The sequence below is a fragment of the Python bivittatus genome, unplaced genomic scaffold (assembly GCF_059951505.1).
Source record: "Python bivittatus isolate LINGU-HERP-01145 unplaced genomic scaffold, Pbiv_v1 ctg000070_np1212, whole genome shotgun sequence".
Lineage (NCBI taxonomy): Eukaryota > Metazoa > Chordata > Lepidosauria > Squamata > Pythonidae > Python > Python bivittatus.
Window position 1 is genome coordinate 31,384,631 of NW_028277034.1, and position 144,179 is coordinate 31,528,809.

General features: G+C 36.8%; 1 long non-coding RNA gene across 6 annotated transcripts; it reads right to left on the reverse strand.

The window, feature by feature from the left end:
- Positions 1-7,929: 7,929 nt before the first annotated feature.
- On the reverse strand, positions 7,930-108,572 carry LOC112541228 (uncharacterized). 6 transcript variants are annotated; one of them, XR_015794577.1, is made up of 7 exons: positions 108,228-108,572; positions 91,251-91,372; positions 86,943-87,087; positions 44,488-44,620; positions 44,014-44,223; positions 38,401-38,542; positions 7,930-10,656 (listed from the first exon to the last, which is right to left on the reverse strand). It is a non-coding gene; the product is annotated as an uncharacterized LOC112541228 (long non-coding RNA). The 6 variants fall into 6 exon arrangements; XR_015794578.1 differs by lacking the exon at positions 7,930-10,656 and adding an exon at positions 30,467-30,629; XR_015794580.1 differs by lacking the exon at positions 7,930-10,656 and having other exon boundaries at positions 38,400-38,542; positions 108,257-108,572.
- Between the last annotated feature and the right edge of the window lie 35,607 nt (positions 108,573-144,179).

Below are 144,179 nucleotides of genomic sequence, written 5' to 3' on the forward strand. Positions count from 1 at the left end.
AGTATTATTACTATGATTATTATTTGTATGTTTAACAACCAAAGTTGTTGGGTGGATTACTAAGTTATTTAGAATACTCGATTTCATTGTAAAAACATCAAATATATTAATAACTAACCTAGGAAAGATACAGGAATAAAAATAAATAAAAACAAATATTCTAGCATAATATGGGTATATTAAAATAAATGTCTAAGAAAAAAGGAATAGCTTAGCCAAAAAGATATCAATATGGTACCAGGGACAGCATTCCACGAGAAGGGTCTCACATGAGAGATAACTACTTGGCTAAATTTGCTTAGTGAGGAAATATACAGCCAGCCGGCTCACGTGCTGGACAGGTGCAGTCATGTAACCCAAATCCATGAGTGTGGCATAGTCCTTGGTCAGGGTACAGAGTCCTTACCACAGCTCCTCCCTCCATGGATACCAAATATTTTTTTGGCTTTTTAAACAAAAAGCAGGACTCAGGGAGGAACTGCAGAAGCTGAGACAAGGCTCAGAAAAGTACTGGTTTATCTTTCCACAGCCTCAAATTAACATTTGGAATTTCCAGAAAAAGGAAGATTGTGAGAAGTATGAAAAACAACTGTTTCAAGAGTGCACTATCATGAGAGAAATAGGTACCCATTCTAGGCAGGAACTGTATTCATCTTTTCTTCCTTTTTTTCCCTGTGTGGTGCAAGTTCATTATTTTTTATTTTTATTTTTCCATACAAAACAGTAAATTCTGTCTCATTTCAGCTTTTATGCCATCTTTAGGCTAAGCATGAGGAAATTATTTGTATTCATAATTTTGTTGTGATCTGTAATAAGCTGAAAGTGCCACAACATCTGTTTTGTGATTTTGCCAGAGAAATTCATATTTGTAATAGACCACCACCATCTGGTAGTCTGCTTGGACATTGTCTTTTGAATTCCCTTTTTAGCCAAATGGTATTTGGTTTCTTCAACACTAAATATTTTTCATATAAAGTTAAAAGGGAATTTACATTTTCTTTTTACAATAAAGTTTCATTTTGTTTCACTCCTCTGAAATTGGCTTATCTGCCATGGAAGAGAAGGAAGGACTGACCCTTCTAAAGCCACATATGCCTATGCTATATGGCAAAGAGACCTGTGCCAGAAAGGGAGCACACGTTGTTCGAGCCCTATTTCTTTATCCCTCTCTTGAGGGAGAACAGCAGTTGAGCCACTCTTGGAAGAACTACCAAGGTGCTACTCCAGAGCAAGAACAGGGACAGAGTGTGAAGGTCCAGAGGGCTTCTCAGAAAAGAGATTGAGAACTCCAGCTTCCTACTCCATGGGTTCAGCCATTTACTGCAGCAATGCAACATATTCCATTTCATATTGCAGGTGAGAGATTAATATTAAAGTTGAAATGGAAAAGGGACATTTCCCCCAATGCTAAAAGAAAGCTTGCACAAACATTTAAAATAAGGACAAACTTTACTGTTGTTTCCATTCACAAATAGTGTCTTTTTTTTCATCTTCCTCCCCTTGGGTATGTGTCAGAGTGCAATGTCTTTGGCATACCCAGGAAGTGAGGTCAGGTGGTTCTTTGTGCCTGGCCAAACTGCTTCTTCTTTGCTGCATACTCATCCATTTTTTTTTAGCATTCATCTGAAAAGAAAAATTACTGTTCTGTCTAAAGTTTCTTTTCATACTGTTATTTTTCTCAGAAAGGTAAGAGGAAATTTTTGACACTCTTAATATAACACAGAGTGTTAATCTTATAATCACCCTGTCAGCACTTTGTGTCAGGGTGTTAATGACCATCTTTCAGCCACTCAGAGTTCCCTGCCAATAAAAATAGAGTGGAATGAAACCAACCAGCAAATATTTAGACACGTTGATGCTCTCCCTTTTTGTAGTGTTTTCCAGCTTAAACTTCTTTTCACCAAGTTGAAGGTGACAAAGAATATGGTGTGGAAGATCTTTTCTTTCTAAGGTTTACATCTATAAACTATTCACAATTATTGTAAAATAAATGTAATGTTTTATTAAATATACCATAGCCCATATGCAAAAATCAGATAAACCAAGTAAAACTATATTTAAATTTGCAGTACAAAAATGTAGCTTTCAGCAGGAACTTTGCAAAATGGAATCCAGTTAGATTCTATAAGTGTCTCAGAATTTTTCCAGAGAAAAACTAAATTGGTAAAAAAAAATTGGAGGGGATGGAGAATGAGGAGTAATTTTACTTATTTTACAGAATTTGCTATTTCATTGGTCATCACAATGCAGAGACAAGTTCAGAAGCAAAGGGCAGAGGGAGATGTAATGCATTTAGACTGCCCATTGAATTAGTGTGAATGGTTTAACTGTGCTATCTCTTTAATTAGCATGGAAGCTCAGAAGGAATCCTAAAGAGCTGAGCTTTCATACTAAACCAAATCTTCCCATGAGATGCTCCGCTATCAATTTTTTTTGGCATAAAATGTCCAGATAGTAAATTGTTTATGGTCATATAGTGACTTCAGCAGATCAGGTCCAGGAGAGAGAGAATTCACAGCAAGGTAAGAGGTTAGGTCCATGCAGGATGCTGGACAGCTCCATGTGAAGCGTACTAGTCCTAAAATGTTTCTCAATAGCAGATAATGCTAGATAGCATAAGGCTTCAGTTTAGTCTACTTGACTAGTCCTGCCTCTGCCAACACAATCACAGACTCTAACAGCATTAGGGGAGAAACTGTGTGTTTGCTGATTGCACTTTTCAGTTGGGAGTTTTGGGACTCCAAGGATGGTGAAGGAGTGACTTAGGATAATGCTTCTCTCCCATCACTGTTTCCCTAAAAGTAGCATTTGGATGCATGAGGTCCCCGAGATGAATAACATTCTATATATCATCCAGTGCCTTCTGAACCATCTAAATTAGCAGCTAGCATCACATCTTGCTATAATTAACTGTGGAGGCTCAATATGCACTCTTAATTGCATATTGTATAATTTGTTGTTTGTTTTTCTAAATGCACTTCTAAGCAGCTTGATTGGATGCCCCCTGATCATAATGTTTTGAGAAAAGGAGAAAAACCTCTTCCGGACTATTTTCTCCATACCAGCATGATTTTATGCACTTTGGTCATGAAATTTAAAGGAACTCTTGCTACCTTTTGATCCTACCTAATCTCAATAGTCATTTGAAGAACCATAATCATTCATTAGAAAAATATCTGTTGTGACTGGGAGAAATATCCAGTAGGACTTTCTTAATTCATATGGCAATGATCTACCAAAAGAGAGTCACCTGACTTATTTTTCAATGTATTCTGGATGCTGTGTTTTGAGAGACCTATAACAGCTGCGATCTTTAAAGTTTTAATTTGTGTTCCATTGCATTTTATGACATTTTATTGGCTGCTTTTGCTATTGGAAATTTTCCTTCCATTGTTGTTTGCTTTGATTGTATGATTTGTTGTTAACTGCTTCTGTCCAAAGGGCAGAAAACAATATGTATATCTCTCTTTATTTTTAGTTTTTTAAATTATTTTAAAATATTTTTATTGAAAACATTTTATTATCTTTACACTCTGTGAGATAGAAGACAACTCTATGAGATAGAAGGCAATTTTTTTAAAAAAATCTTTTTCTATTTCTACTTGTTAGTTTTACAAAGGTCGCTGATAACCATTCAGCTTTTATATTCACTACCAAATATACAATATGTTTTTAAGCATATGTTAATATGCATAAGATAGTTTAAGCTTATTGTTACGTTATTCAGAATTCATTTGATTGTTTTTTAATGGGAAGGACAATTGCCTACATTTTCTTTATCCAAATTATGGTTATATTATGATGATGGGGGATTTAACTTTCCTACAAGAGGAATTTGGATTGCCTAAATTGTAGAATTTGCATTTCACATTGGTCTAGATGCATTAGCAACATCTTGAATTATCAGAATTTAAAATTCAACAATAGTTATTTAAAAAATAAAATAAATAAAAATAATGATAAAATATTGCCATTGATTAAATTAATATTGCCAAAATGATTAAAATTAAAAATATACTGGATTATTCTGAATCCAGATGTTTGATTCTTTGATTCTTCTGCAGATAACTAAAATGCACTACTAAAATGGTAATAGTATTTTCAAATTTGGAACAAAGAACTGGAATACCCTATATTAACATATCAATAGTTAAGGGTTTTTAGTAATATTAAGTATGCTTTCTATTATTTTAAAATTGGATTAATTCCACAGATGTTTTTCATGTTTACCAGATACCTCAGAGACATTCATAGATATATTAGCATAGTTTTGGTTTTAAAATATGAATGTGATTTTCAATTGTATACATCAAATTTGGAATTTATTAATGTTTGATTAACAAATTTAATGTGAAGAGAGGACTCTTTGGAAAAGACCCTGATGCTGGGAAAGATTGAAGGCAAAAGGAGAAGAGGACGGCAGAGGATGAGATGGTTAGATAGCATCACTGAAGCAATGAGCATGAAACTGAGCAAACTCAGGGAGGCAGTGAAGGACAGGAAGGCCTGGCGCAATATGGTTCATGGGGTCATGAAGAGTCGGACATGACTTAACGACTGAACAACAACAAAACAAATTTAAAAATTGATAAAAGTATCTGTGTAAAGGATGCCGATGTAATCAAAGATATTAGCCTGTGATATTCTTGTTGAATCTGAAGTGTTCTTCCCCTAGATTACTGTAGCCTATGTGGAGGAAAAGTATTGAAATACATACACACTTACACAGTTCTGGGCATAAGAAACTTTACTATTGAGATACAACAGAAAACTAAAGAGAATGAGTAATCAGTGCATAGAATGAGAGGAAACATGAAAAGGTAATGTAGTAGAGGAGAAGCTGTGAGGCAAAGAATTGTTTAAGTGAGTAAGAATCTGTGCAGCAGGATTGGAACATCCAGTTCTTGCTAAAGTATAGCTCTCAACATGCCTTAGCCAATATAGCCAATGGTAAAGGAAGGTGATAGGTGAAATTTAGCAACAGCTGAAGGGACACAAGTTCCCCCTTTGCAACAGTATTTGGTACCATCTTACCCTAACAAATTAGAGGGGGAAAAAATCAGTGAAGAGTAGGAATAAAATAATGCAACATACTCACATTTCTTAAAGGGTGAGGTCCTATTCAAGGTTCAAATTAATCAGCAATAGTGGTCATCAAAATATTATGAGGTATAAGAAAGTCAATCAACCAATTGTCCTAGCTGGTGTTAAACACTTCAGGAGTATGAGAAGTCATTAAATATACTTACTTATTAAGAAGTCAGCTTAGTCCAGCCAATATCCATGCTTCCACTTGGATCATAGGGAAGGATTGCCCCAATGTTTAACCATATACTTCTGCATATTTTGTGACCCATTCAAACATTCCAGGAGCTCCCTTTTCTTTTTCTATGGTCCAGTGTCAGCTATAATTTACGAATAATAAATTTCCAAGAAATAAGAGCTGATAAACCTAAGCCTTTCTGTGGTCCTGTAATCAGTTGCTTTGTCTTTTTAAACTGGCATCACCGGATTTTCAGGTTCCCATGAAAAGGGCCTAATACAAAGCAAACATAGATTACCATTTCCCAGCATTTTTCTCATGTAAAGTTTTAATGCACGCCAATTACAAGGCATTACACAGCCAACAATAATTCCCAATAATTCTTTCCATTTGCCATGTGTCATATAATCCAGAATGATATTCCAGTGTCCACTACAGATGTTTGTTTCCAGCAGTATCTTTATTCAGTGATGTGTGAATAATTCACTCTGCATGCAACAGAACTTACTTTTGAGAAAGCACCCAAAGTTTTTAGAGCAACATGGGATCCTAGACCTTACGTTATACATCTTTGCTTTAAAGTCAGTTTAGCAGCAGTATAAATCTGGTCCACAAGTCCTCTATGTAAACACTTTGTGGCTTTATTCAACACATTCAGAAGCTAATTGAACATGCTTTAAGCAAAATACTGCGGTTGGTTAACTGCTTAATACTTTGCTTGTAAAAAAAGTTTCTTTAACAATTTAAAATTGAAATGTACTTGAGTAGTGTCTGAAAGGAAGTGTTCTGCTATTAATATTAAGAAAGAGGGAAATTATTCCACGTACTGTGCAAAGCTATTTTGTGAATTCTGTTTATATCCCAACAGCCTTTTATTCATTTCAAATATATAATTCTTCCTCTATTGCTATTCCAAGATGAAATTAACTTCACTTTTTAAGTACTTTTTCAGATTCAAATTCAGAAGAGAAATCCAATAAAAATTAAATAAAAAGTTGGTCCTCTATTTTTGTCCTGGAGGTATGACGTTTTGAAAGCTAGCTATTGTATGACGTGATTTTTTTTCTATGACTGAAATGCGGGTTGACTGGCAACAAATATGTTCTTTTTAAGCCATGTACATAAGAAACATCAACCACACTCCAGTACTTTCCAGTTCTCACCAGCAGTATAATTTTAGCAAGGCAACAAATATAAGAATTTACTGGTCTCATGAAGTAAAGTAAAAGCTATCATCGCTTGAATGCAGCTGAGTCTTTGAGAGGTAATATACTGCTGCTTTGTTATGCCCTGGGGACAAGTAAGGAGAGAAAGTGAAGTGCTTTGCTATGTATGCTTATGTCCTGGAAACTTTCCTGCTACAGAAATGCTGAAAAGAAAGAAAAAAAAAGACCCTCTCTTTAGGAAATAGCGTTGACAATTCTCGAGTCAAATTATTTACTGTTTTTAAGTGATATCATTTTGATTTCAAAGAACAATGCTTTATCTGTTAGGAGTCAACTCCAACCTTATCAATTCTGAGGGACTTTCATTTAGCTGTTCCTTACAGCTCAGCTGAAGACTTCCAAAACCCTTCTCTAAACAGCTGTGATTCATACTTGAATTTCAGCCTAGATCTAACCACAGGCCCCAAATTCCCCAAGGAAGTCTTGCATAAGCATTGTTCTCAATTAGTAGTGCAGAGATTTGAGAGAAAGCAAGAGGTCTTTGCTTTTGTTGGCAGTGAGACATTAAAAATAAGTGGTCAAGTCTCTTTCAGATGTCTGTGTGTAAATTTAAATCCCTCTTAATGGTAATGGGGGCTGCATATGTGTTCTGAGGAGAGAGTCTATATCCCCTAAGCAAGCAAAGTGGGCACAGCCAACAAAAATCAAACTTTGTTACATTTAGAACTGGCTAAATTAATAGTTTTTCAGGAATGATTTTATGGGTTAAGCAAATCTGTCCAACTGTGTTGGGATTTCATGTCCCAGTAGGACGTATGTTTTATTTACTAACTTTTCAACTTTTACATCTTTGAGAAGAAGAGGAAAAAAAGAAAGAAGTTTCCAAAAATACTGGAGTGGAAAGGAAACAGCTGTTTGCAGAGACGAGCTATTATGGTCAATGAAAGTTCTGAGTGGGCGTACAATGGGGAGGGTACATTTGGGTGGTGCTCCTAAGTTCTTCAGCTTAGCAAAAGTCATGGGCACCCATGAATTATGTCATTCTGGAGCTTTTTCACAGGCAGTTTTAACGTTCGGTCTTGATCATGAATCTTTCTGGCAAACAACAGTTGGATTTTTTAATGTCAGTACAACATGTTTCAATAGTATTTCTCAAGGGCAATGTGACAATGGAATCAAGACCCCATTCAGCAACTAAAAATGTACAAGCCACTAAATGCCAGTAGATGGAAACTAACCTTCTTTGACCTCATGCCTCATATGTGTTGGACTACAAATACCATCATGCTCCAATAGTTGTAGTCTCACAGAATACTGGGTTAGGTCAGTCTGCCTTATACAAATCTAAGCTGCAACTGATGGAGTAAGCAAATGACAGAAACACAAGCTCCTATTTTCTGCATGGATGGTGCAAATAATTCCAGAACTACAATAGGCTAATTCAAAGCAAATTCATTTTATTTCATTAATTGAATGTTATACATTTAGTATATGTGCTCAAATAAAGAAGTTTAAAAATATCTATGTGAAACCAACTTGGGTGGTACCTCTCTACCTAGTAGTTCCCATTGCTTCTTTACTCAGGTGTACCTACTTGGATTCAAGTGAGTCCCCCGCTATTCTTTACATGTTTCATCTGTCAGAACAACAGAAGCATGAGGAGAGTTGTGACTTTTAGTGGCAAAAGCATTATCCATTGTCAGGATCTGGATGTAGCAAATTCTTGCAGCAAAGATGGGAAGAATGAAAAGAGTCTTAGTTGTTATTGCACGGAACCAAAAAAAAAAAAAAATACAAAGATGAAATTAAAAGCTGCATATGACAATACTTAGGTCAAGCCAGTGTTCCATGAGCTCTAGATTCCTTCTGAATACCCATAACAATTGGTCTTCAAACTAATAATTCTCAAGGAAAGCATGATTTCTACCAAGCACCAGTCTAAAGCACTATATCATGCAAAGAATCAGGCTTTAGAAAATCTTTATTTGTGGGTTCCTTCCATATGGCACAGTTTTCAATCCCAAAAGCATTTTGAAGTCAATCATGTGATTCTCTTTACTTCTGCCTGCTTCAGATTATTGAGAAAAGTCTGTGAACACCCTGAACCAATCCATAGTTTGGTTTAGCTTACTAATAAGGAAGTGCAGAAATCATCATTTAGCCAGTGCACTGTTTCCTGAGTTATGACAGCTTTGTGATAACAAAATTTCTTTTGCCTTCACTCTACATGAGGTGGGGCAGGGGATAAATTGTTTTTCTTTCTACATTATTCAATGCATGCTCTATTTATTTGTCTGGTCATGTTGCACACTGTTGATAAAGGGAAAATCAGTCTGAGCATCAAGTCACCATTCTATCTGGTGAGTTGTAAAGAAAAAGTAATGGCTTGCTTGAGCCCAGAGGCTAGGAGGTGAAATAAGGCAAGAATTTGGTGCATGTTGCTTATATAATTGGGAGAAAAAAATCAAACATAAGCTGATTAGAAACTGAGAACAAGGATTAACATTTGTTCTGCTGGTAAGGTTTCCTATGATAAGTTGCACATTTATGAATTCAGGCAGAGAGAAACAGGGTGAAGCAAGAATTCCTGTGAATGAGGGAAAAAAACTGTCCCCAAGCTCAGTATTTCAAATCACAGAACATAAGTTTTGCAATATTGGCTGTATTGAACTAAGCTGGGAGTGGGAACTAAGCTGGGAATGGGAAAGCTTAGTTCCCACCCTGCCAAGAAGGGTGACATTCTGAGACATTCACAGCACTATGGCAGCAATATACAGTAGGACAAATGCTTCAGATGGATTTCGGTCAAAGAATGGGATAAGCAAAGAAAACCAGAGGCATATCCTCAGCAATTTAAATAAAGGTTTGAGGTACTTCATTAATTTTAGATCTGTCACCAAAAAACCTGGACATTTAATGCAAAGGCATGAGCCATTAGAGAAGACACCAATGCTTGGAACAATTGAAGGCAATAAAAAAAGGAGGGGGTGACTATGGAAGGAAAGCCTTGCAATGGCCAGCATGAGCTTTTTCTTCCCTTTTGTTTTCTCTCCTGAGACTTTAAGGTAGCCTGAAGAAGCACGCCTGTTTTCCAATTATAAAAGGGAAATGTTGATAGCACCTGAGTATCAGTGTCTGCAAACCAATGCTTTACCAGCTGACAGCAATAGAAACCAGCTAACGTGAAGGTGGATAAATGGTGATAAAAGACTTTGTTATAAGCTCGGGCAACAAAGGAGAATAGAATTGTTTAAGAATTAATAAATGCATGGGCATAGAATTAGTGTAACTATAATATAGCATATATAATATAGTTTAGTGACAACTATTAAGGTAGAAGTTAGGAAATAAGTAAATTTATAATTTTTCTATATTATAATAGCCTCCATGGAAACACAAGGAAGATAACAGTATCTTTGCTGTTAGTATGTACCATTTCACAAAAGAAGTTCATCACACTGACCATAGCTAGATATTATCACTGATGTCACAAACATGAGCTTGCTAGGACTTGAAGGAGCAGTTATCAATACTCCTGCCAAAATGATGTCCAATGGGTCATGAAGAATCAGAATGACTGAACAACAAAAATACCCCCCTCCCCCAAAAAACCAGTCTTCTGAAGCAGGTCCTTGCAGATGGAAATACTCCTAATCTTCAAGCTCCTTTAAACTTTAAGAGGCAATAACACTTCAAAAATGGACTATTTTTTTTCTTGCAAAGGTTCTGGATTGGCTCACACAATGTTTCTTCTTGAGAACTTATTGGGTACCAGTTTTTCTATAGGCATTGTCTGCTGCTTTTCTGAGAGTAATTCTTTTCAGCTGTCTCAGTTTAAATCTTAATCAGTAAAAGAGAGGCATAAATGGTGACATGCATAAACGTTGTTCCTAACAATACATGAACTGCCTTTATATTGTATACACAATATGCAAGTCACAAATTAAAAATTAACAGAGGGACAGAACACCTGATCTCCTTTATAACAGTTTGTAAAATGTTCCAAACAACAAGCCAAGAATATTGAATTAATTCTGTGCTCAGAAGGTCCTTTATTCACCATATTTTTCTGCAACATCTTTCATAAATACTCATTTGGTTCCCCAGATGCCACAGCAGCTTTGAAAGGATGTTGATTTGAAATGCAGAAGCAGAAAGCAGGAAATAGAAAAAACACCCTTGTCTTCTCTCCTTCATGTCATTCCCTCCAAAGCTGTTCCTTTTTTCCTAAAAACAAAAATGTTGCCAGGGTTTTGTCATACATGCTTGCATGTGGCATCTTGTTCAACTTTTAACTCTCTGTACAACAGTTCAAGAAATAATGCCTTCTGTTGATTCCTTCTCCCCACCCCCATTTTCTTGTATTTTCATTTCATTTGGGGGTTTGCGACTATAAAGCTCAGAGGTTTTCTAAACAGAATCATAAATCAAAGAAAAAGCAGGATGTTCATCTGGGCCACATGTTGGGAAACATGCTTCCAATCCCACATGAAAGCTACACCAGCCAGATGTGAATGCAATTTTCTTAAAACTGTATCTGAAATAAGTCAGTCTTGGTAAGAAATCAAGGGACCCTAAAAAATGGCCATAGCCTCTCACATAGAGATCTTTGGAGAAAAGGTATATAAAAATTTACATGTTATTGATTTAAACAAAGTTCTTGTGCTAAAATGGATGCAAGCTATATTGGTTTCTAAGATTTTAGTCATGTAAAAACATTGTTTTGTGCAGGGCCTTATTACCTTCAGTCCAATAGCTACAAAACTTTGGCACATGCTTCAGATTTGGAAATATCCTGATTTTCAAACCAAATCAAGCTGATCTAGACAGGTTCAAAAGAAATTCAAATTGACGTATCCAAGTTTGAATGCTATCTAGATTTTTCATTAGTGATTGGAACGTTCATAAGGACATTGGCAAAAGATTTACAAAAATTTATTTCTTCCCAAACTCTTCATATAAAGGAAACAAGAAGAAAGGTTTTTGGTTGGGTTTTTTTTTTTGCTTTGTTTTGTTTTTTGTGTTTCTTTTTGACTGACAATTTTAACTTCTATTTCCAGTGGATAATTTTACCATAGTGCTTTGGGAAGATATGCCAGATTGCAGAAATATTATATTTCAGTACTGTTTACTAGTTGTCCCACGAGGAGAAGAAATAATAAGAGACCTTTGTTGGAGTCTATGGAATCTGGAAGGGTGCACCATTGAACATTTGCCTGGAAAATGTTGGATTTTTGTCCTTTTGTTTCTGTCACTGCATGCTTAAATCTATCGTTCATCCCTGTCTTGTTGAACTTTCTGTGACTTTGGAGAAGAAAACACAAAACTTTACATTGTTTTTTTTATTCATTATAACTATCTAGAATCCATTCACTTTTCAAACTTACATTCTGAAGGTTTGTTATTTTCATATAAATCCTTCATTACAGAAATATGAAATTTTGAAGATTGTCTTTTCACAAGACTATTTTGATAACTTCTCTGAATGTTGGCTACACCACTTCTTAGCTCTATGTCATTTTCATAATGAATGCTCACTGACACATACATCTTTTTAGAAACCCTCAAAATATAAATGCTTATTTTACATAAAAATCCCTGAACCTATTAATTTGAAACTTTGTCTTCCCAGAAATAACATGTGTCTAAGTTCATCAAATTCTAGTAGAGGATAAGAAAGTTATTGGTACTTTACTGGTTTTTAAAAATGAAACATTAAAGATCAAAAGCATCTATATTTGCCTGAAAATTGATATATATTATCAATAAGGATTTCCAATTACTGCAAATGGCAATAGCTTATATGCCCTTCTAAAGAAGGTCAGCTCTGTGGAGTACTGTTGGCTAGACTGAAAAATTAAAAAAAAAAAAATCCTGTATGGCAAACCAACTCTGTAACATTGGATGCAATTAATGGAAACTGAACTCTATCTGAAGATGTGTTTGTTAATCATAGGATTAATAAAAGATTGAAATTCTTCAGAAGCTCTTATGCAAATGAGCCTATTAACTTCCTACTCAAATGCAGCATAGAAGAAAATGCAGTAAATATTGCTTTGCAGTGTTAAAACTGGAAGTTGAAGATATTCCATTTTCCATTGGCCTTTCATGCTGAAATCAGAATACCACAACATCTTGCCACCATTTCACTGTGTTTTTTTTTTTTTTAACAGAGTGATTTGGGTTTAATTTTTTCTTTACCAAACACAAAGCCAGTGAACCAGCAGTAAGAATGGGGCATGATAGAGTACTGGCAAAAAAATGACAACATGTATGCCGTAATTACCTGATTTAGTCAGCACATGGGAGTGTGACTTCAGTCAGCACATGGGAGCACTGAGCACTGTGAAGTTTCTTGCAGAGTAGCATAAAAATGTTTCTAAGATTTCAGGGATAAAGCTTATAGCTGTGTGGAAATGTTGTGTGTTACAAGCAAAAGGTGGTGGTTGTTGTTGTTGTTATTATCATTGCTTTCCAACAAAGTCAATGAAAAAATCAAATTTGGATCCAGTGTCAAATCCAGAAATTCTTTCCTAACATAAATTGAACTTTTCTCTAATCACCAGATTGGTATATAAACCAAATATAATGGTTGATGCCATGCCTAGATAAAGTTTATCCACAAAACAGGGACAGTGGAACTCTATAACAGTTCCTGTAAGGGAGAAGGAAAAATGAACAATAGCCCACAAGCATACTGAATAAAGTGGTGGTAAAATTGTGAAAGGCTACTCTCATCTGGGTTAATAAAACCTCCTAAAGCTGATATCTGCCTAAGCAACACATATTTATTAAAAAGCAGTAATGCTGAAGTACATTCAACTCAGGATAAATGGCAAGGGACTCTTGGCAGCCTCAGCTTCCTCACATTTATAAAGCTATCTATTTTAAACTTGAAGTGGAAACTTTGATTAAAGCCAGTTTTTAAAATGTCAGATCACCTCCAGGAAGGAAAACAGTAAGGGCTGTCAGGAAGCCTGCAAGTACAATGTGTCCTGCAAAGTGTGGAGGCAAAAGTCGATGAGAAATCACAATAAAGTTCTCTCACCCTGCTTTTCTTATAGAGAAGAATCAGAGAAGCTTACAGCATTAAGTTCCAGAAAATGAAACCATGTCAGATCATTAAAGAGGGAGAACATTCTGAATCGACAAAATAGCTGTACAGAGTGTGAAAGGCGTATGTTGCTGTATATGCAATTATGAACATTATTTGCTAATTAATTGATGAGAAGACATTTCACCCCATTAAAAAATGGGGAAAATAACCGGCTAAGGAAGGCAAAGGAGTGATATGTTCAGATAGAATGGACAACAGTAGGACTGATTAAATTTTTTCAGATTTTTCTGTAAAATCATGAAATCAGGACCAGATTATATACTATGAAACTCTGCACATTCCAGCATACAGTTGTGTGAAAAAGAAAGCACACCCTCTTTGACTTCTATGGTTTTACATATCAGGACATAATAAAAATCATCTGATCCTTAGCAGTTCTCAAAAGTAGGTAAATACAACCTCAGATGAACAACACGTATTATACAATCATCATTTATTTTACAAAAAGAAAGCCAAAATGGAGAAGCCATGTGTGAAAAACTAAGTACACCTTATGATTCAATAGCTTGTAGAACCACCTTTAGCAGCAATAACTTGAAGTAATCGTTTCCTGTATGACTTTATCAGTCTGTCACATCATTGTGGAGGAATTTTGGCCCACTCTTCTTTACAACATTGCTTCAGTTCATTGAGGTTTGAGGGCATTTGTTTATGCACAGCTCTCCTGAGGTCCTGTCACAGCATTTCAATCAGATTGAGGTCTGGACTTTGACTGGGCCATTGCAACACTTTCTTTTCTTTTTCAGCCATTTTGTTGTAGATTTGCTGGTGTGCAAATTGAACAGGATCATTGTCCTGTTGCATGACCTAATGTCGTCTAAGCTCTAGCTGTCGGACAGATGGCCTCACATTTGACTCTAGAATACTTTGGTATACAGAGGAGTTCATGGTTGACTCAAGAACTGCAAGGTGCCCAGGTCCTGTGGCTGCAAAACAAGCCCAAATCATCACCCCTCCACCACCATGCTTGACAGTTAGTATGAGATGTTTGTGCTGATATGCTGTGTTTGGTTTTCGCCAAACATGGAGCTGTGCATTATGGCCAAACATCTCCACTTTGGTCTCATCTGTCCAAAGGACAGTGTTCCAGAAGTTTTGTGATTTGTTCAGATGCAACTTTGCAAACCTAAGCCGTGCTGCCATGTTCTTTTTAGAGAGAAGAGGCTTTCTCCTGGCAACCCTTCCAAACAAACCATACTTGTCCAGTCTTTTTCTAATTGTACTGTCATGAACTTTAACATGCTAACTCAGGCCTGTAGAGTTTGAGATGTAACTCTTGGATGTTTTGCAATTTCTCTGAACATTGCAGTGTCTGACCTTGGGGTGAATTTCCTGGGACATCCACTCCTGGGAAGATTGACAACTGTCTTGAATGTTTTCCACTTGTGAATCATCTTCCTCACTGTAGAATGATGGACTTTAAATTGTTTGGAAATGGCCTTATAACCCTTCCCAGATTGATGGGCAGCAAGAATTGCTTTTCTAAGATCCTTGCTGATGTCTTTACTCTTTGGCATTGTGTTAACACACACCTCAATGCTCGAGACCAGCAAACTCCTAAAACTTCAGCTTTTATAGAGGTAGTCATACTTGCTGATGATCAATTGATCAAGGGCATTTGATTAGCAGCACCTGGCTGCTACTTAGCCTCTTCATACCTATGGAAGCAGTAAGGGTGTACTTAGTTTTTCACATATGGCTTCTCCATTTTGGCTTTCTTTTTGTAAAATAAATGATAAATGGTGTAATATGTCATGTATTGTTGTTCATCTGAGGTTGTATTTACCTACTTTTGAGAACTGCTAAGGACCAGATGATTTTTATTATGTCCTGATATGTAAAACCATAGAACTCAAAGAGGGTGTACTTTCTTTTTCACATGACTGTATGTACAGAAGATTATCTTATAAGGAATCCTGAAAAAGTATGAAGAAAATATTCTGTTGATAAAGTTCATATGGCACTAAGAAGAGAAAATTGGAGTGTCCGGTTCTGTCCTTCCAGTTAGATAATGAGATCCTAGCTATGCACTAGCTATACTAACTCATCTCAGACAAAAAATACATGGAGAAGTTTATTCAACTTATTTCAAATAAGTTGAAACAGTGGTATCTCTTTTATATTGACTTCAGCCATGTGTTTCTGGGGATCGGTGATGTTTCAAGAGATGGCTGGATATGGATACAGTCAAAACAGCTAGTACTCAGTCTAAAAATAAAAATTATAGGATGCTGCTTGTTGTTAGATATGATTGTGACTTAATTTTACTGAGAAATCAACCACCACGCAAATGCAACATAAGCTACAATTTATCTCACCCCACCATGCAAATGCAACATAAACTACAAGTTAATAAAAATGTAGGCAAGATGCTATGTTTTTGTACAGATAAAACTCACAAAGATTAAATTCAAAACACTGTATTTAAAGCATTCCGAAAATGACAGCAAGAAATGTATTATATATACCTTATTTTGTTTTATATATTATGTATTGTATTCATCTCTTTGCAAATTCAAAACAATATACTAAGGATACATTTAGTAGTGCTTGTCAAAGTGCCCCTCTGCTGACCTTGATAATAGTAGTATGAGAAGGGACAAATAAAAAAATGAAAAGAAATCAAGTTCTACAACATTATTTGATTGGACTAAAGATCAAGATTGTTAGAAATAAAAGGAAGGAATAGTTGGCTTATTTGATCAAGGTTAAAATAGATGTGTTGCTATCTCTGGTAACCCTTAATGGACTTCTGTTGACATCAGGACTAAAATGACAAGGCTTTATGGATTTGTTTATAGATAAGAGATGGGATATGGGAAGAAGAGGTCATTTGTTGTATTTTAAGAGAAGGTGATAAGTTATTAAAATTGTTTATACTTGTTATGATAAAGGGGAAGTCACGTCTTTATTTCTTTTCTTTTTCTTTACTATATTCTTATTTTTCTTTCTTTTCTATTTCTCTTTCTATTTTTTCTATTTTTTTCTGTACCTTCTATTTTTTCTCTTTATTCTTTTTTTTTGTTTGTATTTTTATTGTTGTAATTGTAATCTTTAATAATATATATATATATATTTATATATATATATAAAGATAATAGATAATACAAGGCTTAGCACTACAGTGGTGTTGCTAGCCAAGGCCCAATATCTAGGATTAGATCAAATCCATAATACTACCTTTGAGAGGATCTTTATCCCCAACCCAGGACATTAAGTCCTATCATAGCAATCCATAGTAGAACAAAAAGTTCAAGGAACTTGAAGTTATTTTGAAAACTCTGGAAAAAAATAGATGTTTGTCTGACAGACTATAGGCAATAAGAATAGTAAGATATCCACAGATGTTTCTTTCACTTTGTTTTTCTATAAGGAATAGAAATATTTTAAAGCATTGTTAATTTTTTATCTGAACAGAGTCCCGTTTAATAGTTAAACTAGAGGTCCAAATCTTTAAAGAATGCACTTTAAAACTTTGTTTTGACTATTTTGATTTGAATCCAGTTGTTTGAAAGAACATAAAGCAAGCCTGAAATTTGAGGCCTTCCAAATTATGTCAGCTTGCCTCATATAAGCAAGTAACTCAGTTAGTTGTAGCCTTTCCTGCTCTTTAATTTTTGCCAATCCCAATGAGGCATTTTTATTACCAGTTTTTATAAATTATATGCTAACATAAGCCACAAATAAACCCAAGTCTGGGATTTTTCTTCCATGCTACTCAAGTTAACTTTTCTAAAAATATGCTTAAGTATATGACTTTACCAGACTAATTTTATATTTATATTGGAATGTGTTTCAGATATGTACTCAAGGCCTGCAAATCAAAACAGAGGTGTTATTAACACCAAAAACAGTTCTGTAGGCAAATACCCACTAGATCCTCTGGTACATGATTGACAGGCAGATCAACTAATCTTCCTTCTGTTCAGTCAATCATCCCTCCCCTAAATGTTGTCATCTGATGCGACCTCAGAGGTGTGCCTTCTCAGTAGCCACCCAGCCCTTTGGAACAGCCTCCCACCAGAGGTCCAAGGGATCCCTACCCTTTTAGCCTTTCAGAGGGCTGTGAAGACTTGGCTCTTCCCCCAAGCATTGGACTAGGATGGGGGTTGAGCTGCAAGGATGTTTGATCTGGTGCCTGGGGAAGGGTACTTTTGTTTTTAACTATGTTTTTTTTTTAATGGTTTGTTGTGAGCTGATATGATATGGATACCTGCTTTTTCCGAATGTTTAAATTAATGACAATGTGTGCTAATACAATCAAACTATTAAAATGATAATATGAATCTTTATGTTACTAAAAGTGTGTTTTCATATCTAAAAATATGGGGCTCACTTCAGAAAAAGAAAGCTGTAAGTAACTTTTCACCTCTAAATCATCCATCAAACATGCTGCAAACCATTAACATTTTTTTTTTTACCATGCCTCTAAAAAATGTTGAATAACTCTCAATAGGCACAGAAAAATTTCAGAGCGAACTGACAGCATCTACACACATTACTAATAGGTAGGTAGGGAAGGCTCAGTTGGGCTTGATTTGTATCACTATCCCTGTACATGTCCACTCTGGTTCCAGGTTAATCTGCAATTCTGGAAAAAAAAATCAACCCAAAAGTTTGCGTAGACATATGTAGTGTAAATATATGCTTTTCTAAATTGATTTGATAACATTTTAAATTATTTGTCCTAGAACATGTATTTTAAAAATGTGCTGTGGTATATGAAAAAGAAAGAAAGATCCATCACAATATTTGGAAAAATGAGAAATCCAAAGAATAAAGAATGTTCAGGTTCATGTATTAATCTAATAGAAATGGATCAGATAAATTTGCATCGGAATTCTCAAGCTTCAAGCATCTAGTAATTACTTCTAAAAGCATTTGAGGTTACAGCGGAATTCATAGTTTGTTGCCATTTCAGTTTGATTTTCCCCCTTCTTATTCATTTCATCCATGACCCATAGCATTTGTATAAATTCTAGTCCTGCTCTATTAGGATTCACTCTACTCCTGCCAGCCTTCATTCCATCAGTAATCCCAATGAGTTTAGTCTTCACCATTTGCCCTGTAATTCTTACGTTAACTCATAAAACAGTAGTGGGATATGGCCTGTGCCAGGAAGCAGTTCCCTAAACTGGTCCCAATACCAGCAAAAGAAACTATTGTTCCATTAGTACAGATGGCAGTTTGGTTACTTGCTTAGTCTGCCTCTACTTCTGGCATGTTTCTATTTAAATATGGAGAGCTTCCACTATCTCAGCAGACACTTTTTCATCTAAAGACAAACATGCAGTGCAGTTATAATCACATTGCATTATGTTATGGATCCAAGGGACTTGCCACTTGTCAAGGAAGTCAGGTCTCTGCTGACAAAGTTAGTGTGTTAGAATAAAATGCTGTTCCACAGCTGTTTGGGAATTATTTTCTCAATAGAACTTTCTAATTAGTTGGCTTTTTTCAGTCTATTCTCAACAGATGAAACAGACAGGAAGCAAAAGACAAACACCTGCTCTTAAAGCTTTGGCTGGAGCAAAGGGAGATGGGGATTTAATGGCTGACATACATAGAAAGTAGTTAAACACAAGAAAATGTCACATTCAGCCAGCTGTGGGGATGAAGTAACTTTGTTCGGAGACTTCATGGGATTCTTTCCACTGGCTGAAATTCCAGACAGTTAACCACATTACTGAGGGAAAAGAATGGATTTGTTCAAGTGTTGTTAAAACATTGTTTTACAAAACATACACACAATCCTACAAGAAAAAAAAGAAGGGATTAATAAAAGCCCAGAAGGTAATTTAACATAGTTCATGATTAATTGCTATTCATTCATTTTACTGATTGCAGTTTGTCACTTCAGAATAAAAAACTAAAACAATACTCTACTAGAATGCAGGACAAATTTGAATAGTCCCAGTTAGGGCTGCACATTACATTCCTAGCTAAAAAGGATTGTTCCAATAATGGGAATCAGTTACTTATGGTTCACTGCTTAAGGTGAGATGGCATTGATTATTCTCCCTCAATTCATGCTGGTTCTTATTGGAAATCAAATGGTGAGAAAAGCAAAATCTGATATTAATCACTTATAACTTTCCACAAAACACAAATACATTCATAGTGGTGAATTAGCTAAGAAATACAGTTGTTCCCATTCCATATAATGAGAATTGGTATCACACAGAACTTTGACTGAATTTAATCAACTCTTTTACGTTGTAGTTGTTTCATTAACTTACACTGAGAAGCTGATATTTATCTGCTACCAAAACTCAATCTAAGAAATTTGTCCTGCTATTTACCTTGATTAGGCAACCTCACCCTGTCTCAAAATTCCAATTACTTTTGTTCTTCACTTTTTAGTCTTTGTACTGTACATTTTAACTGAGCATCATTCTGGAGAAAAAGTCAAGACATACTTCTACTAAATACTTTCCCTGACTTAATTCAATTAACATATTTAAACTAACTTGCATGCAGTCCCTAGGCTCTGTTCTCAGGTGAAAATGAAATAGATTTCTTTTTAATTTTTCAGTAGTAGCACGGCCAGCTTTTTCAGACTCAAGACCAATTCTAAGAGAAGAGAGGAACCACCTGGGAAGAAACTAAAAAGAAATCTTACCATCTTGTTTAATATCATAGGTATATAGACCAGAAACCCTTCCAGTTCTTACTAAATTGCATTACATTACATAATAGATCACTGAACAACCAAAATATGGTATAAATGACATACCTTCCGAATGAAATAATTATGAGAGAAAGAATTTATTCTGAGTATCAGAACTTAACGGAATTCATGGCCCTTCTACACAAAACTCATCATTATACATTTTGAGGATATTCCTCATGGATCATTTGAAGTACTATCTCTTCATCCTTGAGCCAGTAAAAAACAACAGCAAAAAATTTACTATTCCAAATACAATCCCAATTCTGTCACAGGAATAGCAGCAAATTGTGGTATTCTTATTTATGGAGGGGAGGGGTGGGGCAGGGCATGATAAAGAAAGAGATTGGTGGATTCCCTTCATACAGTGACTGTGGTCTATAAGTCAAGATAGTTTCTCTAACAAAGCTAAGTCACCAAGCCATGGATTAGCTTGGACACCTGCCATGTAAAGGAGGAAAGGCCAATTTGAAAAGTATGGATTCTCCCACTGCCCTAGCAAGAATGGCATTGTAGGACAATTGCCTCAGGTATGGGCTGGGGATGACAGCAATGTCATGAGAACATAACAGAAAAAAGGAGGGGGAGAGGGGGAGAGAGAGTTATGAGGCACATTTTTGCTGCTGTTAGATGCTGGTAAGGACAACCCTTTATTTCAGCATTATAAACTAAGGCTGAAGTCAAGAACCGTTGCCAATGTATCACAAATAATCCAGAGACCTGCCAGGCACTTCAACCCTACTTTTATGATGAAGCAATTATTGTAAATCCTTATGGTGTACCTCCTGTTGCTTATTTCAATTTTTTTTAAGTCTGATACTGTGTAATTTAATAGTAGATTAGAATTTAATAGACAAAAATTACCTAAAAACACAGGAAGTTTTTTTTCAAAACAATGTTTTATTAGTATTTGCTTGTGTTTGTTTTTTGTTTTAAACCTAATAATTCTAAAAGGGAAAAAGGCCCTTTAATCTATAGCATTGCAATTCAAAGACTTAAAAGATAAATATGTGGTTCAAAATTGTATAGATTGTGCTAATGTCTTCATTGATCAATTTGTAATGGCACTGCTGCCATAGTCAATAGATGCAATCTTTCTTCCTCTTTTCATTTTTTTCCTTCCTATTCATTTGCAAGAAAAAGAAAAAAGCTGGATTCTATAGGGTTAGCAAGAAAGAATTTTAAAAAGTAGTTGAAGATATGGGAACAAATGTCCTTTGCCCAGGAAGAACCTGAAAACACAAAAACAAACCAAAAACAAACAAAGTTGAAATAAAGTTAAGAATGTCACTATTAGCCTATATAGAAAATATTGGCAAGAAGCCCTAACATTACAAATGTGGGAAACTGAAACTTTACTACAGGGAAGACTTTATACATAGCTGACTTTCCCTGCTGTAGGGGGTGACTGCAATGGTTTTTAATTGATTGTCTGCTTTTTTTATGGAAGGATAGGCAATATTTCAGAAGGAATAAGCAGCAATGCAATTGTAAGCCACAGTGAAAGTTAAATTTTGCAAAGGGTTTGAAAGAAAGCCAAAAAAGGGGGGAAATGCAATAGAATATATATTGTCAAAAAGGCCCATAGAGTACTAAGTCAAGAAGCTAAATGGTCTTTAGCTAGATCATTTTGTTTTTAGAATGGTGAAAGAAAACAAGTCTTTTCCTAAGCTTGGAAGACCTGGGTACTTACTGCTGATTATGAAATATATACAGAACTTAAACAACAAACACAACAGCCTGGCCACTGAGGAAGTTTTCCTTCTCAACTGTAGTCAGGGCAATAATTTTTTAATCTTTTTATGTTCCTTTCTGTAGTTCTGCACTATGATACAGTAATATCTCTTCTCAGTGCTTTATGTGATCTATTTGTAGAAGTTCCAGTAAGTTGCCAGTAAGTTCAAAATAAACGTCAAGTGCCCTCCTTTAAAGAAGTTTATGTTCCCCTGTTTATACTGTCTCCTCCTTGCAAACGTATGTTGTTTTGACTGAGGGGTAACAACAGTCTTGGGTCTGGATCTTGAGGAGCTGCATCTGGAATCTTCTAGACAATCACCATTTCTGTCCCCTAACTTTTCTGAAATGAGTCCAAACTGAACCTTAGATGTGGCTATGCCATTGTCAGTATTTTTAGATCTATTTGGACTTCACAAAACTATGAGCATGGATATATTTATATGTTTATGAATCTAGGTGTTAGAGAGAACTACGGGAAGTACTTGCTTGCTGGCCAGCAACTGAATTCTTCATCTGACCTCTCAACATAGGACTTATCCACACAGCTACTTTTGTCAGGTTTTCCTCCCATCTCAGTGCCGGGACATTCCTGTTCCCTACATTTTGTTTCTCCCATAGCGTACTACTAGGACTACATCTTGTCTATCATACCTGTGTAACACTTTTCTTGGTAATTTGGAATATGGTACACATGGGTCCAAATATAAGCATCCAACAAATAAATTGTATCATTAATGCATCCACAAATGTAGACTTACCTATGTTTAGGTCATCAGTAGGACATCCATAAATATAGGGGGACCACCTCACCAAAGAGGTATCTACTTGTCCCACTTTCTTTGATTTAAAAAAAGACCTGAGAACTTCTTGTGGAGAATGAAAATAGAGATAGGAGGCTGTAGCAATCAATTCATTTCAGAGTTGGAAAAAAAAAAATCCAACATTTCCATTTTGATATTGTGAGAAGTAGATAACAGAGGAATACACATATCTGCATCCTCAATATGTCAGACAAGCATCAGGTACTGAATATGAAATGTAAACATGTGAATGATTTTGTCCCAAGGCTTACTCATTCTTTAAATAGAATTGAGACACTTAAAACTGTTGATGGACTTCATCTTTAGAAGCGTTCTTAACAAAATTTTATTTATTTAGTTATCATATTTATATAGCTACCCATCTCACATAAAAGTGATTCTGGGCAGTGTACAGCACTTAATTAAAAACAATAAATATATAACAACAGTCACAATTTCAAAATAACTATAAAAAAGGATGATGTTAACCATAGTAAGAGAGCCCTCACAAAATCTCCCCAGCCCCCTGGGACCCCCAGGCCTGATTACATAGCCAGATCTTGAGGACTTGTGGAATGTTGAGAGAGATGGTGCTAATTTTACTTCTGGGGGTAGAAGATTCCACAAAGCGGGTGCCACAGCAGAGAAGACCCGCCTCTTGGGACCCACCAAATGTAATTCCCTGCGACCCGCAACATGCCTTCTTTGGCAGACCTGATGGGACAGGCAGATGTAATCAGGGAGAGACAGTCCCTCAAATAACCTGGCCCCATGCATGAAGGGCTTTAAAGGTCAAAAACAGCACCTTGAATTCAACCTGGAAGCAATTTTGCACTAGCTGAAGCTTCTGCATATTTTTCAAGGGCAGCCCCAAGTACAGCACATTACAGAAATCCAAATGGGAGGTGACTAGGGTATGAGTGACAGTGAGCAGAATCCCCTGATCTAGGAATGGATACAACTGGAGCACAATATAAAGCTGTGCAAAGGCCATCCTAGCCATGACTGCCACCTGCACTTCAAGCAGGAGTTGTGAGTCCAGGAGGACCCCCAGATTGCACACAGGGTCTGTCTGGGGCAGTGCCACCCATTGAGCACCAAAGATGGCATAGTTTTAGAAGGTCCCAAAACCCAAAGCCACTCAGTCTTGCCAGGGTTCAGCTGAAGTTTGTTGTTCCCCATCCAGACCCTCACAGCCTCCAGGCAGCAGAATAAGACATTCACAGCATCGCTTAATTCGCCAGGGGCAGAGATGTATAATTGGGTATCATCAGCATATAGATGATACCTTACCCATGGCAACAGATGAGCTTACCCAGTGGCTTCACGTAGATGTTAAATAGGAGGGAGGAAGAGTACCAAACCCTATGGCAACCCACATAACAGGTGCTGAGGGCGGGACCTCTCCTCCCCAACCACTACCAACTGGAATCAGCCCGGAGGAAGGAGGTGAACCAGCACAACACCATGCCACTGTCAGGTTCAGCCCAAAGAACTCCAAGAGACAATGCAAATACAGTTCTGTTGTGTTTATTAGCTTCAACCTCCAGACAGAAATCTCCCCAGACTGAACCCTAGTTCCTAAGCCAGCCAGCCCCAACACCATGAATTCCTTAGAGAGGTGCCAGCCTCATCTTCTTGAACTTCCCACACTCCTGTTGGGGGCTAAGAACACGCTTATCTCCCTGAGCCTGGCCTTCCATCACAGCCACCCACTCACAATCCTCTGAGCCAATCCAGAAGGATACCATGGTTGATGCTATTGAAAGCAGCAGAGAGGTCAAATAGGGCAAGGATGGATGCACAATCCCCATCCTGCCCTCTCCAGAGATCATCAAAAAGTGCAACCAATGTTGTTTCTGACCCATACCCAGGCCTGAATCCCAACTGAAAGGGATCCAAATAATCTGCTTCATCCAAGGTCCTCTGAAGCTTCTGCACAACCACCTTCTCAATCACCTTCCCCAAAAAGGGAGGTTAGATACTGGGCCGAAAGGAACAACCCCGTCACTCAAGGAAGCATTAACTATCACTAGAACTCACTCACTTGACATCCCCCAACCTGCTTTAACCAGTCAGGAGGGGCATGGGCCTAAAGAGCAGGTGGCTGAGCTCACAGTCCTAAGGACCCCGTCTACTTCATCAGGCCCAACAGGTTCAAACCATTCCCAGATAACAGGGCAAGACTCCTCCCCAGGCATCTTCACTGGACCTATAACAAAGCCTGAGAACAAATCCAAGCAATTTTATCCAACAGATGCTGGGGAAATTCCTCCATACACGCCTGCAGAAGGTTTCCTGAGCCATCCTTACCCAGGATTACTGATACTGATTTCCAAGAGACAACTTAATCTTTTTCTGAACCCTCTAATCTGTATAGATATTTGGAAAGTGTTAAGCTCTTCTGCCAAAGCTCCTGCCTTCAGCTCAGTTCTAGTTTTGTGAATTTATAAAAACAAAACCACAACACACACATACACATACTATGGAATTTCTAAAAATAAAGGGAATAGTTTTGCAACAGTGTAGGCTTGTGATTGGAGATGTTCTTGAAAAAAATCTATTTAAAAATAATATAGGTACACAAAAGGAATTCAAATGGTAAAAGGGAAATAGAAGAATAAGAAGGCCAACAGACAAGATTTCAAATAAAAATCAAAGTAATGTAACTTTGAAAAAGTTACATTAGTAACTTTTAAAAGTAAAGTAATGTAACCCCCATGATTTCAACCTGTACCACCCGATCACACAGAGAGGACATGCTCCAGACCCCCTCGGCAAAAGAACTCTGACTAGGGGGTCCGGAAAGCAGGCCTTCTCTGCTGTAGCCCCTGCCCTTTGGAACATCTTGCCCCCGGAGGTGAGAAAGGCCCCCTGACTCCCGGCCTTTTGGAGGGACTTGAAGACCTGGCTCTGCCATCTGGCCTGGGGTGCGGAGGGAGGTCATCAGATGTAGGGTTGGCTAGCCCCCTAGCAGCCTGGTGTTGCTTCCATTGGCCTCCTGGATTTTTCCTTTTATTCTTTGTAAATGTGTCCTTTTATAAATTTTAATTGTATATTTATTTATTGTTTTAATATGTTGTAAGCCACCCAGAGTCCCCCATTGGGGGGAGATGGGCAGGGACAAGTTTAAATAAATAAATAAACAAACAAACAAACAAACTTAAGATAGCTACATGTTATATAGCTGAATAGTTTTTTGGCTTTCAGAATATACAAAGAATTCTTTTCAGAGTGCATAGCTGGAAAGCATACCAGATGATAGATTTTATTAGGAAATTTAAAGTAATGTCACATATTTCTCTGAATTTGTGATCAGATAAAACCAGCATTTTTGTGAATACTTCCTGTTGATTTGCCCAATAGTGAGAAATGATATACTTCCAATATCATTAGCCTACCTACTAACTATACATTTTTTTAATGGTTTGCTCCACTTTCTTAATAATTCTATACTTGAAATATAAAATAATTTGATCTGTTCCAACTGGGTGAGCTTTAAATTTAAGAAGCTAAATTATAAATGTTTATTGGAGAACAAAATATCTGTCCATCTCAAACTTCCCAAGTTGAGATACATCTGAATAAAATGGTTTGTCCAGATATGACAAACAGGCCAAGGTTATCTCAGCAAAAACAAAACAAAAACCCAAAACAGAATTGCTTTAATCCCAGTGAATGCCCAGAAAATATTTGTTACATTAAATATTAGTTCTATGCTAACTTTCAGCCAAAAAGCCCCGCAAAGGAACTTATAGAAGCAGAATTGGATATAAACAAATCAGGTACAGATAAAAGCCTAGATACAGATCCTTATTTTCTGGAATTAAATGGAGTAGGAGAAAAGGTCTTAGCAGTGGAGCTAACAGACCTGTCAAGGACAATTTGAAGAAGAAAAACCGAAAACCTTGACTGATGACATTTGACAGATAAGAACCCAAGTACATGGGTTTATATTAGAGAAGAATTTGTCCTAATGCCTGATACTTAGCTGCAATGATTATATGGTTCCTAGTCTTGATTTATAAGGTTTAAAAAAAAAACATAAATCTACAGCACTGTATCCAGCAACAAGTGAAATGCATCAAACTGATATGGTGAATCAGTTTGAGTCTCAGAATATACGAAAGAGCTTTTTTATCCATCTGGATTATAAAGGAGGATGTTAGTTTTCTTTTCTTATCCCAAAGTAGGACCAGCATCTAAATCAACCAGCACTGCAATCCCCTTTGCACCTCTTGGCTCTGATTTCTTCAGTGCCTTTGAGGACATAAATAACTTATCTGAGTATTAGGATGTTTGGCTGCCTGAGGAAGCTTATCAAGTCTAGTTTTATGGACTGTTTGGTGATAGAAACAAGGGAAGTCTACCCTCCCTTGATAGGGAAACCTTCAAAAAGGCCTGGAATGTGTTCTCTGGAATTTTTGGTATCTCGAAGTGTCAAGAGAGCAGGGTTTTTCCTTGTCAGTTGTCACAGTGTGACTCAAATTAGAGCCATCTGCTCTGCATTCAATTTTCTAGGGCCATCCTTCATTTTTCACACACTTCCTGTTGCTGACAGCACAGTTCCTCCTTGTTTCATTCCATACCAGCACCTTTGCTCATCCAAGAGATTGCAACAGGCTTGCATTTTTTCCCCCTTGGGAAATTTTCCCCCTTCCTTCCTTCCTTCCTTCCTTCCTTCCTTCCTTCCTTCCTTCCTTCCTTCCTTCCTTCCTTCCTTCCTTCCTTCCACAGTGCCATTATAACAAAGGAGAAAGCCTCTGCATACACTTTTTCACTTATTTCTGCACATCTCTGAGTAAGATGCTGTTTTGATATTTGTCAGCATAAGCACTGCACAGAGGATCAGATTTGTACCTGATACTTTGTACGCTGCAGGTAGCAGTCTAATGGTTTGCTCATGTAATTCCTGCCTTTCTGTAATACTTGTTTTAGTTATCTTATTGACACCCCTCCCCACAACTTACAATGTATCTATCATCCCATTGGCTTGTCTTTTTAAGACCACTCCTGTCCTGGTGCTCAGTACATTTTTGGAGGAACTGAGGCATTCAGTGGTAGCCAATTCAGTGAGATGCATTTGAAAACCTTGTGCATCAGGCCATGGATTTAGCCCAGAGCATCACTAGTTACTCTCACCTGAAATTTAAAAAACAACAAGAAGAAAAGCAACTGTTACCTATTAACCACCAGTTATACACTTGGGCACATATAGTTTTTCTGGGCTCTTATGCCACCACTCATTGTGGCTGTTGTAAAGGCCATGGCAATCTAGAACGAGTAGGTTTCAAATGACCCTGAGTATACTTCCAAGTCCGCCCAGGATTTTACCTGAATTGCAATGATTTATATCCAGGCAGGTTGAAAGAAGACTATCCCAAGCTGCCAGAGTATATCCTGACAGCATAAACTGCATCATGCTAGCATCCTGAAAGGTGGGGAAATATTTCCAGGTTATAGGGAATGTTGGTTCAGAGTACGAGGCCCCATTGCCCACTCATGACAGCCCATATTGCTCTGCCACATTGCAGGAGTTGATATACACCAGCCCTCCCTGAATAATGAATAGATGCTATACCCACCAAATTGAGCAGCCCACACCAGAATGGCTATGGGGGGCCATGGCTAGCAACACAGAGGAGAAGGTTACAAGCCCATGTAATTCCAGCTCATCAAATTTCAACAATTAGCTTCTCTTACACATCCAGGTTTCCCAGTTGGAATGGGAGTAGGACATATACAATAGCAGTTCACCTCACATCCCACCAACTGTAGTGTGAAGAAGTCTTGCTCTATGACACTTCACTGATTATAAAACTGCTGACATTTTGTGGGCTGGGATTTGCATAACCTGAGCATTGCCTTCAATGGCCATTTTGACTGAACTACTGAAGTGTCAGCTGGAAGTTTTGAAAATGCAATAGACTTGTAATGAATTAGTGCTTTCTTAAAGGAAGTCCTTGGATGTGTGCATATGCACGCACATGTGCATGTAGGATGCTGTCAGTTCATTTTCCCACTCCATCTTCAGGAAAGCTGAGGAATAGGTAACATTTCACCCTTTTTCAGTTAGGCTATTTATATACCTCAAGATTCATCTTTTTCCTCCCCAGAGGACAATTATTATTGTTGTTGTTGTTGTTGTTGTTGTTGTTTTACTTATTTCCTTTCTCTCAGAATGTCAGTTATTCTACTTCAGCCTATAGATCAGTTTCAAAGCCATTTGAATCACAGAATAGTTTTTTTTCCTTTACAACTTACCAAAAAAACAACTTTCAGAATATTACATTGAAATCTCTTTTAGAATTACAAGGGAAATGCAGGGGGCGGGGGGCAGGGAGAACAACATGGAAGTTATGCAATAACTGTAAAAATGAGGGAAAGGAAGACCTTTAAGACCCCTTTCTCTTTATTTCCCCAATAAATTCTGGATCCCAGGAGTTTGCTTTATGTGAATGCATTCCAGCTGTGTATGACATTCTGTTTTGCAGTTTAAACAAAATATTTGGGAAGGTAAAGGAAATTTGGTAGACAAATTAAGTGTTAATAGTCCCATAGAGGTAGATGGGCTCAGGTGGTAGATGGAAATAAGTTTGAAGTAAACCCCGCCAAATTGCAAGGTACCTTCCAGTCAAAGGGGAAAATAGTGAGCAAGTTTGACAAACTATATAACTTATTAACAAGTTCCATTTTTGTTAACATTTCAATATCAGGAAATAATAACAGTAACAATTTCTTTAACTTGCATGCTGCCTGACTCTCAGTGACTCTGGGGGCTCAAAATAATCAAACAAAGGAATTATAATTAAATCAATAAAGATAAAAGATAAAAGCAAGTGCAATAAAGCCAGGGGTGTCCGTCTCCCTCTCTGAAGGCCTGGGTGCAGAGCCAGGTCTTCACGGCTCTTCTAAGCAATAGCAGAGTAAGGGCCATCCAGATCTTGGGAGTAACTTCATTCCAGAGAACAGAGAAGGTGCACTTCCAGAGTCCTGAGAGATGACATTGTTTAATTGAGGGAACCCAGAATGTACCAACTCTGTGGGATTGAATCAGCTGGGCATTCCTCAAGTAACCAGGCCTAATGCCATGTAGGGCTTTATAGGTAACAACTAGTACCTTGAATTGCACCTGGAACCAAACCGGCAACCAGTGCAGCTTGTGAAGCAGAGATATTATATGCCATTACATGCAGCCCCATGTAGACAGCATTGCAGTAGTCAAGCCACAAGGACTAGGAAATGAGTGATATGAAGGGACCATCAATCTAGGAAAGGGTGCAACTGAAGCACCAGATGAAGTTGTGCAAAGGCCTTCCTAGCCACAGCTGACACCTGCTCTTCAAATAGGAGATGCAAGTCCAGCTAGATTGCATATCAACCTTGAAAAGGGAAAAGTCGGGGAGGGGATTGCCTTTGAGTCAGTGCTGACTCCTGGCAACTGCCTGGACAAACCCCTGCGGTTTTCTTGACAAAATTTCAGAAGTGCCTTCTTCCTAGGCCTGAGAGGAGGACTGGCCTAAGGTCACCCAGTTGGCTTTGTGCCTAAGGCGGACTAAAACTCATGGCCTCCTGGTATCTAATCTGATGCCTTAACCACTACGCCAAATTGGCTGTCAGAGGGAAGTGCTATCCATTATATAATTAGTATATATTAATATTACAATAGTATTAATATTCCATTAGTATTAAAATTCTATGGGAATCCTCACTTTTTTTGGAGTTTTCACAGGAATCTTCAAATGCTGCCTATCCACATGAAGACTGCTTTTGTTATGAAGCTGCACTGATCCATCTTCAGCATGTACTTCTGCCACAGCAGGTTTTCTAGCAGTAAAAATCTTTGACCTTTTTTTTAAGCCACTCACAAATTTTGCTGTAAAACATGCATTAGATTTAACTCAGTATACTTATGAAGAGATCTGTATCTAATTCACTAGAACAGTTACACATGAAAATTAAGGACAGGAAAACATAAATGCAGTGCTAGTAGAGACTTTATAAGTGCTAAGGTAAGGAAATTAAAAATTACTGAACCTGTTAACAAAGGTCAGTGCAATAACAGAAAGAATTATGCAATGTAAGAGGACTCAATTAGATTCATGCATGAACCACAACTTTTAATTTCCTGATTTTTAAGCATTTGGAATCTCTGCCATACCGCCACATGACCATCAGTGAACAATAAAAAGGAACATAAACAGATTGTTTTTGTGAACATTAAATGGCAGGTTTCCAGTCAGGAATAAATATTTACAAATAAATCATGAACACCCTTTGTAAGGGAAACACCCCAGCTATAAAAGTGTTCTTTCTAAATAAAAAAATGGCTGGCGTTATATTTCCAGCCAGGAAATATTTTGCACCTGAAAATTTTACTGGGTTTCTATTATGTTTCCTGTACTGTGCCTCTTCAAAAATGGAAGAAACATTTTGGATTTTGCCTAGGAAAGAATCACCAAGTTATATTTTGCATACACCTTATTAATGGGTGTTTGGTATTTCATAGGTATCGTGTCCTTTTTATTAGGTGCTGAGTCCTAGAACTGTTTCAGTTACAGATACAGCATGCATTATTTTGTATTCCAGAGTTAAAACTAATCTTTGGTACATGAAAAAGAGCAATGTTAGATATCATTTCCTTGTATCTTTACCAATTTGTTGGATATTATTTGCTCCCTTGCCAACTGAATATTTGAAAAAAACTTTTTTAATATAGGCCACTTTTCCTATTATCCAACTCCATGAGACAAAAGGCATATATAAACTAGCAAGATAAATCATATGAGTAGCTAGCTGAACTGGCATGACTAATATTGCAGAATCAAAAATGACCTTTAGAACTCTGTTGAATTGGACCAGGGTCTGCCTAAATCTATTATTATTTATTAAATGATATCATATAATCATAATCTAGATTTATGTTGAAGGATATAACCTAATGAATAAGACTTCTTTTTTATTATTTTTGTTTTGTTCCTTGGCTTTCTTATTTAGACTGTAAGAACCTTTCATAATCAAGCATTATTGATTAGCGATGACCATTTAAGGAATATTATGTCTTGCTTCTGTCACCAGTTGGTCCACTTAAATACCCTAAAATGTTCTGTCAGTCCATGTTTACTTCAGAATGTCAAACTTATGGAGAAATGAGAGTTTTAGTCCTATATAAGAAATGAGTAGTTCAAGTAGAAATATTTAAAATCTTTGTTATACTTTATACCAGTTAATAATAAAGCAATCTTTTTGTACATTACATCTTTCTTGGCAAACTTGTTATTCTTGGCAAACTCCAATCAAATGCTATTTTAGTTCAATTCCATAGTTTCTAGTGAGGGCACGTAACAACCTGTGAATATACCAAACAAGCCTACATATTTGCAGTGTGATTATTTCATCTCCAAGTTCTCCTGTGACTTTTGTAACTTTAGTTTCCTCTTCTTCAAGTGTGAACATGCACATTCAGCTGTTGTTCTCACACTAGTTACCTCTCTCTCTCTCTTTCCCTTTAATGACTGTCTGTTTTTCTTAGACTTACCTTTCACCATGTTTCCTTAGGCTTAGATTGAATGTTTTGCAGGGAGACGTGTGTGTACTTGACATTACTTTGTTTTGTAAGTTCCATTCATTCAAGACTTTTGGGAACTACTAACTTACAATTAGCAAGACCTTTGAATCTGGGCCTCAGCACAAGCTTCTCACTCTCTTGAGGCATTTCCAAAACAAAGCAAGTGCATTGGACAATTTGGATTAAAGGAAGGGGTTGAAGTAAAAATAAGTGTAGAAGTTACATGCATATTATATGAAAACAGAGTAGTTAACTGGCAGCACCAGCTTATAAAACTAAGTAGGCTTGGGTCTGGTTAGTATTTGAATGGAGAATCATTTGGGAAGTATAGCCTGAAAATCTGAAAAAAAATTATGGAATAAGGCAAAGGCAAATGTTCATGCCAAGAAAACTGCATGGATTTTCCATGTACTGTATATTATCAGGAGTTCAACTCACCTTGAAGGCAACTCTGCTCTACTGATATGAAAAAGAGATTATTACATATTACATGTTTAAATCATAATACACAGTATGGTAATACTTCTACAAATAATACCAATTGTAACTAAATAAGTATTACTCATATTCAGATCTCAGCGTCAGCATCAGTTTCTAAAAAAAGGCCAAATATTTCCAGATGTTTGAATTTTTGTTTCATTTACAGTGCTATTTAAACTCTTAAGCTTGGAAGTTATTTAGATCTTCTATTTCAAATATGTTTTCCTCTAGAAAGCACACTATATTATATTTTCTCATATTCTAGGACAGAGAAGATTGAGAGGATCAATGTATAATGCCTGATCTTAATTCATTCAACTGTACAATGATAGGTGGAAAGCTGCATTCAAAGAGATCATTCTTCAAGAGCCATCACATTAGTTGTTGTTATTATTATTATTAACTTATATGCCATCTGACTCCCAGTGACTCTGGGCAGTTTATAAATTGTTAAAAAACATTAAAACAAGAAAACAACACAAAACAAAAAAGAACAAAGATGGCTCATCTATAAATATTCTTATTTATACTACACCAGTAGCATTGTGTATATATATATATACATATCTCATATATATATATATATATATATATATATATATATATATATATATATGATACATATCAAGATGAATTAAGCAGAATTCTGTTCTGTACTTGAAAGTGCTCTGAGGTAAAAATCAGAGGTAAATGCTACTGGTGTCGATTTGTTTAAATATATCATCCTAAGTGTCCGCACTCAGAAATGTTTTCAAAATCTTTTTTTAATTTTCTACAAAGTACATCAGATAATGCATTATGTATAATCCTTCAGCAGCTGAATAGTTTCTTGTGTTATCTTAGTCATATTACCTCCCTAGCAATACCAGGATAGCTGGATTTAATCGCTCGAATGGACATTAACCAGACACACCCACACCTACCACCTGGGAATAAGTTTAACAAGCACCACAATGTTCCCGTTACTGGCTTACTTGATTTAAACATCCATGTTCATTCCAATTAAAGTACATGAGTAGATGTACTCAAGATTTATGTTAAGAAAGCTAACAAGAAAGAGAGCACTGCACTGTGCTAATATGTGGCTGCATACTGGCGTTTACTATCTGAACTGTGATGCTTTAACAAGAATATTGTTCTTTTGTTTTGTTTTTAACAGAACACATTTAAAAAATGAAATTGTCATGGTAATAATCAGGCAATTAATCCTATGGCTTGATGTGTTTTCCATCTATGTTTAAGGATGAATCTAGAAGAGCACAAAATTTAATATCAGACTGGTGGCACAAAGTGTTTCTGGAAGATTTATAGCCTAATCAGTTAAGGTGACCATGTATCATGCTTTACAAAGAACAGGTCTCTGAAGCATTTTTAATGTCCAGTTTCATGGTAAAAAGTCACAACAAGGGAGAATAGGAATTTCAGGCTGTGTATCATCAGTAAGCATCTGGGCAATAGTACTTTTAGTAGAAATACTGAGCAGCTAGTCATAGACTTTCCACTGCAATGAAATGTACAAATGATAGTATTTGTGTTTAAATTTGCACCTAATGCATGCACTTTTATGCCCAATTTTGTTCTTGATTGTTCTGTTCACTCGGAAATACGTAATATTAGTCTGACACCAGGTCCCTATAGCTTATTCTCTTAAACAGGTACATGAGCTACAGACATCGTAAGAGACTAGATGGTCATTACACCAAAGGACAGCATTCATTGTCTTATCTTGAGTTGTCATAGACCATGATATCCAAATGGGATTGGAAAATTAAAGAACACAAGTGTGACTTCATTCTCATTTATTCCAATCTTTTATTTATTTGCTTATTCAATTTGTACAGCCACCCATCTCACCAAGTGACTGTGGGCAGTGAATAAAATAAAAACAATTACAATAATACAAAAATTAAAATACATACCAGCCAAGAATAAATCATACATCATAATCACCAAATTAATCAAGAAATGGGTACTGCACACACTCAGGGCCCAGGCCTAGGCACAGAACCAGGTCTTTAAGGACTTACAAAAAGCCATCAGGGCCAACCTGATCTCTGAAGGAAGAATGTTCCATAACAGATGCTATGGCAGAAAAAGCATGTCTTCTAGGCCCTGCCAACCAGCTTTCCTTAGCCGACAGGACCCAAAGTATGCCCATCCTGCCTGACCAGATTGGACAGTAGAAACAACTGGGAAGACTCAAGTAACCAGGTCCCAAGCCATGAAGGGCTTTAAAGTGGACAACCAGCACCTTGAATTGCACCTGGAATGACACTGGCAATCCATGCAATTCACTGGCCCTGATTCAAGGCTGATGTCCAAAGTGGAGCAAATCCAAATTACTTTATTCATCAGATGCCTAGTATATTCCTCACTGCAATCCTGTAGGTAAACCTCAGCTTTACTCCCACCCAGGAGGATCCAGGTTACCCGAAATAGAGCCGCTGGGCATCTCTCTGCGGATGCAATAAGGGAGGAGAAATAATTATCTTTGCCTGTCCTTACTGCCATGAGGTAGGTTCTAACAATGGCTCTAGCCCATGTTCAGTTGGGTTCGCACTTTATCTTCTGCCAGGCGTCTCTTCACCTGCTTCATCTCCCTCATCTCTTCCATAAACCATGGAGAATTCTGGGATCCATGGGCATGGAGAGGCTGCTTAGATGTGATCCTGTCAGGCCTAGCCCAAGGAAATCCAGGAGGCCATACACAAATTATCCACCAAGGTTTATTAGCTACAACCCATATATAAGAATCTTCCCAGACTGGAGCCCAGTTCCCAGGCTCAGCCAGTTCATACCGATGGTATTTCTCAGGGAGGTGCCAATCTCCTCCACTTATCTCTTCCTTGCTCCTCTGGAGATGAGAGCACATTCTTTACTCCCCTCCCACCATTCCAGTCCATCACAGATCCAATCCAAAGCCTCAGCTGCCCTCCCATTCCAGGCAGCCAGTAAGGCTTTGGTTGGACCATGCAGCAGACATTCTGGAACAGCCACAAGCTCTTTCTGAGTCGATCAGTCACCTACAGCAGACCGCTCTAATAGGTCCAGCCTCCCTGTGGAAGGGGGTGATGCCAAAGAACTGGAGGCTCACCAGGGAGTGATTTTCCCCAAATACAGAACACCTTGCCACTGCTCCAACAGAAAAACCAGGTCAGGTGTATGCATTGGGTCCTGGATGACCTGGGCAGGCCCATGGCTGTCATGGTGGCTATGAACTTCTGAGCTACCTCAGATCCCACCCCAAGTTGAAGTTCCATAAGACCACAAGCTTGGGGAACTCCACCGCCAACCTGGCTATGGAGTCTAGGAGCTCAGGCAAGGTGCTTGCTATGCAGCAGAGAGGTTGGTACAGTAGCAACAGTCTCAACTGATCCCTAGAACCCAACTTAACAAATAGGGTCTCGCACCCAGCGATCTGTGGGGCAGAGCCCCTGGATGCCTCCCAAGCATCTTGGATGACCATCGCCCCTATCATGGCTTCTTGGCTGATGCCACACCCAAAACCCAGCTGGGCACATCTCAGAAAGGGGACTCCTCCCCCTCAGCCCTAGCCAGGTTTCAATTAATACATGCCAGGTCGGCCCTCACCCACAATCAAGTCATGGATGAGGGTGGCCTTATTACAGACCAAGCTGGCAGCAGTAGTCATATTGTACTAGCCACATGTTTACCATTCTTCATTGGGTCTCTATCTGATCCATTAAATACTGAGGAGGGCATATGTCGTACTACCCTGCCTCATCATTATGATGTTCTGGAATATGTTCAAAACATCTGAAACTCCATTAAAATGGAGATTAAAAACAACCAATCTTGACAGATGATGTCTTATAATTGTTCATAAAGCCACCTCTTTTTATTGTATGAATCTCTTTCCTGTATGATAAGATACAGACCTTCAGTTAGGAAGCAGTTTATTGAATCAAACACACTGAAACAATATTAGCATGGAAAAGCTTGCTTACATTACTAACATCTGTGATAGTTAGGGCTACCAGATTTGAACTACAAAAACCTGGATGACAATTCAATGGCAGCAGATTAAAATATTAACTGTCATTTAGCCATCGTCCAGATTTTTGCAGCACATGTATACATATGTGTGTGTATATATATACACACATATATGCATATAAATACATAAATATATACACACACACACACTTAGTTCAGTACCAAGCTATTAGTCTAAGAGGTTCCCTTAGCTTGTATCTTTGGGAATCCTCCTCAATTTGTTTTTAATTTATCTTTTTTCTTTTCTTTTCATACATGTATTCTGTTGATTCAAAGTCTACATTTCAATATGTGATCAGATATGACTTTACTTCATTGGTTGAATTTTAGATAACTTAACATTAAAAATGATCACATGATATTTAGTTAGTAAATTATTTCCAGTTTAACTACTTTACCCTTTCAATTAACTGATGCATTTTAGCATTGCTATTTATTAACACAAATTACAGCCTTTTAATTATCTAAACTTTCCATATGAATATGATTGTGGAATAGTGTTAAAAAATAAGTTAAAGAAAGATAGCACATGGTTTATCTTTGTAGTTATCTTCTTTCACTTCCAGAGGCAACCATTTTTGGCCAGTTTAATAGAATCTTTTTCAGCTGTAGTAGATGGTAAAGGTGATAATAGAGGACCCTCAAAATGTTCTAACACTTATCTTAATGCTGCTAGTATTTATTTTTAAACCACAATTCCAAAAAGGTCCACATCGTCCAAGATGTGATGATTTGTAAATAATTGCTTTAAAAGTGGTAAACTACGATCTATAACCTGAGGAGGTAATAAAAACCAAGCAAGATGAAACGATGTAAATCAGAGCAGGCGATATTGCAGAAAATAAACCAGTGGGTGCTTTCCTAGATCAGATTAATGTTATTTAATGAAGTAATAATTGAAAGCATCCCATAGAAAACACTTGCTGTAGAGATTTTTCACAGACCATAACAGATTATATTTCATTCCTGCTATGATCCTGATTTGCATTTTTTAAAGCCCATACATTTCAAATACAAATGCGCAGTTTTGCTGGGAGTCTAAGATCTCCTAATATTGTAAATGACTCCTAAAAGCTCTTTTCAGGACTTTGACATTCATGCTTTTAATATACAAAGAAGTAGGAAATAGAGCCACTAATAAAGACCTGCATAAACATCTTTATATATATTCTCAGCATTGTAGGTTCCATTGGCTCCCCCCTCAGAGTTTTCAAAGCTTCTGTACATAATTTCCAAGAAAATACCTTTGTTTACATTGTAGTATTTGCACTGGGATACTTTTGAAGACATTTTTTCAACAGTATTGCTTCTAGATTCTAAATTTGCAATGATATAAAAATAAATTTTAAAAAATCAACTGTATATACTTAGAATAATCAAATATCTATCTTTCTACTAAAGGTTATAGCATAGCTAAATCTTACTTTGGTTCATACTTCATTGAATTCACTTGGTCAAAAGGGTAAAATAATAACCTTATCTCAGTGAGAACCGCTCCCTCCTCAAAATCCAAACTCTTCTTACATTTGCAGCCAAGAATTCCTTGATTTCCTTTATGCCAAAGTAAAAGACAATAACTCACCTTTATTGCAGTGAGGAACTGTATCATGTTTCAATGAGGCATTGCTTTCCTAATTCTTCTAGCAATGACAAAATCCAGGTGGACTTGAACAGCCATCTCAGTGTCAAGATGGGAGACAGACTTCCTCAGTGTCACAAATGATCTGTTGATGAATGGGAAAGTATCAGAGATCGGGCTATTAAAGTGAGTGATGTGGGAGCTAGAAAGTTAAATAAAATAGCCCTCAGAGTCTTAAGGAAATCTCAGGGAACAAGCCACATTAGCATTATGGATCATTGCCAGAACTGTAGCAATGATAACACTGTTTTCTGGAAATGTTAATATGTGTTCTTAAATATAATTAAATATGCAACCATATATCTCAAAATTTACAAGGAAAGGAAAAGCTAACAGGCATAATGAACTAAATGTAGTTGGAAGTTCCCCCCCCCCATATTTGTTACACCATTACAATTATTATGTATCTATGAAAATTTACACTGACTTTTGCCTACTTATTCTCTGTTCCCTAATTACGCCAAAAGGAATTTGGCAAAACATGCAGCTATTCTATGAAAATAACTTACTTACAGTTATTAACAGAACTTAAGAAACAGGACTTGGTCTATTTCACCAAAGAAAGCAATCTTTCACAAAGAATTTCCATAGAGAACAATGAAAGATGCCAAGTTGTCAAAAGTGGAATATGTATGTCAAAAGACGGACTTAGAAAAAATAAGCTTCACTACTTTTAAATCATAGTTAAAACTGGTTCTGCAAAACTTGAGGAATGTGGACTGAAAAAAATGAAAGCAGATTCTTTAAATTAGGTGCAGTGAAGCAAATCCTCCCCCATTAACAGGTCCTTCGAAGAATATTTCCAGTATACTGGAGGTAAGAAGTACAGATTTCAGAGTTATCAGAAGATTAAAGTAGAGTAGATGAAATCAAAGTTCAAAAAGCTATTTATGTTGTTCATGATGCTCAAATAACATAAACTTAGAAGTGTTAACTAACTCAGGAAGACAGAGGAAGAAAATCAGAATAAATTGAAGAAATGTGTTACAAATTAATATGTGTCTTCTAAAATGTCTCTCAGTATTCCACTTTTATTCCAACCTGTTTTGGGAACATACAGTTGCATAAAACTAAAAGCTGTATTTTTCTTTTTATTAATGAATGCCTTTATGTAGACCCCCATGATAGCAAAGAAACATACAAGCTGAAATACAAAGCCTATCATTCAAAATATTAAACTATATTGACAAGCTGGTTTTACCAGCCAGTAAAGGATGATGATGATGTGCTGGATTGATAATGTAGGTTGATCCATAACCTACATTATGCATGGTTATATAACAAACTGTGGTTACCAAAGATTTGTCAAGGCAATATTACTTTCCTCGCTTATTAGAATAGGCAGTTATAATGAATATATGCCATTTGCATAATAGTTCATGGTCCTTAGCTAGCTATGCCTAAATATCCTAGGATAGATTATCTGCAGTGGCATAGCCATCCATGGATTACAACCTGTTTCTTCAGATTCATGCTGTGTCATCTTCAGGTGGCTTATTAATACAAATATTGACATTGTTAAACAAGCTTCTACATTTTTAAGGAAATCCTATTTACTATATCAATCTGCCCATGCATTGAGGACATTGTTAAATAAATACATTATTCTGCCTTAGTCAATCTTAAGATGGTTACATGATAGTTGACTGGAACACACTCTCTATATAGCTTTTTTTCCACTATTTTTTTTCATTTATTTTGGTTGTGTTTTTAATTGGTTTTTATTTTTTGGATTGTTTTATTGTGTATGCCACCCAGAGTCACTACGTAAGATGGGCGGCTATATAAATGTGGTAAATAAATAAATAAATCTTTATAAGCTGCACCTATCCATACAGACTGGACAGCATAAAACAGTTTAATAACATTTCAAAAAACAATCAGCTACATGAGATGATCACCCAAAGAAAACTAAAGGTCCAAAGCTGCTTTATATTGTAGATCTGAGTTTTTAAGCATTTTATATGTTTAATATTATTCTTAATAGTATTGCAATGGGCAAAATAATCCTCAATTAGTTTAATGGAGACTCTGCCCTAAAGTCACAATAGCATCTAAAGTTTTGCTGTATCTCTATCAGCCAGGGCAGGAGATAAGGGCAGTCTGAAATGTTTTGTTTTCTTCTTTTTTAAAACTTTTCTCTGAACTCAATGGAAAAGAAAAATCCCAATACCAGATTGAGCTATCAGAAGTATGGGATCCAATCCTAAAGCTTTACTGCATAATTGATAAAACCAGTGCCCAGTTTCCAAAACAACAAATTTCAGGGCCTATTCCTGGCAATGCGTTTAGGCCTGCAGATTTATTTCATCTCAGTTTTTTTTGGTATAGTTCTAACTGTATAGCATGGCTGTACAGTTGGATTTCCTACAATTTAGGATGCCAAATCGCTTTTACTTATCACAAATAAAAACTGGAATTTATGACAGAATAGCTTTGCCAGTTTTCCTTCTGATAAATGGATGCTTCATGACTAGCCACACCCACTATGGCAAGTATGTTGTGAAAATGTACACATCATCTCAAAATTCCAAACATGTTTACTGGCTAGAAAGGCTGAGGCTCCACATTTTTATGGTTGGAATTTAACTATACATGTAAATCATAAAAGTAATTTCTTTAGACAAACTTGATAGCATATTTAAAGCTGTAGCATGAGGTGATTGCTTGTAATCATTTCATTCCACATGATTTTTGTTTTCTCAAGAATAGGGTTACCAGATATCTGCACAGCTAAGGAGAACAAATGGGGAAGGGGACAGGGAGAGGAGGACACACTAACTGTTTAACTTTCTTGACATCCACAACAAAAATTACACTGAAAAACTAGGGGGGAAAGTACTTAGGCCTACATGAATATGAAATTTTTCCAGCATCAGAAAGACAGATTTTTTTTTTCCAGTTGCAGGAATGTGCTAGAGCTGGTTAGAAGGCAAAAGCCTTTAGAGTGTAACTAATTAAGATCTTGTCAATTTCAGACAGCACGGCAGGCAGGAGGATACTAATCAACTACTTAAGGTCACCCAGCAGAACTTCTTAACTTGTGGTTAGCACTTAATGGCAAAGCGCTGTGCCACAAAGGAAGGCTGCTCAGGAAGAGATACTCAAAAAGTTGGACAATATTTTATTTTAAGGCTACGCCTGCCAGTTGGAGGACGTGCCAGATGTCTGGTAACCCCACTCAAGATTAGCAATGATGTTATGAAAAAACAATATTTATTCTGTTTTCAGTCTAACATGAAAGTGCTAATGTTTGGAGTTACTTATGTTACTCCTTTTTATTATTTCTTGATATGTCTGAATGATATGAGAAGGTCTAATCAATATTTATGATTGATTACAAATTATTTCTTTATGTGGCCTATCATCACAAAGAAAATCTAATCTCATATAATATTCTGGACTGGTGAATATCTACTGTATTTGGTGACAGAACAATTTGTCTTCAAGGAAAAATAACTAAGTATTTAAGTCGCCATAAAAATGTGGCTATATTGTCACTTTGTTGGCTTCCTCAACTAAAAACAAGCTACCTAGTACTTAACTTTCTCGTTATATAACTGTTTATTTGGGGGGGGGGGAGGAAAACAATTAGCACAGAGGAATAATTTTACTATTCTGTTCCTAGATTATTTTAACTGTGAACACTTCGCTGAGCTTATTCCATATACCCTACTTGTCCCCATCAATTCTCAGTCCTCTTTTAATTTCACAGTTTAATTCATTGACAACTCCATCATGAAAGTTAATGATCAGCATTAGATAAAGAACTGGTTAATAAAATACTTTACTTAGTTGTTGTAACTCTAACTCCCTTTTCAATGTAAAATGCCTCCCTTCCCATTCTGCTTAAAACTGCATGTATATGTTTCAGGCTATATATATCTATATCTTCTATGTGCACATGTGTACAAATGTCTAACTTTTTTACACATGTGCACATTATTGGGGCCCTGGCCTGAATGATTGGCCAAATCTATGATTGTTGCACTTAATCACAAACCTATATTAATTTTTTTCTGTTAGGTTTTGTTTATTTCTGGCTCTGCATTTTTAACCTTTGAGTGATTGCAAACATTAAACAAATAAACCCCTAACAAGTCATGTTCAGTGTTTTTTTTTTTTAAAAAAAACTGGCCTAATTGAATGGTCTACATCAATGCTCTTGATCTACATTCAGCAGAACATAAGCCAAATTTGTTTTGCTGAACAAGTTAGCATTCCCCAGGAGACAGGGTTTGGATTCCCAGGCAAGCACTCCAATAATAAGTTGTCTGGTCTGCAAGCTTCCCAGAATTCCCTTCCTTGCCACTTCAGCCAGCCTCTCAGGCCAAAATATGCAAATTCCCCAAACTCAGAGTTTGAAAAAAGAATGGTGGAAAGTATTGTGGATTCACTAATCAAGACAGCCTCCACCTTGCTAGTGTTTCGAAGTGCCTTGAAGACCTGGCTCTGTGCCGAGGACTTTCAGAGGGTGAGTGAAGCCCCTTTGGTTTGTGTGCGTTTGTTTCTTTTCATTCCCATACTTTTTGGGAGAGTCATCTTTGTCAAATCTTTATTTTTGTCTATTATTTTTTCTTGTTTTTAATATTTTCATTTGTAACTGCCCAGAGTTGTGGGAAGTTGGGCAGCATAAGAGTAATAATAACAATAATAATAATAATAATATAACTTTTCACCATTCCCCAAATAGGAATGAAATATTTAACAATAAAAACTCAGAAAGATATCAGATGCAGGCAAACACCTCTTCATCCTCTTTTTCATGCCACCAATCTGTCTCTGATAGGACATTGGACTCTACATGGCATCTAAAGTGGGAATACTCCAAGGAATAGAGGATTGCTCTGTGAATAACAGAACTTCAGCAGGCATCACTGATGCACTCTGTTTTTCTCTATTTTTATGGGAGTGATAATTTGATTTGTTTTTCTCCTTTTTTTTTTTACTGAAACTGGTATCTTGAAATATTGCACAGTGATGTATATGCACAGATTATGAACTGGGATGAGGAGGTCTAGCAGGCCAGGCAAGGCCCATGGTCCGGAAGTTTCCAAACTGAACTTTGGCTAAAAAAAATAATAATAATAATCCTGAAACATACTGACAAACTGTTTTGATCCAGGGGACTGACTTCATCTTCAACCTAGCATTTTAACCTTCTTAGGATTTAGAAGAGTAGGAGTAACTAACTTCTATACATTCTTCTAGTAACTCACCATTCATGTGTGTGTGTATGATTTTTATTAAAGATTTTCATATAAGTAAAAGATAAACGAAAATGAAATTATATAGAGTGAAATTAAGAAAGAAAGAGATAAAAGATAAAAGAAGAAGTGGAAAAGACAGTGCAGGTAGAAGAAAAGAAAAGATATATAAAGAAGCTACTTCTGATCTTCTTTACAGCAGTTACAAACAAATTCATTATCTCTCCTTGCTCTTTAAACTTACAACATGGCTCTCTTCTTCCCATATTCAACCCTTTTTAATCAGCAAATCTATAAATCCAATTCATTTTTTTCATTTTCAGTAGAAAGTCCACAAGAGGCTTCCAACCTTTTATAAAAGTACTTGTTGTCTTATCCCTGCTCAAACAGGTCAGTTTCACCATTTCTGCAAGTTTCTGACATCTTCATGATCCATTGCTCCGTTGTCGGTATTTTTCCATCTTTGTGCATATAATAGTTTCACTGCAGTTACCATATACCCAATCGCTCTTCCATCAGTCTTATCTAACTGGCTATCCATAAGTTCCAAGTTACCATTCTAAAAAGAGGAGATATTATAAATTATTTTTTAATTTAATTTAAGTATATAAGTAATGTTAGTTGCATTAAATTTGACAGAAGATTTTAAATGCTCCCTTTTCTTTTGGTCCTTTTATGCTTTTGATAAAATTTGACTGCTTTAAAATACAAGAGCAGTGCAAAAGGTAATAAACTATGCATAAATGTTCTACAGGTAAAGAATAGAAAAATACTGAGGCAGAGTTTTAGGAAATGGCAGGAAAAGCACCCAAGTAATACAGACCTCCCAGAACAGCTGTTGGCAATCTCCATTCCATGGGTCTTGAGCAACTACAGTGGTTTTGGCCAATTCCCAAGATGATCAAGTTCCTCGCCACTATATATCAAGGCAATCTACCACAAAACCCAGCTCTTCCCTGGAAGGAAAATGAATACGGAAGAGAGTTTGTCAGAGCTTGTTTGGTTTTAAAAGCAAGAGGCCCTATTAGTGGCATGTTTTAAATATATAATGTCTATGGCCAGAATCCAAAATGTCATGTAGACCCCATGTCTTTTGGAGCCGCTTTTGATTGCTGACTGTACAGTTTCAGATATGTCTTCCTGACAGAACCCAGAAAAAGGAGTAAAAATTTATCAATTAAAAATAGAAAGACCAACCCTCTTCCACATCTTTTACAGTGGGGTAAGTACTTGCTTTGGAATGGCATGCTAGACACCACATTCCAAAACTAGGTAGGGCCAGTTACAGGTGTGCTTTAGGATAACTTTAGTTAATATGTTTGTTAATTGAAATTAGGTGACTGAAAATTTCCTCCTTTTTGTAATTAAAGATTACAACTCAAAGGCAGATTTCGGGAGGGAGGGTCTCCTGGATTTCACTCAAAACTTTCAGGCCATATGTTCACTAGAAGTTCATGTTCACTTTATTTTTAGAATTCCTCATTTTTAAAAAGAGGCAGCTGATGACAGGAAGACTAACAACATAGCAAGTTGTTAGGAAGACAATACTGTGCTAGAGAGATAAAGGGACTTGGGGAAATTTGCAATTGCTTAGTTAATGGATTCTAAAATTGATCTTATCAGTTAATAGCCATTCCCTCTGTTGAGCTTTCTTCTAAATGTATTGGCAACTTTAAAATCATGTTGGTATATCTGGACATGCCCAATACTCATGATCAGTCCATATCCATATCCATATTATCTATCTATCTATCTATCTATCTTTCTATCTATCTATCTATCTATCTATCTATCTATCTACCTACCTACCTACCTACCTACCTATCTTGTTATATTTACAATTATTGTGTGTGTATCTATATATATGTATAGACACAAATATAGACACACATGCACTCACAATCATTCCAGCTACAAACAAAACCAGCATAACGAAATATTCTCTAAAAGATTTAACATAGTTTTCAAGACCAAAAAAAAAAAAAAAAATAGATACTTGAATGCCAGAAACTGAATTCTGCCCAAAACATTTTTCAAAGCACTTAAAAAGCCTGAAGGTTGGGCTAGGTACACAGTGATCTTCACCTGCTTCCAAATGTTTGTTCTTAATAAATACCATACTTAAATGGAACCTTTCTAAATCTAATACACTTGTGTGTGCACACACACAGAAATACTCTGTGATCTTAAAATCTTATGATTCTGTTCTGATGGTCTGTAACATATTTCAACTACCTATTTCTTCCCCCACAAATATTGTTTGATACATACATATGTACTCAGTGGCAGATGCTGCCCTACAATCCACCCTAAAGTGGGTCAATTGGCCCCACTTGTTATTTCAAACAACATCCTTCCCTGTCACGCAATACTCCCACAACTTGGGTGCCATTTCCAGCAATGCTCTTCATTATGATGTGAATTCTCATGATAACATAGAACTGGAAGGCATACAACTTACAAATAATTGAAACTTAAATCTGTTTATGCAACAGTGTAGTGTTTCAAATCATGCTTCAAATAACAAATATACATTTACTATTCAATGCAATTACGTCCTATGATATTTACACATGTATGTTGATGTTTAGACACCCCTGGCCAAATTGGATGTCTCAATAAATCCATAGATGAATAAAAGATGACACAACTTCCACGTTGTACAAAGAAGTATAACATCTTTCTGCATAAAGAAGTATGTATTTAGTTATGTGCAGTTGTTTACAAATTAAAAAGAAAACAGTAAATCTGAAAATTGGGAACCATTTTCAGTCACTACTTTATAATATATTCTTTGACAGAAATTTGAGCTTAGGAATATTTCCTATAGTCATCTAGGAGCTTTTTCCATTCTTGCTTTTGGATTCCACCCCTTCCCCCCACTTCACTCTTCCTTACAGAAGTTTTTTAGCTCAAAAATATTCTTAGGTCTCCTTGTTTGCACTGCTTGTTTGAGATTTAAGATTTTGACTAATACTCAAGCCTGGGGACTGTGAAGACCATTTTAAAAGATTTATCTTTATTTCATGTAAATATTTAATGGTTGATTTTATGTATGTTTCCAACTGTCTTGCTGAAGTATCCAACCTTTTTTTTTTCTGCTTCAGTTTCTTCACTGACTATGGGATGAAAAAAAAACTGTGCTAAAACTGCCTGACAATCTACAGATCTGCAAACCTGTACCCACAGAACACTGCAAGTGATCTTCTCAAAGATTTAACTGACACTGGAGTCATTACCTCAGGTCTACAACACAGCATTGCTTATATAACAAGTTTCTGCATTGGAGAATTGTCTCAAAGAAAACTTTTCTCTGAGTTCAATCAAAATCCCTACCCTAACCAAAAAATCACTATTGTAAACACAATAGTGTTATGATTGCAACTGCTACTGCTTTACATGTAAAATATTAGAAGACACCAAATATGCCTGCAATAAAAGAAAAGCCTACAAAATTATACAATTACTCTATGTAATGGCTGTAATGGTTCGTTTCTAAAATAGGATTGGGGGTCATTTATTAGTTCTTGTACCATGCTGTTTAATGCTTCTAAGAAATTGGAAATGGGGGTTGACTTGTGTTTGTGTGTGTGTGTATGTGTGCATGTTGTCCTATGTCTTTATTTTTCCGTGTAAGTTCCAGGGGAAGAAGGGTCTTTGTTACTTCAGGTTCAATGTAATGTAAGAGAAGACTACTCATGGAGAGTCTTTAATAACTAGCAGGTAGTGTTATGTATGTAAATGCCATTATCATCAGATATTGTTTACAATCTCTGATAGGAATTAATTTACCTTCTTCTATGTCAAATTCCAGATATTTTCACCATCATTGCTAGTATTCCAAGTCTTGCCACTACACATTCATTCTACATTCCTTACATAGTAACACTGTGTAACCTGAACTATGGAACTAAGTTCAGATTAAGTTGTTTATATTTTTGAAATACTTGTTAAGCAATTACCCATTTTATATTTGGATCCATGTATTGCTATGAATTAACATATGCAAATATGTCATTATTGGCTCTTTCATCTTAGAAAACTGGCAACTCTTGCATTGTGAGATTGTTTAAATGCTTTGTGTCTGCATCGAACAACTTAATGAATTAATGTTTAGTCAAAATACTTTATCTGAAAATGTGGAGGTTTGGTGTTTGGAAAAAACCAGCTAAACCTGTTTGGGTTTTCATTGTAATATCTTTGTGTTATGTTGGCATTGATGTTTACGCAGCAATGTTTCTGAGCTGTGTACTTAAGGAATATCTTGGTGGCATGGACAATTTCATGCCTGAAGCTTAAAGACCATTTAACGAATACTAAAAGCATAACATAGCAAGAAATATGTGACTGGATCTCCTGCTGACTTTTAAATACCTTGTGAAGCATCCCTGCGAGGTAGGGATAGGGTTCAGAAAGGAACCATGGTATTTGGGGAGAGGGTTTACAAAACTCTTTAACAGCTTTTTTTTTTTTAATCAGTAGTAGGTAAATACACCAAGAACAAATTACTGATGCTTGCTCTTTGCCAAATATACAATTGTAGCATACTGCAAAATAATTCTGTTATGCAGTGAATAGGCCAAATAGATCAAACCCAGATTCAGAACTGTCAATTATCAAACTAGTCCCACCTCAGCAATATCTACCTTCTGATTCTTGCTATTCTTTTGCAAAACAAATATGATCTTTGCAACCAAGATTTAATATTCAGCTTATAATCTAAATAGACCATCTAGGAATTCATTAATAAAATGCAAAATGAAACACAGAGACATCAGACATTATTTCTCAATTTATATATATTGAGTTTATGAAGCAGCGGGAAGGAAATAATCATGATAAAGATTCATTCAATAACAGTTCTGAATTGATTCCTTCCTTCCTTACGCAAACTTAGCAAGCTGCCCTTTGGGCTCACTTCCGAAGGCCAGTTCAGCACCAGTCAAAAAGAAATGGAACACAAAAGCCCAGACAGCTTTAGATTAGACATGTCCTACAGCTAGATACTCCTTTTTGTTTCAAGTTCTCTTTGTTCAGTAACCAGGAAAGCTTCAGCCTTTCTTCTGTCAATTTGCTTGGGTTATTGTGTATTGATATATCACATGACATAAGAAAAATAAAATAAGAGATTGGAAAAGACTGCTTGCCTTCATTTTAACTGATGCATTGGGGAAAAAATGCTATTCAAGGCAATTGTCTTCTCAAAATATTTATGACACAATAAAACAAATAAAAATGCAGCGACAAAGTGTGTTCATTAAAAGGAAATGCATACAAGAAAAAAAACTTTAAAAAAATTGAATGTTGAAACTGGATGAAATATTGAATATATGAGAGCCAGTTTGGTGTAGTAGTTAAGGCCTCAGGCTAGAAACTGGGAGAAGGTGAGTTCTAGTCCCGCCTTAGGCACAAAGGCAGGTGGGTGACCTTGGGCCAGTCACACACACTCACCCCTAGGAGGGAGGAAATGGCAAGCCACTACAGGGACTAGTCCATGCAGTCACCAGGAGTCAACACTGACTGGAAGGCACCAAAAAAAAAAAAAAACCCCGAATATATGAGAACAAACCACCACCAGAAATAGATCAAGTCATCGATCCCTGATAAGAAGTCTGATTGTATAATAAGGAGGCAACTTTCTAAAAATGGATGAATAACTAAAATATAGTGAAGTCCAAAAAGACTGAAGTGGGATACAAATTAAATAAATATTCATAGATGTTCATAACACAGTTTATATTTAAGAATATACCATAAGAACTAGAAATAAGTAATACCGCTGTGGAGTATTTTAGTTGAATTCCAAAAAGATCCTTCAAAACATGCAGGAGTGCATGATAACTCCTGTCAGCAGCTCTTTGAACCAACTGCACCCTTTCCCAAGTTCTTATGTTGGATCCCCTAACAGATCACCAAACAGGCATAAGATACTTCTTGAAGTTCATTTATACAATTTGGGCCTTAAAGAAGCCTTTTGCTTTCATTTTTCCATCTAATTTCCTTCTGTGATCTGTGCTTTACTTACTTGTTTTTTAAAGTTATTAACACTGGTAGATGGGAACTTTGTGTGTTTTAAAATTGATCTAGGCCATTGAAATATGGTATTAATTTATTGGCAATGACATGCATAGCCTTTATTCAAAAGAATGTTCTATCCTACAAGATAGGCTTAGAGTTTAAAATAAATCAATCTTGTTTTTCTATTTAAAACTATGTACTGCCCACCCTAAGAACCCTTTTAGAGCTGCAGTAAGCCAACCAGCTATTTCTTTCAAGCAGAGCATTCCACTCATCTACTCAGCTCACTTTTTTTCTCCAAATTATACTCAACTTGTCATGGTGACTGAGTAATGGACTCTTATTTAAAGGGTTTATGATATATATTATGCTGTGCAATATACATTGGGGTATCTCAAAGCACACTGATGCCATCATTTTTTTCTCCCATGGCTGTATATTCCATTGTAGTTGGCATTTACCACCTGAGTTTGCCATTAAAGGGAGTGATTTATATAGACATAGTGAACTAAATCCCTCTACATGTACAGCAACGTCCTTAAAGCTATTATTATAGGTAAAACAAGAAACCTGTTGAAACAATAAAGTTATGAGTAACTTATTGCTTTGAGCAAGATATTGTTTTTATGTCTGCACAGTTTATAAATCATTGACAGCCCTGTTGTGCAAGTAATTACTGGTGTTTAATGTAGCCTGAATGTCAACTTGTTGGATACAATCTGTTAATCTTTCCACTGGGGTACCAAACAAAAAAAAAAATGGGATACTGTGACTCTAATAAGTATTTAATCAATTCAGACAATCCAAGACAGCTCTTATCTAAACATAACTTGGAACACAAGTTGAAATGTTAGCACCTATTTCCAGTAGATATAAATACAGTGATATAAAATTATGTGAAGTTGCTTAAGAGAAAATGTGTATGACCTTAATATATGGAAACAATAAAAAATAATGATGTGTGGTTATAGAATACAGAAGGGCATAAACATTTATTTATTTCCCCTATTTTTCCCTTGCTTTATTTACCATTTTGCCCAAAGAATACAAAAGCTTGCACATAATTTTATGATCTTTGAGTTAACCTAATAAACATGTTTCCCAAGGTGGCTGTTGGGATCTCCTCCAGCTCCTCAATCATCTTCTTCCTAATGTCTGGAAAAAATGTATAAAGTCAAACATTTTAAGATACAGTCATTAACAATCTAAAAGCCAAGATGAAGAATTAAAATACATTTCTTTAAAACTTTGTCTTAAAGAATATTTTTATTTTGTTCAGTTTGCAATAATTACTGCTAATAGTATCATCTCTCAAAGTCTGAAGATGAGTATCAACAAGAGACAGTGTGGTTGTTAATCTGGCTTCTTAACTACAAGCTGTGTATTTGACAGTCGATTCCTGAGACCTGGTTCAGAAAAAATTACTCTGTAGGGAGCAATGATTGATATATGATGCTTTCCATCTTGATTGCTCGGATAGCATTTTAAAAGACTTGGCCTGCTTAGTGCATGAGAGGGAAATTATGGCATATGCTTTTCTTTCTTGTCTGGTTAATCATCTTAGCAGGTATTCTAGGGTTCTGAAAGAATGGATTTTTCAGAGATTCACTTTGTATAATAGCAGAAACAAAAACTGTAGTTTAATTATTTTGTGTTAATGTTTTAAATTTTTCAAAAGTTGAAAATCATAAAATACGTTGAGTCTGTAATTTTCTAGACTGATGGTTCACAACCTATGATCTGTGAACTTCTAGTCTGTAAGGAGGCTGGTAAATGATGGAGATAGAAATAGATGATAGAGATGATAGAGATTAGAGACAGAGTCAGAGATATATCCCAAATATCAAAGGTTGCCAACCTGCATGAAATGTTGGTGTCCTATATGAAATTGTGTGTGCTTTCAGATAAGAATATAGAAATTTAATAAGATTTCAGAAATTAATTTTTTTAACTTTTCTTTTTTTAAATATAATTTGGAAATTCCATGAATGGGTCCATCAGTGGCAATCATGTTCATCATGGCACTCGTGGATGACTCATTAACACCTTCAGGTGACATGGAAATCTGAAGCAGCTGATGATGTAATGATCCACATAAAGAAAAAGTGTTGGATCTAGGCTGAAGTTTATTCCTTCCTAAGCACTCCTTAAGTGCTATATTGTCATTTGTTGACATTCTGCAATTGTCTATCAATGTGATACTTAGCTTTATTTGTACAATTCAAACAACCTGATGTTTATTAACATTTCTGAAATCATATTTAACATTGATATACATTTTTTCTCCTTATCTTTCAAGATTTAACTTATCTAAACTATCATAGGGTAAACAATTTCTAGTTTATGTTGTATAAATCCTAACGTACCCAGCTGATGTCTGTATTTTATAATGTATTATTGACATCTTATAATGCAATAAAGCAATTACTTGCAGAAGAAAAAGAAGAAAAAAGCTACCACAATTACCGCACCAAAACTCATTGAAGGAACTGTGACTATGCACAGATGCATTGAGAGCTTTTGCATATCACAATTTCTTAAGGAAATAAGAATTTCTAAAAATATATTGATTGCTGAGATATTGTAATTACAGCTTATAACGCTTCAAACTGTAGTTTACAAACAGTTCAGTCTTTCTCTTTGGAAAAAAAACAGTGCTGATATATATAATTATTTATTATTTGCAGAATAAAGAGTGAGCAATACATGTATATACAGTCCTTCTGAGCTCAGAAAAAGCACTTTATACAAGCTCTTTTATCATTTGGAAGCTCTTTTGTCGTAGATTTAACTGGCATTATAAGGAGATGCCAAATAACTCTCTAGTATTTGCTGAAAAGTATAAACACAGCAAGACTCTGGAAACTGAATGCATATATCATTTGATTTTTCACTTATATTTTTAAATATAAGCCAAAAAATATTAGGTACTATAAAAAGTTGAACATAAATTAGACCTTCCCTCAATCTTACAGCTTAGAAGTAAAGCCAAGAAATGAAGAATGAATGAAAATAAAATAAATCAGTTTTCAGTGGGATAAAACTATAGTTTTATAGAAGGGCTTTGAATAAAATAACAGAATGACTCGAATTGGTAATAGCAGTATGGCAAATATTGAGGCTGCATACAAAAACTAATCTGGGCACAAAATAGATATTAGATTGATTTTTAAAAAAAATAGTACCTCTAGAACAGCATCTCCATATGGAAGAAGATAAGACAAGAATAAATATGGTTAAAGAAGTAAGGCAAGAAAGTATTTCAAAATACATATCTGAAGCTTAAAGTGACCTAGTAGATGATGGCAACCAATGCAGCTAGAGAGTATAAAAATCCCAGCAGAATTCACAACAATTCTAGAATAACAGATTTTCAGGAGGAAAGAAATATTAGTAAAGAAGCAAGGATTTTGCTTCCCCTATGTGGGGAAGGCAATTTTATTTTTATTTTTTTTAATGAAGCTGAGTATAGCTGTTGCTGTTACTCAGTGTTGTCCAAACTTGGCCACTTTAAGATGAGTGGACTTCAACTCCCAGAATTCCCCAGCCAGCATGGGAGTTGAAGTCCACTCATCTTAAAGTGGCCAAGTTTGGACAACGCTGCTGTTACTAAAAGCAAATATATCTGCAATTTTATTTAGATGGTATACTTTTTTTCCCCCAGTATTCATATCAGACAGATCCTTGGCTAGTAATTTGACACACTGTTTATTGAGAAAAAAGAGCAGTGTCCTACTGGGTTTTCTGACCACTTGTTTCTGTGGAAGGCTAGTCTTGATCTGTGTTTCTCAACTTCAGCAACAACGTGTGGATTTCAGTTGGCTGGTAAATGCTGGGATGTCTACGCATTTAAGATGTCTACACATCTTAAAGTTGCTGAGGTTGAGAAATGTTGGTCTTGATGAATGTTTCAGGCATTTTCTTTCATAAACTTTTTCCGGGCTACCAAATTTGGGCCCACTACTTGATATTCTTAGACATCATTATTAGAATGAAAGACGGGCCAATTCAGGTGAAGGTAGTGACAGGTTTTTGACTCTCAGTGAGATAGAGGAACTGTCTATCCCAGAGTGTAAAGTCTGGTGCTGGCAGATTCAGCGGAGGAGACTGATCAACAGTCCAACAGTCTAGAAGGCAGGCCCACCAGGCACTGTGGAGCACTAAGAGCACCACAAGCCACTTAGACTTCCTGCTCATCCACTGCAGCAGAAGAGCTCTCCAGCCATAACCATTCTCTGTGCCGCTGAATTAAGGTCTCTCATGCTGAGAGAATGGGACTGCCCCTGTGCAACAGCTGTTCCACTTAAAACTCCATCATGCATAGGTTTCTGTTATACAATTCATCTTCATTGACAACTCATCTGCAAATCATCTCAGTCCAAACCTAATTCGCTGAGCCTTGCAGCAGGGGGGACTGGCAAAGCAACAGGTGGAGATGACCACTGGCAATTGTAGTCGCAAACCTGCACATGCGCAGGTCTTGACCGGTGGTCATTCATCTCAGTGCCCGGGACAGCAGAGATGTCTGGCAGCATCCAGGGCAATTGGGCAGCCCTTCTAAGATAGCACTGCCACCCTCACATGAAGGAGAGGGTTAGAAAAGATACCCACAACATCTGGCTAGCTAGCCACAGCTGGCAGATCATCTCCTTAGCAGTCGAGCATTAAGAAAAACAAATCAAAGAAAACTTATTTTCGGAGCATGGAATGTCTGTACCTTGCTGGATAGAGACAAGGTGTCAAGGCCTGAAAGATGAACAGCACTCATAGCAACCAAACTTTCCCGTTACAGCATTGACAGTGCTGCACTCAGTGACATCTGTGCATCACTAACATGATGTTCAAGCTTTCAAACAAGTATAAAACTACCTGAATGCATCCCAGGCCCAAACACTAGCACCTACTTGACTATGTCATTGTATGTCAATGTGACTTTAAAAACGTCACCATCACCTGAGCCATGCAAGGTGCTGAGTGCTGGACAGATCACAGGCTGGTCCGGTCAGTCTTCAACCCACACATAGGCCCTTTGCATTGTAAGCAACTAAAGACTGTCAGAAAGTCATTCAACATCAGCAGACTGCAAGACCCAGGCCAAGTCCAATGTTTCCAAGATGTACTTAATGAAAAACTCTCTAGCAATTTACCACTTGTAGGAACCTGTTCTGAAAAGTAGACACAGTTTAAACATGTCATCATGCAGACTGCAGCAACTATACTCAGACTAAAAACCTGGGCTAATAAAGACTGGTTTGATGAAAACCACAAGACCATTTCAGCAGCCCTCCAGGCCAAGAGCAAGGACTATGAAGAATGGCAGAATGATCCATCATCTGCCTCAAAGAAAGACAAGTTTAAGTACCTGCAGTCCAAAGTACTGACAGAACTGTGAGAAATGCAGGATGAGTGGGGGCAGAGAAAGGCTGAACAGGTAGAATGCTATGCAGACATGTACACCACCAGAGAGTTCTTCAGCACCATGAAGTCAGTTTATGGTCCTTCTAAATCAGGATGCTTCCCCCTGCTGTAATCTGATGGGTTGAGCCAGATCAAAGACTAGGAAGGACAGAAAAAACACTGGGTTGAACACGTTTCCAACCTACTCAATAGGCTGTCCACAGTTGATCATGATGTCTTACAGCAGATTCCTCAGCTGCCAGTTTTGGATGCCATAGACTGCCTCCCTCTACTGATGAGATCAAGAAAGCAATCTCACAGATGAACTCAAATGAAGTAACAGGGCAGGATGGCATTCCTGCTGAGATCTACAAAGCACTAGACCCAAACACCTTACAAGCATTCCAAGACATTTTGGAAGACATTTGGTCCATAGAGGAGATGCCTGCCAACTTCCACAATGCCCTCATTGAGGCTCTCTACAAAAATAAGGGAACCAAATCAGACTGTGGAAACTACAGGGGTATCTCACTACTGTCTTGTCACTGTTTTGGAAAGGAACCTCCCAGAGATGCAGTGTGGCTTTCAGCCAGAACGGAATACAGCAGACAGGATATTTGCTGTGAAGCATGTCCAGGAGAAGTGCATCGAGCAGAACATTAACCTGACAAAGGCATTTGAGACAGAAAACAGGAAGGCTATCTAGATCATCCAGAGATGTTATGGATGCTCAAGGAAATTCGTGAAGTTTATTCAGCTATTCCATGACAGAATGACATGACAGGTTCTTTACAATGGTGATATACCAGCTGCATTTGCCATTTCCAGTGGGGTAAAACAGGGTTGTGTGCTAGCCCCAGTCCTGCTCAATCTGTTCTTCACTTGCACAAGTGAAGAACAGGGTCTGAAGGAGGGAGTGTACATCAGGTGCCAGTTGGACAGCTCTCTCTTTGACCTTTGCAGCTTGAACACACGGATGAAGTCCCTCCATACAGTCATCCAAGAAACCCTTTTTGCTGATGACTGTGCACTCATGGTGCACAAAGACAGTGATCTACAGTTGATGCTGAACAAATTCTCAGACACTGCTATGCTCTTCAGCCTATCAGCCTGAACAAGACTGAAGTACTTTACCAGCCTGTGCCAAATACCAACCCCGTAAAATCAAAAATTACTGTTTTTAATGACACCCAGGTGACAAATGTAAACAGCTTCAAATACTTGGGAAGCATCATCTCAAATAATGGGTCTTTGGGCAAAGAAATTGACTCCAGGATCAGCAAGGCCAGCCAGGCACTGGGGAGGCTGTGTACTAGATTGCTCAATCAACACAACTTCCATTTCTCCACAAAGCTGAAAGTCTACAGAGTTGTGGTTATCCCTCTCTCCTTATAAGTATGTGAGTCCTGGACTCTGTACTGAAGGCACATCAAATAACTGGAGAAATTTCACTTGTATGCATTCTGCTCCATCCTTGGCATTCATTGGCATGCTGTGTCTTCAACATGGAGGTCTTGGATCATGCAGAGTCCACCAGCATTGAGTCCCTGATTATCAGGCCCCAGATGTAGTGGGTGGGATATGTCATCAGAATGGATGACCTCTGCATGTCTTGCCAGTTCCTCCATAGTGTACTGAAGTCTGGGAAGAGACCTCGAGGTCGACCATGCAAACACTACAAAGACACTGAAAGAAACCCTACACCATTGTGACATCCAGCCAAGGGAATTAGAAGCTGTGGCTGCTGAGAGAGCCCTGTGCTATGAAGCCTCCACCAGCTTTGAAGACAGGCACTGCCAAAAACTGATAGAAAACTGTGAGCAGCATCACAGAATAACATCCACAGTTACTACAACAATGGACTTCCAGTGTCCCCATTGTGGTAGACTCTGCATTACCAGACTGGGACTGCAGAGCCACCTCCGGGTCCCCAGATGAACTGCACAACAGTGTGTCTTCTTCGAACCCGAAGGTCTACTATATACTGTATTTCTGGAGTCAAGCAATATTGGCCCAAACAAGGCAAATGCCATGGCCATTTAAAGTATTAAATGTCTATATTGTATTTGCAAATGAAACACTGGCTTCCAAATAATTTAACATTTTACCTGTTTTACATAGGGAAACTGGTTTAATTACTAGTAGAAAATACATAACTGATTTGGAAACACTTGGAAGCATTTAAAAACAGAACTTTAAAATGTGCTCCTAGAGGACCAAACCCAGGCCAGATGTTTTCAGAAAGAGACATTTCTTTATCTTTCAATATCATTCATTAGAGTATATTAAGGGATGGAAGGAATTCCACAAAACAACAAAGTTTCTGAGTTCCCAGAAGATTTGTTACAATTTCTAACCCAAAGTGGTTCTGAGCCTTAATTTATGTAGACATTTTCCCTTGATATTGGCAGAAGAAAGGTCTTTTTTCTCAACTAGTGGTAAATATTTTATAAATAGAAATGGCTAAAATCTCAAATTCCCAACAACTGGAAATCTTTTTTCTTCTGTTCTTGACGCTAAAATTCCTTCAAGATGACATTAATATATCAACTACCCTTTACAGAATAAAGTATTAAGGAATGCTTATGTGAGTCATATAAAGATTTATGTTCGAGGCACCAAGAAGCTATCTTCCCATGGTTTAAAACTTTTCTGTCAGCAAATTACATTTTTAGTGTATCTCGATCTTAAAACACATGGGACTTTCATATGCCATTCCAAATGCAAGTGTGCAAAAATTATCTTAGTTGCAAAAATGAGTTGAAAAAACTGAAAAATCTTAGCTCAATATAATATAATTTAAATGTGGAAGTTCCTCAGCCCCCCCCAAAGGGATTGAGCTACAGTGAGAAGTCTCCTTTAACATAAAATCCTCAAGAAGAACTTTAATGTTTCCATCAAGCCATTCTACAGAGCTGGATCCATCTTCCCCTACACTAGTTCTGCCTACTCTGGGTCAAAAGTAACCACCAGAAGTGTGGGGAATGGAAGAAGCCATGATATTGATGGTTTAGTATCTACTTCCATTAGAAAAGATTTGTTGATATTTGTATGCTTCTTCTTCTTCTTCTTCTACAGAATTATTATACCATTATAATATTCATGGAAGAAAGTATAGAAAGATATTGAGACCAGGTTATCTGATATATTATCTTCATATACTCCTACCAAGTTTGGAGTTTACCATCAAAAGCCTAATTGCCATTCAGGCTACAATTCAGGGTTGGCTACAAGAAGGGCCTCTCTACACCTTACACCCTTGTTGGGGAATGACTTGTCCAAGGAAAAATTCCAGGCATCTATTTTGTATTCTTTTCAGTACCGTACAGAGTTTTTCTTACTCTTCCAGAGTTTTTAGAAGGTCTATTACAGCTGTTTAGTAGATTCTGATGTCCTAGCTTTTAAACGTTTCAGAACAATCTAGTTTAATGTTATTGTTTTGTTTCAACCATTTTAATATATACCATCCATAGAACATGACTGCCTACATCTATAAGACATATCTCCCTTGTCTCCAGACAATCATAGGTACCTAGAAGCTTCCCTGTACTGAATCAGACAATTGGTTTATCAAGCCCAGTGTTGTCTACACTGACTTGCAGTAGCTCTTTGGAGTTCCTGAAAGGGACTTATTTATGCATATACATATCACTGATATAGTGATCCTCAGTTTATAGTATGATGGAAACCACTGCAATTATTCCTACAGGAGAAGGTAATATGATTTTTACAGGACCACCTAAAGCTGTAGCATAAAATGTGGAACATTTAACAGGACCACCTATTAACTGTTCCACATTTTATGCTACAGCTTCAAAATATAAGACTAGTCAGCTATCTTTTAGGCATGCCTCTGTCCTCTGAGGCTATCACCATAACAACAATATATACCTTCATGAGATCAAAGACAATCTGATGTATATTGCAGCTGCACAGTTAAAAAGCACTGTATAGCTGTATGTTTAAAAAGAAATGCTTTCTCTGTGGCTGCCAATTTTTGTCAACAGTGATAGGATGGAAAATCTCAAGAGAGGATCCTTGCTCATGATAATTCAGCAATTCTTAGGATCCATGGGGGAACTGCAGAACTAATTGAAAAAGAATATGGAAGGCGACTGTCAGATATACCCAAAAAATCAAAATCATCATAGATTGAATCCAGATTTAGCCACTAAAACCAGTTGAAAAAGTTATAAATAATAGTACACAATAGATTCAATGATTTTCAGTTTGGCAAAATAAAACACTGGATAACATATGCAAATTATTTTTTGGCCAGTAAATTAAAATACATATGTGTAAACGTATTGGCTACTAAATGTTATTATTACCTATTCTGCTTCTTTTCAGCCAAGTGAAGGATCTATAGTCAAAAAGGTTATTCAAAGATATTGATTGATTGAAAGACTATGTGCCATCAAGTCATTTTTGACTCCTAGCAACCACATAGACAGATTTTTTCCATGACGGTCTATCCCTAACCTGGTCTTTCAGGTCTTCCAATGATGCACTCATTGTAACTAATCCATCCATCTTGCTGCTGGTCATCCTTTTCTTTTCTTTTCTTTTCTCTTTTCTTTTCTTCCACCTTTTCCAGCATTAGAGCCTTTTCAAAAGAGCTGGGTCTCTGCATAATGTGTCTGAAGTAGGACACTAAGCCTTGTCATTTGTGCCTCAAGTGAGAACTCTGGGTTGATTTGTTTGATGATCCATTTGTTTGTTTTCTGGGCTGTGCACAGTATTCTCAGGAGTCTTCTCTAACACCAAAGTTCAAAAACATTAATAGTCTTCCTATCCTGCTACTTCAAAGTCCAGCTTTTGCTTCCATAGAGTGTCACAGGGAATATCATAGCTTGGATGATTATGATCTTTATAATGTAGACACATCACGGCATTTGAATATCTTTTGCAGGGCCTTCATGGCTGCTCTACCAAGTGCTAGTCTGTGGTGTATTTCTTGACTGTTTGTTCCTTTAATGTTGATGATCAATCCTAAAAAGCAGAAGCTATCCACTACTATTGATATCTTCATTGCCAATTCTAAGGCTGGTTATTCTACCCATTGTCATTAGTTTGGTCTCCCTTATGTTTAATTTTAGTCCTTTTTTCACTTTGCTCCTTAACTTTTATTACCAGAGTTTGCAGATCCTTCATTATTTTAATTTGCTACCTCGTATTAGTATTTAGGCTGTTTGTTGAAATACATATTAATTTATCTGTGATCATTCAAATAGCTTGCCTTAGCTCATTCTTAGCTATCAATTATAAAGTTCTCTTCCAAATGATAACTCAAGAGCATTCAGTGTAAAGTTCCAAAGGGCTTCCACAACTTGGAATTTGGTGATAGTAGGTGAAATTATAAGTATAGGAATAGGAGTAATAATTGCATTTAATTCATTTTCATTTCAGTTTAAATTAAATCAAATTTAATTTTGTCTAGGCCTTGACCCCTTTTTTGCTGTAGTCCTGCCTACTCTTTGGTGCAACCTGTCTGCATACCAAACTTACAAACATCTTCGAAGTTAATGTTTCACATTACACTTTTATTTGATAGTGAATACAGTATTATATAGAGTGATAAAAATAGTGACATCTTGAACAGAATACTAAGAACTCATTCTCAAAAATGATTTTGGAGCAGAAAGCATCATAAGTGACATTGTGATTGGAAAAAAATGTGAAGTGACATATGTTTGCCTGAAGATCTGGTAGAAGGGACTGAAGTGCCAAATTTAAAAGAAAAATCATTGTACATTAGTGAGTGGCACAAACTACCAAATTTGAGCCAAGGGAAATGAGAGGAGAATGTTTTTGTACTTACTGTTAAAGGGCTTCATAGCCAAGAACAGTAATGGAAAAAACTGAAGTTCAAACACTGAATCAGCTCCCCATCTGTAATAACAGTATAATTCCAGGAAAGATAGCTCTTCAGCTTTTTGTTTTGTTTTGTTTTGTTTCATAGTGGCACTATGTCAGATTGTTGCAGGAAGTAATGAAATGCTGAGTTGGGGTAGGCCCAAGGAAAAAACACACCAGAAAATGAATAATTTCAAAATATAGTAAGTAGGAAGGCTGTTGGACTTGAAAATTCAATAGCTTTAAATCTGCAATGATCATATATACAAGAGTAAGACACAAGAGCTATGAGACAAAGCATGCACACACACACACACACACACACACACACACACATCCTAATAGCCATCCTTATAGCTGTATCAATCTTTTAAAATGCTTTGTTCAGTAGGCTGAAATTGTGGCATCAATATCTAAAGCATGCTTACAATGCCTGTTTTCCATTAGCACTGCCTGGTTTAAAAGAAGAAAGAGAGAGATGTCCAACCTGCTGTGCCCAAAGGACATCTCTCCTTCAGACTACTATCAAGCCTAGTTTCAGATCTCAACTGCTTCCAACATCTTCCTGCTTGGCTCTGGCTTCACCAATATGTTTTTCCAAAATAATATGGACAGGAAAAGGTTTTGCCTCTTCTCTTTTAGAGAAGTACTTTCTACCTTGAATTCTATTTCACTAACAACATTAATAAATTGCTATATTTATACTCCATGTCCTAACAAAGCAATTTATGAGGTAGGGTACCTGTTAAAAATAATAAACATAATGAGTTATTAAAAGGACAACAGATAGTGAAACCAAGATATGAGGCACAGTGGTATATTTTTATCAAATATTGGAAGGGTAGAGATGAGAGCCAGTTTGGTCTAGTGGTTAATGCTAGAAACCAGGAGACTGTGAGTTCTAGTCCCACCTTAGGCATGAAAGCTGGCTGGGTGACTTTGCATAAGTCACTCTCTCTCAGCCCATGATGTTAGGCTCAGATGACAAGCTGGTCAATCAGTTCCTGTTACTGACTACAATGATCAACATTCAGCTGATCCAGGAAAAAAAAAAAAGCAGACCCTGCACCTGCCGGAAAAATGATAGGAAGGGAAAAAAATAGAAAGGTAGAGGTATAATATTAAATATTCCTGTTTTTCTCTAGAAAAATATCTTCATCACCCACATGAGAAATTCCAAAGTGAGCAGAAATATTGAACTCCCCCCCCACATGCACACATACATTTTTCACTCATTCCCTAGACACTGTTCACACGTAACAAAATCCCTCCATGTATATTGCAAAGAAATTTAAAACATGCTGAATTGCCATTTTTTGAAGAGGAGGATCACTTTTAATGAAAAACTTAGACCTTTCCTTCCCTGGTATTACCCTTCTTAAAATGCCCTTCCTCAGCAATGAGGCTATGTAGAAGCTTTTTACAGTATTGGGTGAGTTTCTGGAGTGTGTTAACATCATTGTGGAGTAGCTACTTGAAGATGGAATAATACATTTTTATATTTATGAACAAAAACCATATGACTAAGGCTATTCCTCTTACCCCACAAAGACAGGAATGTTATTGATTGGAAAATAGTATCTGATTCAGACTGCTAAAAGTACATAAGTAAAAGTACATATGTAAAACAATCTTTTTTAAAATTATATTGCTTTACACCCTTTATCCACAGTTTTATATGGGTTCAGTATGCTAATTATAGGATTATCCATTTGTTGAACTATTTGTCACAGGTTTAAACCCAGCTTTCTAGTTTATCATAATTTTAAAGGAGAGAGGAAGCTAGGAATCTTTGGACTGATGCAGTGTGAAATTTCTACCTCTTTTCTTTTCTTTTCTTTTCGTTTCTTTTCTTTTTCAGCCTTACTGCACACACTGTATGAATGCTTCTCTGATACTTCCAGGTGCTGCTATGATTCAGTCTCACCCTTTAAAATTCATCACATGTACTCTAATCTTTTAAGACAGTTGAAGAATACTAAGCATGTGCATGGTCTGTAAGTGCAACAAAACCTTTGCTTGGGCTAGTCTTTTTTTGACTATAAGTCCGCAGTTTAAAAGTAGTAGATTAGAAATTGCAAATATAAAAATAAAATGTAAGGACCGGAAACTTAGATTTAGTAGCACTTTAGACATATGATTTTTACTAAACATGTTGCTATATAATAAAAGAAGTAGAAGGTGATAGATAGATAGATAGATAGATAGATAGATAGATAGATAGATAGATAGATAGATAGATAGATAGATAATCAAGTCAATAACAAATTATTTTAGCCAATAAAAGGATTACTCTTTTAACTAAATGATGTAGAAAAATAAATATATTTTATGTTGATCTGGATGTTGCTAAACTACAGTTCTCAGAAGTGCCAACCAGTGTGGCAAATGGAAGGAATGCTGGAAGTTGTAATTCAGCAATAACTGGAAGAATACAGGTTCCTCACTTATGTTTATATAAATGCTGCAGAGGATTGTAACACTTTTCCAGAAGCACTTTGCATTATATAATTTAGTTTGTTATTTTCCATTTCTCAACTTGGATACAACTTTGAAACAAACTGTAAAGTTGGCAGCATTTGTTGTATTAGGCATGTGGCAAAGGTGTGATATAAGCATACGGGGCTCAATAACTAGCTTCAATCTATGTGCAGTATAGAACCATATTTTTCTCTGATTCTACATCATATGAAGAATCTCCATAAACAAGAAGTCTCTCAATTGCAAATAGTATCCCTGCCCCATCATAACAACAGCTCCACTTCACTATATTGCTATAAAGATGACAACAGAGGCAGATGGTGTTAGGGGCTACAGGTAAGATGTACTTAGGGAGCCTCTCTTTCAAATGCTGGAATAAGACTATTCTGTGCAGCCAAAAGATGTTCCATGTGTCAGTTTTTCTCACTCTGCCAAATAAGCTCAGGAATGAAAATTAATCTATTCAGCTACATCCACAGAAACTCAATTGTAAAAAAATAGTGTTTTTGCCATGAATATTCAAAAATCACACAAACACAAATCATTCCCTCCCCACCCTTCACTAATCTCCTTAGCAGACATGGGAGCAGGTGGGAATTTTATTTACTGACAGCCACCTGATTGGCAAAAAATAGCATTTTTCCATTCTAGATTGGATAAACACAAGGTTTGGTAACTTATTAGAAAAGACTTTACTTCACTATTGACATCCTTTCTGTCCCTGATGGGATAAATGTAAAGCCTGCTAACATATTTTTTTCCAGTGTTAAGTCAACAAAGATGCAAGCTTATTTGCAAATTCTATAGTGTTAAGCTGACAATTAAAAATATCCACTAAGGTCTTTTTGAAGTTGTTTTGTTGGAAAAACCTTTCTTATCTCTTAAAAAGGCAGGCCTTTTTAAGAACTGTCAAAACAGCAACCAATCAACCCACAGCCTGTAAAATTAACAATTAATCATGCTACCGGAAAATGTGTATTAGGAATCTAATCTTCTATATAAACAGAAGATGCAACGGTATTCTGCTTTGAATGTGATGGTGGTTCTTATTGTTATTTTTCTTATTGTTATAGAACTTGCTATAGTTCTTATCTTGCTATTTTTCTTTCTCAGTGTCTCCTTCATTCATGATACAATGCTTTCGCCATTCTGATAAAAGCAATGCGACAATGTGACCCCACAAACTCCATTCCTTTGGAGTGTCATATAACATGTCATGACGGTGCAACATTGCTGATTTTGCTCGGCCCTCACTTCCCCCAGATACCACTGAAACGATATGTACATTACCTTGGCTCTCATTTATTGGTGAGTACATTTTAAAGTGGAGCTTATCTATTGCCTTTGAGTTTCTTTGACTTTCTCTTAAGGGGTTGGATGCTAATCACTTATTTAATACTATAAAAAAGTCCATCTTTTCTTCCTGTGCATTGTTTTGGAAACATCCATTTGCAAGGTCAGAGAATTATAGTACATCAATAATGCTGGACACGATGTATCCTTGATTCTCCAGCTACCTGATTCCAAAATAATAAGAGGTTTAGTAATATGACAGAACATGAATTCAAATCTATTAGAGTACATATAATTTGCTCAGATGGTTAACCAGAAGAAAAAGGTGTTTTACAATACCGATTACTCTTATCTAGGTTAGCACATTCTAGGGTTAGCCCTCTTGTGGGATTTTGAAGAATGCATTATGTGAGCAGCAGTATTTCCTTTTTAAAGTGTCTAATCACTGGATTTTTCTCAAAATGTTTCTTTTATTTCATCACATCACCGAAGTTAACAATGTTCATAGAAGGGAACATTTTTGATTGAAGCACAATTTGACATCTGCTTCTTCAGTAATAATATATTAACTAAAGGTCTACCAGCTGAACTGAAATAATTTCTAATATGAACAAAAAAACCAGAAGAATCAAACATTATCTCAAAAATGTTCGCACCACTTCGAATTCAATGCTAAGCATGTTTATCTAAAATGCACCCTTTCTCGAACCCTTATAGTTATTTCCTCTGAAAATCATTGTTGAATTTCCAAAGATTCTAGTGGCAACATTTTGCTGCCCCTGACTTTCAAGTTAAATCAAAATAAAGAAACAAAACCTGTCACTTTTGTTGCAAACATTTTAAAATATAAGCAGTCTGGTCCAATAGCTCCTACAGGAATTGTCTGAACTATATCGCAGAAACACTCAAAAAAGAGAAGCACCTAACTCCTGTCTCTTTCTGCTAACTTGGTATATTACTGCTGTGGTTCAGTTTCTCAGAATACTTTCTACCATCTGTTTTTAATTTCTTTTTAATTTCTATTCATAGCATTTGGACTATTCTAAAGTTTTTGAGCAGAAGAAAGTATCAACTATCAACAACAAGATAGCATTTCTTCTATATTACAGAAACAAGGGGTAGTGTGATGGAATGGAATTATGAAGGCCACACTCAGGGAGGCAAGCATCCTCTTTCATCTCCTGAAGGGAGAGGAAGAGATAAGAGGACGAGGCTGGCACCTCCCTGAGGAATTCACTCTGTTTTCACAGCTACTGTGGGAACAGAGTTTCAGTCTGGGAAGACTCTTGATAGAGGTTGTAGCTAATAAACATCGCTGAACAGAATTTGCATGGTCTCCTGGAGTTCCTCAGGCTAGGCCTGACAGGTAGTTAGCATAGCCTAATATTCAAATCTGTAAAAGTATTTCAACATTACTTTCTATGATTATCATTGCAAATACAGTTATTCATTTTTATTTATATCTATTTGTATGCCTTCTCATCCAAACATTCTAGTGGCTTACATCTCATAAAAGTAATAAAATATATATTAAAACAATAGCAATTGCTAACATGTTATCAGTCACAAAAGGTTGCATCTTACCAAGTCCTATCAAAACAGTTGCATTCAATTAAGTAGCACTCCGTGCTCTGAACCAAAGAATGTTTAATACTCAAGTTCTTTATGGTATAAGTGAAAGCTGAAATATCAACATTCACTTTACTCACTCAGTATATCACCTATTGTAATCCTGACATCAACCCTGATTGCTCATTGATTGATTGATTGATTGATTGATTGATTGATATCAACCCTGATTGCTCATTGGAAAGTGTGATGGAATGGAATGATGAAGGCCAGGCTCAGGGCGATAAGCATTTTCTTAGCTCACCGCAAGAGCGTGGGAACTACAAGAGGATGAGGCTGGCACCTCCCTGAGGAATTCACAGTGTTGTGGCTGGCTGACTTAGGAGCTGGTCATTGACTTCCATAGGCGTTTTCCTAGCAAACCGAAGCCTCGAATGTTGCCCAGAGCACTAGCAGTTAATCAGCAAGAAGAGGGAGGTACATCTGATACCTACTTTATCTTTTATTCTTCCATAGCATATCTTCGGTTTGCTAGGGAAACGCCTATGGAAGTCAATGACCAGCTCCTAAGTCAGCCAGCCACAACACTGTTAATTCCTCAGGGAGGTGCCAGCCTCATCCTCTTGTAGTTCCCATGCTCTTGCGGCGAGCTAAGAAAATGCTTATCTCCCTGAGCCTGGCCTTCATCATTCCATTCCATCACAGAAGGATTGATAATGAAATTCAAGCACAGATACTTTGGTCACCTAATGCAAAGAGAGGAGTCTTTGGAAAAGACCCTGATGCTGGGAAAGATTGACGGCAAAAGGAAAAGAGGACGGCAGAGGATGAAATGGTTAGATAGCATCACTGAAGCAATGAGCATGAAACTGAGCAAACTCAGGGAGGCAGTGAAGGACAGGAAGGCCTGGCGCGATATGGTTCATGGGGTCACAAAGAGTCGGACACAACTTAACGACTGAACAACAACAACAAATCCTAAAAAAATAATGTAACCTTCCTGTGAATCAAATCATAATTATTCTTCACTGGAATAAACTGAAATCAAGCTATAATTCAAAAAGTTGCTATCCATAAATATTAGTATATATGTCATGTACAACATGACTTTGTCAATAAATGTGTTAATTTTTGTGACTCCTATTTCAGTAGTAACATTTTACAGTCTTAGATCAACATAAAAAGAATACCTGTTACCATTTATAATACATATGTAACCATCTTGATGCAATTTACAGTTCATTAATGCAGTGACAACATTACCAGTGTAAAAAGAATGTTTCCATTGTTTGGAGTATGTTGTTCAAATGATAGCAGAATTAGCCAGTTTTCAAACACTGCTCATCTGAGTTGCCTAGCATTTTCTCTTAAAAAGAAGTGATAAAAGGTGAATGCTTCTATTATAGAGCACTGCCAGAGGACTGATCCCACAAACTCAGTTCTATCCACTCGGAATGAACAGATGTGCTCATTACATTACAGCGTCTTCTTATAAGACTAAAAGAAGAAGCAATATCTTTCTGGGCCTTGCAGGGTGGGAGGAAAGCAAGTTATATTTATTCTTGTAGAATATATACTAAAGGTGATAAAATAGAAGGAAAAATTGTAAGACATGCAGATGCTAGTACAAAGGTATTGGATAGAATCCTTCTGCCCACTGTTATATGGAAATGAGACTTAGGTGTATCAGGAGAAACAAAAAAGTGAGTTGAGTGCAGTGGAAATGGGTATTTAAGAAATCTGTGCAGTAGATAAGATCAAGAATGAATGGTTTATAAATGAATGTGGACAGAAAAAGAAGTCTATTGTTCAAGTAGAGAAAATGAACAATGAAATCACAGAACAAGTAAGTGAAGGAAAAATGAATGGTTGGATAAGAAAGGGAAGAACAAAGTCATTCAGTGGTGCTTGGGATAGACCATTACCCAGTGTAGAGTCCCTGTTCACATCTCACCACTGGGATGAAGAAAAAACAGGAAGCTATAGTTTAACATACATCCTCATCTCCACACAACTTATGCTCACCACTGTTTTGAAATTTCTTTGCCAGTTATACCAGTAACTGATAGTAACTGTGCCAGCAAACCAAGGCGAATATTTATTTCTTTATTTATTGCATTTATACTCATCACAATCAAAATGACTCTTGGTGGTTTACAAGGTACGTATAAAATACAATGAAGCCTCTACAATAAAATAATTAAAACAAATAATAAAAGAAGATAAAACAGTTTTGACCAGCATCATGTCCATCCAAACTAATAAAGCAATGTCTCTCCAAAATAGTTGTTTTTAATGCTTATGGAAAGCCAACAGCATGGGGGTGATTGACTTGTCTTGTATTAAACACAGTGATAGCAAGATGCTACATAGCCAATTGCTCTTGGTCATTACAATCTAACAGAGTGTACATTAAAGATTCCCAGTGCCCTCATCTTGAAGCATTTTTCATTGTGTTGCCATATAGCTTTATCTGTGTACATTGCAGAAGATTGAACAAGCTGCTTTGATATCTACTTTCATATGAGTACTCAAGAAAAAAAAGATCATTGTATATTCAGCACTGGAAAACAAACCTTTATTGGCATTCTGCTCCAATAAACAATTAAATGTTTCCAGTTGGCAGAATCACATTGGCTTAGCTGCCTTGGGAAAGTATTCATGCTTGTCTTGCTTCCTGTCCCTTTTAACAAGTTTCAAACCATATAATAAAGTGGGGTACAAATATTAGTTATACATTTCACAGGGGAAAAGAAAGTCTACATGTGCGTGCACACACACACACACACACACACACACACACACAGACTGTTTCAGCTCAGCAGTGCATAAAAGTTCCACTTTTTTTTCCTGGTATTCATTGTGTCCAAATTAATAAATCACTGAAATTGCTCATGGGACTGAAACTTCCAGAGGTCAAGCTAGAGTGGAAGTAGTACAGATCAGTTTCTCATAGACATGCAATTAGAACATCTGTTTGCATCTTCTATGCCTATTAAGATGTTTACACTATTAATTGTAGGCACAGCATAGCTACCTTTTGTATTTTTGTTTTCCTACCAGTGTCAGCAGTATAACATCATATATTTAACTTGAAACAACTGTCATCTCTCTCTCTCTCCCTCTCTCTCTCTTTCATACACACACACACACACACACACACACAGAGTACATTAATCTTGTACATGGCAGAGTTCATTAGGACTCACACAAAAGTGGAGGAGGCAGTTTCTGTTGCTGCTATCTAGAGAGTAAAGAACAAGAAAGGTGGGGTTTCCTCTTCTCTGCTGTGTGGCTTTCTATCCCACCCCCAAGCACAGATCCCATGCCAGATCCATCCAGCTCCTTCTACCTCCCAGCAAGCACAGAGATAAAACCAGGGATCTCCACAGTTGGAAGTGACAGGTCACTGGTAAGAATATCAACCTCATGGAATATCTTCCATGAGGTCAGTACGGGAGGGAGGGAGGAAGGAAGGAAGGAAGGAAGGAAGGAAGGAAGGAAGGAAGGAAGGAAGGAAGGAAGGAAGGAAGGAAGGAAGGAAGGAAGGAAGGAAGGAGCCAGAGTAAGGAGAAATAGACAGAGAGGAACAGATCTCATTGCCAGATGAGAGGACGCAATTCTGCAGTTCGGCAATTGGAGTCTTGCAGGTCTCCAACCTTCAGGCTCCACCTCCTTCACGTGAGTCAGAATACTTGCATAGGAGAAGGCTTGTGCAGTTTTCCACTGGAAACATTGGTTTTCTATTGGATCACTTTGATCTAGATTCAGGCTGCTTCAGAGCTTGTATGTCTAAGATTGGATTCAAACCTGGATCTCCTTGGTGCCACTTTAATACCTTACTCACTATAGTACACTGGCTCTCAATATGATTATGGGTGACAAGTGGCTGACTTATGTTTAACTATGAAATTTTACAAAATGCTTTGTGTTGTAATTACTTGGTCATTCACCAGCCAGAGTTACACGATTGGGACAGTATACAAAAATTGTAAAACAAAATTAAAATCATTAACATATTATCAGATTTCGTTTTTAAAAACAAATGCTGATATGTTCTTGATTATAGATATTGAAAAAACTTTGTTGTTGTAGGGAAAAAAAATAAAAGGGAGTATATCCTGAAAAAAAGGCAGAATATAGATCCAGTAAATAATTAAGAAGGGCCCAAATCCCAGTGAAATAAATTAAAAATGCCCAAAGGCCTATTTAAATAAAGCATTCTTCAGGGCCTTCCTAAGTGAGCGGAGAGTCAGTGCCCACCGTACTTTCAAATGCAGCATATTTCAAAGTGTGAGGGCCATGCCAGAGAAGGCTTGGGGCCAGGTCCTCACCCAATACACCTTACTAACTGCTGTACACGAGGATATAAATATTATTGAATCATGATTATTAACAATATTAAGGCAAATGCAATTGTAAGAATGTCATAATTCATAAATATCATTTCAACTGCTTTATAGGAGTCTTACTTCTGGATGAAAATTACCCCACATTTATTAATTTTTTATTATTTCATTACAGTGTTATAATATTCTTACAGGAATCCATCTTTATTCTTTAACAGCTTATTGTGTGACTATGTGCATATATTATAAACACACACATACACCCACTTTCACACTTTTTCATCACCAACTACTTATTTAATTGGGTCTTATTTTAAAGATATTTTTCTAACTGTTTTGGGTGGCTTTTATTGTGTTTGTACATGCCGGCCTTATCCTGATTAAGACTTTCAAAAGTATTTTCTATGCTTTTTAACTTCCTTTATGCTAGAATCTGCAACTTCCTTTTATTTAAATTTAGTTGCCTCCATACTAGGGCCATGAATCTGAACAATTCAGTCTCCGAAAGATGCTTTGGAGTGGGTGGAAACATGTGTCTGCAGTACCTGAAAGCAGCTGTGTCTTTTACTGGAATCACACAGGAAATTATAATTCTGATGTTCCCTTTCAAATTTACGTTTTAACACATCTTGCATTAAGTTTCTATTAACTGTTGCAGCTATATTAAAAATCAAATGTATACAAATGCTTCATTTGTCTTGCATAATGATTTTTTAATCGCTTTGTAATCATTCATTCTAAAAAGGAAACTCAGCTCTTTATCTTTGTCTATATCTATGTTATACTTCTTTAAATGTTAACTATATGTTATAATATACATATAACACTTTCTTTTAACCAGAGTTCTGTTCCAGAAACAGAAGAGATATCTCATATAGATCTATGCTCAAAAACATACTAAAGCCCAGTAGACACTGGCCTAGGGCACCAAACCCTCCTTCTGAATCATTCTGAAAAGGCAAATCTTCACATCAGTGGGAAGTGGCATCATCAGTTAATAAGGCCAAGGAGTGCCTTGAGCTGGCACTGTTTTTATGTACATAAAAATATGCATAGTCTCTTCTGAGCAAATAGTGTTATTTCCATATATCACGTTGTATAAATAAGGTAATGTAATAAGGTTTTTTTAAGGGTTCATATACATAAAATGATTTTTATTTATCCTGGAATTAGTGTCTTCTAAAGTATTTTAAGAAATCCTAATGGCAAATAAATTCTGCAGCTCTGGTAAGTGGGTTTCTATGTGTACTGCAATTTTTCAATTGCATTTATTATTTTATTCTCAATATCTTTTTTCAGTTTTTCAATTTCTTATTCATAGTTTCTTCAAATTTGCAAAATATATTTTCCAGAATTCATCCCCGCATAACAAAATTATTCATCATCTACTTCCTGTTATCACTTGTCTTTATACCAGATAACAGAAAGATTCAGAAATTCATTTCTTATTGTATCGACCATGAAATGCCTTAACTAGTTCTTAAAGAAATAATGGCATTTGCAACACTATTCTATAAATGTTTATTGAAAAATGCTAGCATATTAAAATGTATCCTTAATTGGATACATTTTCCTGTATCCCTACCTGATTCCCAGGTAAACAACTGCTTATCCACTAGAGGGAAGCTGAAGTAGGTGATATGCTGTTTCTTAATAATAGTTGGCTTTTCTTTGTCCTGTCAGTATGAATTGACTTAACTGTGATCATATTATTTTAAAAAGTTTAACGAGTTATTTTAGGATGAAAAGAAAATATGCACACTTTCAAGTTTCAAGCTTGGTCCCATATTTGTGATCTTTCCTACAGCGTCCTCAGTGTTAGGAAAATCTGGGTATTTTGGTTGATTGGTTGATTAGTTGATTGAGTGATTGAGTGATTGAGTGATTGATTGTTATTGTTGTTTTAATAGTATTTTTCCTCTCATTTCTTCAGCAATAATGGCTTAATTCCTTCTATAAGTCCTGTTCAAATTTGGGGTGGAGTTTGCATTGTAATGTCACAACACACCTTTGGTTATCATCATCATCATGGTTAGGAATAGACACCTATAGGGCATCTGGGGGAAGAAATGGTGGACTGAAGACAGCTCTGTGAAAAGCGGAGTTGACAACCACAGCAGAATGAAGAGCCAGCAAGTAGACCGGCTCTTCTATAATTCCTCTCCAGACAAGGAGAGGACTTGAAATTGTCCACAAGTGTCAGGTTCAGCCCAAGAAACTCCACGAGACAGTTCTGGAATTGCTTAGTTACTTTATTAGCTTACATCTGCTAGACAGATTCTCGCCAGACTAACTCTAACTCCCAAACTCTGCAACTAAACACTACGAATTCCTTAGGGTGGTATCAGTCTCATCCTCTTTGCTTTCACATGCTTAGGCTGTGGGCTGAGGAGATGCTTCTCCCCATCACCTTGAACCTCCTCATACAAGTCCTCCATCACATAAGTGCTCCAGACAGTTGGTCCTCATGAGGAGACTGCAAGACAGCACTCTGATGGGTTTAGAGCTCTGGGAGATGAGGGAATAGCCATCTTGCTCAAATCGCAGTTGGCGCCTTTAAAAGGGCACTAACTTTGCTTACTTCCTTTTTTAATCACTTTTGGAAATTGCGTATTAATGGCTTTTTGGCTATTAGGAATCTTTGGATCGACAGGTTTTATAGCACCAGGTGAGTTTCCTTCAGTCCTTAGTGTAAGAAGTCTTAACTACAAGTTTAAGAATATACATACATACATACATACATATATACATACATACATACTGTATATATAAACAGCAAAGGGGTGATTAAAACTTTGATTTTAGAATATTACAGACTAAGGGTCCAGATAAATTTGAAATAAGATTTTGGAATTAATTATAAAGAATCCTTCCTGTGGGAAAATCCTTTTGTTTTGAAATTTAAAAAAAAAAAAAACCATAGTAAGATAAGACCTTAAGAATTGGACACTAGAGGGAACTAGAGGGAATTAAATATTATAATTAAAGGACAAGAATACTCAAACTCAACTTACAATTACAGAATGAAGTAAAATATTTTAACATTGGACATACTGAAGGAAGTTTTTGAAGAATAGACCCAGAAGTTAATTTTAAGAGTTAGATATATAGATACCTATATATAGATAAACTGTGTGTAAAAGATGCTATGGAAGAGGAACAAGTTCTACCTGACAAGATTAATACTGATTTGAAAGTAGATTTAAAAATGACAGGCTACAAGAATGATATGGAAAAAGGTGCTACACTGGACATAAAAAAGAAACTGGTTGATGTCTTAATAAGTAAAAGGAATATACAAATAACAAACCAAGAGAGGGACCTGGATAATTTTCCTATATTTGATTTACAAAAAAGGCTTGTAAAAGCTTTGAAGAATTTTGTGAGAAGGGACAAAGAAAAAATGAAAAGAAATCAAGTTCTATGACATTATTTGAAGGGACTAAAGATCAAGATTGTTAGTAGTAAAAGGAAGGAATATAAAGTTGTTTTATTTGATCAAGGTTAAAATAGATATGTTGTTATGACTGGTAACCTTTAGTGGCCTTTTGCTGGCATCAGGACTGAAATTTTATGGATTTGTTTATAGATAAGAGATGGGATATGGGAAGGAGACATCATTTGTTGTATTTTAAGAGAAGGTGATAAATTACTAAAATTGTTTATACTTGTGATGAAGGGGGAAATCACTTCATTTTTTTTTTCTTTACTATATTCTTATTTTTTCTTTCTATTTCTCTTTCTCTTTTCTCTTTTTTCTTCTTTCTTTTCTACACCATTTACTTTTACTTTTAATTCTTTTTTAGTTTGTATTAGTTTTTATTGTTGTAATTGTAATCTTTAATAAAAATACTGTTAAAAAAGGAACAGACAATTATGGCTTCTTACATTATCATGACATAAAAATGTTCATATTTGTCAAATCTATGTCACCTGGAAAGAATTAATGCATGTTAATAGAATATATGGCATATAAATCTAGCAAACCAACAAAATATTTCATCTGCCAGAAGCAGAATAAAACAGTTGGCAAATTAAAACTCACACTCCAATTAAAACTCAAATTAAAACTCACACTCCAATTCTACAATTCCAGTAACTGAAATGCCATCACCAAAGGCCTTCCTAGTAATCACCTAGATCATTTCACAAACAGATTAAAACTGATAAAGAATTTACCTATATCAGAAAACGCAGTCTTTCATGGCGTGGTCTCATGCCATGTTATGTGAAAGACTAAACATTTTAGGGGCTAATACCAACATTTTAAACTGGACTTAGCAGCATTCCCACAGAAGGATTCTTCGCCAGTTCAAAAGGATCTCCAGATTTCTGTGATCCTATGACATCAGCTGCATTTGGCAATTGAGCCAATTTATTTCATCTCAGAAATTAAGAAATTAGCAAAAAAAAAAATACATTACTTGGATTGTGATGTCAACACATCTATCTGTGAATTTTCCTTCTCAGATAAAATACGGTTTTCTCAGTTTCTCATCTTGTTGATTAATTTACTGTATTATTACTCTTCTCAAAGTTACCTGAAGGTTTTCTGAGTGAAGTTTTTAGGATATATGTAAGTTGTAAGAGATAACAAGAGGGAAAACAGAACAAATCTATTCTAAATAAACTATTTATTCCATTTAATTCTATCTCGTTCTTGTTTTGTAATGTAACAGATAATTTTCAAGTAGACACATTGTTTTCAGTCCCATTCTATGTATCCTTCTGCCCCAGAAGCAGAGAAAAAAATACAGTTAAAGGATGTTTACAAGCCAAATCAACCCGTGATTTGCTACTTGTGTTCACTTTTGGATGAGAAGCAAACACACACCTACAGCAGACTTGAAGTCAGCATTCCACAGACATGAAGAAAGTTCTTGTTTGTAAACCAAAGAGGAAGAATTATAAGCCAGACACTTACATCACCTGACAGATGTGTTTCTCAATCTTTCTCAAGGCCTTTTAAAATAAAAGTGGTTTTTAAAAAAGGAATAGCAAGCAGCTGAAAATAAAAAGAGGAAATCATGTCATACTTAACACGTGTTGTGTCCTCTTTAATAGAGGGAGAGAGAAATGAATTAGATTCATACACCACCAGAACCACCAGATCCTCCTTTATGTCTAGAAGCAAATATTTTATATTTCCTCTTGAAACTCTATAGCTTGTAGCAACTGGTAGAACAGTAACATATAATAACATGGTAGCAACACATAAAACTGTCAGTCCTCGAGGGAAATGGACACCTAGGCTGAAGGGGTAAACAGATTAAATCAATTTTAACATGCATGTTAAGGTCTGCGAAAGGGCAGAGTTTAGTGCTGCTAGGCTGAAAAGCATTTGTCTTTGTCTCGTTGTGTTTCCCTACCATTCAGTGGAACACACCCACAGGCTTCTCCCTTGGCTCCAGCCAGGCTCCATGGCTGATTAATGACAGCTGGAGGTGTCCATTCACTTCCTCACCTAATAATAAACTACAACCCCTAACAGTGGTTCCCCTCCATCCCACATTTAACCGAACTGTACTGGCAGGAGAGAGCCAATTACCAGGTCTGAGATAAGGCACACTTAAGCAGCTTTTGGGGACCCACTTAGCTGGCTTTAGGCATCCTGTCTTTTCAGATAATGTCTGGGTCAGTTATATAATGACCTGGCATTCCAAAAATATCTTCATTGTCCCTGCGGGGACTGAATCTAAAATGAAGAACTACCCTGTCCAAGCATAGACAGAACCAGCATAGGAGAAGCCAGCCCTCTATAGAAGCAACTGGTATTTCTTTTCTTATTTCTTATCCCTGACACTAACTGAAACAATGATTACTACTGTTTCTGCAGTACAAGCAATCAGTCCATTTCACAACACAAAGGTACCCACTAAAAGATTTAATAGGAGTATATATTCTTACCAAGACTTTTACCAGATTCTTCCAGTATTGTAAGCAGATCCTTGTTATTCATGAACTTGCATGTGCGTGTCTTTCTCTGTGTAAAATTAACTATGTAGTTAATAAAGGTTGCATTATTTATAGACCTTAAGATCTCCTTTCTCATCAAATACTAATTTCTTCATTAACAAAAATGCATAGTTGAGTAATTGTTTCCTCCAAATAAAAGGCAATAAATCAAAGTCTTACTTGGCTCTACACTACAGGACCTTATGTCCAAGATAGTTCCTCTTGATTTATTCCAGGAAACATGCATTTCTTAAGAAAGGAAGGAAATTGGCTTGAAAAGCATAGATTTTAAGTAAAACAATGTACATCCAGAATATATTTTGAAGCTATGTGATTTAGAAATTATGGTTTCCCTAATTCATTAAGGGGAAACAAAGATATTGTAATTCAAAGAGCAGGGTCAATGATGCATTTCCTCTACCCAAATTTTTGGGTTGCATGTTCAATAGTTCAGGATAATGGGAAAAGTAGCTAATAATATCCTGAGGGTTGCAGGTTCTGGATCCCTATTTATTTATTGGAAGGAAATTTAGAACAGATAAAAGAAAGCATTTCTTCACCAATAGGCACAACAGTCTGGATAACCTGTAAGTGACAGGAAAGAGAGTGTTGTCTGTCTGCTGTCAGCTAGTAGTCATTCAAATTTCTGCAGTCCTATTCACACTGCACATATTTAACCTGTGAAATTCATTACCGCAAGACACAGTGATGACCACTAACAATGGATGGTTGTAAAGAGCATTTGATGAATTCACGAACGGCAGGTCTATCAACAGCTATTAGTTTTAAACTTTAGTGTTACCTCCAGGTCAAGGGCAGCATGTTTCCAAATATCAGCTGCAGGAGAACAATATAAAGCTTGTCGTCCTTACTGTTATATCAGCAAAACTATGGATGGATTGTCTTGGTCTCCTGTTTCTGTTTTTTTTTTTAACTTTTATTGTAGTATGTAGAAAGTACAATTAAAATACAAAACAGAGAGTATAGCAAAGAAAGAGAATAGAACTAAAAGAAAAAAGGCAAAAACTAAAATAGTGAAAGATAGAAAGATGAAACAGAAAATGACTTCCAACTATCTCCAATACAGATATAAATACAAATTAAAAGAAAGTTAATCTCTTACCATTAATTAATCCAAATTCACATTATTTCTATCAACACAAACAATCTAATCATTAAAACCCACAATCAAAGCTTCATTTTTTTCCCACACAAGCACGTAATCTAAGAAGGGTTGCAATAAGGAGACGAATTTAGAAACAGTGTTTATCTCTTATTAACGGTGTTAATTTCATCATTTGAGCCAAATCCATTAATTTAATGATCCATTCTTCCACTGTAGGTATTTGTGGATCCTTCCATCTTTGTGGATATAACAAACTTGCAGCTGTGATCATATACAAAAGCAAATTTCCATGTTGTTTCTCCAATCCTTTCTCCATCAAATCCAAAAACAGTTCTGGTTTTTTTTTAATGCTCACTTTAAGAATCTTTTGAATAGCAGTACATATCTGATCCCAAAATTTTTTAGCCTTTTTGCAGGTCCACCAAAGATGATAAAAAGTTCCTTCACCCTCAGTCTCCCGTTTCTAATCATACGGATCAGATGGTCACTGTGAGACACACAATGCTGAATTAAGATGGGCTTTGACCTAAGATGAGCAGGGCTGTTCTTATTTTCTGAAGCACTTAATAAAAATAATCCCATATTAAATGAACAGAGATGAACATGGCAGATTATTCACAGATAGTTTTAAACTATAATCTCTTGTAACTCAAATAATTTGCGATATTTAGGTTACATTTTTCCTGACACTGAACAAGCAAAAGACTAAGTATTTCATTTCTTCTATATATGAGCTGTTTTGCATTTTAAAAGTCATAACTGCCAATACCACACTTTTTTCCAACAGTAGAAACCAGATGTATTTAATTCCAAGAACAGGCAGACAGGAATTTGTCCTGCTACAGATCCTAATCCCATTGACAATTGCATTTCTCATCTCGGTAGCAAAATTTGGAAGACAAAAATAATATTCTGTCTAGAGATACATGATTATTTATTTATATGTTTCATCACATGAACATTTAGAACTCATAATTTACAAGGGACAGTTGCATTAGCATCAGTCTATGTGAAGATTTAAAGACTAATACTATAAACATGCATTTCCAAGTGGTTGTGCAAATGGAGTGTGTGTGAATTACATTTCTTTTTTCTTTATTTGATATACAAAATGTTCTGAGTACTTTCCCAGTTGCTGCATCTTAAAGCAAAACGGGTGCCATAAAATGTAATTCCTTTGGGTATTAGTGCATGCCTGATGAAATGTAAGAAATATTCATCATGGCTGAGCCCAGGAAAAGCAAGGAGGAATAATAACTGAAAGCAACACATGCAGAACTAAGCAGGACTGCCCAAATAGAAGAGCCAATAATAAAGTCCAGATCAAGATATTTCCTACAGTAACTGCTGACAGGTGGCCCTTAACAGAATGCCAAAAGCAGCATTTGATACCAAATGTCAAGTCTTTGGGTGCTCCAAAGTAAGATGTCCCAGAGTTCAGTCTTTTCCCCATTTTATTTAATATGTATATGAAACCACTGGGAAAGGTCATCTGTTGCTTTAGGTTGAGATGTCATCAATAAAGTATACTGGATTGCCTACCAGCTATACATTACCTCCCCTGCTGAAATGGAGATTCTGAAGATATCCTGAATATCTGGAAGTGGTTAGAGGTTGGATGGGGAGAAACAATCTCCGATTAAACACTAGCAAAATGAAGTTGCCATACCTTTATGGCAGGGCCATCTCTTAACATCAGCCTCTATCTTAGTTCTTGATGGAATTGAATTTCCCCCCAAAGAGCTGGTCTGTGACTTGGAGGACGTTCAAAACTTACAGCTCCTGCTAGATCAGCACATAAAGACTGTGATCAGAGGTGCTTTTGCCTAGCTTTGACTGATGCACTAGTTACAGGCCTAATTCAACCACAGTGCTTGGTGACACTAACTTATATTCTGACCGTAACATGACTGAAGTATGCTCCAGTGTGTCCTGTGTTAGACTGCTTTTGATGATGATTCAGAAGCTGCAAATAGTACAGGTACTCCTCACTTACCAATAGTAATTGGAATAGGAATTTCCATCACTAAGCGATGCAATCATAAAGCACAATGTCACTGACTGTGCTGCTTAGTGATGGAAATTCTGGCACTTCCCATTGCTGTTGTTAAGCAAATCACCATGGGTTGTTAAGTGAGGACATCACATGGTCGCTATTTACAACCTCCTGCAGGCTTTCCCACTGACTTTGCTTATAGGAAGCTGGCAAAGAAGGTTGCAAATGGTGATCTCATGACTGTAGGGTCACTACAATCAATGTAAGTACAAGGACCAGTTGTAAGCACCACTTGTTCAGCACTGTTGTAAGTTTGAACAGTTACTGGTTGTTTAATGAGGACTACCTGTATAGAATGCGATGGTCTACTATTAGCTGGGAGACCTGATGCTATAGAATAACGTCTATTCCACAGTTGCTGCATTCATTGCCAGTAGGCTTCCAGGCCCAACTCATCTACAGTATAAAGCCCTATATGGCATAGAATATCTCAGGAAGTACTTTGCCAAGTATGATTCTGCCTATCTGGTTTGAAATTAAGGAAGAGTTTCCTCTGGACTTCATAGGAAATCGAGGGAGTGTGCACTAGGTCACAGCCCTACTCCCATTATGTGATATGATTTCCCCAGTGGTGTATTTGGCCCCCATTCCTGTTCTGAGGATCATCCTTAGGGTGCTTTTATTTAGTGGACCTTTGGCCCTAGAATGATTCAATGATCTAATGAACTTTCACATGTTGATTCATAGTTATTCACCACAGCGAAAGTGCCTAGACCTTCTGAAAAATAAAAACATAACTTTAGCCAGCGGGCAATAATACAGATTCATGTGTCCATCTCCTTACTACAATGTTAGATACACACAGAGCCACCTGCAATATATTTCTTAAGAATTTAGATTGAACCCTTTCAAGAGGGGTAAAAGGATTATATACAGTAGTCTCAACTGGGCTCCAAACAAAAGTTGTATTATGTGCCTTAGCCAAAGATAATTTTAGTACTGTTGGAATATACTGTGCCCCTCTGGCAAAATGAAAGGTTTGTATTGCTGCCACTGATTTTTGCACACTTTGAATTATATAATGTTGATGTGCCTTGTATCTGTTATAAACAACTGGGCCCAAATATTTAAAGATTTTAATTTGCTCTCTTGTCTGGCCTTTTAGCCACCAGGCATGCATTCTAGGTCACTTTGCAAAAATTAGGATCTTTGTTTTTGTATAGTTGATATCCAGTGCTTCTTTAGACCAACAAGTGGCTAACAGCTTATTTTAGTGCAGCTGATGTTTGTGACAGGAACATTACATCATCTACATACAATAAGATTGCAATGTGCTTAATTTGGTGGGCTAGTGCTCTGAGTTACTTACTGTGGTCACAAAAGAGTCAAGAACAGCAAGGCAGCCAAGATGCATCCATGTCTTATTCCTTTTTGGGCTGTTAAATATATTCATTGCAATGGCCTTGCATACAACAGCAAACTTTTATCCTAGAGTTCTTGGCAGAAGTAGCTGTCTAATAGTATTTTAGTTTGCCCCACAACTTTGTTCTGGATATAAGATCAGAGGCATGAAATCAATAAATGCTGTATATAATGCAGACCTGGGTTGGATGAATATTTTTTATTAGTTGCTACCATATAAGGTTATGGTCAAAAATTGAGTATCCAGCTCTGAAACCCACCTGCTCATCTGTCAGAATGTGTTACAAATTGGACGGCTTCCAGGTGAGAATCTATGGTGGACCTGATGTCCCCGAAGGAGCAGGGATGGCATTGCAGTGGAGATCGGCGGCCAGATGGCCAATTTGGCCGGCAGTGTCTTTTCAGATAAAGGAGAGATCATGAGATCACCCACTTGCACTCCAGATGATTGTTCCTTGTGAGTAGACTGCAGGAACTGAGTTTTTTGCAGCCAACTTGTGAATTGAGCAGCTGGGAGCCAAGGGATTTCAACCAAGCTCACAGCTGTGATGCAGCCTATATGGACACAAGGTTTGCACAAGTCTCACTTTCTTAAACACGTTTGGATGTAATTAATTTACAGCTAAAGAGATTTGCTGAGTGGCAGGATAAGAGAATTCCATTTGGTGAGTCAACATTCTTTCCAGACTAAAAAGGGGAGGGGGGGGAAGAGTTTTAAAGTTTTAAAAACTTTTGCCAAAGAGACTAATAAGTAGTGGATGTAAGAAAGTTTAAAACAGATAAAGGAGATAGATTTTTTTTTGGAAAGATTTTAGAGTGCTTTTGAATAAATTGGAATTAAAGTAAAATATTTGGGTAGCACTATGGCAGATATGAATTGCATGTTATTTCAAAATAACTATGTTAAGACATGGAATGAAGTTTAAAAAGACATGTTAAGATGGAAGAAACTACAATTGTCATTGATGGGGAGAATCTCTGTGATAAAAATGAATATCCTGCCTAGAATTATGTTTTTGCTTCAGACAATACCTGTTTTGACAATTGATGCACCATTTCAACAACGGCAAAAGGATATATCTAAATTTGTGTGGCAGGGAAAAAAAAACATAAGTTAAATATAAGGTATTACAAGATGCAAAGGAAAGAGCAGGATTGAGTTTACCTGATTTGAAGTTGTATTTTGCAGCTTATTGTTTGGTTTGGATAAAAGAGTGGATGCTGCTGAAAAATAGAAGACTTTTGGAGTTAGAAGGGCATGACCTGATATTTGGGTGGCATAGATACTTGTGGTACGACACAGTCGAGGTTAATGTGGATTTTAAAAATCATTATGTTAGACATGCCATATTGAGAATATGGAATAGATACAAATCCAGGTTATCCATGAAAACACCTTTGTCACTCTCACCACAAGAAGCATTTTATAGATGAGAAACAATAGGAAACACAAGTGACTAACTTATCACGAGATACTAGAATTTTGTCACGGGGAACACAAAATAAAATCAAGAGAAGAACTGATGGCAGGGGGACATAGTTGCCAATGGTTTTCTTATCTACAGTTTAGAAAGATTTAAAATAGACAAAAAAAATTATGGTTTTGAACACTGTAAGACTGAGTTTGAAATGGAATTATGTACAAATGATGAACATGTAATTGCTAAATTGTATAAACTTTTATTGAAATTTGAAACAGAAGAACAAGTGAAAGAACATATGATTAAGTGGACTAAAAATTTTGGTTATAATATACAGATGGAACAATGGAAAAATATGTGGTTGAAAGGAGTGAAATTTACACTATGTTATAATCTTAAAGAGAATTTTTATAAAGTGATGTACTGTTGGTATATGTCACCAGGAAAATTGTCTAGAACGTATAAAGGCACTTTAAATTCATGTTAGAAATGGGAACAACAAGAAGGGACATTTTATCATGCTTGGTAGATGTGTAAAAAAATCTTTAAAATCCTCTGAACCAGTGTGATTCAACAGTGATTCAAAAGATTTTAAAGATTAATATACGGTTCATTGATTCAAAGGATTTTAAAGATTAATATAAAATTGAGACAAGAGGTCTTTCTTTTGGGATTGATGGACAAACAGTTGGAAAAAAGTCATGGAACTTTGTTTTTGTATATGATAACGAGAGCAAGATTATTCTATGCACAAAGATGGAAAGACTCAGCAATACCTACAATGGAGGAATGGTTGGTGAAGATGATGGAACTTGCTGAGATGGCCAGATTGACTTCTTTGATTAGAGAAAAGACAATATCGACGTTTATTGCTGACTGGAAACCCCTTATGGAAATCCCTTTTGTTTCCCCTTTTTTGTGGGGAAAAAAAATGAAGTTATGATTTATGGTTTTCATGATTAGACAGGACAGATTACTGAAAGAAGAGAGACATGTTGTAACTTTAGAGAAAGAGGTAAATTTATAATTGTACTTATAACTGCTGTAAAGAAGATTGGAAGCCACTTCTTTGTATCTTTTTTCTTTCTTTTCTATTTTTCTTTTACTTTTTTCCCCCTTTCTTGCACTTTTAGCTTTCTCTTTGATTTCTTTCTTTTTCTTTTTTCTTTCTTATTTTATATTAGTTCGCATTAGCTTTTATCTTTCTTTTTAAAACTTTTTTAAAAAATTATTTTAAAAAGGTGTTACAAATTGAACCTATCAGTTTGTTGTATAAGTCGCTGGCACAAACCTTGCTTATTATGCATTACAGGCAGAATCCAAACCATTGTAAATACAAGTAACTTTATCTATAAAGGAAACCCGCAAACTCATTCGGTCAGCCTGCAGATATCGTATCTTGCCTATCTTCTCTAAAAGGGTCTGGGTAACTATGAATATGGTTCCCAGGTGGGAATTCCCAGATGTAAGAAGCATAGAGAATAATTGATGCTTCACTATTTCTATTACCACAGAGTAAGCTCAAGTAGCTCCTGTCAGTGCTTGGTCATGTCCAGTTTTCATTTTAGGCCATTATTGTTCCAGGTATCTTTTGAATTGTTTCAACTTCTTGAGCTCTTAGTAAAACAAGTTGTTTTCTGGCCACACAGGAGCAATCTCATCCAGCAGTCTGGTCATCCCCATATTCCAGTAATCTAGGTACTGCCCACTAAATTGTTGGGAAAGTATCTGGAAAGTGGGGTTATTAGTCACCTTGGGTTGACCATTCTAATATATTGTCCACCTAGAGGTTTGCAGTGTCAATAATTCACTACTTGTTTACAGTGTGATCTAACCGAGACACAGGATAGATGTCAATGTTCTCCAGATCAAGCACATGCCCATCTACATGCATCACAGCTGCCATTACCTGGAACAAGTCCATGGAAGTCATACATTCAGTAGCAAGCCCAGACTCCTCTTCCAGGGCATGGAGACTCAAGTCCTCCAAGATCAACAACTCCAGAGATATTAGCACCATTCCCAAGACAAAGTCCAGCAATTTGTGAAAGGCAGTTTCTAAGTAGCTGATCAGTCAGTAAACCAGCAATAGCCTTAGCTTGTCTATGCAGTCCAACTTCACAAACAAGTACTTGCAACCAGCTACCTCCATGACAACACTACTGGTCACTGCAATGAAGTTTCATATGAATACAACAATCCCTCCTTCCCAGATATAGAGTTGTGATGACTGCAGGACATCACAAAATGAATCTTGGGAGGAGAAGTTTCCACCAAGTTTCCATTCTTATCATTCCCCAATGCTATGCTCCTGCCACATCATCTCATAGCAATCTCAATGAAAGAACCATCTTCTCTTCCTTGGTGTCTATTCCAGCCTATTCCCCTCTACCATCCCACCCAACCTTTGTCAATCATCACATTCCACCAACACTGATTGTCATATACAGAGCATTCTAGCAGACAGAACACACATCTACAAACACCAATCATTCCCACCCCTAGCAACCACAACCTACTGCCCCTACTGAACATATACAGTTATTCAGGTCACTTCACAACCCAATCTACCAACTTCACTAATCCTTCCAATCTAATATGGAAAAATCTTCAAGACCTTTCTCAGGCTGTGCATCCTGCTGCCCATTCACCTCTCACAATTCCTTAACACATGCACATACAATTCTCCCATTTGGGGGGACCCTCTTCACCACTTGCCAGGTGTCATCAGGAAAACAGAATATAGACATGTCCCTTCTTTCTGTTCTCACATTCTGAACAAGGCCTGTCAGAATCTGCCCTCTAGCTAACCTCTGTCTTAAGGACTATTGCTGGTTCCCAGGTTTCAATGCTCCAATGTAACAGTTCACAGCACAACCTCTCCACACCAAGTAATCTCATCTTTACTTCTCCCAACTACTCTCTACTTCCAATAGACTATATTCCCCAGTCCTTCCTCTGCTTCCCTCTGCTTCTCTTGTAGCACTGCAACCAACAGCTGAAACGCAAACCATTCTGTCATGTCACCCTCCTCTATGAAACTGCTCCATATAGCAGTTTCCACATTGCTGCTGCTCCACTGTCCTCTCACAATACCACCAAGAAAGCATGGGCAATGCAGTTCACCTTTCTCCACAGTGCCAGTCACCCTTGGAGACCTGCCAAGTTCAACACATTCTTCTCTGGAACAGAGCAGATTCCAGTAAGGTTCATAATTTGCCTCTTTTTCTATTTCTTATCATCAGCATGATGGAACCCAGAAAAAGAATATGACTTCTTCCTATGAAAGAAAAGCTGAACTACCCATGGACATGACCCTGAAACTTCTTGCAAGATGAAAGCAAGGTGGGACTGGTTTCTAAGTAAAGAGCAGCAATAGACAGAGCAAAACAACTAGTCTGGCTAAAGGAAACAATCATCCTGCATCTTAGATGGAGCTGGAATTCTTTATGGAACCGACGTGAGGTCTGGAATTTTATTTCAAACATAGCTTGCTTCTCTATAATTGAAGTCTAAAGCATCCAGAAGGGGCAAGGTTGTCCACATTCTGGCCTGAATCCTTAATCTGTCTAACTTCCAAACTAGTTTTGTGCCTAATACTGCTTTGATCAACCTGTGAATAAACTATGCTAGGAGATGAACAAAGAGGGTATAATCCTATTGATTCTTCTGGTATACCAATAGCTTTTAACACCAACACCCATGGTAGTAGGAAAGCAAAATGATCACACTGTTCTTTGTAAAATAGGGTAAACTCTTTCAAGACCTCCAAAAAAATACCTAAAAATTTAAACATTTTGCAACAATTTAATAAGAAGCTTGAGTCTGCAGCATACACAACTCATTCTGAATTTATGATTAATATTACTCTTTTAATGCTGTGCTTAAAAACTCAGCTGTTTTCTGTATGTATGTGTTTTTGTCCTTTACTCTTTTTAAAAATATTTTCTCCTTTTTGTTTTTTTTTTCCTATTTTGTATCTTTTTTCCATTTACTTCTGTACCTTAAAGCAAATTTAAACATTAAAAATTAATTTTAAAAATCTGCTAACTAAACAGAAATGTGGAGGCCATAGCTAATTTGAGTATTCACCCTATCCCTGGTTTCACATGTTGAATGACTGGATGACTCAAAACCTGATTAATATATGACTTGCTATTGTAGGTTAAATTGACAGCTTGTGCATATGAGGCCGCCACTATATCCACAGAAATCAGTGAAGGTCCCCCTGTTGAGTTCAACTGTTTGTTTTGTCCATTAAGACAGATTCTGCAGGTTTTAAAGAAAACGTCAAATTTTAAAAAGGAAGAAATTCTTAGCAGGATGGTTAAAAATTGTGCTCTGCCAGTAATCTGCTATTCAAACTTGAAAATGGATAGAAAGATAAGCATATACCTTCTTTTGTGCTTTCTTTCTCCATTTATTATTGGAAAGGTGGGCCACACATTGTAACAAGCTGATTCACATTCCATGATCTGCCAGTTCCTTTAAACTGCACTCTTCCTCAAAACTGCTCCTTGTGTATTGAGATGGTATGTTCCTTAGCACAAAAGAGGAGAACAAAGTTAGGGGAGAAACAGGAAAGCTGGTCTACTGTCAGAACTGAGGCTTATCACAGCAGCTTCCTATTCTTAACTCGATTGCCAACTATATTGCTGATCAAAGGGCCAGAGCCCCTGCAGGAGCTTATGCAAACAGCATGGTGGCCGGAATTCTTCCTGATGATTTGTAAGCAGGAAAGAACTTTTGACATAAAAGACAGCTTAAACAGTACAAGAATAGCAATAAACCATCTGAAAAATGCTTAACATTGCCCTTGAACTAATGCAAATTTGTTCCAAACTTTTTTTTTTCTTTTCCTTTTTCTCCTTCTTGCAATCTCTGAATCTCCTGCTGGGGCATTTGAACAATCACAGGCTCAACATACAAAGGCCTGCAAGGGGGAGGGGAAGGAGGGGAAGAAATACTGTATATTAACATGTTTAGAACAGGGAATCAAACTCCTACGAATTAAATCTGTCGTCTTCTTTCTTTTCTGTTTGTTTGTTTGTTAAGCCTTCATTATAACAGTCTGGGTAGCAATGTTAAAGAGCAATTTGAATGCTTCAAATATTCTGTTAAGGATCATACTACTATAGTTAGCCAAGCATAGTTAATTAATTTACTATCCCAGCTCAGTAAAAACAATATATTATTTGTTTGTTTATTTATTTAATCAAATGTGTAGGCCACTATAATCATAGAACTCTTGGTAGGTAATAAGATAAGGAAATACAATAAAATGTAAAAACATAAGAATAAAACAAATTAAACCAAACACAATATATGGCATCAGGCCCAAAAAGCCCTCTGGACAAGTTCTGTCCTAAGCTTTTGAATTTCAGCTGAATCTACAATAGAAGGTCATACCAAAGGACTGGCTTTATCATTGAAAAAGCAAGGCTTCCTTTGCTTAGTGCTTCATAACTGTGTTAGAGTTTACTTGTAAATATGCTTAGTAAGCATAATGTGACCAGAAAACATTATAATATATAATATAAGCAAGTGGAGCAATAACATAATCACTACCCAGAAGAATTATAGTGGAAAACCTTTAAATAATGCTTTCACATTTATTTCTTTCAATCATATTTATGTCTTAAGATCATTAATAAACATTAACATTTTCCAAACATAATGAGTTGGATTCAGATTAAATTAAATTTAAAGCAGTAACATTGAAAATAATCAATGGGGACTAAAGTAATACCATTTAATTCAGTGAATTTATCCTAACAGATTCTGGATCTAATCAGTAATAAGAGTTTGGGAGGGATGACTGATTTCATCATTAAAATCTATTGAAATACATCCAAATCAATTTTATCAGGTATATAAAGTAGATATGTAAATATCAACCCTGATTGCTCATTGGAAGGATTGATAATGAAGCTCAAGCTCAGATACTTTGATCACCTAATGCGAAGAGAGATCTCTTTGGAGAAGACCCTGATGCTGGGAAAGATTGAAGGCAAAAGGAGAAGAGGACGGCAGAGGATGAGATGGTTAGATAGCATCACTGAAGCAATGAGCATGAAACTGAGCAAACTCAGGGAGGCAGTGAAGGACAGGAAGGCCTGGCGCAATATGGTTCATGGGGTCACGAAGAGTCGGACACGACTTAACGACTAAACAACAACAACAACAACAATGTAAATAAGATTCACTTTGGTGCCTGAATCAATGAATCAGTTGACATCTTGGAGAAAATCAGTCTATGGTTGCTAAGAGCTGACAACAACTTGATGCCACATGATCAATCAATCAAATGCTTGGTAACAAAATCCAACATCCATATTAGAATAGAAAGAATGTTTGTGTCTTTCCAACCGCTGCCAAGAAGAGGATTTTGCCAGAGCTAACTTTTTATTTAGATATTATCTTACCTTATCTCAATCTTTTGGTAACTAGGTCTATACGGCTAGATCCAAAAGCTGAGGAAAGAAGCTTCCTGCAAATGTACCATGCCCAGATTGGTAGAACATTTATTTACCTTCCTCCCTGGCCAGACATAAGTCATCACCTGTCCTATTCATTTGAAGATTCTATGCATGCTGGAAGTCTCCCAAGGATCACTATATATAAGAATTTAAAGGGTTTAAAAAAAAATTTTTTAATCCTGCCTTCATTATCTTTATAAATAACTCAAGGCAGTGAACATACCTAATACTCCTTCCTCTTCCTATTTTCCCCACAACAAAAACCCTGGAGGTAAGTTGGGCTGAGAGAGAGTGACTGGCCCAAAGTCACCCAGCCGGCTTTCATGGCTAAGGTGGGACTAGAACTCACAGTCTCCTGCTTTCTAGCCTGGTGCCTTAACCATTAGACTAAACTGGCTCTCTTATTTAAATAAAACTTGATAAAGTTGATTATCAAGTTTTATTATTCCATTGCCTCTACCTCTTTAACTTTTCCTTTTTGTTTCTTCTATGTTTCTGTAATAACAAAATTAATAGTTTGTTCTCGAGCTTGACTATGAGTTTCTGGCAAGCTCAGTACAACTCCACTAGCAACACAGATTCCTTTATCTAATCTTGCCAGTTTTTGATTATTTCATTCTGTATTTATTTAAAGTCGGATTTATATATCTACTTTTCTTTGCTCAAGGCAACAAACATAAGACTTCCTCCTCCAATTTTTCCTCACAACTCTGTGAGGTAAGCTGAGGTATGAAATTGTAACTTGGGCAAAATCACCAAATGAGTTTTCAGTGGCAGAAGGTGTACTTGAAAATTGGGCTGTCAGTGAAAGCCTTGAAATAAGGCTGTCTATAAGTGTATAGAATGTGCATTAAATAGCTCTCTCATTTTCTGCTGTGCACTTAACAAAGAGGACAGTTTAAAATACTCTGGGCTACACAATAACATTCCTATCTAATTCAAGAGATTCCAAGATTATAGTCACACTTAAATTAGAAGCAAAAAACCCCTACTGATATTTGTGAATCTACAGAGGAGGATCCCAATACCTTGAGATGGGGGCTGTTCAGGGTAGACACATACAATGGAGCACTTGGATAAGTCCCAATATCCCATATATTGGAATAGAATGTATAGACTGATCATACTAAGAGTACTTCAACAAAACCATGGTTCTTGCTTCCAGTTACTGTTTAGAAGAAATAATTACCTATTGAACATATGGATATTCTGTGATGATCTTTCATTGTTTGTGGCTGAGATATTAATAGTCTGCTGCCAGTCACCCTGGAATCAACCATTTCCCCTTCCTGATGATGGGACTTAGATTGACTTCCAAGTGAACTTTTAATACTAAATGATACAAACAATGTCATTAGCTGATTTTTGTGTAAATTCCCTCACAATATACACTGCCAGATACTGTAGATATGGAGGTTTGGAGTCCATCCAGTTCAAGAGGAGGAGGAGAAAGAGAGTGCAGAAATAGCCTATTAATCACAAGTGGCTTGCCTTGTAAGTTATCTGGAAAATTAATTCTTTGCAATATTAATCTGCCTTAACAACATATGAGCAGGACTGGCCCTTCAGTATCTACAAAGCTAGATTCCCCTTCCTGTTTTTCATTGTGTAAACCGGATGCGCTGGTGAACAAGATCTGTAGAATTAGGCAACAAAGATAAAATGCAAAATTACCTATTTTATTAATTCAGATTAATTTTCTCAAATGGGAAAGCTTTAACTTCCAAACTGGACTGTTGTTAAAGTCCAAAGTTGGGGGGAGGGGTTGCCATTGTTATATTATTCAGAGACACCAGCATTTTAGAAAATCTAAATAGCTGGCCTATACATGACAATATTTTGATTTTTTATATCTGCTCCAGTTTGGAGCAGAGAAATTGTTTGATCCATCTGAAACAAGCAGAATGTTTGGGTTGGACCACTGATGAAAGTGCAACATTCTTGAATACATTCATTCCAGTTTTTTGTGATTAATGTTCTTACAATTTAAAAATATTCTGTTTTGTTTGCATGCAGTAATTAGAATATAACCTTAATTGCAGGTATTATTTTATGATGTATTTACCTTTTTATGTATTGTTATTCATTCCAAGTGTTTGGAAAAGGAGAAAGTTAAAAATGGAAATAAATCAAATAAAAAGTGTTTCCAGACACTGTTAAATCTAATGCTGAAACATGTTTTACACAAACATCATCAGAAAGGGAACACAACTGGGTCACTTACCTTTGTTTATCCACCTGTTTTTCTTAACTTTTCAACAGTGTTAGAGGTTAATAACATTGTTGTTTCATCCATAGCTTGAATTTAATAAAAGCAATGAGGCATATCATCCTGTAAAATGTCTGCTGCAGAGGAAAGAACATTAGTATTGACCTCTAAAATAAATAAAATCCTAGCTACCCCCATCTACATCTAAAATTAATACCTCTTAAGTTTCCCTAGTGGCTCAGCAAAAGTCTCTTATTAAGAGTGACGGCAACATTCTGCTTTTACTACAAAAGAGGGGGGAAACAGTTTAAAAAACTAGATTCACATTTCTCTTAAATTATTTCTGTCATTTCTGAATATTGTTTATCCGGATGGACAGACAAAAAATCCAGTACTTGGACTTCTTTGTTTTATTGCACTGATGCCTGCTTTTTCTTATGCCCAGCAATGAAAACACAATAGAAAAGGATCAAGCCACCTAAAAATAAACATTCCTGTAATATCCTTATAAATATCAGGGGAAAACATATAAAGTTTGTTGTTAGGAGGAATTCTACGTAAGTACAGGTAATAACTCTGATTATGTCCCTAGCCTTTGAACCCTGAGCAATAACATTAGTCACATTTTGTACTTCAGTTCAGACATGATTAATATATACAAACAGTATAATACAGGAGCAAGCATTGAGTTACAAAAGAACATATGCATGCATATATATTTTGTGCCTATTGGTGAGTCTTTTCTATTAATCAAAGGTGCTAGAGTCAAGAGTAGGTTCTTCAATTTCTTGTTTTACTGAAACTGCTAAAAGAACTGTTTCCAGTGAGACTGCAATATATACAGGCAGCCCAGTGTGACTGTACAATTAGATGACAGTCATGCTTGCTTGCTTACGTGCTATCACATCAGTGCTGATTGTTAGCAACCACATACAGTAGATAGACCTTTTCCAGGGTAATCTGTCCCTAATCCAGCCCTTTAGGTCTTCCAATAGTCCATCTATTGCTGCTGTAACTGAGTCTACCCACCTTGCTGCTGTTGTCCTCTTTTCCTCTTATAGAATTATAATAGAAGTCTATAGAATTATAGACTTCTCTATAATAGAGAAGTATAGACTCTAGACTATACTTCTCTAGAAGTATAGACTCTATAATAGAGTCTCAAGAGAACTAGGTCTTCATGTAATGTTTCCAAAATATGATCACTGGAGCCAGGTCATTTGTACCTCGAGTGAGAATTCTGGATTGATTTCTTCCATGATCCATTTGCTTGTTTTCTTGGCTACCTGTGGTATTCTTAGGAATCTTCTCCAACACCTAAGTTCAAAAGTATCAATATTCTGCTTCTTCAAAGTCCACATTTCACTTTCATAGTGTATCACCAAAAAAACAAAAACAAAACACCATTGTCTGCATGATTCTAATGTTTGTAGGTATAGACACATCATGGCATTTGAATACCTTTTCTGAGAACTTCAATGCAAAACAAGCATGTTTATTCAATCATTAATTATAATAATCCAGCACACTACATTCCTTCCAGCAAGGTACAAATCTATATTCCATTTATAAATTTAAAGTCTGTAGTGGCTTTTGTATACAAATGGTAATCTGTCACCATACACTGCAACAGTACGTGTGTGTCTAATGGTATTCCTGACCACCATTTATGTGCCTAATTCATGGGCAAGTGCTACTAGTAATGATTCAGGAATTACTCAGGATCTATTTGATTGGTCCACCCCAGGCACCTGAGGTACTTGGTGGGGTTCCAGAGGAAAGTTGGAGAAGTCCCTGAAGTTCTTCTGCACTGCTCAATCGAGACCTTAGTTGCTAATTGGAATGAGCAGGCAATAGCAACCTTGGATTGAATTCTACCCATGAGGACTCTTTCTGGACATGGATCTGAGGAGTCCCCCTGGTTTACAGAGGAAGTTGGGAGATGAAATGACACAAGATACACCTGAAGCATCACTGGAGGAAGAATAAGCTACCATTACCTATGAGTAATTGTTGATTTATTTTTTTATTTATTCACTCAAATTTCTGTAGTGCCCCAGTCAAAGGACACTGAGAGGCTTATAGTGTAATAGCATCCTCAGTAAGCTACAATAGAAAAATGATAATACATGTGGAGAAATCACAATACATACCTTGCCATTACATACATATTTTGACTTCTGATTCAAGTCTGTAAATCATGTTTTGTGTTTTGTCACTTGTCCCCCTTTGGCCTCCCCTGCAGATGATTGATTGATCAATTGATAGACAGACAGACAGACAGACAATTTTCAGAATGATCCTAGGAAAGAAAAGCATGCTGCTGGATCTAAACCACTAACACTGTACTGGCCTTCCCATTTGACCAATATGATGCTGGACATCTAAGCAAACATTTATAATCTAGGTCCCCTCCAGTTTTCTAAATATTGGTGTTGAACAATAAGAACATTTCTGCTATAGTCTAGTTTGACTTATTAATGCAACTTTAATGAAACTTCCAATCTTTGTGAAATTTAAAAACAATTCCTGGTTATTCTGTTGGCTTTTTGGAGGCTTTGAGTCTCAATATCTGATATTTCTGTGTATATAAACAGTAGAAATGTGAACAGATAAATGTTATAGATATCATCCTCAGTAATATCAGACCATGTCTAAGTATGTCCAAGGCAAATTAAGGATATTTTGGGGTCTGAAATCTAAAGCTCTGCATCCTTCTTAATTATCAAAGGAAACTATTGAAACCATTCTGACAGAATTGGATGGAATTTTCAGAAACAGTAATATTGATAAACAGATACAGATGTATTTAGGCTGGCACTTCTACTTTTTTTTAAAGGATCTTGCCAAGTAATTTATTTTTATTGTATTTCTTTACCAAACTGATTACAGTGGTACCTCTACTTACGAACGCCCCTACTTACGAAATTTTCGAGATACGACCAGCTCCAGCCCCAAAAATTTGCCTCTACTTACAAACTTGCCTCTACTTACGAACCGGATCCGTGGCCATTTTCCCTGCTGCCACGCAGTCGCGGCTTCCTGTGGGCGAGATCGCGGTAGCAAGGAGACATTCGGTGAGGCTTGTGGTGTGTTTTGTGGCGTTTGGAAGGTTTTTGTGGCATTTGGAAGGTTTTTGAGGTTTAAAAATAAAATGCATATGTTTCAGAACTGTTTAGCCATATTTACATTGAACCTTATGGGAGAAATTTACCTCGGGGTGCGACCAAATTCGGAGGGCAGATTAGCCATATTTGTGAGATTTGCCCCGTTCGACAGAGAAACTCTAGTGACACGTGTGGTTCACAAAGAAGGTTTACTCATGCGTAACGTAGTAGTCACAAGCAAAGCCAGGACTGGCTTGGTACAATTGCATCACTTGTTATATTCCCCCCTTCCCGCGCTTTTTCCCGCCTCGTGATCGCGTTGCGGCTGTGGGCTATTAGGCCCCCCAATGTCCCCCCTGATCGTTCATGATGGCAGGGTCGGTCAGAGTCCATTGTCCTTGATTGCCAGTCCCCCTCCGGCTGGGTTGGCCCCTCCCTGCTACGTGCAGACCGCAGGTTCTGTGCTGCGTTGCGATCTTGTTTTGCTGCCCTGCGGCCCCGTTCCTTGCTTGCTCGCGCCGTTATCAGTTCGTAATTAAAAGCTTCCGCTGCGGTTTTCCTGTTTAGCTGGCCGCAGGTGGCTCGTTAATTAGCGGCGCTTTCGGTTCCTCTTTTCCCCGCTAGCTACCGCCGGTGGATTCCGCGTGGTCTGGTTGCGAGCTTCCCTGCAGCCCCGTGCTTCCCTGAAACCTCGTGCTGACCGAACCTGACAATATTTACATCGAACCTTATGGGGAAATTTGCTTCATGGTGCGACCAAATTCGGAAGGCGGAACGGATTAACCGTATTTACATTGAACCTTATGGGAAAATTTACCTCAACTTGAGACCAACTCGAGTTGCAACCAGAGTCACAGAATGGATTAAGTTCGTAACTAGAGGTACCACTGTATTTGCAAACAAAGTTAACCATTATGAGATCAAGTTCATCAAATTTCAGATGAGTGAACCAAGGGGCTTTTGTGCAAGAACAAGCATTACAATTTGAGGGCACCCAAAAAAAGAAACTACCTATTCCCATTATGGGAGACAATTATGAAAATGATACAGCACATCACTATGTTGCTAGGTAAGAAAACCTGAACATTTTTAGGAAGATAGGTACAAATGTGGGGGGAGAAGTTATATTTTACTTCAATATCCTCTTCAAAACTAATATTAGAAAACTGCAAAAATCTCTTTAAGTGAGTTAGAGCTACCAAGCCAAAAACAGGTCCTCTCCTTTCCCTCCTTGCTTCCACATCTGTTTTTCCCCTATATGGAAATTCACAGAGAAATGAATCAACATTTGCAGACAGGCTATCAGTGACACAATGTCCCTACAAGTTTCTGCATTACTAAACAAACTTTGAAAAAAATCAGATTTGGATTTGGTTCCACTTTGGAGCAGCCAGCTTTTGATTTTTGGACATTTTAGAGAAACCTATTTTAGACATAAAATGAATTTGTCCAAATTGGTCTGATAAAACCGTTTACATGTATTTATTTATTTCATTAGATTTAGACCCAGGCTGACTCCAAAGCAACTCTGGGTGGCTCACAATTTATAATAAACAACGATATACAACATAAAATATACAGAAATTAACATCCATCCAAATACCACACTATATATACACATCTAACAAGGGGACCACTCCACTTGCCCCAAGGCCTGGGAGAATGAATAGTCAGGTATTCATGGCCTTTTGGAACACTATGGGAGTAGAAGTCACAAAATCTCTGGGATCTCAGTCCAGAGGGCAGGCGCCATGACAGAGGAGGCATGCTTCCTTTCTCCTGACATAGTTTAATTCAAGGGATCCAGAGTACACCAACTCTGTCAGCTCTTAAAGGACAGGCAGAAACCACTGAAGATAGTGGTTCCTCAAAGAACCTGTCCCTATGCCATGTACAGGTTTATAGATTAAGTACATCTTGAATTGCACTGGAAGTACACCAACAATGACTATAGGTCTCAAACTGATGTATGCCCATTACTGCCCATGCTGCTGCATTCTGAATCAGTTGAAGCTTCCAAGTAGTCTTCAAGGGCAGTTCCATGTAGAGTGCATTGCAGAAATCAAGCCAAGGTGATTATGGTATGAGTGACTGTCTAAAGGGCTCCCAATGCAACTGGCACACAAGATGGAAATGTGCAAAGCGCTTATTGGCCCCAGGAGCTTCAAGAAAGAGCTGAGTCCTTGGAGATGCAACCAATGTGAATGTATTTTTATCATCTTTGGGCTTGTAAGAAGGCTAAGAAATATTGGGATATGATATGTACTTTGATTCAGAGAATTTTAAAAATGGACGTACAATTGAAGCCAGATGTCATTCTTTTAGGTATGGTGGATAAACAGATTGAAAAAAAAAACATGGGACTTTATTTCTTTATATGATAACAGCAGTGAGACTTTTATAAGCACAGAAATGGAAGGACTTAAAAATGCCCACAACTGAAGAATGGATAGTGAAATTAATGGAACTGGTGGAGATGGTGAAATTGACTACTGTACTTTGATTAAAGAAAATACTTTGACTGAATTTGTTTCTACTGTACTTGGAAACCGCTTTTGGACTTTTGCTTGAAATGGAAAGAAATGAAACTTTAATTTTGGGGTTTGATGACTGATATTTTTCATGGTTATAAAAAAACTTTGTATTGGTTTAAACATTAGAGTAACAGGTGAATGTATTGTATATTTGTACCTGCACCAAAGAAAGTTGGAAGTTATCCTTTTTCTTTCTTTTTACTTTTTTTGTACTTTAAATTTCACTCTTTTTCTGATCTTCTCTTTTAACCTATTTTTTCTGTTTCCCTATATTTTATTCTTTGTTGAAATTTAATAAGTCTGAGAAAGAAAGAAAGAAAGAAAGAAAGAAAGAAAGAAAGAAAGAAAGAAAGAAAGAAAGAAAGAAAGAAAGAAAGAAAGAAAGCTGTGAGTCCAAAATAACCCCAGTTTGTTCACCAGTCTTGAATGGGGGAGTGCAACCCCATTCAAGACTAAAGATGGAAAATCCCCAGACCTAGAGGGCCCTAATATCCAGGGCCACTCCATCTTGGTAGGAATAAGCCAGTGTATATGCAATATATGCAGTGTGATTCATTATCTCAGGCAATGAAAATAAGTTGGAAGATTAAACACTTAAAAGTATAATGCCACTGGCTCTCACACACCATTCACTGAGGCTATCCAGGTGTATATACCCATAAATTTCTAGAATAGCTACTTCTTGGATTTCAGTCTAATAACAGTAAAGAAGTTGTTATAATTAAATAAGAAACATCTAGTTAAACATGTTTGTGTGTGTATATACAGTGCCTTATTTATAATGCTAAATCTATAATCAATGAACACCTCATATCCATATTGTATAGAATTTCACTTGAAGTGATTCTTTCTTGGAAAAGAACCGCAAAGCTGGATGGAGCAATTTAGGATATTACAATTAACCACCTAAACTTGTCTGGATTACTGCAATGCACTCTACATGGGGCTGCCCTTGAAGAGCATTTGGAAGCTTCATCTGGTACAGAATGCAGCTGCACCAGTAGTAAATGGTGTCAGATATTTGACATGTGTAACACCACTACTGCGTGAGCTGCATTGGTTGCCAGTATGTTTCTGGTGCAATTCAAGGTGCTAGTTGTCACCTTTAAAGCCTTTCATGGTTTGGGACTAGGTTACCTAAGGGACCATCTTCTCCTAATTGTTTCTACCTGTCCAATTCTGTCCAGCAGGTTGGAAACATTGTGGGTCCTGTCAGCCAAGGAATAGCGGTTGCAGGGACCAGAAGAATGCCTTCTCTGCGGTAGGCCCTGCCCTCTAGAACTTCCTCCCTTCAGATATTAAGAGGACCCAACCCTGTTGGCCTTTCGTAAGGCCCTGAAGATCTGGTTATGTGCCCAGGCCTGGAGCCACAAGTCTGTTAAGGGCCCCGTTTCTTGGCTATATTGATAATTTTTCTTGGCTGCCATATATATTTATTTTTGTACTATATTGTTTTAACTGTGTATTGTTTGCTACCCAGAGTCACTTGGTTGAGATGGCTATAAAAATTAAAATAAATAATCAATAGAGGACTTTCAATTAAAGCATCTATAATATTTGTTCAATGCTTGAATATATCTAGTTAAAGGGAGCACAATTAATTGTTATGTAATTCTACTGTCAAAATATTCTTCATAACATTCAACCAGAATTTGTCTTCTTATATTCCAAATCCATTACTTCATGTCCCACACTCTAGGATGATAGAGAACAGGTCCTGTGGTTTCTTTTCTGTCTGTTATCCTTTCAAGTACTTGATGAGTGCTCTCATAATCACTCTGTTCCAGGTTATTAGTTTCTCACCCAGTTTTGTGTCATCTGCAGGTTTAATAAGTATTTTCTTAATCTCATCATGCAAGTCATTAATAAAAATATTTAAGAATACATGGCCTAGAACTGAACCTTGCGGTAACCACTCAATATTCCAGATTGAAAAGAAACATTGATGACTACTCTTTTTAGTGTAATGGTTGAGCCAGATATGTATACACTTAATTGTCATTGTCATATAGTTTAAATTTTAATGAGATTGCCAATCAGCATGCCATGGAAAGGTCTGCATTATGCTTTGCTAAAAACAAGATATATTACATCTAAAGCTTTCTTGCACTGTACTAAAGTTGTTACCTAATCAAAAAAAATAAGATTACAAACAATCTACTAAGAAATTAACGAATATCTCATCCAGTGTCCTTTTCAGGAATCATATATTTTCAATGTTAATGAATATGAAAAAAAAAAAATCTATAAGTTGTTCATAGATAATGCTTCTGTAGTTTCCATACGTGGATGACATAGACTACTTTTTAGACTAATAACCACCAAGGGTACTCCAATAGCTATGGGAACAGATTATTTATGCATTTTATATCTTTCCATTTCTTTGTCTTTTTACTCCCCAAATAAAGCACATAACTTCCAGAATCTAGAACCTCCCTCCCTTTATAATTAAAACTAATAAGATTTACAATCTACCTAATCTCCATAAGGCAACAGTATTGAGATAATTATGTTTGGAATCCTCCAATTCATTCATTGAGGTCAATATTTAAAATAACATACACAAGTAAGATCATTAAATATCAAACAACAAATACTTATGTTCAAAGGACAGGAGTATTTATTGAAAAATTACATGCTATGATAGAAGGACTGAACTTCCAAGATTTCTGGAAGCTCATTGTGGAACTGGGGAGAAGGGAGGGAGGGAGGGAGGGAGGGCAAGCCCATAAGAAGAAGGCTGAAGGGGACAGCCTAAAAGTCTAGTAATTAGGAGAAATCAGAGCAGAAACAAACAGGGAAAAACATATCCTGATAAAGACATGCTGGCTGCACTTCCAACCCTTATCATGTCTTGGCAACAAAGCAGCATAGGGGCTTCTGTCCACATGGGAAGTGGGCAGAAGAGAAAGGCAGATAGAGAACACCTTTTTTGGTGCTCTAACTGGCAGCAGAAAGCCATGCAGAATCATCGGGTTGTAACCGAGGGAGTTATCTGCTGCTTCTTCCCCCAGTAGCTTTCTCCCGTGGCTTCTCCTGCCAGTCTTGAAATAAGAGCTGAAGAACCACTTCCATCCTATTTCCCGTTTCCTTTCAGAATGGAAGCAAAAAAGTGACTCTTTTGCTGCCATTCCATGATGGGAAGTGAGTATTTTCGATCCTGGGAAAAAGAGCACCCAATGGACCCACTTCCCCTCTTCTCTCTCATGGGTTGGCAAGGAAATATGACTTTTTGGCACAGTGGTAGAGGCTTAACTTTTCCACTGCAAAAGAGCTAATACTGTAGACTGAAAAATCAGTGGCCAGGAACCAAAGAGCAAGTGTGCTTGCATCAGCCTCAGGTGGCATTAGAAGTATATCAGCCCCCCCTCCCCCCCCCGGCTTAATCTTATCATGGTATGGTGCACTTCAGATGAACTGGATAGCATAGCTTGTGCTAGAAAAGGGTGGAAAATACAACTTCAGGCCACTTTCTCCCAGGTCGGGCTGAATCAAGCATGGTGTTGCCAGTCATGTCCTCTAGATTCACTTCCTGAAGCACCACCTATTCATGGTTAATGGGTTATGCAGATGAGACCAGAAAAGCCAGTATTACATTATATATTGATAAATCACAGATAGTATTTATCAGCCCTAAAATGTAACAGGTTGAATTTTCTGTCAATCAGATTAAAAGTACATAATATTTGCTGTTTCTATCTGCACATGATAAAAATGCGTAATGGACATATGAGCCATCAAGGGAATCATTAGCACATAAGCATATACTGTATAAGTATACACATGGATATACACATGCAAGCCTCCAAAGGGAAATGTTGGTACAATGACTATTAAATCAGTGTGGCAACTTTTCTGGTCTTCTAATTTGTACATCATGGACAGATGTTTCAGGGATGTGCTTTGTATTTGATTTCTGCCAAGACAGGTAGCAAGAGGAAAGGCATACGGTTTTTGACATTTGTTTCCTTTACTGCATGTTACCAGGGTGATCAAAACATCCACTGCCTTTGCTTCCGCTGTTCATAACAAAGCATTTTTACATAATATGTTGGATAGCTTCAAGTGATTTTCTACATGACAGAAAATAAATGATGTTTCTCTAAGCACAGTTTCCACTGTTTTCAGATACCATGACCTTTCGCTCTTATAAACGGATTCAAAGTCAGTGCTTAAATTTGGTTTTCCAAGAATGTGCAAAATATACAGAAGATGTATGCACCAAGAAACAATGTATTCAGTTTCCTCTGTCAACTTCATTTTATGTTTTACATCAATCAGTTTTCTATAAACATCTAGCTCATTGCTAGTAGCATCACACAATTAATAACATAATAGATTTAAAAAATCAAGTGTCATAAAGCAACATCACTTTGGCCCACTGCACTTAAATTCTCTCTCTCTCTCTCACACACACACACACACAGAGAGAGCTTCCTCAAAAATACATGACCAAGTAAGGCTATGGAAAGATAGTTTGATTGGCTTGGTGGTTGTTCCTCCCAAGCTAGTGAGATCCACCTTGAGCTAGTTCAAGAGGAGAATGTGTGTCCAGTTCTGAAATGTGAATTGGGAAAAGTGAACTCAACCTCCCATCAAGAGAAAACATCTTTGTTGTTTTTATCAGAATGACATTTGCATCAAGATTAAACATACAACATATGAGTTCATAGGTGATGCCAAATTTCACAGAAATTGATGCAGGGATTTTTTAGTTATACATTATTTCCATATGTATGATTTATTAAGGAACCCATAACAGGTTTCAAAAAGTTTTTGAAGAACTGGGGAGTAAAAACAGTGCTGATATAGAACAGAATAACATTTATAGGAAAGCTAGAAAAGTATGGAAGTATGAAAACTGTCAGCTTCCATAGAAATCAATGTAGGGTTTTTCTGTAATTATCTCAAAGGAATCCTTTGCCAGTGCCATTTGAATCTGCTCTTCTCTATATTTGCAGCATCTAATGACTCTGACTGATATATTGTGAGGGAGCTGGTGAGTCTATGGAACTGATCAGCTACATTTAAACAGGGTTGTTTGGGTAACTGGGTGAGGCTGTACTTTTTTCTGACTGAGCACACGTCCTAAGTTGCATTCCTTAACTCAATCCTGGCCACTCCAGCCCTCTTTAGAGAGGGGAAAGGCAATTGGGAACTTGTAACCAGAAAGATATACAGAAACAGGGGAGTTTTGAAAGGACTTACTTAACATACATCTTTGCAGAAGTATAGTATAGGGGTTATTATACAGGTCAGACAGTTCCTAAAAAAGAAGAGCCAACAATAGCTAAGTACAATATGCAAGGGAGAAGCACTTTCCAGTTTATTACTTAGAGGGTTACGTAAAACTATCTACCTCCCATGGGTTTTTGCCTGGTGCAATGAGTTCAGGTTCTTAGGCAACAAAGATGGCAAAGCTGGGGAAGAATGTAGATGAGGCCTTCCAAGATGTGATAGCTTTGTACCACTCCGAAGCAGGAGTATGGTGTACCGATTTATGCAAATCTAATGATTTCTTCATTGTTAACAGTGTTTTAAAACAAACAAAATGATGCTTATATACCTGGGCATCACCTGGGATTCACCAGAATTATAGCTTCCTTGCTGTCAGAATGAAAATCTTAAGGGAGGAGAATATCATTTCAATGACAATGAAGACTTTCCTGTAAGAGGAGTCAACCCTTGAGTCAGAAAATAAAGGATCAACCCTTGAATGGAAAATTATGAACCTACATCTTCTTGTACTGAGTATATTCCTCTAGGGTAGGATGGCTTTGGATAGAGGGTGTTTTGATCATTAGAAACACAGGCAGATGATTCTGTGATGAGCATGTAGATCGCATTGTGACTTGTATTTAATCTTTGTACTAGGAAGATATCATACTCCATCTAGATAAACTGCTGGACAGTTCTGGGGAAAAGACAGTGGTTGTGACTATATTGACACCAAGGACATTGGAAAATATTCAAGCCAAATTTAGAACACTAGGCAGCTGACTGAAGTCCAGGAGTAGAAAAGTACCATTCTTTAAAATGTTAACTATTTTACATGAATTACTACCTAGACATGCACAATCTTCTTCAGCTTTAGCTTACGTTTGAATTAGCACATGAGCAAGTTCATAATCAGTTCCGCTGTCAACCCTTAGTCACATCTTTGCTGTTATAACTGAGCAATTCCACTTCCTTCTACCAATAATATACAGTAGTCAGTTTGATTTCTGTCCACTCCATCTGGTGATGCCCAGGTATATAAGCATCATTTTGTTTGTTTTAAAACACTGTTAACAATGAAGAAATCATTAGATTTGCATAAATCGGTACACCATACTCCTGCTTCGTTTCAGTTTCCTAGGCCATATGATCCAACTATATTTTCTCCTTAATATTTCTAACTTTGTCATTTAAGTGTCCAACCACAAGGAGCACATCTTGCTTGCATGTTCTGTTTATTGCAAACTGAACCTGATCATAAAACTCATCAAGTTCCTTTCCATCAGTGCTTGGAGAATAAATGTGAGTAGTCGTTATATTAAAGGGTTGTCCATGAAGTCTAATTATTATTACATTATTCAGTCATTGATTGCATTGCAGCCAAGTACTATTGTTGCTATACCTTCCTAACTATGACAACAACACCATTCCTTCTTGGCTTCTTATGTCCTGATTAGTAAACAGTGTGAGCTTATGACTGAAAGTTTCCAATTCTAGTCCTTAGCAATTAGCTGATACCTAATATGTTAATTTTTAGTCAATTCACTTCATCTTTCACTTGTTGAGCTTTCTATGTTCATGTTTCTTATGTTTCATGTTCCACTGTAATACTGTATTTGCCAGCAAATCTGGAGGATGACACAGTGGCCAAGAGATTGAAAGAGGTCAATCTATATTCCAATACCAAAAAAAAAGGAGACTTAACAGAATGTGCAAACTATTGTATAATATCCTTACTTTCACATGCTAGCAAAATAATGCTTAGGATTATCCAATGCAGATTAGAACCTTACATGGAAAAAGAAATGCCAGATGTTCAAGCTGGTTTTAGAAAAGGCTGAGAAACATGAGATATTATTGTTGATGCACACTGGATAATTGAGAAAGCCAAAGGATACCAAAAAGAAAGTCATTAAGTATTTCATTGATTATAGAAATGCCTTCAGTTGGGTTGATCACACCAAGCTGTGGAATGTGCTCAGAAAAATAGGAATCCCATAACATGTCATTGTCCTCATGAGAAACTTACATACAGGTCAGGAAGCCACAGTATGGACAGAACGTAGTGAAACAGACTGCCGCAAGGTTGGCAAAGGAGTGCAACAAAGCTGTACACTTATTTATTCAAGCTATATGCCAAATATATATTAAGGGAAGCTGGAATGGAAGGAGATGCATGGTTTTAAAACTGGAGGAAGAAATATCAATAACCTGCACTATGCTGATGACACTACCCTGATAGCTGAATATGTAAAGGATCTGCAAGCTGAAGTACTAAAAGCTAAGGAGCAAAATGAAAAAATGGACTAAAATTAAATATAAATATGACCAAACTAATGACAGCAGGTACAGCAACAAGCCATAGAATTGGCAATGAAAATATTGAAATGATGGATAGCTTCTGCCTTTTAGGATCAACCTAAAACTGAACTGAACAAAACAACTCAGAGTTCTCACTTGAGGCACAAATGACCAGGCCCAAATTATCCTACTTCAGACACATTATGTGAAGACCTAGCTGTCTGGAGAAGGCTCTAATACTGGGAAAGGTAGAAGGAAAGAGAAGAAGAGGGTGACCAGCAGCAAGGTGAATGAACTCAGTTACTGTGGCAATCAGTGCACTGTTGAAACACCAGGTTATGGACAGATCATCATGGAGAAAATCTATCTATGTGGTTGCTAGAAGTCAAAAACAACTTGATGGCACATCGTCAACTAAATTCACCTTTTCCAGCATGCTGAACCATAAAACCATGTATTAGAGGCAAAGGTCCATAAAATATTTTTAGGTATTGACAAAGTAATTAAACAAACTGTTCTGTCTCAGTTAAAATGCACCCCAGATAGTCTCATTTTGCATTAAATCTCATTTTTTCCTTTGAATATGTAGTAGGTACCAGTATTTTGACGTCAGAAACACCAGATCTGCTATAGATCAGGCATATTCAACTGTCTGCTTATACAAACATAACAGATATACTTTATGCCAAAATCCCTCATTTGCTGCAAATTAGTATGTCTTTGCTTTGTGTAACAAATTCTGCAAGCTTTTTTGTTTTACTTTGGTCTGTATTTTGGATGAGTTCCCTGTTACTAAGATGATAGGTTTCTGAAATCATTAGAATTACCTTTTTCCAAGCTTTCTTTCACTCATTCTGAGGTTACTGTATGTCTTTTGGCATAGATACGTACAGGCCATATTGTTTTAACATATACATGTATTAGGAAATGGAGCGAGATAAGTTGCTTTAGAAACTTTAATCTCTCCAAGGGAAAGATTAAAGGAAGAATTCTTAAGTTTCAGTTGTCATGGAAGACACTTGAGTTGCTTTTGTAGAGGAGAGGTCCTATGCAGAGACATAATTTATGAAGCACCCTTGCCAAAGGAACTTCCCCTCTTGTGTTTAGGCTTTTAATCGTATTCCTGGGGAAGTGCATACTCTGTTTCAAACAGACAGCTATAGAGTAAGCATCCTTATCATGCTGATCCGATAGACAGGATGACAGAATCTTTATTTCTGACCCTTCCATCATCAGATCATCTGCACACATCTCTCTCCTTAAGTGCAGATTCAGAAGAAGAGAGTGAGATGTTTCAAAGTTCACCTACAACTAGTACCAAACTATTATATCAAAAACTACAGGCACTTTAAAGACCAAGAATTTCCCCAAACTGTATTGCTGCATTGCAGGCTCCCCTACTGAAGAGTCAGCTGTAAATCAATGCTAAACCAGCAACACTCTTATAGTAAGAGAAGTTAAGAAGTTAAACAAGCAATTATTACTTTGCTACTATTAATTGCTATCAACTCCATGGCCTAACACCTAACTAAAATAGATGTCATCCATCAAATATTGCAGGTAGACATACAGCAATGCTGTTAATATGCAGATGATGCAGTGATTCTCCCTGTCACCCACGGGCCAAAAGAAGGGGCTTTGGTCTTTATCTTTCTTTTGTAGAGAGCAACAGCTATAGTTAAATTACAGAAAAATCAAGATTATGAGGACCCACCAGCCTGAACTTGCTCACAGGCTACTTGTCCTGCAGCCTGGTTATGGCAATAAGAGAGCCTTACATTTTGTAACACATGATATGGGTCACTCAGATTATGGCAAGCATTTAAATTCAGGTATCTGGATACTGTCCCATGTGGTAAGTTCATCTTGCATAACTCAGCAAGTCAGGCTTCCTCTTCCTCACTTCTCACCACTCACTTTTTTTTGTCTTTAACATGAAATTAAGATCTGCTTAATTAATAATTCCCACATTAATTGCATGCCTCTCAGAGCATCTTAGAGCATAGCTCTAAATTGCCAGCCTTTAAATATAATGTATTTGTCCTAGCATTCCTGTGAACAAATATAATTCCTGCTTGTTATCAGATTGATCACAAAGGAAACAGTTAAGTGTCCTAAATATCAGGCTGGAAATAGCTAGACTTATTGGAACCATGTAGTTAAATCTCAGGAGGGCTGACTCAGTTTATCATTTAAGATAGAACATAAAATCTCTTACAGTATGTGTCTCATCTCATTCAGATAGCAATGTTTGGAAAATAATATGATGTTTCCCTTTGTTACTTTACAACTATTTATAGTTGTAGTTCCTTTGTATTCTACAATTAAAAAAGCACACACGCACAGAAAGCTAATATCCTTTTAACTCGCTATTATTATTTTTCCTCACTCCAGACATGCAAAGCTGTAGGAACACATACTGGGCTTGTATTTAGTACAACTTTAGTATTAATTTTAAAGATTACCTCAGCCACAAGGAAGCCTTTCCTCCAGCTCTGGGTGTCCCATTTAATACAGGACATTTTTGTGGCCAGCAAGAATGGTTCTTATATTTATACCTATAATGTCGGTATAAAAATATCAATAAAAGAAAATCTGGAACATATAATGTTTAGATGCCACAGAGTTGGATGTATCTTGCCATCTAACCAATCACTTAAAGAGATCCTTAGATAGCCACCCAATATTTATATTACCAGGCAAACAGAAAACAATTTTTTAGCTCTTGGTGTAGTTATGGTGGTTTTTCTCATCTTCTGGGAAAACGTGAATTAGGAAAGAATATACAATAAACTCACACTGATTATAACAAAAGCTGTTTCAGGAAAGATATGTGGACAATCTGATGCTCAAATTAGCAGCAAGCACAGCTTGTAGCAAGAAGAGTCTTACTTTGTACATGATACAAACTAGAGTAATACAATAACAGGTGACGAGGGACTTTTCAGTCACTTGGTAGGCAAGCAGTGACAAAGCTAACCTGGAACATATTGGGACTGATCAATGATACATAGTCTGAATGACTAATCACATGTTCAGAATAATGAGATATTCAAATAGGACTTACAAGGCCAAATAATGGAAATACAGTAAAGTTTTCAGAAATGGAATTTGAAATGACTCCAAAAGTAGCAAGGATTGTCAAGGTGAAAAGGAAAGGAATAATCTGGTAATGCCAAAATAGTGACAAAAAAATAATGTCAAGGTCTGCTGACTATATACAAGCAGCAATTTTATGTATTTATTTACATTCTATTCTAAGCTCATGGCAATATATATAGCATCTTCAGTTTTTTTCCTCCCACAACAATGCTGTAGTTGTGGTCAAAAGAAAGTGACAAGCCCAAAACTATCAACTGAGCTTCCATGGCTGAGCCTGCACTTGAACCTGGTAACCTTGATCAGTATACCACGCTGGCTCTTTATTAGTGCCTCTTCCTCAGCCATCCTACCATGTTATAGCATTGCCTGTGTAGGCCTAGAATATTTTTCCTCTATTGGGAACTGAACGATCATCAGTTGGATAGGTGCGAGGCATCAGTGTAAGAGAACAGAAGACAAGAAAGAAGTACTTTGCAATATTTTAGGCAGGAGACGATAGACATAATAATTTCTGGCTTTGGCATCAAAATCTATCTGACTTTCTATTTGTCTAATGGACTACCTATCTTAATTTTTACACACACACACACACACACACACACGTTTATATATATAGAGAGAGCCATTTTTGTCATCTTGTAACACCATTCTGTATTTGGTTGCCTATCTAGCATTTCTCAAAAATCAAGCAAACAATTCTAAAATGTTTTTCATATCATGCTATTACCAACCATGAAGAAAAGAAACTCTTCATACTGACACATCATGTCTTCTGGTATTTCTGCATGAGACAAAGGCAGATTAGGCAGTGCATGTCAATCTCATCAGGAGGCTGTGAAACGTGTGGAAGGTTTTGTAGACAATCATGCAATCATACACACTGTTAACATCCTGTTTATTTGGCCTGTTCCCTGATTATTGGCTGCAGTATTTCAACATATTGCTAGCAGCTGGGAATTCTTCCAGTGGAACATGCCTTTCCTATGACAGTGATCCAGAGCACAACAGAAGCATGTGTCTGTGCATTATTTTATCATATAAAAAGCACATAGTTTCTCCAAATGAATTGGTTACTGCTGAAGCACTACTAAAAGAGCCCTCTGTGACCTCTGGAGGCCATCTGAGATCATAAATCCTTGGAACCCCAGTTCCGGATTGCTTTGGGCAAGGTCGGAATGGCAAACTTCCCACTTCCACAATATCAGATGTTACGGTAATTCCTTCTAACTAATATGTAAGAGCAAAGGAATGTCTTCAAACCTCATCTAGGCCCTGTGGAATCTGTTGAAAATGCATGACAGCTGTGGGGTTTGGCTGGATTCAGCTTGTGAATGCATGAGATTTGGAAGTTTACTGACTAGAAGAGGAGGGGTGATTGTTTATTCAGTGTCTCTTCCCTCGGCCATTCACCCATGTTGCAGCATAGCTCTATCAACCTTCTGTAAAGTTGCCACAGTCAACATGCATTCTTTATGAATGATTGTTACAAACAACATTTAGTACAATGTAGATGAACAATCCACAGTAGTGGGGACAAAAGAATGATAATGACTTTAGTAAGACATGAGAACATTATTTTTACAGAAAAGAACAGGGACTAAAAAAGAAGGAAGCAACTAAAATCTACATTTATCTCAGCTCCATATGAATGCCAGAGTGTAACAGGGCTCACAGTGCGCCAAGCACATTCTTGGCCCATTCAACTCAACACCAAACAAATCTAAACGAATTAAAGTCCATGAAAGAAAAGAAAGCAAGGTCCTCTCTTCCTTCTGCATCAGCCAGGAAATAAGATGATCTATAAGCAGGGATTGATGTACCATTCATACAGAATTATACAGGCATAAATAGTCTCTATTATTTATACTCATAACTAGGAAACTATAATAGGAAAATGTTATTTCAGAGAGAAAGAGAGAGAGAGAGAGAAAGAGACTCTTAAACTGGATGACATCTAAGGGAAACTAGTTTGTTTGGTCATTTAAAACATCAAACAGATGTACCATATGTATAAGAAACGATCTGACTTGCCATCAGCAAACTAATGAAAATATACCATTTTCATGGTATATGAAAGCTCTGTTTCATATACCAGACTCTTTCACAATATAAAAATATATTCTTAATGAATATTGTTTTCATACTCATTAATTTTTGACTTAACATAGAACAATTAAGCTTTTAACAACCTGTCCCTTTTCCTGTGGACAATTTATTGAAGTACTCTTCATATTAAACAGGTTCCAAAGGTGTTTAGATATACTGAGCATGATTCATTTATAAAGGGCACTAGTATCTGACCCATAACATGAAGGTTACAGATTTTGGAAAAGCCATACTGTACACATTTTATGAGATGCAATAATGGGAACCAAAGAAACTTCACTGAATATGATAGTTCTTAGATTTATCAACTCAGGAGAACCACAGAAAATGTAAGTAATGTAAAGAAACAGAACTAAATGTCGTATAATGCAATTACTTCACTACAGACTGTCATTATTGATCATCCACTTTACAAACTTACATGTAGTTGAGCCAGCAAGCCTCAATGAAATCAGCACCATCTCACTTCTCAAACGTTCAGAATCGTTTTTGCAATCTATTTTATTTAACCAGATTTCCTTGTTGTTTTTAAAGGATGTTCCAGAAGCATGCAAGTAACTATATGTGCATGTGTGCGTTTCTGTATATTGTGGTGGTGGTGGTTGCAGTGTGTGTGTGTGTGTGTGTGTGTGTGTGTAGATAGATACATAAAGCATTAAGAGCACTTTTTTGCTGTTAGGAATGATGCATTTGATCATTACCATTGGCAGTCCAAATCTAATGGCACTGATTCTTTGCACCTCCTCACCACAAGGGGACAGTAAGTTACAGATAGAGTTAAGGATTTACTCTGTGTGTCATCTTTATCTTTCACTCTTCCTGCTCCTAGTCTATGAGAGTGCTCATCTTTTCCTTCCCTCCATCTTCTTCTAAGGTCATTCCTTTCTTCTGCTCAGAGATCCATGCACATAACACTACATTGATTTTTTTATTGATTGATGTATTGATTGGATTGTTGAGGCTGTCTGACTCCAAAAAGATTCTGGGTGGCTTATAATAAAGTTACTCTGTCTGAATATATAGGAAAGGGTTCAGATGATCCCTCTGCATGTTCCATACATTTCTCCAACCCTATTTTATGGCCCCTGGAAGCTTTTCTGATCATGACAAATGGTGATACAACTGCTAGGAACTGATGGTATGATTTTCACCTCTTTAAGGTGGAAACATAAAAACTGTTAAGTATATACTCTTTGAGAATTATTAAATTTAAACTTCTAATAGTTTTTTTTAATCCTCCAAAAGCAAAACAAGCTGGAACATTCTATTTTTCATTATTAGCTCTATAGCTCTCCCCCTTCCTACAAAAATGTTAAGCATTGCTCAAAGCCACTAAAGGTTGCATATCCTTGCATATTAATATGCATAAACTTCTTCAAAGTGGGGATGCTGATTGGTTCACATTCCCATTTTTCTGACAGATCACTATGTGCTCACATGCCAGCCAAACTTGTGGCTAATAAAAGAGTGTGGCTGCCCATTAGTGTATAAGAAATATAAGTAGGAATTGTTGAGAAGACTTATCATCTCAAAAATATTTCTTCAGATGTCACTGATATCGATAAAACTTACTTCTAAATGCATGCTATGACCTTGGTACTTAAATTGTAATAAAACATACACCTGGAGAAAATTTGCTCTTTTGAATGAAAACAGCTATTGGTTTGTTTATTTACCAATATTTGTGGTTGGCCCCAGTAGTGATACACTCTGGGCAGTGAACATTAAAGTACAGAGAGAGAGAGAAATAGAGAGAGAAAGAAAATAAAACAGAGAAAACCAAAACAAAATCAAAACAAAAATGCTAGGATAATGGGTATCCACAGTTGACTAGGGCTGAAGGCATGTTGGAATAGTATAGTTTTTACTGCTTCCAAAATCAAGAAAGGGATAAGGCTGAAGATACTTCCAGAAAAGAGTGTTCCAGAGTGAGGGGGCAGAGACAGCCTGTTGCCTTACTTCTTGGTGGGGAGGGGATTCTCAACAGGCCAACCTAGAAGTTCAGCCCGCACAGCAGATTCAATTCTGGCAAGGTGCTGCCAAAGAAATCTTGGTGCTGCATCATATATGGCATTATAGATAATGACCTACACTGTGAATTGGGCCCAGAAATCTACTGTATTTACAGTCAGTGCAGCAACTTTGAAATTGGTCTTATTCTACACTGATTGGTTGTCCCACCAGGAGTCTGGCCATCACATTTTGTACAAACTGTAGCTTCTGAATCATTTCAAAAGGCAGGATCCAAGCAATTCTGTCATTCTTATTTACTTCTCTGATCATAAGAACTGCATTCTGTAATAGGCTGATTTTAAAACATTTCATAAAAGTGTTTTAGTTTCAGTAAAATGTTTTCCAATGTAGACTTTAATAAAGTGAACAAATTATGATCAAATCACATAGATTAAAGAACCCAGCAGAATTCATGAAATTCTTTTATTTTTGTTTGGGTTTTTTAAAGCAAAGTTAATTGTTGTGGAATTCTAAAACAATTAAATGGTAATGGTTTAAAATAGGTTTTAAAAATTAAATTATGAATTAATATCAGATATGATTTTTATGGAATATTGCTCAATGCAGCTTATCCAAATGAAAATTTGAACTTAGCAGTAATACAGACTTATAGATGAAATCCAGCCTTCACAACTTATAAGGATGATAAGAGCAACAGGATCATAAATTGCTAGGAATATAAAACAAATTGCTTTCTTTTTCTGCTCTGTGATTTATCATTCCACAAGTCTCATTCTAGAGCTCTGGTTTAATAATCACCCTTGTCCTGTAATGATATATAACATAGTCTTAGAAAGATTGTCTGTTTCGACAAAATCATGCAGATTGAAAAAGACTAGCTATATTTTGCCTCTGAAGTGTTTTCAATAGATTGTATCTTTTGTGATTCCTGCATTTACAGAAATCAAAGCAGGCATTCCAAACAAGGCTTAATTCATAGTCCAAACATGATGCAGACACATCACAAATGTTACAAGTAAAAGCCAAGTGAACTTTCATCATTTGTATGGGCTACAAAGGTTATGCCTAGACAAATCTGGCTTGCAGTTTTCTCTTTATGCAAGAAGTATTCTATAAATAAGTACCTATTTTGATTTTATTCTCATTTAACCCATTTTATTCCATGGTTATGTGTCCATGCATCACCCAACAAGCCTATCCTGAAAGCTGAAAGAAATAAAAAACAAACAAACTGGTCAATGCTTAAAGGAAACTAGCATGTTACACAGACATTAGGTTTAAGGCTAGAAGCCCTGTTGTATGGATGATCCAAGATAAGCAGTTCAAAAGGTGGTGTTAAGGGGAACCACTTTCTACAATCAGTCTTAGCTTGGATAAATAGTTGAATTCAAACATGATAGAAATATTTTACTCAGTACAACAATCCAAAAGCAGGATCCAACCTACCTTTGATGGGTTGCAGTTCCCTCAGTTATCCAACTCGGGAGACTTGCTGAGTAGACTTTTGTTCCTGGATATTCAAATGATGGTTGCAGAACAGGAATATTTTTGCCCAGCTGAAGGTGTAGATGAACCTCTATCTGGAGAAAATGGGCATGGCTGTGATGCCATATTTCCTAGTTACTTATGGATTCAATTCAATTAATACAATATGCTCTACTTGAAGTTGAACAATGTTCTGAACATACAGCTGATGTAGCATGCTGCTGTAAGACTGTAATTTCATAGATATAGTTGTTGAGAACATGTCATACCTTAATTATATTACCTTGGCTGGCTGTTAGTTAAGTTTCCAGGCTTGAATTAAAATACCGGTTGTCACTCTGAAAGCCTGAGGACATGGATTCTAAAGAATCTTCTCATTTTATGGCAACCTATCAGAATCCTACAATAATTAAGATAGTGAAATGACTGTTTCACTAATAATTTATATTTCTTTGGCATTTAAGATATGATATTTTCTATTGTCATCCCAAGATTTCAAGCCTCCTTGCCTGGAATAACCATTTAGGTCCCTTTTCAGAGGTCACTCTGCTTTATCTCTTCACCAAGATAGACATTTTTCATTTAAGGATTAAATATCTTCAAGGATATCTGTTGGGACTACAAGGTGAGGAGGAATGAAGCTTGATATGGGCAGAACCAGAGCCAAAATGGAGATAATTCCCATTCTTCCTCTGAAATATATTTTCTCCTTCTGCCACCTAATCTCTCATACACTTACAGCAGGCTGAAGGAAAGAGAAAGGTAGGTTTCACCAGAGATTTGAAATGATATCTCGGATAAGGGCTTTGTTCCTAGAATGAAGGATGGAAATGGCCCTATTCTTGCCTTTAGTTTGCGCTATACATCTTCTAATGTTTATATTTGATATTAAGTATTGATTAATTTCACACTTTGTTGTTGTGAAGCACTTTGAATGTCTCATGTTAGTTAATACAGAAAGATAGGATTAAAAACAAACAAACATACATGCTTTTGTTTCCATCTTCATTTTTCATCCTTTCAAATAGAAGAAGCACCTGTCAGTTTTTCAAGGGATTTTAAATCCCCAGTGCTGCAATGCAGTCTTTCCTGCACCTGTTGTTTTAACAGAACCCATTAAGCCCTAGGGAGGAAGAAGAGCAGCTTGGGAAAAAGGCACTATCAGAGCTCTGGGAATTTAGCAGTAATTAAAACCTTGGTAAACTCAGTGGGACTTGCAATATAAAGTTACAAGGTGGAGGTTTTTGTTGTTGATGATTCAAGCCAAATAAAGATGCACACTGACTTCCAACACTGCATATTTATTGTCTTCTCCCTCCACTATGTTGTGCTGCTCTCATTTAAAGCAACTTGTGCTTATTTCCAATCTTCTAAGATTCTACAGGAAAAATAAAGATATTCTGTAATATTCCTCATATCAAAATTAGCTTGATCATGCTCCCAACTCCATACATTTGGCTGTCTTCAGTCTTCTATAAAGTGTATCCACTTATTCTGGAAAATTGAGTTGACTTTATTATTTCATATAATTTTAGGCTACCTTTCAAAAAACTGTACACAAAATTATACAACAGTAACATAAAAATAAGCATCAGTGTTTAACATTAAAATAATGAAACAGAAAGGACAGTAAAGCCATCTTATGTCAAGCCATCAACCCCATCATCAAGAACAAAAAAATCTAAACCCGTTATACACAGCAGTTAAAACATTATACGGTAGCAGAACCACTATCTTTCAAAATCAAAATAGGAAATAACAACAGGCCCTTTCTCTCCTATCTGTAATACTTAGGGTCCCTTTTAGAATAGGCATTCCTATAAACTCTCCTTTTCTGTCCTATACATAAAATCTGCTAGAAATATATACTGTATCCTGTTGTATATTATCAGCAGTTCTAAACTTTTCTACATGTTCAATAGCAGGCGGTACACAGCATGGTACCTTTCCATTCATATACACATATGCCTGCTAGGCATGAGAAAATTAATGTTTGACTGGTATTATTACCAGCCCATTATCACTATCTGGAAAATCTTCTTCTGTTATGTCATATCTTCAGGTATACCAGCCTAATTTCGCTGCTGCCATGTAGGAAGTCAGCTCCAGTCCCATGAGATCCATATTGAGCAGAAAACTACCTCATGCCACTTACAGTATAGCTTTAAAAAAGCTGATAAAAGCTTTAGGTTTCAAAGGTGGTAAAGTCCTAGAGTCTTGTTCATAATGGAATTTCTGAGCTTGCTTATGTAACCACTTACATCAAAAGAGTGTAGTAATCTAAGTAAACAGATCTGCAGGTTTCTATGAAATTAAATCTCAGCCTGGGACAAACCATAAGCCAAAGTAATAGCTCTGTAATTCAAAAGAACTTCAAAGGTAGCACTCTGAACCCAACAACTCATGACATTGCTCTTAGCCAATACATATTGGATAGGCAGATTCTACCTGGAGTAGATGATCCCAGAAATGATGAGGTCTTGAGACATAATGGACTTTATGAGTAATAACCAGCACCTTAACGTGGGCCTGGAAGCCATTAGGTAACCAGTGCAGACCCCTGAAGTATAGGTGACACTTTGTTGCACCAGCTTGCATAAGTCAGCAAGCAGGAAGCTGCATTCTGAACTGGTTGTAGCTTCTGAATCATCTTCAGAGGTAGTGGGTGTAGAGTGAATTGCAGTAATACAGTAGTAAACTGGACACAACTTTTGTCTCACAGGGCAGGGAATTAGTACTAATAGCAGGCACTTCCACTCAGTCTCCAGCCCCATGGATAAAAAATATCCTCTGGCACTGACAGACTGTGAGGTCTATGAGGCTCACAGCAACCTTACCATCTAACTAGCAGCTATCAGAGCACTTGAAAGATAATTATACAAAATCCACCTGAATGGACTACCAAGCAAAGACCTTCACTTTCACCTATGTTATTCAATTTCATTCTTGAAGTACCAGCAGAAATACTAGGAAATATCAAGGTCTTAATATAAAAATAAAACAATATTAATCCAGATGTATTTAGTTATTTACGAGTAATCATTATAAGGATTCGCATCAATTAAAAAACAGAATTATCACCCTTTGCAGCACAAGATTTTAATACTCTTCATTGCTTACAGTCAAAGAACAGTACCAAAATACACAGATAAAGCTAAAGGCCTGAAATTAAAATTAAAAGTACAATTGAAGATGATAGACAGTACAAATTAAAATTAAAAGTACAATTGAAGATGATAGAGAGAAATGATAGATAGATAGATAGATAGATAGATAGATAGATAGATAGATAGATAGACAGACAGATAGATAGAATTTAAGAATTTAAAAAGTTGGTACACTATTAAGTAACAAGTCACAATGACAACTGAGAAAACTTTGACCACCCTTCTAAAGATTATAGAAAATCGATCAGCTAATTGTTCTGAACAATGGTGGTGTCCATCACTTATTTTACTTAAAACACAGTATTCTTACTGACACCTTTTTGTTCTTTGTTTTGTACAGGATGGACTATTTACCTAGAAATAAATAAATAAATAAATAAATAAATAAATAAATAAATAAATAAATAAGTGAAGCCGCCCAGAAGACATTTCCACCTCCTGAATTCACCCATGCCCAGAAGACCTTGGAAAGATCTTGATGCAGCTACACACAATCCTTAAACAGCTGTGGCTGCTTCATGGCTTTGAGGAACAGATTCGGAAGGGTACTTTACTTATGAGTGAAGCTATTAATGGAATGATTTGCACAAGCTTAGTCTTCCTGTCAGAATCACACAAACTTTACTCTGTGCTTTTCATCATTATTCCTTCAAAAATCTTAGAAATCAGAGCATGCTCTCGGGCCTTTAAAATTACTATTGAAGATATTCTTCTGCAGCCAGAAAATCTCCAGTAAAATCCATACATCCAGCTGCTGGGTTAGGACACATAAAACCCAATTCATGTTCACCTTTAGTCATAGAAGCTCACCTGGTATGTTAGACCATTTATTCTGTCTTATCTCCACCAGCCTATCTCCCAAGGTTATTTCTGTGAGGAAAAAAAAATTGGAAGAGACTTTACTGTGGTTAACTTTCTAGCAGAAATGTGGAATACTGTATGTCATATAACTGAAAGTAGTTCTAGAGATGTGCTATTTGACATGTCTTGATATTAAATAGCTTTCCAGTTCTACAGTACTTCATGATTCTGTGTTAGTCAGATCTCAGGTATTGAAACTGTGAATGTTCCTCTTCTTTTTAATTCTCCCTCAGTCTTTTAAGCTGATAAAAGATGTGATGATAAATCACACAAACGTACATATTTCTATATGCCTATTTGGGCATAAATATACACATAATGAAACCTAGATAGAATAGAAAGACAATAGAACTATTGTCAAGTTCTTCCAGCCTGAACCCATCTTCATTCAGGCATTATGGGGAAGTTCTGACAGTGACACATCCAGATTCTTCAGCTTATTGTATGTATGTGCAATAGACACTACTCACTTTAGATCAGTGTTGTCCAAACTTGGCCACTTTAAGATGAGTGGACTTCAACTCCCAGAATTCCCCAGCCAACATGGCTGGCTGGGGAATTCTGGGAGTTGAAGTCCACTCATCTTAAAGTGGCCAAGTTTGGACAACACTGCTTTAGACAGTCCCATCACTTCATGGAAGATAGGATACTGGGGAAGAACAGTGGGTGCAGCCCGCTTGCCCAGGGGCATCCACAGGGGCAATCAATAATATCAACTTGCAGGTACAACTGGACAATCAATGCCTGTTCCTTTTAACATGTGTGAGATCCCTTTTTGACATTATTGACTGTGTTGTGCTGCATGATCAAGTTTAGTCGGAGAAGGGTGAAAACTTCTGTTAAATAAATAAATAAGATCTCATGAAAAGAGCACTCGAAATAAAGCTTAAGACCTACCAGCATTTACAGTCAGGCTTTCTGATTATCCTTTTTGTTTTAGCATATTTACCTGAAAAGACATTGTATTTTCCTAAACAAAATAAAGGACATTTTAGATTGGCTCAAAATACAGTAAGAGAGTTTTTCTGACCAATTTTCATTTTAAAAAGGGAGCTTATCTCTGCAAAGGAAATATCTCTGAATCTCTAAATTCAGATACCGTAACTATATCACTTTAACAATGTTTTGTCAGCTGTGTTTCTGATGCACTATGCATAACCTTGCTTAACCCAAAAGGGAATAGTGTGTTAGGTATGTAAGTATGTATTTCTGAGAAAATATGGTTTTCTAATTATTTGTTTATTTATGCATTTATTCATTTACTGAGGTGGTAATAAATGGAAGCAGAGGATCACTGAATACTAAGAAAAACTTAATTTGAGTGAGATCCACATGAGGACAAAGTGAAGCATTGATGTCAAGATGATAAGTTGAGTATCTACATTATTTGTAACAGTCCTGGGGTAATTAGTAAATGGTGCTAATTAACCATTTGTTTTCTGAGATATATCACTTATACAAGCTATGTTGATTTGGATTATCATCAGCAGACACTGAGCATCTCTCCACAGTTTGTTCTGAACATAGGTAATTCAACCTTTGCTTTGGAAGAAAGATATAAACAGATGTGGTTTTTAAGAAGACTAAGCTACAGCACCAGCTGCTCCAGAAGTTGCTCAGAGCAACACACAGGTACTTGGAAAACACACCTGAGAAGTAGTTTGGTTAGGATAAAACAACCCTCTAGAAATATGATTGGGAAAGCTTATTTGTGCACTGAACTGAAAAATGAAGACATTAAAAAATCAGACAACGGGTGCTAAGATCTGAATGCTTTTTTCTGCTTGGTTTCCAAACCTGATCATTGTATAACTGATCAGCTTACTTGGCTGATTTTCAATGAAGCCCAGGATATTATTCATCATAGATTCACTAGAAAAGTTCATGAATATATATATAACTTTTTTCTAAAAGTTCACTGTGTTTCCTGTCACTATTGATGCCTATTTCATAACTGTATAGTATAGATGTGGCTAACGCATTTTAATCCTGAGTAAAAACAGCGAACAGAAGAGATTCAGTTACATTTGTATATGTAAAGGAGATTGCATAATCCTTAGTGTATTATTCTACAAATCTAATAGAAAATACATTGGATAGCAAAGTGACTTATATTAAGCACAGATGGGATGTATCCTGGGAAGGGCTGTTTAAAACAGAGTAGATTTTAGGCTGACAACACTTCTTGTCACATTCCCCCTACCCCCAAGGCACAAAATTTGGTGTCAAACTTGTTTTATTAAACCTGATTATGAACTCTTGGCTAGAAAATCCAAGCATATGTTCCACACTGGTTTAGTCAGTTTTCAGTATAATTTTTATTTGTCCAACAGTTTCAGAAACAGATTTTTTTTCATGCTTGCTCTGAGCGATTGTTTAGAATATAAATATGCAAAAGGATGGGAGACTGCAGCAACAGTAGCTTAGAAGCCTGACTCATGGCTTTTGGTACTGCTACACTCCTTCAAGCTGCTTGAACCATCTGGGTTAATTGGGGTTAAAATACAATAAGAGTAGAAATGTCTTGAGTGGGCAAGTGTACCTGAACATGTTAGGGAGCCCTTTCACATCAAAAAGCTGTCACTTATTAAATGCCTTGGAAGTTATTACAGCGTTCTTGCTCTCTAGAGTTCATATATGTATGAGCATTTCAACTCAGAGATATCTTCTTCTGGTCAATTGTCCACACCTATGTATGTATGTATGTATGTATGTATGTATGTATGTATGTATGTATGTATTGGTAACGTTCTGAGGTCCATGTGAATTAGACACTGCATGACTGGGATACCTTGGGATCATTGGTGAAAAAAACATTCTGCCTTTGCTGTTCAGTGCCATTATAAAATGTAGATATGCAGATATGATTTCACAGATGTGAATGTTCTCTTACAAAATAGAAAACAGAGCAAGAACATTCTATGCAAGCATAAATTCAATCTGTGAGCAAGAAATGCTATATTAAGCACAACTTTCTCTTGACATCTTAACCTTCTACATGTATGAGAGTTTTTCATATAGAGAAAAACTCAAATATTCTGGGGAGTCTATATAGCATGATGACCCAAAGTTGGGAATGTGGGTCTTAATGAGATAACAAGGCAATAACTACAATGAAAGGGTTTAATGGAAATAACAGTAGAAAGAAACAGGGACCCATGGCAAAAGAAAAAAGAGGAGAGGTAATGATGAGAAGAAAAAAGACAGAAAGCAGGAGATCATAGGAGAAAGAGTGGCCATGAAAAATTGTCACAAGGATAGACTGAAGGGAATTTGAATAATATGATTAGGAAAGGAATGGTCAGACAAGCAGGAACTCAGGCAACTACAAGCCAGAAAAGTCAAAGCTGTGGTGTTGAATTCCATACATTGTGCACAAATCATCTACAAAAATATTTGAGGATGGGACTTGGTTTCATTTAGAGCCACTAGCCCATGATGCTTCTCAAAATGGGCCATGAGACTCTCCCAGTGGTCATGCCCCTTTGGGGTATACATGTAACTTACCTTTGTAGGTTCACACTTCTCTGGTCCTAGACGCTGCTTCTCTGATGATCTCTGAGTCATTTCTGGAATGCCTGAGAGTGTTGTGGACACCACAAAAAAGTATTTGGCAATTTCTGTAACATTGTTTCCATGCTGCCCAGTGTGAAAAAATGTTCAGAATTTTATTTCCTTCATACTTTAAAGCATTGAAAAATAGCAGAAATATCCATACAGGAAGAAAACAATCATTTTCTCTGTGGACAACATAGAAGACAGAGACAACATAGAAGACAGAGACTTTTTGCTAGGTGGTAGCACAGGAAGGCTACTAAGTGCCTTTTCTCTCTTCATGGGCAATTTACTATATTTAGAGTATAAGTGTATGAATAAGGCAAAATGTGTGTAAATAGGCATAAATGTGTGTGTGTATACATATACATACTGCATATGTATACATTACACATACCGTATTGGGTAAGAACATAAATAACATCCCCACCTACTGCCAACAGAGATACTCAGAAGTTATGTGGCTCTTAGACTGAAAAAGATTCCCCATCCCAGATAAGCAGAGGAGGACACAGTCAAATATTTCCAACCAATGGAACAAAAGAAGTTGAGTAGGCAATGAAACAGAATAATTTTGCTAAGCAGTATATGTGCATGTTTTAATTGTCAGGAAAGCATTGATAATCATCAACATTTCAGTAATCTTACAGTATTGTTCCCAGGATCACCAGCCAGCAAGTCAAAGGAAACCAACAAGCTCTCCCGATGGCCCATTTTTTAACATGACATGTCTGCATAGACTGGAACCAGGGCCTCCTTGAAATATAATCAGGCTGAAATAACTTGTCTTATTATTATCTGAAAACAGAATTCATTGTGTCACTGAGAGCTAAAGAAGGAGAGGTCCGGAGAACAAGTACTCCTTTGTAATAAAAACAAGAAAGTACCCATCTGAGTTTCCTAACGCAAGGCATGTCATCAGTCACACCTTTGAGGATGTGTGAATTGTGCAATATATTGTCTGCTGTATATCCCATCTTTACAAAAACAATTGTACCCGTTTAGTGCATGAAAGGACATTGTAACAGCCATAGATTATTTGGATCTCCTTTTCCAAGAACAGAGACAAAGGCCTGCTTGAGAGAGTTCCAACTAAGTGACTGTCCCTCTGCAAAACTGTACAGTAGGTCTTTTTAAGTTCCCATAGAAATATAAGTGCAGATATTAATAACCATAACAGGAGCAGGATAATGAGAGGGGAAACTACAGCAGCTCAGGATATTTTATCAAATGGAATCAAAGAAATCCTGTAAAAATAAGATGAGTGGTGGGAAAAATAGCCAATCAGCATAAGCCCAGCAGTCAATAGAAAAATGTATTCTTTCACCCCCAATTTTCTACTTTTTTTGCCCAGGACTGATCTACATATTGACTTCTTTCTCATCAGCATTAGCTGCAGAAAAACATCAAAACACAAGTTCACATTTAACATTGTGACAAATTATGCTGCATGCAGAAAAGCAGAAATCTTTAAACTTAATTGCAGGGAGGATGCGGCACTATTCACAATTTAAAGAAAGGCATCTAGCATTACTCTCCTGATGAGTTAACCTTTGGTTGAATATACATCACATCTGATTGTTAGTCCTGAAATAACTGTTGAACTCTTGTATGGTATTTGAGCAGATGTATGGGCAGACACTCACCTAAGCCAAACTATCCATACTCTTAGAATTGAGAAAATAAAATTGCTGGCTGGCTGATGTACAGATCTCTTCCAGATGCTTTATAAATAGAAATCTTCATCTCAGTTATTTGAAATATTTTAGAATGAGGATTGGGTCCATAGGAAGCTGCAGTAATCATCATGGTTTTTAACCATCAAACTATTAACAATAAATAGAACATTCAACTAGAGTATAACTAAGCAACCAGTTGAGTCTTTTTTTTAATCTATGCTTTTTCCTTGACAGATCCATCATGTGTTTTTATTTCTCATATTCTGTGTCATGCAACAATATTTGTTAGCAATTCAAGAAGATACTGTTTTCTTTCATGTAGCTGAATAAACAAATACAAAATGAATCTCTTTGTGCTTCTAATAGATGCAAGAATAGGAATCAATACAAACTCATCTTTTTTACCACCTGCCAAGTTAGTGATTTGTCAAAAAGATGTCTACAACCTAACTTCACTTCTTTTCTGTAAATTCCTCTCATCCTCAAAATACAAATGCAAATTTTAATTACTTTTCTAGTCTATATGTCATGTTTGCTTCCATGAAATGGTCTCTTGCTGTTACATGATCATTTTTTATTCTGTTTGTAAATATAGTCAATCTGCTGTTTAACTGTCTGTTAGAATTAGCAGATAGATCCTGACAGTTTTTTATAGAACAAAAATGTGCATTCTATGATATGGTGATTAATGACACAAATTGAATATGGTCTGATTGCAACAAACTTAGTATCTACAGTAAAGGACATTAAAAAGAAAACAAGATTATTCCAACTGAAGTTAATCCAAAAGTTAATTTGGCATTTTACCTATAGATGTCTTTGTGCTTTACCTCATACAAATGCCATTTTTACAATCTATAAAGCAAGCCTTTTCTCTCCTTTCAATATTTTTCAGTACTAGCTCTCACCAGTGATTGCACTGGTAGATATCACTTGACCAATATGGATTAGAATGTGCAAAACTATGCTATTTATATAATTGTTCAGAGGAGAACAAACATATTTATGGCTTTCCAAATCTGTCAACTTGTTCAGAGAGCCAGTTGATAGCATTATCTTGTCAATCCTTTCCATTTCTCCTAGTTTTATACTATGCGTTCCCCACTACCACCACCACTTTCCCAATACTAAACCAAGAACTCAAAATAATGTTCAAAATAAAATGCCTAATCAAGAATGTAAACTGTCCTGGCAGTACCACCTTGAGGTTTGTTCTCCTGCTGTCTCACCAATAGTCTCAATAAGTCTTCCAGCCTCAGCCGCAGGCATATAAGCAGCTCCTTACCTCTATAGTCTCTGGCTCCCTTTCTTCCCTCCTGAAGAAGACTTTCTAGCATAAGGAACTCTCTTCTCTTCCAGGACAATGAACTGAGCCAAGGCCAGGCAGCGTAGAAGGGTGGGGGAGTTGTTTACACAGGCCTGATAAGGGTAACCCAGCAGGTATGTTCTCTATAGGTTTCTCTTTGTTGCCCACCAGCACCTACCACCTTCTCCAACCCCCACATGCTCATTCATCACAGCATCCTTTATACATTCCTACTCTACTGCTGTGGCTTATTCAGAAGGAGGCTGGTGTTTCCTCTTCCCCATAAGTGTTATCTTGTGAATCCTTTCAATTTCTCCTAGTTTTATACTATGGGTTCTCTACCACCACTCCACCACCTTCCCAGTACTAAAACATGTAGCTACATGGTGCTTTTGTTATAATTTCACTTTCTACTACTTTTGGAAATATATAATAGCCACAGGTAAAAAATATGATAATTCTAAAGTGCACAATATATTGATGGCTTCTGAGATGTCAAAAACCACAGGGTGATGATGTGGTAACATCATGCAAGTAGGCAAGTCAGGATTTCTGGTGGCCTTATACATTTGGGGGTATTGGCTTTGTAAGGTTTTAAGCCTAAAAGTTAGCTTGCTCATGAAAGATGCCGATAAATCTAATTTCTTAACTGTCTGCTACTGAAGTTTAGCAGTATCATTTGTAGGAGCTGAGAAGGGCATAAAGAAGTGAATTCAGAGCTGCATATGCCCATGGCTTGTGGTTTGCCCATCTTGGATTAGGGCACTGACCTGACAACAGCACTGCTACCACTGCATAAATGTGGATTTCAGCTAACATTGGATCCTTAACCTGAGTTTATCTTTTTTTTTTCAAGTTCACTCCAAATCATAGCTTAGAAACTTTGTTATAAGTTTTACTCAAAATTCCAGCTTGGAATTTGTTATATTCCTTTTAATATTTTTTTAAAAACACTTAATAATGGACAACTTTTCCCCAGTTAATGTGCAGGACTATAACTCTCATCATCTTAGTCAATAGTCTTCCTGTTGGTGCTAGCAGTTGTTGAAGGGAAATTGAATGTATTATATCTGAAAAGCAATGGATTGGATACATCTGATTTACAGTATAAGATACAGGCCAAATGCATTGCTTTCTGTTGCTTTGAACGATACAGGATCCCCCTTCACCCCTCCACCACAGTGCATTGTTTTGAAATTGCATTTCCCCAGGTACAATATTCAATGCAGCCCAAATTCCTTTCTCACCACACCCAAGGTCATTTTAATGAAAATTCCACAGCCCATGCCAAAAGGATAGAATTGCTCTTAATCCTTCAGCAGCATGTCATCTGATCCCAGGCCCACTGGAGTTGTTATTGTGTGTCTGCAAAGCACAGCAGTCAAATCAGAAGCAAATAGCAACAGCAGCACAAGGGCAATTAGCTTTATTCCTCAGGTTTTTTAGACCCTAAATATGCCTTGGCTTAAAGGAAGTAAATATCTATAATATAAAAACATGCACACATACCTGCTGCCCAATTTTTAGTGAGTCCTAATGCATCTTCTCCTCTGCTTCCATATATGTTTATTATGGATTTGATATGCACATGATGAAAACGTGACCTTTTTCTCCTATCTTCTCTTGTATAAGCTAGGTGGTTTGCTTCATTTTGCATTTTCCAAGAAATCGTGGTTGGTCCATCTGTGTCCCAAATCTATTATATCAGAACAGTTTCCCTCTGGTGCATGCTTTATTCCTTGCATTAAAGGCTGATAGACAACAAACATAGCAACGATTTTATCCAGTCTGCCAGTCAGAGCTAACAGTTGTTGTGTGCATGTCTTTAAGCCAGTCTTGATGCCTGGTGACTACCTGGACAAAGGTATGCAACATTTTTAAGAAGGCAAAGGAAACCATTTCAAAGCCCATAGCTTCAGACTCTCAAAAACCTGTCAGATGAGGTGGTGATTGCAGGTAATATGGGTGACAGAAGCAAAAAGGAAAGTTGTTTTGCACAAAGTTTGTTCCATTTCTCCTACGTAGAATCCGGTGGAGCATTGCTGGCAGGTGATGGAATATATCACATTGGATGAACAGCATGTGAAGACATCTCTAATCTTGTGTGCATGCTATTTGAGAGCCTGTGATAGTCTATTGGTCTAGATGTTGGGGCAAAGCAGATACATGGGTTTGTTGCAGGGTCTGATTACTATCTTGGCATCATTGTCCTGTTGTTTCTTGTTACTAGTGAGAATCTGCTTCAGGTTGGGTGGTTGTCTATATGCAAGTATGGATCTGCCACCCAGTGCCTGAGAAAATGCAATGTCATTTTTCAGCATAGGCTGTAGCTTATAAATAATGTATTTTAGTGGCTTGAGCTGTGAGCTGTAGGTGTTCTGTTTCTGTGGCCTGTCTTTTAATAGGCTGTCCCTTGAGATTGATATGGCTCTATTGATTTGTCTATTGAGCTTGGTGGGTGGGTGGTTCAGTCTTCTGAATGTCTGGTTTAATTCATCAGCTGAGCATTTCTGTCAAATGGGTCGCAACAAATGTAGTTGTGGTGGGTTGCAGTAGTTCTCAGGAAGCAAGGTTCTCAGGAAGGAAGGAGCGCATTCCAGGAAGGGCAGAGAGACAAGAAACAGCATAGTCCAGGGCAGGAGCATGGGAAATGTAAGAGATTTAGAATTGTCACTCCCTAGAATCTCCCAGGGTATATCCACTAGTTGCAGTAGTACAGATTTAGTCTGGCAATATTCTGTCTATACAGTATAATCAATAAAAGAACTGAATTTGGATGAACTGTTTCCCTGTTTTTCTTGGATTGAGCCTCACAGTAGTTGAGGCATAGAGCCTGTCTGTAGATTTGGTGATGTGTTTTTGGTGGAAGCTGGAAACATGTAGGTGCACATGACAATATGTAGGTTTTCTGTATAACATGATGTTTATGTGTCCATAGTTTTACAGTGATATCAAGGTATGGACTTGTTCTAGACTGTTGATAGTGGGGTAGAGGTTGTTGAAATCATAATGGTATTTGATGACAGATGCATTTCCATAGGTCCTGATGATGACGATGTCATTAATGAATCTCAAATAAAGGAGGGGCTTCAGGAGGTGAGATAAAGAAAGCATTGTCCTAGGTCAGCCATGAAGATGTTGACACATTGAGGAGCCATGTGTATGCCCATGGCTGTATCATTGATTTGCAGGTAACGTATTATTGCCTAAGGTGAAATAGGTACAAAGTCGCACAATCTGGCAGCAAGGCATGCTGTTTTGACATTAGTAATTATGTCTTGATGGCTTGATTTGTGGGGAATATTGGTATAGTGTACCTCAACATTCATGGAAGTTAAAACTGTTTGTCAGGGAGACTGTCAATGGAGTTCATTTTTCTTAGGGAGTCTGTGGTGTCTCTTATGTGACTGGGAACACTGATCGCATAAGGTCTGAGGAAAGAGTCCATGAAACCTGATATTCCAGTTGTGATTATTCCAACTCTTGAGACATTGGAATGGTCCGGATTGCCTGGTATTTTGGGAAGTAGGTAGAAGATGCCTGGTTGGATGCGGTCCTGTATGTCTTTAGAAAATTCTTTCACCATATTGTGTACTTCTTTCTGATACATTGCTGTGGGATCTGAGGAGAGAAGTTGGTAGAATATGGAGTGGAAAAGCTGCTTCTCAGCTTCCTTGACTTAAGTGCTTAACAAGGAATCTTGTTCTGCTCTGCTTTTGCAGACAGGGAGGTTTTTATTGATTATTGTAGCTTTAGCTTGTTAGCAAAATTATTCAGAGTAAAAATCCAATTTGGTGTTGTATCTACACAGTGGGGGTTTGTGTGTGTGTGTGTGTGTGTGTGTGTGTTTTAATATTTGGGATTTGGTGTGAACTGATTTATGTAATTTAAACCATTCATATTTGGTAAAATTTATTTTTAGGAGCTAATGAATTTGACATAGATGGCTGATCTGAATTATTTGTAAATAGGATTGACTTTAAGTGGTCCTTTTCAGTGATTGTGCTGGTAGTTGCCTAAATAGTAATTGTATAACACGATGAACCTAACTGATAGATTTCTGTTTTTATTTCTTAAATACCAGCATTATAAACATTAATGTAATTCCTGTGGGATGTATAATAAACCAAGTCATTGGTTCAGTACAGCAGTATCCCAGTGTGATCTGAGTTGCACATGTGTAAGGTCCTACTGAATGAAAGATTGTTTGAACATAGTACAGTCCCACAAGGTCATAGTTGTCAAATGTCGTGCCATACCAAATTCATCAGAATGAAACATGGTCAGTTTTCCAAGCTAGAGTACTCTCTCCCTGTCTAATCAATCAACCTAATTAAGACAGATGCCATTGCTTTTTTGTTTGTTTTTAGTGACAACAGTTGAGGGGGGCGATTTCAAGAATCAAGTGGGCAAAATGAGAGCTACTTTATTTCATTTCAATTTAAACCTGTTCATTAGTTGAACAGTTGTATATGTTCAACCAATCAATTTATAATTATCCTGGTCACAAATGTGCTTGGGAGCATATTACTTCTAAAATAATAACTAAATATTGAAAGGTCTACTTTCCATTGTGCCAAAATTGACTGCTGCAATGACTGTTCCTGCCCTCCTTCTGGTACCTTCAACTCTAGTGACAATCAGAGACAGGTCTTTTTGTGGTAGTATTAGATTGTGGAAATTCTGCCTTGAGAATGTACACTAGTTACCTTAATCATTATCATTTCAGTATCCAACTGATTTTCTTCTAAGCTTTGGGTGATAAACAGTAAAGGCTCATATATTGCTTTTAGCTGTTAACATTGTTTTCTGCAATTACATGCTTTTGCATTTAATCCACATTACTACAGCATCCATTTGTTCCTGATCTATCTTTTCTTGCTTTATCACACAAATACTGATTAAGTACCCTACTGCCACTGAATTCAACTTATTTTTATGTTTTTCTTGCTACATCCAATTCTCACTCAACATATCAAGTAGAAGCACATTCTTATGCACAGCCACTGTTAACTTCTTTTCACAGTAAGGTGCACAAATTCATCTATTTTTTTTCACTATGCATATTTTGCAATAATTCAGTCCATTGGTCTTTAATATATTAACTTTTTGACATGTATTCCATATTATGCAGTCTACATAACAGTGATTGCAAATTATTTGGTTAGTCAGCCAACAATATGGCATCATCTGTGTGCAAAAGTACATACACATTCATATCTCCAACCAATACACTTAGAACATCACCAATTGCATCCCTTGTGTATTTATTCATAAATACATTAAACAACCAAGGAGACATCCACATCCATGTCTTACTCGCTACTTGAACTATTCACTAAGCCTTCCATTTATTCTCACACATGCTTTATTTCCATCATGTTCTGCTCTTACTGCATTCAACAGTCAGCTCCATCACATTCTGCTCTTACTGCATTCAACAATCAACTTTCAATTCAATATTTACACAAAGTATACTGTTACTCTAGTCTATTCACTTTATCAAATGCTTTCTCAAAATCCACAAATGTGCAATAAAATTGTTTCTCAGTTCATACGTTCACAATGATCTGTTTAGGAGCAAAAATCCAATCTTCATGTCCCTGTCCAGCATAAAGCTACACTGCATTTCCAAAGGTTATTCATTGTTACCTCTCATATCCTTTCAGTCACAATTCTCCCAAATGCTTTTCTAGGTCCCATATTTTAATATTTCTTTAGATGTAGCATGTACACCTGCAGGAGTACAATTTTTCACCATTGCCAGCATTTATTATTCCTTTTTGGGGGTTTTCCCCACCCCCATTCCCCTTGCAAACATAGCATTTGTTCCAGTTCCCCTCTTCAACATATCACAAACATTTCCATACAGATCTCTATAACAACCTTTTCATTGTTCCCTTATTTCAGTTTCATTCCAAATTATGCCATCACTTTTTGTTCTTAATTCATTTCCCTCTACTGGAGGCTTTTCACCCACTTTATATGTCCACCATTATCAATCTGTGGTTTCTCTGTATCCTTCAATATTAACAATTTCTTGCACTATTTTATTAAATATTTTGCAATTATATTTTTCTCTATAGTTGCAAAATATTTAATATTGCACATCATACAATATATGTCTCTTACCTTTATTTCTTGCAAAAGCCATTTTTGTCCTAAGCAGCCACTTTTGCTTCATAATTCCACCTTGCATCCTTTTTTCTACCTTCTGCTAGTGTATCTCCACACACTTCTGTGACACTCTGTAACATAATTCTTTTTAGTCTGATCCAAGCAACATTCATATCATTTCTCTTTATGTCTACTTTTCATTCACAGTGTTGAGAGATTAATTGGTATTCTTATACTTTTTCTTACTTTCTGTTCCTGGGGTCATTCTACTTTTACTACAATTTCTTTAGGGATCACCCCCACCTTTTTACATGTTTTTCCACTCCCTCTAAGATCCATTCTTGACACAACTAAATAATAGTATGTACTACATTCAGAACTTCTCATCATCCCTGCGTAAAGATTTTTCTTTTCCTAGGGTTGCATTCATTCAGAAGATTAGATACTTTTCCCTCAAAATCATTATCAACATTCACTGGAGCATAACACACAACTATCACCGGTATATGTATTCATACTTTCATGTACACCCACTGCAAGATAGGTGACACTGATTCATACTTTCTGACATACATTTTAGCCTTTTCCATTTCTAATTAAACTCACATCTTCACTTCTATACATGTATTCATGAACTAAACTCCACAAGGTCTGGCCGCTTTTATTCAGATACATTACTTTCTTCCTTTTTGGAATACAGGTAGTCCCCAGTTTAAGAACAAGTTCCATTCCCAAGGTCTGTCCTTAAGTTGAATTTGTATGTAAGCCGGAACAGTATTATTGTATAATATTGTATAAGTAGTATTGTGTAATGAAATTAACCATTGTGCATTTAACTCAAATCATTGTGTATTTAACTCAAATTTTGCTACAGTAGGGTCTGTCCTTAACTATGGATCATCTGTAACCTGGGCATTCTTAACCTGGGGTCTACCTGTATCTATTTTTCTTACTTTAATTTAACTTATTACTTCATTCTCTATACCATGCAGTCTTCTTATATTCCAAGTCAATCTTCCTATACTCTATACTGTGGTTCTTAACAGATTACTATTAACTTCCATTGACTTTCCTGGCTTTCATCCACAAAGGTTTCACGTAATCTATTTTAGTAAGATAAAGTAAAAGTAGCTTGTCACCAATCATATCGGTACCATATGCAGCATTCCTTGCTAGCCATAAGAACACAATACTGCTCAATTTTGATACATTTCAGCTAATACATGTCACAAGCACAAGCATAGCTCACTTTTACCCTGTTGTAAAGTGTTCAGTTATGCTGCTACTTCAGAACCTCACACCTACAGATCACAAGGTAAAATGGCCATAGATAGTTAGGTATTTCCTTTGTGTTTGTTATCTCTCACTCTGTCTACTATTTGCTTATGAGATTGCTAATCTCAGGGTACTAGAAGCTAGGCTTTACCAACCTATCCCCATTTATTTCTTGTAATAAACTTTCTATCTGTTAAAGTTACAAAGGGCTGCTTCATAACACTTGCTCAGGTTAAATTCCCACTCTTAGGTACAGTTAACTTGCTTTCTCCAACACGCTCCAGACATGCTCATGCCATTCTATACAAGCTAAATTCCCTAAGCTAAAGACTTCCTTGCAAGCCAATTTACTGTTGTGTGCTTCCCACTAAGAGGTACATGCAGTGTACTGATACAATACATTACTATTCTTATTCTTTATTTTTAAATTTATATTCTTTATTTATTAAAACTCTTTTAATCTGTATTTTTATACTGTTTCACATCAGTTGTGTCCAGTTTGAAAGCCATTCTTTGTGGAAAAAAAGCAGGAATAGCAACTTTCTTCCTAAGTAAATACTGTAAATAAATTCCAGATGACTCAAACAAGTGAGACAAAGTATACATTAGAGAAGTGTTTGAGCCTAAAACCATGTTGTTTGGACTAAACTTTTCTGATCCGAGGTTAAACTAATTGGGAAAGACTATGTGTTTGGCTGACTTACGGCATTTTGTTTTTTATATCTTCTAATGTAACTTTTTAATATAGCAACACCTATCCCAAGATACTACACTGTGTATTGGCATGTACGGTGCCAAAGAATCTAAATTATTTCTGTTTTATAGTTCCATTCAGTTATTCACAACAAAAGGTAAAAGCAGGCAAATCTGGGCAATATTAGAAACAGCAGGGTCTGCCCTTGTTTTCCTGCCTCCCCAAAACTATGTGTACAAACTTGCCTTAAAACATGTCTTCCTCTTTAAACATTTCAGTTCAGACCTTAGTCATAAGTTGTCACATTAGTTGTGACTATATAGTAATTGCATTTCCATTCATGGTGGTAAACACTATGGCTATCCACACCATCTGGGGCTATCTCCAGTGCTGAGGCCAATCCCACAGGGGAAATAAACAAAAAAAGTTTTAGAAGGTACAGGAGACAAGAGGAAGAATGAACATTTAAGTTACACGAAAGTAGCCTTGAGGGGAAGGAAGAACAAAACCAGACTGGATTATGCAGGCTGGCCATCTGCACAGCTAAAAGATTTACAAAAGCAGCCCAGGTGGAAACAGGGGGAGAAAGGAGAGAGTCCACCATTCTTGAATCAATTACTCTCCATTCATATGTCTGCTGCAGAGGGAGAATTCAAAATCACTCTTTGGAATTCATGCCAATTGTGCAGGCCTAGTTTCTCAACTGCATTTCCCCTCCTTCCTTCACTTACCCCTCTTCTGGTTTTCTGAGCATTAGACTGAGGTATTTATCAGTCCTGTGTCTCTGCCAGCATGCTCTGGAATGATTCAAAGTGTCCTGGCATTGAATCATAAGAATTTGTGCTGCTAATAAATCCAGCTGGCCCCTCTATTGTTGATTAATTGTGACTGAAATCTAAACAACAAACGATCCTCTGAATTGCTTCAGTGCCCATTAATTTGATGTGTTTATTAGACAGGCCTATGCTCTTTCAAGTTTATTAACAACAGATTAAGGAAATGGCAAACAAATTTACAGTTTTGTTTCTTTTTTTTAAAAAAAAAGTACAACAGAGGGTATACAATTCACTAATGCTTTTTAGGGTTTAACGGTAAGTCAGAACAAACTTCTGATCAATTCTTTCATTCAAATGACAGTTGTGATACAAAGAAGAAGCAAGTAATGTCAGGATTTAATTTAAATGGAAAGAAATTCATTAGAGTTCCTAAAATCCACCTTCTGTGTGAGCTTTGATATCCTTATCATTGTTTTCCTAACTACACAGTGAATTCTTACTGTTATCTGTGTGTCCTGCAATTATATATCCAGTAAGCTTCCAAATCCTAAAGTAATGAGCTCTGCGTGATGGATTTAGAAAATCAGAGAACATCATGACACTTGCACAAAATAGCCCTTCTTGACAACTATAATGTGTAATAGTAATAAAAACCAGTTTCCTATGTTTCTACATGAACACAGAAAATTGCATGGCCAGCTCAATGTTTAGGTCCCATCCAATGCCAACACAATGCCCCACTGCTATTAGTCCATTTCCAGCACTGCCAGTTGCCTTATTTATGGCTTATCCTCTCCTCCCCCCCCCCAATGACATAGGCATGCCCTGGTAACTATTTTTATATCCTAATGATATATCCCAATGAACTTGCCATTATATTACCTAAGATGCTTAAAGTCATCCTCAGCTGCTTTCCTTCTTTTCCACATGTAATTTTTGCCATAGACACAATTTAGCTTGCTTCATTGACAGGGTCAGGTATTGGGATCTGCCCAGCTCCTTCTGGCCACTTTAGGCTGCTTTGGCTACATCACCTCCCCTCCAGTCACTGGGCACTGCCTTCTATGACCATTTTGACTTGGGCTTCAGAAAGGGTGGATACATAATTTCCATAGAGACATCCCTCCTACTTTATCCCAATCCTTCCTCCATACCTACAACTTGTTAGTTGGGAACTTAATGGTAGCTAAATCAATCATTCTAAGCACCCACCTAAACTCACCCATCTCCACACTACCACATGTTAAAGAGTGATTGGTGGCTGGTTTTCCCTCAAGCAAGTGACACTTAGTGGAAAGGGATATGAAGCCAGGGGAATCCACCAATCACTTTTCTTAACTACATTAAACCAGTGAGGACAACACCACTTCCCAACCTCATTATGAGGAGAGAATTTAAGACCAGTAATGAAGGCAATCCAATTTATTCCAACATACTTTTCTGCCACTCATAAAGTAGCTGCATCACATGGCAGATGCTGGAAGACAATAGCAAGATGCTGAGGCAAAATGTTGTCATTTAGTCTGCCCTACAGTCCATAATCCAGATTACTACAGTGGAATAATCCTGTGCTATGGAGAAAATGACTTCCTTGTCATGTTATAAAAAAGGTTAAACTGCCAGTCCAGCTGGCTTTTGTACATGGGATGGAAAGGGTTGACCCTAAGAACGAAGAAAAAGAGACAGAACTTGCTTTCACTAGATGCGTTAAAGCTGACATAGAAGACTGTTAAGGCCAGGAAATGGACACTTCTGAAAGATGCAGGATTTCTACCACAACATCTAGAAACAAAATGTGAATCACTTCACTTTCCTGAGCTCCATCAAAGGATGTCTTGCTGAATTCTCAAAGTGAACTACCCATTTTAGACTTCACACGGTATACATTGTAGTCTACAGTATTTAACTCTGAAGCACTTTGCATGAGTCAGTTCTAGCTTTTGTGCTTCCCAACAGAAAGGTTGCTGAGATACAGATTCACAGTATCAGGCACCCTCTATGTGACCAAGAAAGAAATGAGTATAAATCTTTTTAGATTCCAACAGGTCATGCTACTGTAGAATTTTTAAAAATCGTAACATAATTTCCAGCATCAGGATATATGAAACTAAGTCTACATTGTTTCTAAACGTGGAACCAGAGTTTAAAGTAGCAGAATCTTTGTTTTGATTTCCCTTGATTGGTTTTACCCTTGTCTGCAAGTCCAAAAGGAGAGCTTGTTGCTACACAAGCTACTTCTTGAAAATTGGACACAGGCCCATTCTAGCTAGTGAAAGCCAATGAAAAGCCTAGAATCTTTGCTGGCTAGAATGCTTAATACTTCATCCAAGGAGAACAGGGTGCTGGAACAAACCCTGCAGTTGTTAAAAAAGTCAAATCTGGATAGCTTGTCTTTACTAGAGGCTGCCATGTGTGAAAACTTGATTATGGAAACTGGAATGCATTCATGAGACTGCTCTTGAGGTACTTGTGATGGAATGGAATTATGAAGGCCAGGCTCAGGGAGATAAACATTTTCTTAGCTCCCCAGAACAGCGTGGGAGGAACAAGAGGATGAGACTGGCACCTCCCTGAGGAATTCACACTGTTGTGGCTGGATGACTTTGGGAGCTGGGGTTTTAGTCTGGGAAGATTGATGTCAGCCCTAGCCCAAAGAACTCCAAGAGACAATGCCAAGGGTTGTAGCTAATAAACATAGCTGGACTGAATTGGTATTGTCTCTTGGAGTTCCTTGGGCTAGGGCTGACATCAATCTTCCCAGACTAAAACCCCAGCTCCCAAAGTCATCCAGCCACAACAGTGTGAATTCCTCAGGGAGGTGCCAGTCTCATCCTCTTGTTCCTCCCACGCTGTTCTGGGGAGCTAAGAAAATGTTTATCTCCCTGAGCCTGGCCTTCATAATTCCATTCCATCACAGTACTTTATTCATTCTTGGGAAGCTTCTCAGAAGCTGGAATCTATGACCTTTTGGTGGCCAGAGGCCTAACTAATATATTTGGGAAGTTCAAAAGCTAGACTGGGTGTGGTTTAAAGTGAGTGGAGTTTTGTAATACATAGGTAGATTACAAATTTCTATTTTCTTCTGGATTTAGGTTGGAGAGCTTTATGGAGGACTTTATTTTTTATTTATGTTAAAACTATTGTAATAGTATTTTTGTGTTTCTTGCCTCAGAACAGTGGAAAACCATGACACTGATCTGCAGCAACTGTCACTTGGACAAGATTGCCAGGAGCCACCTAAACATGGTTCAAAGAATCACATCTGCTGTAGGAACCTGCTTGTCCATTCTATCCTAAAAAGGGTTGATATGTTTTGGGGACATTACATGATCCCAACTGCTTTTTCCTTCACATGCAACAAAATAATCACTGAATGACAGTGGCTGTAGGTAAAAGACTAGACAATGAGAAATTTGTGCAATGCTAGAATAATAAGCAACATAAGCTTTTACTTTAGAAGGGTAAAGACTATCCATTACTGAAAAGTTCTGATCCCCACTCATTAGACTCTTAGCCATGAAATATACCTAGATCATATGCATGGCAAGTCAGAATTATCTTTTATTTTAAGGATAAAAGTGCTGAGTGCTCATGGAATTTACCATATTGAAGGGGGCACCAAGATGAATTTGATGAGTTTGTGGGCTGTAGTGCAGTGAATCTATCTATGTGGTCACTAGGAATATTTATCTATGTGGTCGCTAGGACTCAAAAATGACTTGATGGCACATAATCAATCAAATCAATCAGTGCAGTGACATTGGAAATTGAGCAGTAACAGAGAATACCTCTGTTGGTATCCCTTATTCTTTGGTCATTTCAATACATTTTTATAGTAACATTCAAATGTTGTTGGACTGATATAAAGTTTGACCTCATTATTGCTATTTTGGCACAAGAATGAATGGTTAGATGACCCAAAAAGTCAGTACAAGTAGATAGTGGAGAAATATTCTCAGGTAACTACTGCCGTCAAAACACCTTTAATCTTTTCAAACTAGAGGGATCACCTAACTCAGTTCAATGTCTCATTCTTTGCTGAGTGAGACTGCAGTGAGATGGAATTAATAAAAATGTATATTTTAATTTTTTTTGTCAATATTTTGCACATTTACTCAAAAACTCTCTAAGCAGGGTCTTGGTCTGGCTAGTGAAGACTGCCTATTGGAAAATGTTTGCAGACAAATTAGCAACCAAAATATATATATAGAATCCCATCTGAGTTAGTATTTATTAAATAGACAAATCAAGAACTTTTCAGCTTTTGAACATGCTCAAGGGCAGAACATCTTAATATGGTCCTGTTACAAATAAAGGCTTCCCCAGGAGTAGACTATCATCAGCCAGACTGAACATCCTGACATTCTCTAGCCAGTCCATCTGGGTAGTTTTTATCCCTTCTATCCAAAACCTCACCATTCATCCCAGCTCTAGGGAAAAAAAGATTTTGGGATTTGCTTTCCCAAAGCCAACTAATTTATAATTAATGTATTTTATGTCAATCCTGAAACCCAAGGGGTAGCAACCTAATCATGTAGCCTTGCATATGGGAAAGTTCTTAATAAGTCCCCTAATAAACCCAAATCTGTAGAAGAAAAAATTATTTAGGAGAAGAACAAAAGAAAAACAAAGGAAGGCAACAATCATACACACATAATTCCAAATAAAATCAGTGCAATCAGCCTAGCTAAACCTATTATCTCCTTCAGAAAGGTCTTAATTTCCAGTCCACGTTCACTGCAGAAAGGATGGGTGGAGAGAGAGTTTGGGGGCCTTTGCTTGTATGTTTGTAGGCGGGACCTTCTTGTCCGTTATTTTTCTTCTTATCTTTCTTATCCTGTCTTTTCCTCTCTGAGAACTTCTCCCTAATTTTACAGAATTTGGAGAATAAGTGAAAGCCAGCCTCTTTGTGGGAGACTGACTGTTACTTTACCCAATCAAGGACGATGTTCCAACTACAATGTCCTAGATCTAGCTATCAAATCAGAAACAGTTGAGGGGTTAAAGCCACTTTCCTAATGATTCTTGACATAATTATAAAGGTCCAATTTTCATCAGTAGAGTCTCTGTATAAGTAGTATTATATGGAAGAGGATCTTTGGGAAATAAAAACAGAATTCGATATATTCAGGCCTGTCAGCTTGGGTCAATATATTTTACGCTTTAGGGAACACTGTTGTACCGTACCAAAATGAGGGAATTTTTACAACTTTTATTGAACTGCCCTTGATAATTACTAATAGTATTATTAATTGATTTATGTACTATCTTTCTGCACAGGCAACATAATAAAACACAGTTCAAAAGTGGTGCAGAATGCAGTTATTTCATATAATTCAAACAATTAGTTTTGTATTGTGCATTTTCAATGGTATATAGTAGTGCTTATTCTTAGCATACTAAACATTACTTTTGACTTTTTCAATAAGTAGTGTGATATAACATCACCATTCAATTTTTGAAGATTAATACTGGAAGTTGGAAATGAGTTATTTGTCCAAAGTAACTTGTGAAACCATTACTTTAATGAGATTTGAGCTTTCCATTACGATGCCCCATTTCTTTTCATGTTTATATTTATATACCATCAAAAAATTAAACAAAGAATTAATCAGATGTGAAGTCAGGTAACTAAATGTACAAAAGAGTTAAGGTTGGTAGTCTGCTTTCAAATGCAATATGAAAAGTATATTTAATTTTGTTTGTTTCATCCTGTTTCAGCTGAGGCATTGTGCTTTTCTCTTTAAATAAAAACAAATTGCAGGTAGTTCTTGTTAAGTAACCACAATTAGGACCAGCAACCTGGTTATTAAGTGAAGCAGTCACTAAGTGAAACCATGACTGTGCTTATGATCTTACTTCAGCTTTCCTTTGCTTTATAGACCTAAGGTCATAATTGCAAGGATTGGTCACAAAGTTACTTTTTCATCACTGTTGTAACTGCAAATGATCTCTAAACAAGGCAGTCACTAAATGAGGACTACATGTATACAGTTCCTTCCAAATCAAACATAATTTGGCAAGATACAATAAAGTTTAGCTATCTGTTCCAGTTTGGGCAAATAACACATTGCAGAAATATTGGATTTATATCTCTGCACCTGAGCAATACAAATAAATCACAAAATATGCAAATCCCAGTTGAACTTGACTTTCAGTATGTAGCCCTGTCTCGTTTCTCATTTCTGGCAAGAAATTGAATAGACATAGGTTATAAACTGTCAGAAATTAATACATTTTTCTTAAAATAACTACTCATGTGTAATCTCATTTACAGTTGTTCATTTGGAATGTAGAGAGGGTTTTAACATTTCTAATGTTAAAACATTTAGAATGTTTTGCAGGCGGCAAACAAAATTTTATTTTCATCCACATCAAATATCAAACATCAATCCATATACCCAATCCATTAGGCAACTTTAAACAATTTTTTCCACATAGATACTAAGAATTTTGTCTTTCAGCTTACAGCAGATATTTGGACCATTGAAACAAATTGCTTTTGAAGCTCCCCAAATTTGAAAAGTGATTTGTTATGCAAAACACAAATATTTCCAGAATTCTATGGCTGGCTGGGATATTCTGAGAGTTGAAGCCCACCCATCTTAAAGTTGCTGAGGTTGAGGAACCCTGCTTTAGGCCAAATTATATAATTTCAAGAAAGTTTTGCCTAGTACCTATTTTGTTATCTTGTTTTGAAAAGAATAAGTCTGTTCAATGGTTGAAATAAAGATTTGATTTGATTATCTCAGGCCTCTCCTTTATTCTGCTATGCTGCCATTTAACAAGTTTTATTTCTACAGCATTTTTAGATCATCTTGCAATTCCTGTTTTGAACTCTGCTACTTTTAATGCTGCTTTTAACTAAAGGATCTGTTGTAATTTTGGACTTTATTTGTGCTTCTATTAGAAGTTGCTTTGAAAACTATTTATTTTATAGACTTCTGCAGGAACCTTGCAAAAAGTTGCACATGGCTAGTGTAAGTACCTTTGGTATCATAGGAAATTTCTCCTTATGAACAAAGTTTATCCTCAAATCCCAACTTTTAAAAGACATTAGTACGAGTGCTCTCCATGTTCTTTTCTGTGTGTTTAAAAGTTACCTATCTGAAAATAATAGTTTATGCTTAAATGTGTAAGTAAAAGGGTAAAATTTTGGCTCCTGATAATTGTCCTAAAATTGCAAAAGCAGAACTAACAAACAGACAAAAAAGAATGTTAATGTGATAATTATGTGAGGTATAAATATCTGTGTATCCTTTTCATCTTTATAAATCCCTACCAAGATCAAAAGGTTTCATTCTAAAGACTAATGTAATTTAGAGATGACCAGCAGATGTCACCTGTGAGATCAAAAAAAGGAATAATTGCCTCCTCTTGGCAGAAAATATTGGCCTCTTATAATCCTCTTTGTGTGTGCATGTATGTTAACACAGACAGATTCCTGCATAGAAGACTTTGGTTATACAGTATGAGTTCAGAACAAATGGAAGATGTAGACACTTAGGTGGTTTTATCTGCCAGAATCAAATGTTTCTTTTGTTTAATCTTTTTTTTTAATGATATCAAAATGTCATACCTGCATCTTTCTGTCATCTCTGAATTGTAATCTTCAGTATAAGATTTAAGCACATTTTATACAGTATGTGTCCATGTTATCACCATAGCAACTATTCTGATTTTGTGCTGTTTACAAAACTAATAAGTGTTTTTCTACCTTTCATCTCGATTGCAGTGAACTTTGACATCTACATCAAATCCCAGTGTACTATTTTTGCTTTTTGGACCATAGGTCATGCACGACTCATTTAGAGCAAACAGCAGATGTGCAACCTCACACCTTTCTATCCCAGTCCCTTACAATGTAGTAAGTGTAACATTTATACAGGCCAAAGCCAACTATTCAGTGTTATACAGATTGGTTTTTTGGTACATCTGGCAAGGAAGAGAAGACCTACACTTTTTCCCTTGGCTCCTGTAGGCTCTTCCTGAACTATGGGGGTGAAGCAGCAGTCACTTGATAATGTCACTGCAAGCAATCAAGCAGCAAGGCCTAATTGGCCAGCTTGGTGAGAGAAGAAAGGGAAGCTGATGAGTTTAATAAACAGAGGGCACTGGTCCTTAGAAAGCAGAGGAAACACAAACAGAACTGGGAATGAAGCAGGTTTTCCCCTGGGGATCTCTGGCAGTCTCTAACACCTTTCCCCATCATCTGCCTCTTTCTTTAGTATCTGAGGTACAGGAGAAAAAAAAAAAAATCATTTGGGTCTCACAAACCAAGTTGACAAGTTCTGAAAGCTCCTTCCTACCTTTAAATTCAGTGGTATTATGACTGCATGCAACTGCCATGAGAGCCTTGGGTCCACCCCAGAGCCTTTTCAAAACCTGTCACTAAACTGTAATCTTCAACATGACAGAAGGCAAACATCATGAAATATATGATAAGAAATGTTAACAGTATTTAATTACAGTACACTTTGCATACATTCCTTTTTTTGTGGGGGGGTTGTTCCTGAGACTACTACTTTGCAGTAGCCCATCCAACTACTTGGAATGTGGTCTCCTGAAAATGTTTCATGCCTGTTTTAGGTGCAATCTACTGCTATAGGAAGACATAGCTACCATTTTTCTGTCGTTTTTAAAGAAATGCTTTCTTTCACATCTGTAAGATATCCATCTTGGCTAAATCTACCTTAGGCAGACCTTCCATTATTTCTGTTTTTTTTTTCCCCCCCTGAACTATAGAACAGAAGATCCACCATCTCATTTATTGGGTAAATGCATAATATTTTTCAAGTGCCACTGCTCAGGATGCAAAACTCAATTGCATTCTTCACTGTGCCCACTGCAAAAAAGGATTCTTTCTTCCCAGGAAAATTGTAGCATCCCAGGAAGTAGAAAAAAAAGCAGCTAAGACAAGATAGGAATACAGGAATGAAAAATTGAAATTGCATGACCACAGCTGGGTTTGTATGGAAAAGGATCTGTCAGAGTGCCCCTGGTGCCTAGGGCTAACCCTTGCATAAGAGGGTTTAATTTTTTTCATCTATTTCAAGTAAGCTGTAGACAAAACAGGCATAGTTTGTGGCTTTGAGACAATGAATCATACCATTCTTTCTCTTTTTAGTATTCTGCATTTTCCTGTAACTTTGCTCTTCCCGGAGGCTGCTGAGAGTGCAAAGAGACAACTCATGTTTGAACGACAGAATATTGAAAAGGTCAGAGCTGGATAGCACAATGCTACCATTCACAGAACATGTTAGCTACTGAAATTCCATTGCTTCATTCTTATGACAAAGGCCAGAGAACACAACAGGAAGCAAACCAACATAATTGCATGCTTTCAAAAGCAGCAAGAGAGACTGTGATTTGCATCATAAATCATGAAACAGAGAGTGCTATGCAGCAGTCAAATTATTTCAAGGGTACCTCCTTGAGCTATCACCACTCTTTCTGTACAATGGGGACTTAGCTTTAGCTGCAGAGACTTCTCTATTCATGTGAATTCCCAAAATCTTTGCTATAAAATGGTCCAATCTGCATGTAGTGTATGATGGTAAAATATCATTCTTTGCACAGGATGTTCCAATTTGAAGGACTGACAGAAAACAGTTGACTGCTTGAAGTCATCTTATATTTTATGAGTTGAAAAATCTATAATTCCCCCTCTCCCTGATGTTGCAAAATTCCAGTTTTGGCAAAGGCAGTGTACAGCATTTTCATAGGGTCCCCAGCTCTGATTCAGAGCATATTACAGTATATGATGACAAAGGGGGAAAAAATGAATTCTGAACTGTCTACTAACACTTCAGTAATTAAATAGGAATGTTAGTCAACTTTTAATTTTCCTTATTTTTAATTTTTAATTTTGCAACTAAATATATAAACTGACATGCAAATTTTATATAACTCACTATGTGTGTGTGTGTGTGTGTGTGTGTGCTGGTGTGTCTGTGCACACATGCATGAGCTTGTAGGTATGTATGGTTACTCTAATGTAGAATGTTTGTTAATCAGATGCCATCCAGCTGATTTTAATTCCTGGTTACTTTGTGGACAAATATCATCTTGCCCATCTTTTTCTGATTGATTGATTGATTGATTGATTGATTGATTGATTGATTATGCGCCATCAAGTCAATGTCAATCCTTAGTGACCACATAGATAGATTTCCTCCATGATGATTTCTCTTTCAGGTCTTCTAATGGTGCACCCAGTGCCACGCAACTGAATTCATCCACCTTGCTGCTCGTCATCATCTTTTTTCTTCTACCTTTCCCAGCATTAAAGCCTTCTCCAGAGAGCTAGGTCTTCACAAAATGTGTCTAAAGTAGGATAAGTTCAGCCTGATCATTTGTGCCTCTAGTGACAACTCTGGGTTGATTTATTTGATGATCCATTTGTTTGTTTTCTTGGCTGTCCACGGTATTCTCAGGAGTCTTCTAGAACACCAAAGTTCAAAAACATCAATCTATTCCTATCCTGCTTCTTCAAAGTCCAACTTTCACTTCCATAGAATGTCACAGGGAATACCATTGCCTGAACAATTCTGATCTTTGTAGGTATAGACACATCATGGCATTTCAATATCTTTTCCAAGGCCTTTATGGCTGTTCTATTAAGTGCTAGACTGCAGTCTATTACCTGATTCCTCATTTATTTACTGTTGATGAGCCACCTTTTGTGTAACTCATATCCCTTCAAGGCCATTCCAGGAATCTTTTGAATCCTATCCATGTATCTTGTCCATTGTCTTCATTACTTCCATTTCCCTCTATCTTGTTAAGAGGAAACATTTTTCCATAGATCACCATCTACTCTCATCATATGCCCAAACTATAACTGTCTTTGAACCACTTGTTATTATATTATATTATATTGTGACTTCTTGCTCTTGCTCTTTCACAGCTGTTTATTCCAATGGAAGGACCATTGCTTTAAATATTTTCATCTTTGTTGTCATGAAATATTATTTGTCTGTCATTAGATTTCTGTATGATATATCACTTCTGTACTTTCCAAGGACTCGCTATCTTTATCAGTGCTTAAGCCCAAAAAATCAAAATTATCTATCCCATTCAATTCTTTTCCATCAGCCTTGAATTACCTTATCTAAGGTAAGTATTACCTTTATCTTCTTAATATTCAGTTTTAACCTGGATTTTTCACTTTCCATTTTTATTTTCATAGTGAACTCTCCTAAACCTTCTTTGCTTTCAGCTAATAAAGTGCTATTGTCTACATATCTCAAATTATTAATTGCTTAAATTATTTAAAACAAATGTTTTAAATAATTTAACCAAATACAAATATTAATTACATAAGATGTGGGGACAATATACATCCTTGTCTCACTGCCTTCCCTGCTCTGAACTACTCAGTTTCCTCCAAATTTAGTTCTTGTTCACTATAAATATTCTTCAGAAAAATAATCTGGTATTCTGGCATTCCCATAAACCTTAATTCATTCCACATTTTATCGTAACCTATGCAGTCAAAGGCCTTGCTGTGGTTAGTGAAACAAAGGTAAACCTTCTTATATTCTCTTTTCTCTGTTAGCCACCTTATATTAGCTGTCTGATCTAGTATCCTCTGCTTTTTGAAAAACTTGCTTGTTCATTTAGTATTTCTGTGTATTCTTCTTTGTAAGATATTTACACATTCTCTCGCATTTCCCTTCTCTGGCT